Source organism: Lygodium microphyllum, chromosome 19 (genome assembly GCF_053477565.2).
Source record: "Lygodium microphyllum isolate KBCC chromosome 19, Lygodium_microphyllum_v1.1.10, whole genome shotgun sequence".
NCBI lineage: Eukaryota > Viridiplantae > Streptophyta > Polypodiopsida > Schizaeales > Lygodiaceae > Lygodium > Lygodium microphyllum.
The window spans coordinates 64,171,391-64,315,569 of NC_141153.1; the positions used below are offsets into that span (position 1 = coordinate 64,171,391).

At 42.2% G+C, this 144,179-nt stretch overlaps 1 protein-coding gene across 3 annotated transcripts; it reads right to left on the bottom strand.

Annotated features, from left to right (window-relative positions):
- Positions 1-17,018: 17,018 nt before the first annotated feature.
- On the bottom strand, positions 17,019-115,728 carry LOC148019960 (putative phospholipid-transporting ATPase 9). 3 transcript variants are annotated; one of them, XM_087700181.1, is made up of 12 exons: positions 114,417-114,548; positions 114,215-114,333; positions 66,842-68,199; positions 66,521-66,631; positions 54,465-54,741; positions 54,299-54,411; positions 54,088-54,196; positions 53,793-54,002; positions 18,860-18,985; positions 18,533-18,631; positions 18,252-18,443; positions 17,019-18,168 (listed from the first exon to the last, which is right to left on the bottom strand). In XM_087700181.1, exons 1-12 carry the CDS (start codon positions 114,529-114,531, stop codon positions 17,509-17,511), a joined length of 3,489 nt encoding a protein of 1,162 aa, XP_087556307.1. In that variant the 5' UTR covers positions 114,532-114,548; the 3' UTR covers positions 17,019-17,508. The 3 variants fall into 3 exon arrangements, with proteins under 3 accessions (XP_087556307.1, XP_087556305.1, XP_087556306.1); XM_087700179.1 differs by having other exon boundaries at positions 114,215-115,728; XM_087700180.1 differs by having other exon boundaries at positions 54,299-54,387; positions 114,215-115,727.
- Between the last annotated feature and the right edge of the window lie 28,451 nt (positions 115,729-144,179).

Consider the following 144,179-nt stretch of genomic DNA (forward strand, 5'->3'; position numbering starts at 1 on the left):
TCAATCTCATGAGGAAGGCAAAGTGCTATGTAAAGAGGATTTTCGTGAGCAGATCTGCAGGATTCTGATCAGTCGAGATCTTAGCAAGATCAACAGACTTGAGCGGGAGCAGTGGGGGTTGCACCAATCGTGGATACAACCCGTACAGCCTCATAGGTCTGGTTAGCCCCGGCAATACATAGCCCCAATGTTCATCTTAATGAGAAATTTTACTACTTTTCTATATTGAAAAATTGCTTGAAATAACGGCTACAAGCCATACGTCCTTAATGATCCCACATATGAAGTGATATCTCACCTCAATGTGTTTCATCTTCGCATGGAAGACCGGATTCTTGGCTAACTGAATAGCACTCATAGAATCCAAATGCAGTGTAGGGATAGCATCAATACCAAGGTCGGCAACTAAACGACCCAACCAAATGGCCTCCTTGCAAGCCTCAGTGGCTGCAACATACTCGGCCTCTGTAGTAGAAAGGGCGTGCATTTCTCCACCCTGGACATCCAAGAAACAGCACCTCTAGCATAGGTGAATACATAGCCGAAAGTGGACTTCTTACTATCTGCATGTCTTGCATAATCAGAGTCAGTGTACCCCACGACTCCTATATCCTGGCTGCCATAGCATATACACATATCTGCAGTACTCTTTAGGTACCTCATGATACCCTTCACGACATCCCAATGCTTCTTGCCAAGTATAGCCATATAGCGTGCCACAACACCAACTGCAAAGGAAATATCTAGATGAGTGGCTATCATGGCATACATAAGACTGTCCACTGCGGATGCATAGGGAATCTTGGCCATCTCGGCCCTCTGCTCATCTGTCTGCGGACAATCAGCCTGTGATACCTTCACATAAGGAGGAAATGGACAGCTAATAGGCTTTACGTCCTGCATGCGGAAGCGCTCAAGGACTTTATGAATGTACTCCCTCTGTGACAAGTAGAGGAGTTCCTGATGCATGTCACGTCTAATGCGCATACTAAGTATGTGAGCGACATGTCCCAGATCTTTCATCTCAAAGCTCTTCTTGAGCTAAGCCTTAAGAGCATCTAGCTCATCATGAGCTTTCCCTGCTATCATCATATCATCCACATAGAGTAGCAAAATCAATAAAGAACCATCACGGGCTTTCTTCGTGTAAAGACACGGATCCATAGCACTCCGGCTGTAGCCTTGTGATTGCCTAAAGGCATCAAACTTATGATACCACTCCCTAGGTACCTGTTTCAAGCCATAAAGACTTTTCTTCAATTTGCACACTAGGTGCTGCCTACCAGGTTCTGCAAAGCCCTTAGACTGCTCCATATAAATCTCATCATGCAAATCCCCATGTAAGAAAGCCGTCTTGACATCCATCTGATATAAATCCAAGTCAAGCTGAGCAACCAAAGCCAAGACTAAGCACAAGGTGGTCATCTTAACCACAGGAGAAAAGACCTCATCAAAGTCCACACCATGCTCCTGCTTAAAACCCTTTGCTATACCAATCTAGCCTTGTATGCCGGCTTGGGGTGTCCAGGGGTACTTTTTAGCTTGTACACCCACTTGCATGGCAAAGCCTTCTTGCCCATAGGCAAGGAAACCAAATCCCAAGTGTCATTCTTATGCAGGGAGTCTATCTCAGACTGTATAACTCTCTCCCAGGAGTGACTGTCACCCCTGCGCATAGCCTCATCATAGGTGAAAGACTCTCTTGCATCTGTAACCAAGACATAATGCATTGAGGGCTGAAATCTATCAGGTGGACGCCTGTCTCTAGTAGACCATCTCACGGCAGGCTCTGTGGCCTGTCCAGCTGCCTGTCCAACACCCTAACTATGAGCATCTGCTGCAGCTGTAGGCTGTCCAACTGGCTGTGCGGGAGCTCTGGGCTCCTCCTGAAATATGACCCTGTGGATCTCAACAACTCTCTCAGGCTGCCTATGCATTTTGTCTTCATGGAAGACTATATCATGACTGCGGATGACTTTCCACGCCTGGGGATCCCAGAGATAATATTCCATCTCGCCTGCATCCCCATAACGAAGAAAAATGCATTTGACACTCTTGGGATCTAGCTTACTTCTCTTGTCCCTGGGCATATGGAAAAATATCTCACATCCAAAGACATGGAGATGCACATAAGAGGGAGGTTTTCTAGTCCATACCTCCTCTGCAACCTGGAAATCCAAACCACTAGAGGGTGATCTATTTATGACATGCACAGCTATACTAACTGCCTCAGTCCAAAAGCTATGTGGTAGGCCTACATGGCTAAGCATACTACGTACACGCTCCTGGATGGTTCTATTCATCCGCTTAGCCAAACCATTCTGGAGGGGTGCAGGGGGCAGTCAACTGACGCTTAATACCCCTCTCATCACATAACTGCTCAAAAGCACATGAGACATACTCACCCCCATTATCTGTCCTTAGGCATTTTAGCCTATACCCAGATGGTTCTCAACCAATGCAAGCCATCTCTGAAACACAACCAAGACATCGGATTTCGGCTTAATGGGATAAGCCCAAACTTTTCGTGAAAAATCATCTATGAGCGTAACAAAATACTTTGCACCACCCATAGACTGACAAGGCATGGACCCACAGATATCCGAATGTACCAATGCCAAGGGCTCACTCATGTGTGGCCTACCAGACTTCTTATGCGTAGACCTAGTCTGCCTGCCATAAAGACAATGCTCACATGAATCAAAACATGCATAATGAAGGGGCGATAAGTACTGTAAACCAGAAAGCATTTTCATTCCCTTCAAAGACATATGGTCTAAACGGGCATGCCAAAGAGATACATGTGGGATAGAACGCATAGACAAAACATGATCAAGAGAAAAAGCTAATGTAATCAAGGGGTAGAGACTACCAACCTTGGCACCTCTCGTAATCACAAGTCTGCCACCACGAGTGATCTTTCATGCAGAGTCTCCAAAACATACATGATATCCTGTGTCATCAAGCTGTCCAGCTGACATGAAGCAGGTACATGACATACATTCTGCATAACAAAACTGCTGCCAGAAGGAAACTGCAGCCTAACATCACCAATGCCCACAATATCAAGAGAACTGTCATTACCCAAGCGCACAGAATCCGAAATAGTACGGTATGAATGAAATCACTCTCTGCAACGTGTCACATGAAAGGATGCACCTGAGTCCAAGAGCCAACACTGCGCATACATAGAGTGTATCTCTGTCATCTGTGAAGCACTAGAAGAAGCTGCTAGGATATAATCATCATCATCAACATTCGCAGGCTACATAACATTGATCTCTTTAATTTTAACACTGGACTTTGCAGGTACTATGCTACAATCAGAAGACTTATCCTGCACTTTGTCTTTCCCCTTATCTTTGCACCTTTCATTGTGCAATTCATGGCATTGTGGCCTAATATGGCCCTTTTTCCCACAATGGTGACAAGTAACATCTGCATTCCTGCCACGGGATTTGCTACGTGACTTCCCACGAGACTTGGACCGAGATTTTTGAGAATCCCGTCCACGGCCACTACCACTGCCATGTTTTCCATATCCATCATTCCTGCCTCTAACTGTCATAGCATGAGACACACGAGAGGCATCCAAATTCTTACGGTTAACCTCTTCCTGCAGAAGAGCACTCTCAACATTAGATAATTTCAAGGTAGCAGTAGAGGCACATAATGCAATGCGAAATACATCCCATGACTCATTAAGAGTACCAAGCAAGAAAAGAGGAGTAACATCCTCTGCAAAAGTGATGTCCTACGAAGTCAAGTTCTTGAGTATAGCATGGAACTGGCTCAAGTGAGCAGACATAGTCACATTCTCCTTCATGCGCAGATCCATAAGCTGCTTCAACCAATACATCTGACTTGCTGGACTTTTCTTGTCATAGAGATTTTTCCTCAAAGACATTATAGTGAACCTGTTCTGTGAGAGACAATTTTCTCCAAAATCTGGATCTGAATACATAAGTACTTGCCTTCCCTCTTGATCGGTAATACTAATTCCAACAAGTGCCTTCTGTGATATGGGCACATCTTTTGCTCCTCTTGACATGAGTATAGTTAAAACCAACAATGTCCATATTGAGATCATGTCCATTAGCTTGTCATTGATACTTCCTTCAACTTTTCTCCTTGATGGCACCTGCCAATGCTCTCTTGATAATAATCTCCATTTATCCTCCTACTATGCAATGTGACCTGGTAGAAATATGCTATTGAAGATAACCTCCTCTAAGCTTCTAAATGGCCTTATCATGCCCGAGAGATCCAACTCTGACACATTAAGAGAGAGATTTTGTGCTAGAATCATTTACATGTAAGGGACTTGATGGAAGTCATCAGAACACTCCAAAGTGACTTCGCAGTCGTGGACGTGCATCGTCATGATAACGGGCCTTCTTGTGTATGAGCATGGATCCATATCATTGCGGGAATAACCCTATAAATGGATGAAAGCACAAAACTTATGGTACCCTTCCCTAGGCGCATGTTTAAGCCCATAAAGACTCTTCTTCAATTTGTATACTAGGTGTTTCTTGCCTCTTTCCACAAAGCCTTTAGATTGCTATATATAAATATCCTCTTATGCAAGTCCCCATACAGAAAAGATGTCTTAATATCCATCTATTAAAGATCCAAATCCAAGTGAGCAACCAAGGCCAAGACCAAGCATAGGGTAGTCATCTTGACCACAAGAGAGAATATCTAATCAAAACTCCCTTTTCTTGCTTAAAGCCCTTAGCAACTAATATGGCCTTATATACTAACATAGGGTGACCAAAGGTACTCTTCAACTTGTACGTTCACTTACATGGCAATGCATGCTTTCTATCAAGGAAACTAAGTTCCATCTATGGTTTTTCTACAGACTTGGGTCAAATTCTAATTATATAGCCCTCTCCCAAGAATGAGAATCACCTCCACACATAGCCTCCTCATAGGTAAGTGGCTCAACAAATTTTGTTATTATCAATCCATAGAGGGCTCATAGCAATTAGGAGGATGTGAAGCTCTAGTAGAGCATCTTAAAACTAACTATGGGGCATGTACGATGACCTTTCCTCTCTATCCAACATCACGATCCTCCACAACTAGCGGATCTTGGGCCACTACATCATCAATAACTATAATAGGTTGTCTATGACTAGCTGTATTGTGATAAGAGGATCCTCTTGAAAGATCACCCTATGTACCTCAATTGCTTGCTTTGGTCTCATATGCATATTCTCCTCATGGAAAATAATATCATGGTTGCGGATAATCTTTCAAGCCCATGGATCCCAAAGTTATTACCCCATCTCCCGTGCATCCCCATATCCAAAAAAGATGCATTTAATAGACTTCGGATCCAACTTATTGCACTTGTCTTTAGAAAAATGGCAGAAAGCCTCACATCCAAAGACTTGCAAGTGTGCATATAAGGGAGGTTTACCAAACCATACCTGCTTTGCAACTCAACCACAAACAACTGTGCATGGAGATTTATTAATGAGATGCATGGTAATAGTGACTGCCTTAGCCAAAAAGTGTTGCCTTCTTGACTAAGCATACTATGAACTCTTTCATGAATAGTCCTATTCATGCACTCTACAATACCATTCTAGGGTGGGATGTATGGAGCAGTCAATCGATGCTTAATACCCCTCTCATCACATAGTTGCTCAAAAGCCTTCAATATATATTCACCCCCATTGTTAGACTATAAGCATTTCATGCCTATACCCAAATTGGTTCTCGACAATGGTGAGAAAGCTTTGAAACGTAGGTAAACCATCTGATTTTTTATTAATAGGATAAGCCTAAATCTTATGTAAATAATCATCTATGAATGTAACAAAATACTTGTGCCACCCAAGGACTCACAAGGCATGGGATCACAAACATTTGAATGCACAAGAGCCAAACGCTCACCCATACATTTAGATATGGACTTCTTATACAAATTACAAGTCTACCTGCCCTAAAGATAATGATCACATTAATCAAAACAAGAATAATCCAAGTTGGGAGATACTACAAACTAGTCAATAATAACGTGCCCAAGGCGACGATGCCATAAAGATACATGTGGAAGATCAATCACAAGCAAAACATGGTCAATAGAAACCGTAACAATCAAGGGGTAGAGGTTGCCAATCTCAACACCTTTATCAAAAATAAGACTACCATAGGTGATCTTCCATGAAGAATCACCAAAACGTACATGGTACATGTCATTCTCTAATTGTCCATTTTAAGTAAGGCTTTTCGTCAAAGCTGGGACATGACCCATGAAGCAAAAAGGGCCTAGAGTCTAACATCACCTATGCCAATGATATCCAATGCAGTGTTATCTCTTGGTTTAACAGAACCCATAACAATATGATAGCTATGAAACCAATAGTGATGTGAGGTAACATGGAAGAAATCCCTTGAATTAAGAAGCCAACACTAAGAGTAAGTGAACGACATAAGGAATGGTCGTGACGACAGTAAACTGTGTGATATTTTTCAATATAATAGTTTGAGTAGCATTAAGAGATGAAGTTGCAAGAATGTAGTCTTTAGAACTGTACTCCAAGGCATTTATCTCCTCTTCACACTCGACTTAGGTACAATCTTAGTGCACTTTGCATTTTCCTCTACTTTTCCCTTGCCCTTTTCATTGCACTTATCATTACACATTTTATGGCACTGCAACCTTGTGACCTTGCTGCCCACAATAATGACATGTCAAAGAGAACTTATGATCACATGACTTACTAACAAGATTGCCCATGAGACTAATACTTTCCCTTGTTGGGTTGTGAGTCTCTACCACTGTTATTATTACCATTTCCGCCATTTCTACCTCTAACAGTAAGTACATAAGAACTCATTCAAATGAGTAGACATAGGAGTGCAAGACTCTACTTATCATAAAGATCAATACAACCAAGATGCAATACAATTAAGATGTAGGACTGTATGTATCATAAAGATCAAGGATCATCTTCCATAAATCATATGCACCACCCTCAATAGAGATAACATTAAAATATACTTGCTTAGACAAAGTTAGTATGACAAAGGACTTGAATAACTCATCAAGCTGATCCCAATCATCTCTATCCTAACCTTTTTGCTTTATGTCCTTGGTCTTTAATAGCTGAACCTACTTCTTCTACACCTTTTTGCTTTATGTCCTTGGTCTTTAATAGCTGAACCTACTTCTTCTACACCAAGACATGCCATATTTACATCTTCCAGTGTTGGAAGTTATTACCATCAAGCTTTTCAATGTTGAAAATAGCACTCGAGAAGTACTTGCCATAATGACTACAAATTACCACAAAGTACAAGAGTATGGGTTGTTATAATTACAACAAAACAACCCCAAACTTGCAAAAGTGTGGGCAAGATTGAGCATTGGAGAGGATGTAGATAAATACATTGTTGCTATTGTTTTCTAATATTGTTTGATCTTGTCTTTGTGTTTATGTTTAGATTATGTAGATGAACCTTGTGTTAATAAGGTAATTAAATAAATTATTTGAATGTATCAAATTAAACATGATAGGTAATTAAACAACTTAAGTAATTTTGTCCAAAAGAAAAAGGGGAAGGGAAGATTCCCGATGGATCCATCCTATGATTGGGTAGTCTTAGTGAACAGAAAGTATCTCTCAAAAGCATTAGACTTAGAAGATCATAGGAAAGAGCTAGACGATGACCATTCTATGAAATACTATACCTTGTTTCATTTTAGGGAGATGGGTTGAGACTTTGCCTTTTGGGCAAAGGGATTAACACCCTAGCTCCCCTCATTTCTCACTGTATTTGAACCAAGTGTGACACAATTCTACTCCTCCTTAGGCTGATTTACACAAGAAACTATCACTAATTCATGCTAAACAAAATTGCTAAGTGACTTTAGTGTTATTTAAAAACTATATTTTTATATCTATCCTCGTGGGAATGGGACGAGCTTTCCTTGTGAGGCACACTCAAGTGATCCTAGGCAATAAAGCTCGCAATCTTCCAAGGGAGTTGTGGATGGCATTACCTACATCTGTCTCCTGATGAGCTACCAAAATCATGCCATCAAGGGAGCATTTGAAAGGCTTATTAGATATTTGTTGTACATACCACTATTTTTATTGGTACTATAATCTAGCTTGTGTGTTTTACACCACTTTGCTAGTCATGTCACAATGCTAATAAGTTTTAAAGCATTTACTATACTAGTCTTTAGCAATTACAAATGTAACTTTTTCTTTAGTATGTCTATGTTTTTGCCACAATGATGTTGGTGAATGGTGAAAGCAGGGCAAAACTCTGACATGAGCATAGTGCAAGTTGTTAAACTTAAGGGAATCTACAAAAGAGCCTTTATGGCAGGTAAAGCTAATTGTATGTTACTTACATTTGGCATTTGGAACTTTAAATTCCTCTATTTTTGATCCATGTGATACAAACATATATTCGTAAGTGACCCCTTCCTCCCTCCCCCTTGAGACAATTTAGTATGCTGATCTATAACAATTTACAATGTTGTTTTGCTTCCGTATTTCTAAATATTTCTAAAACATTTTATCTTTATGCTTATATGACAGTCCTTTCTATCTTTTGATTACTTTTTTATTTTATTGAGCTAGTCACAAGTGATGCACTACAACTCTTTTCTATCTTTGAGCAAGTTTTTTATTTTATACACCACTCTTTTTTCTATGAACTACTTTTCATTTTATTGGAGCTATGTACAAGTGGTGTGCTACAACTCACAATTGGTTGCTAGCACTAACAATACTACTCCACTAACAAAAGGCCCGTGATGAATTACAAGTGATGCTTTGCTACTTCTAAGTGCTACACTACCCATCATGGATTTTGTGCTTCACTTATAATCATTTACAAGTGCTTCACAATAGTGCACTACCACTTACAAGTTAAATGTATCCCATTTGAAAATATGTGCTACATTGTGCAAGTGGCCCTAGCCACTTATGTGTGGTCCATTACCACTTGTAAGTTATCCCTTAAAACTCGAACATTGTCCCTTAAAATTGAGGCACTAACATTCATAAGTGATGTGGCACTCCCTACAAATGGTCCATTATCACATAAAAGTGCTACAAAATAATGTCAAGTGGTCTAATATCTCTTATACTAAGGTCCAATGCCACTACAAGCAATATACCACTTGAAAATATTTTCTCAAAAAATCATGTGAAAGTGGTCCACCACCACTTACATCTACTCTTCTAAACTTTGCAAGCTGTCCAAGACCACTTATAGGTGTTCCTCTATCACTTAAGTGGTCCTTTACCACTTGCAAGTAGCATGCTAAAACTTACAACTAGTCTTCTATTACTTATAAGTGGTGTGCTAAGCTTCCAAGTCCACTTTTAAGTGGGAGCTAACATTTGTAAGTGGTCTGCTTCACCTTACAACTGGTCCTCAACTACTTTAAATTGAGGCATACAGCCTTCAAATGGTCTACTATTACTTATAGAAGAAAGATTATCTTTTCAAGTGCCCTGCTACCACTTACAAAAGCTTTATGCCCACAATGCAAATGTCTTTATCACTTACATGCATTGCACCACCATTTGAAAGTGATCTCCTACTACTTACAATTGCTTCTCTAAAATTTACAAGCCGTCCATAGCAGTTCCAAGTGGTCCCCTACCACTTCCAACTAGTCTCCTAACAATTGCAACTAGGACACAAATGGTGTGCTACCACTTGGAACTGGTCCCCTCCTGTTTATACGTGGTGTAGTATAGCTCCCAAGTGTTCCCATACAACTAACAATTGGAGAAATACCACTTCTAGGTGGTGAGCTGTCATTCTCAAGTGGTATGCTTTGCCTTATAAGTGGTTCCCCACCACTTAAATATTGTGCATACGACTTTCAAGTGGTCTCCTATTACTTAAAAAAGAAAGGTCATTATTTCAAGTGTTTTTCTACCACTTATAATTTATGCCCATGTTGTAAGTGACTTTGCCACTTACATGTGGTGTGGCACCATTTGAAAGTGGTCCCCTACTAGTTACAAGTGAAGTTCTACCATTGGCAACCAAACCAATGCACCATTGTTCCTAAGTGGTTTACAACCTTCCATGTTGTCCTCTACCACTTCAAGGTGGTGCGTGTATCCCTTCCAAGAGATTTGCTACCATTGACAAAAGGTTTGTCACCACTAATCAATAGTAAGCAACTTGTAAATACTTATTTTTTATCCAAAAATTTAGTGATCCCTACTTGTCTTGGTGCATGCACATATGGTTTCCCTTAAATAAGTTGTAAGTCACATAAGGACTCAAAGTTTTCATCTTTGAGGTTCGTGTTGCACATGCAACTACTTTTTATCTATCTATTATAATGGAGCTGTTAGCACTAGATGTCTTATATCCAAGAACACAAGTAATAGCATCACTTCACTTTGGAAGTCTATCCTCTGCCCTATTCCTTCTTATCATAGTTTCTATTTCCATAAATGCTTAATGGGAACATGTAATGCATGTGACGTAAGTAAGATTATGCTCTATCAAAGAGAAGGTCTCGAGCAAAGTAAGCAACTAGCTATCAAGATCTTTCAAAATATAGCAAGTGGTGGTGCACCAAAAATGATGGCACAGAGAGCGTTTCAATTGAAGAGGGATCTAAAAATACTTTTCATCACACTAACTTAACAAGGGTATCCTTAAAAATGCTTAGTTTTATCAGCAAAATAACTTTGTTGAGGAACTAGGTATCATCACACTCAATACATGGAAAGAAGGGTAAATGAAAATGAGAAAAAAAGGCTAAATATGGAAATGATAATTCCAACACTTGACACGTAATTCTTTGGTAAAAGATAATCTATTTCCAGTGGTTATACACTTGGAAGATTGTTAAATGGATAAATCCCATACTTGACACACAATTCTGTGGTAAAACATAATCTATTTCCAGTGGTTATGCACGTGGAAGGTTATTTTTTAAAAAAATGGTTAGGATATTCTTGGGTTAGGCTTTCTACTAAAAATTCACTTTCCCTTGCTCTCTCCCTCGCCTCACCTTTGCTCTGTTGCTCTCACTTGATCTCACTCACCCTTACTCTAATGTGAGATGGAAAATAAGAAGTGCACCTAGCCATGGATGAGCGTGAGATGGTAGATGAAGGAGCATACAAGTCGTGGACGCTCCCAATGTAGACTCGCCCTCTACCAAGTATGTATACTATTGCTATTTCTATGAGCCATTAGGCCAATAATAAAAAGGTTTGACTAATACTTTGAAGATGTTCTCCCTTCTAAGCTCTCATTGCTCAAGCCTTAATCAAAACAACTTTTCTTCTTTGTCTTTTTTGGTCATCTATTACTTTGATAGCCATGGCAAACACGATGAATTGGAGTCATGGATCTGTATATTGGACAAGCGCTTAAAGATGAAGTCGAGTAGCATAAAGTCGATCATGGAGTCAAGTAAGGCAAGATGATGGAGCCAAGTAAGGCAAAGATGGTGGAGCCATCACTTCCCGACAGTGATCATTAGAAGGGGTGCCAATTAGTTTAGCAACTACGACAACTTGTGTTTCATCAATTGTTCGTACCTCAACCTTATATTGAAACACTAATGGAAAGAAGATATATTGATCATTCTCATTCACCATCGATCAAGTATCATCTTGTAGTCTAGATATTTATATGTTCTTCTAAATATCATAATGTTATACTCAATTTTTTTATGGATACATGCCAATTTTATTTTCATGTCTTTGAAACATGGTCAAAATGAAGTTCAAAGTGAGCTAGAAAGCTCCAACATTTGCAAAAGTGTGAGCACAAACTTGCACATGAATGGCCATTTAGTAATTCTTATGGTCCTACCACATTAAGAGAGGGGAAACTATATTGAGCACAAGAACTTATGTGAACAAGGGCCATGATCCTTCCAAGATATGAAAGAGAAAAGAAATGAGAAGACAAACTAAGACTTGTATAGGTAGAGACATAAAACAAATTAGACCTCTATATGTAGGAGTAGCAACCATTGTAAAGGTACCACAAACCGTCCTAATAAGACTTGTATGTGTAACGACATCAACCAAATTAGAACTACACATGTAAAAGCAATTATTGCTTCCATGGTAAAAATATTTTGTCATCCTAATATAAGCACATGTTACTCACAAAAATGGAAAGTACATGCTCAAGGTTCGGTATGAATTAAGACCATGAAAACTAATTGCAAAACAACAATTAAGCACTCCACACTTGGGCTATGCAAAGCATGGCACTACAAGAATGGAGTGCAGTTCGTGCATTAAGCCATGCTCCGCATGGCAAGCATGTTTCTAATCCTAAATGCTCATGTGTTACGTAATTAATACAATTGATTTGCAAATCATGGCATCATCTACACCCTATGGTAGATAGACATTGATCTCTGCCCCTCTCTTTCATTCATATAACAGTAATCATAATAACATTCTAGGGTTTCCCGCATGCCTAGAGGGCACTTCTTGCATCCACATCCCTCCAGCATTAGAAGCATCATTATCATGATTGGCCATACCTTGGGCACCTCTCTATGGCATCAAAACACCACTTTGGCAGTGGGGGCACCAACCTCATTGGCCAAATACATCATGCAATGAGCAGTAGGATTCTCCAATGCACCAATGCTAGCCATTGCTATCACTCTCATGCTCTTATTGCCTCTCCAAAATTTGCATGCTTTATTAACAGTTTCGAGTGAAAAAAAATTATGATGAAAATAATTTTTATGTAATGAACACATATAGACATTTAATTGAATGAAGTACCATCAGTGATCATAATTATAAAAATTTGTTATTAATTAGTACAATATTGTGGAGAAAATAGAATTAAATGGCACCATTTGTAAAATCCTTAACCATAAATGCAGTCCTCTATATATTATGAAACAATGACGTGTGCATTTTTATGTGTGAAGAATAAGGTTTGCAAAGCACCCATAAAAACTTCTCGTGTACACACACACACACACACACACTCCCTCTCTCTCTCTCTCTCTCTCTCTCTCTCTCTCTCTCTCTCTCTCTCTCTCTCTCTCTCTCTCTCTCTCTCTCTCTCTCTCTCTCTCTCTCTAATATAAATCCAATTATTGTGGATGGACGGCAAGTTGTTAAGTAGACAAATGTCTAGGCTTACTTTATTAAAAATACTTGAATAATCATCCTATGCTTATCATGTATTGAATTACCTATACAATTATAGGGAAAAACGTGATCATTATTATCATGCATTTAACCACAACTCAAACACTAGCTCTTTTGCTCCTAACTCACTACATAATCAAATACAAAAAAGAGCCATGAGCTTCCTCCAAAAAATAATTTGTAAGTTTTGATTTTTTGAGAATTTTGAGGTAGCTCATCATGATGTAGGTAGAGTAGACCTAGGCAAGTATGTGGAGCTCCTCAATGGAGATCCTCACCCTCAAGAAGATGATGAGGAGAAACAAGGCACAAGAAGGAGGATGAAGAAGTAACCTTCATCCTAAATTGTGGTATATCTTGGCTTCCATGGTGCTGAATTTATACTAGCTTGATGGAGCATGCTATTAATCCCACACCTAAGCTTGGGGATTGAATATTTATATGATTACTTCAAATATACTATAACAAGGTACATTGATTTTTTATCACTCTTGAGTAGGTAAAAGATAACGTGAAAATCATCCAAAACCATGGTTGTCTCTTAATTCTCTTGATGGGCTCATTGGGAATATGAGATAGCCTAGTAAGCACCCCGCGCCCAACAAAAAGCCTAACAAGCTTCAAAATATATAAAAGCAGAGCTAGTGGGACTCATAGGGCTTTATTGTACTATTTTTCTCCAGGTAATCTCTCTCTCTCTCTCTCTCTCTCTCTCTCTCTCTCTCTCTCTCTCTCGTGTGCATGGTAGGGGAGGCATGCCGATTGGCATGCGCCATGAATTTAGCATATACACGTCATGAGGTAGTGCAATCCTACCACTTAGTACATGTGTATACTTTTGTGCACATGTGTATGTTTAAGTAAAGAAGAGAGGAAGAGAGGACAGAGAATGAGAAAAAAAAGAGAGACACTAGGAAAGGAGAGAGAAAGATAAGAAAGGAGAAAAAGAAGGGGAGAAAGCCATGGAAGCTGAAGGAGATGGTGAAGAGTCTATTCTTGATTATACTTGGATCTCTAAACTAGGTCTCTTACACCTTTTGATGGATAAGGGGCTTGTATCCAAGAAGAATTAGAGCATAAGGCTATGTATAACTGACATGCATGCCGTGGGAATGGGCACAAGAGAACAATGCAACCAATTCAATTTAACTGAGGGATGAAGACTATGGATAACATGTTGTCCACCACACCTGTTGAGGTAAATCTACCATAACTTTTGATAGGCTGCTCCAAATGGGCCATACCATATGTGAAAATGAAGCCTATGATGAGCAATTTCAATCAATGTATAAAGCATGTGGCTATAATTAATGCAAGTGTAAAATTGATCTAAAATAGTGTGCAGTTTGCATATAGTATGGGGCCAGAATAGGGCATATACATCTAGCCTTCAACCCATTGGGCCTCTCGTAAGTGAGAAAACTCTTCCACTATAGTGACAGGGCACTAAGAAGCTTCTTCTAGGGGTAGGCCTTGCCATTTGACGAATAGTATAGATAAAATATACTCATTGTTCAAAGGCCAACATAAAGCTTAAAGGTTTATAATATTACTTCTATGTGACCAATGATTATTGCTTGTAATGATGCTATGGCTCAGTTAAGACTACGAAATGCAAAATGATTATGCTACCAAGAAGAGAGAGACAAGATTCGAACTCATGCACTAGAGTAATGCAACCCACTCAAACAACTATACCACAACCCTGTGGCTCAATGTGGGTATAAGTAATGTTAATTGAGAAAATTATGCTCTTTACTATGCATTGAATTTATGTTGAAAAAGAAGTTGCACCAAAAATAGCTATTACATGCATTGTTATGTGTGTTTTATCCAAGCCAAAAAAGGCAAGGTGTTTCGTCTCCGTACTCACATGGTGGTGTTTACGTTTGTCGATGATTTGTTTAAGTATTCCTTTAATTGTGAATATAAATCTTACAGGTTCCATCACATTACTCATCTACAATTCTATCTTTATGTAATATTAGCACATCACAATGGTATACTAATTGCATGGTGTATCACCTCTGTGTTTGCAACTAACCTCACCAAACTTGCTATGAGTAAGCTTAGGGAAATTCTATAATGGAACACTCGATCATGGTAGATTAACTCGCACCAGACATAATCATGCCACGTGCTCTCTCAAGGTAGAATATTGGATTCTCTTTACCACATTTAGAAATTCCCAAAACTCCCGAAAGCTCACAATTCAAGGAGTTGATTGACCCCTTCCCAAAGCTTCCCACAAGCTCATACCTTAAAAGACCCTTGTCATTCCTTTGTGATACAAACATTAGTACATATCAAAACTTGTTTTTAAATGTCTACATGACTTAGATTATCAAAATATTCAAAACACAAATAGATAGGACTGAACTAATGACTGTTTCAACCAGACATGAAAAGATTAGCTTGCACGTGTGTGTGTGTGCGTGTGTGCGTGTGTGAGAGATTTTAAATGTCTAAATCCATGGTGATGGTGGGTTGGCTTTAAAAAACACCCTCCAAATGCAAAGTAATTGTTTGGAGAATGTTGATGGACAGACTCCGTCTTAGTAATGGATGGACTCCCTCTTGCTACTGCTCTTTCTAGACCCCCAATGGCAAGAATGATATGATCTCTTTGTCCAAAGTTAAGTGTCATGTCAATATGTCTGCATCCAAGAGGTTTGGGTTTCCAAAGTTAAGTGTCATGTCAATATGTCTGCATCCAAGAGGTTTGGGTTTTTGCACAGCCCAAACCGATAAGACTTTGTGCAACAATATGTGATGATTGTTTTTCACTGTTTGCACTTTTAGCACTACTGCCATAATTGAACTATCAAGAACACGTTCATTTTTTATTCCCATTCGAGAGTGCACAATCACATTGGCCACTTGGGAGGCTTTCTACACTGACAAATTAGCACCATGTAGTTAGTATGCAGACCTCATTTCCGAGGATATAATCACTTTTTAGCCTGCTGTGGTTTTCTCCAGTTTCTTTTGCCATACATATAGTTCACTTGTGACTCTTGTACGGTAAATTCCCAGTAATTAATACAATTACCCTTTATGGGGAAAAGAGAGATGAAATAACATTTGGTATAAACTTGTCAACTTGAAACTGATACAAAGATCGTGATTGATCTCATTGTTCATTTGAAGCCCATTGTTCAATTTCAAGATTTCAATTTCAAATCAGTTCTCAAGGACAACCACTTTAGACTTCGAATAGCAATACTATGCAGAAGAGAACTTGTTCAATGGCAATACTGTACAGAAAACTAGTATCTCCATGCATTAATATGCATTAAGTTTCACAACACCTTACAAAATTTCATCTGAAAAATATTGAAGCCCTACGTTGTCCCAGTTAGTTGCTTTGCTATTCAAAGACCAACATGTTATGGGGAAATCAACAGTTGAACCTTGCTTGGTCACATAGAATAAGAACCTATGGATTAATCAGGTACTACTGCAGTCACTGACACCATCAAGCTACCACCTCCCTTATTCAATACACATGCTTGGAATCAAAACCTAACTAAAATTTTTGAGCCTACCATGTGCAACGACTATGCATTATGATGGACATAGCAGAACAGTCCACAACAATGTCAGCATCCATACACACTCATGGCAATCACTGGACGATTGCTTATCAGCAATTAGACAATATTATTTATGCAATTAATACATGCAGTAGCCCATTGTCCCTTGAAGCTTGCTACAGGATAACCCTTTCATGCTATTCTATCAAAGCACTTATTTGGCTCACTGTATCACAGCACGTCTGCCAAGGATAGATGCATTGTGCCACCATTTCTAGTATCATGATATTAAAGTAAGAAAAACCAAGGCAAACTTCAAATATGACAGTCAACAAATTTATATGGCACATTAAATAATTTCAAAAAGGACTTACAATGACAGTTTGCATAGCTTTTCAAAAAATCCAATCATAAGACGTCAGCTGTTGAACTGCCAAAAAGAATCACTTGGGCAACTTCTGATAAAGAATGACTTACCGCACTAACTAAGAAAAGAATTGCCTGAAGCCAGGCCTTGAGGCTCTTCATAAGCCTCAGCTCAGCCACCCAGAAGTTGAAGCTTTTCATCTTTTAAAAACTAGCAGCTCAGAATGGAGTCCACCATGACGCACAAGACTACTTGGATGATCAAAAAGAGATGTCTGAGCACTCATATGTTGTTCATTATCTGGGCCATATCATCAAAATGCTCATATACCCGCCTTCAATGGCCTCATGCCTTTCTGCAGCATCCAGTATACTACACATAAAGCATTTTCAGCAAATATTTCACACAAGCCATTCTCCAATGATGAGATTAGGAGTCCCGGTTACCAGTGTCATACAGTGGTCACCTTGCCACTGGATCCTGTCTCCTGGCTTGGCTCCTTAGAAGTCAATGCCTTCGCATGAAGCTTTCTCACAGATTCACCAACAAGCACTTTAATTGTTGGATTTTCCATAACCTTGTGCAGCCAATGCTGGTCTTTATCTTTCCTAAGATAATGAATTTCCTGAATTATCTGGTCATCTGTAGGGTAAAAAGTATTTTGAAAGGACTTATACACAAGAGAAGGAACAAGGGCTGCCATTGTGACCAAAAGAATGATGAGCCAGTACATCGGTGAGGGTGCACATGCTTCAATGAAAACTCTGTAAGCCATTGTGGAAATAAGTGGGGGTAGGTAGCCATATATAATCACAAATATGAACCACAGAGCAATGCTACCCCAAATACATAGATGCTGTATCCATGTGAAATACTTTGTGAAAAGAACAAGTTGGCAGTTCACAGTCCACACGACACACGTGTATAAAGTTGTTCCTAAGACCTCCAAACCAGAGACTTGGCCGCCTTTACGAAATGCTTCCTTCTTGATTATATTTATTGTGAAGAAAAAAACAATAAGAGAGCTCGTGACAGCATTTGCTATCCATCCAAGTACTCTAGCCCAACTAAAATGCAGGTTCTGTATACCTTGCTGATAAAGGTGTGGGAACTGCAGCACAAAAGCCATAATTACTATAAGCATCAAGTACTTCCACAAGAATGAACCATCAAAATTCCCACACAACCACTTACTTCGAGCTTCATTTCTGCAGAAACATCCTGTTCAAAAATACCATAAGCAATCACTGGAAGTGATGTGAAGAACACGTTGAATAAGGACAGGTACCAATCATCATAGGCTGCCTCTCCTGAGAAGGCTGCATACGCCTCATAATAAAAGATAGTGAAGCCAAAATGTATGTTTTTGTAGAAGAAGTAACAGATCTGAAGCAAAAGCAAGCAATAAGTACATTGTGGAGAACAACAATAAATTCAACTAGGACAACTAAATAGCCTTAGCAGCCTGGTTGTACCATGTGTGCCAGTCGCTTGTAGCACCAGCTGCCATGAACAAGAAGCAAGCGCTCCAGGAAGCGAAACTGAGCAATGGAAAAATCGCTTGCCATTGTAGCCTGCAAATTTTTATAAAGACGTTATATTCTTTGATGGAGGTGAGCAAACTATTCCACTGCAACTTCAGTTAACCTGCTAAAAGAACTGTTTCGAACTAAGGAACCTTATTTTAGAGTCAAAATAAAACCAACATTATGTACACCGCTAACTTAAATCTAACGTGATAGAAAATAGGTTAGTTTTAAAAAGCTTGCAAAACATGAGACGAATAAACTACAGTGGTATACCTGCATGCCCTCGCGTCCACTGATTCCAACACCAACATGTGCCTCTTGAATCATCCCAACATCATTTGCTCCATCTCCAATACCTAATGTGATAGAGCCAGTCGTTTTCTTGACCAATTGAGTTATCTGCATTAATCTCTCTATTAGGGATTAAAAAGAGACAATTGCCATCAAGATATGCAACATATATGAGGCCATATAACTAACACCAGTGCTTTTCTAATCCATGCTATAAGTCAATGTACTGATGGTGTAGGGCCCATATGGATGAAAATATATACGACAAAAGTTGTGCAAGTTTAAAGTTACAAGCCTTGTGATTATACTAGCCAATGGCTAGCTTACCCTCCACATTACTGCATATAAAATACTTCATGACATGTTCATGACAAAAAGCCACACACAGAGGCAGTCATTTATGCATTGCAATTGCTAAATGCCGAGGAGACCAAAAATTAGGAGCTTTCAGATGTGTTGGGTGTAAAGTCCCTTAATCTTCGTGTGTATAAACTTATACGGGTGTGAACACACCTTTATTTGTACCCTAACATATAAATACATTTGATTCTTTGTGATACACTCATGTTGGGATTCTCTCACTCTCTCTCTCAACACTGCTCCTGCTCCATATCTATCTTGCATTTCATTGTGCACTCATGCCAACAAATTGGTATCAGAGCTGCGGCAAGGGGTGTGCGCTTCTTGAGGCAGGCGACAATCTACCAACAGTGTGTCAGGCTCACTTTCTGCTCGCACAGGTCAGGTTGTCATCTTTCAGACGTGTGTACCAAGCGAGGCAATCGACAAGTCAGTTTTGACCAGGCAAACCAGGTGACAGCAGGCGATAGGTCAATTTTGACCACATGGACCAGGCAACAAGTCAGGTTGTGCAAGCGACAACTTTTCAGGCCAGCGGCAATCAATCGTAGGCAAGCAACAGCCTGGAAGAGACCATGCGACAGCAATGACTGCTCACAGCAGGCCAACGGCTGCCTTTCATCACATTTCGGGCAGTCTTTTCTTTTGTCAGATTTTTTTTTCAATTTCTGCAAGCAAGCCCCCTGCTCACTGATGAGGGTTTGTGCATGCAAGCACAGTTCTCACATTTGTGCATATTTGTGCCCAAAAATTTAGGGGTTTTCACAGATTTTATGCTATTCATGCATAACAGTTACATTGGACCCGAAAATTGCAGAACTTGTACACATTGGCCTTGAAATTTTTGGGGCTTTTCATGTATCAGTGAAATTTTGCTTAGCTGAGACTAGTTTACTGACATTGGTGCACATATGGACCCAAAAATTCGGGGCTTTTGCAAAATTTTGCTATATTTGCCTGTTTTATGCTCTCAAGAACATATATTAATACAATTGGGGCAGATTGGTCAGCAAAATTTGGGGCTCTTGCTGAAATTTGTGAATTTTGGCAAAACTAATGTGTGGAATGCACATTGGGGACATTGCTAAAGCAATCTTGGTGTTGTAAACAGTGAAATTTGAGTTTGTTATCTCCCAGTTCTGAGATTTTGAAGAAATTACAAAGAATTTTGGTATTTTTTGTGTATCAAAAGTGCTTTTGGGCACATACGTATGCAGTACACATGTTAGAAAGCTCCTATTGAGTTAATGTATTGATGAATATTCATGGTGCAACAGTCTCGATGATCATTTGCAGATCTAGGATTGTTGCAAATGTATTTTTGGTGATATTGCTGAAGTGGGAGTAACCTTGCAACAGTGTATACATGGAATGTATGCTGAAATCTCAGTTATATTGATGAAAGTCATTCTTCCTACTGCTGTACATGTATTTGGATCAAATCTTGCTCTTATTTCCTCAAACTTTGGGCTGAAATTAGCTGAATATTCAGCCTGTTATTTACTGCCATAAAACACAGCATTGGTACTTGGCACTTTGCTGAACAATGGCCACTAATGCTTCTAGCGATAGTGACACTAAATCCCTTCTTGAAATCAAGAAGTTTGATGGCACTGGCTTTGATCTGTAAAAGGACAAGATGCAAGGCATTTTGTTTTTCAAGGATTGTGATGATGCGCAAGTCCAACTATTGTAAAAGAGCGCAAGCGCATCATGGTTTAATTCAAGGAGCGCCCGGCTCTCACCCGTGCAATTTGTAAATGTAGACGGGCGGTGGAAAGGAAGCTAGGAAGATAGAAGGACAATGGGGAAAAGGGCCTAGGCTACGGCTAGCCATGTAAAAAAGGGGAAAATGGGATGACCGCCCAAAAGGGATTTAGGGTTTTGTATATAAAGTTGAAAAGTGAATGAGAAGCTCATTCTTGTGTGTGGCCAAAAGTAACTCTCCTCTTCTTCCTCTTTTGGAAGCCAAGCCTGCAGCTATGACAAATGAGGATTGGGTTACACTCAATAAGAAGGCCATTGCATACATTAAAATGGCTATGTCTGATGATGTACTTACAGACATTAAGCATCTTGATATGGCTTATGCCATATGGAAAAAGTTAATGGACACTTATGAAAACACAACTCCAATGAATCAAGTGCATCTCATGCGCAAGCTTGTAAACATGAAGTTGGATGAGTCTAAGCCACCATCTGAGCATTTGAGTGATTTCACAGGAATTTTGAGTGAGTTGCAAAACTCTCGTTTGCAGCCCTTCAATCATAAACTTTGCCTAATAGTTGGAAGTCTTTGCTTGTTTCACCAAGCAAAAACCCTCCTTTAACCTTTGATAGTGTTAGGGGCTCTATTCTCAATGAGGAGATCAAAAGAAAGTCCAATGGAAAAAGCAATGGTTCAGCCTATCATCTTAGAGGCAGGTCAGAAAAAAGGGGTAATGCAAGAAATACAGGCAAAAGCAGGAGTAAAAGCAAGGGCAAACAGCAAGATGTTACTTGCTATCAATGTGGGCGTAAAGGGCATAAAAAGACCGATTGTCGGTACTACAAGAAAGAGCAAGAAAGAAAGAAACAAGAAGGAAAGAAAAAAAAGGATGACAAGAAAGTTGATGACAGCTCTCCCTCAAAAGAAGTTGCAAAGGCAAATGTTGCATCTAGTGTGGTCATTGAAGAGCTCTCTGACACAGGAGAGATAGTTGTTGCAATCTCATGCAATGATGTAGATGTTATGGCAGCAGTAAGTGATATGCACATCACCAAAAGGGAGGTGATCGGTGCCTTACTCTCAGCTCATGATGGGATGTCCCAATCATGGATAGTGGACAGCAGTGCCTCTTTTCATGTTACTCCCTCTTTGGAGTCATTATCTGAATAAATTGCACGTTGCCTAGGCAAGGTTTACTCAAGCAACAACTATGTATGTGAGATAGAGGGTGTAGATACATGGCTAAGACCTCATTTTACAGGATATCATATATGTACCTAGCATAAAGAAAAGTCTACTATTAGTTGGGCAGCTTGATACAAGAGGATATTTTATTACCTTTGGTGGTGGATCTTGGAAGGTCCAGAAGGGATACTCTCACTCTCACTCTCAACACTGCTCCTGCTCCATTTCTATCTCGCATTCCATTGCGCACTCATCCCAACAACATGTTCAAAGTGCAATGCCCACTCTCACTACCAAAGGAGTCAAGTCAAAAATTACATGTCAAATCTTGCAACATACCTAAGTCGCAACCTCGATATGTCTGATGCATTGACAATACATATAAGGGAGGATATACCAAACTGTTGCGTGCGCTAGAGCTAGAACCCCAAAATCCTTTTTTGCATGGAATGAGATTGATGCTATGCAATAGCAACCAATGAGGGATTTCTTGAGATTATATGTACCCTTAAGGTCTTCCTAGGTCCACTTTATGTATCTCTAATCTTTATGTAGTGTCTAGATAGTTGGATACCTCCATCACTCATGATAGTACCAACTAGGTTTTTTACTATCAACATTTAGATTTATTTTCACGTATTGTTTATTTCCCAAACAATTATATAATTTTATAAATGATTGTAACTGACAGTCTCATAGGCCATTTTGGCCTCTCTCTCTCTCTCTCTCTCTCTCTCTCTCTCTCTCTCTCTCTCTCTCTAGTAATAAGTAATTATATTAATCACAAGAGAAATACAAGAGTCGCAATAGAGTAGTAGAAGAAACTTATGTATACCAAGAAACTAAATGCTTTATAGGAAGAAGGCCAACATGCTGAATAAGATCCAATTGCCAATGGAGAATGCCCTTGAGCTTAGCAACACACTTTGAATCCTCAAGGTGAAATTGAAGATGAAGCATTCTGAGTGACCCAATTGTGCCAATGGCCCCAGAACCTACGAGAATGAAACACGGCCTTCATATATGGTTGCGTGGGAGCCACATATTTTACCTTGCTAAAAAGCCAATTAGATGGGTGCAGCAAAGGTCCCACTATAGCTCTTCAAATGTCAAACTGGACAGACCTGTTCCTTCTAGCTGATGGACACAAAATAAATCTATGGCAGGAAGATTCCACACTCATAGTACTAAAGAACCACTCGCCATTTGAAATACAATGCCTGAGAAGAGCTAAGGTGAGGGGCAAGCCACCTATCAACATTTTTCAAGGAAAAACTTTACATTCGAATGAAGTCCTATTGAGACACCCTTCCACAGCAATCAATTTCCACCATGCCTTCCTTTTATATAGTCCCCAAACAGCATTGGCTTTGGTCACTAACCAATGGTGATCTCTAATCATGAGGTGATATATCTGGTTAAACAAAGCACCCTCCAAACTCAGCCAACCTGCAAGATTCCAATCCTGTCAAGGATGATCAAAATCAAGGGCAGGGAAGGGTTGTGAGTCCTACAATTGCATTGAGATCTTACCCCCATAAATCATAGTATCCACGAGGGATCCAGAAAATCTGTCTAGCTGTGCGGAAGCACATCAGCACACTAACTGATAGAGTCACATGTGTAGAGGCCAAGCCTAGACATGCCATTTGATTGAACTTGGGACAGTCATCTTGTTTCTCTTTCCCAGAGCAACCGACACACAGCCAAAACTTCAATCTCCAAGGAATTAGCATGTAATCTATCCTCTATTGGATGCCAATTCAGCTTTGCAAGCACCACCTTCCATGAACCCACCAAATGGGTCACCAGAACAGGAGAAGGAATCAAAAGTTGGGATTCAATGTTGAGTAAATGCCACCATGAACCCTAAATTTTAGTATTGCCAGGCACAAGTCTCCAATAATCTTCAAGAAAAAAGCAAACAATAGAGACCTAGGGCTGATGACCAACACACATGGCTTGAAATAGCGACCAACGAAAAGCGACCATGTGAGTCTCAACATCCAAAATAACCCCACCACCCATGCCTTTTGGAGTATAGGCAAGGCTCCAAGAAATCCAAGAAATACCAGCATCCATAGAATCCTTTTGCCATAGAAAAAACAGATATGCCTAGTCAGGTCATTCAAACTACTCACCCAAGGCAAAAGGTGCAAAAAAATAGGTAAATATGGGCAGCCTAATAGACTATGCCAATTTGAGGCGCACAAGGCAAAAGCCACACTCCTAGCTTCTAAGAGATCAATTGCAGAAATTGTTTAGGCAGAACGTTAATACCCAAAGGGTAATCTAGATGCCGCAATATTGTTGTGTGAAATCACTTCACTCTACCACCCCAAGGCTTATAAATCTAATTCAGTGGAACTAATAAGTGTCATGAGGACATGAATTTTTTTTGCTTTGCTTAGCATTTGATTAAAAGTTAATCAAATATGCTAATGTGGCTTGCACATGTGAGGCGCAAGTTAATTATTGCACAACGTGAGACCTAGAACCCTAAGATGTCAATTTATTGCCAAAGGCAAAAGTTGTAATAGGTTATGTCTGATAGGCACTAGGTGGTTCTCAATGTCAAATTTTAGCCTAGATCAATTTATTGGCCACTAATGTTAGTGTGGCGGCATTAGAGACTATGCATTAATTAATTAATTGATGCCGATCTAAACGCTGATAACTACTCAAGGATACTTGGAAGACAAATTGGCCTAGCCAATTTAATTATTGGCTGACGGGATTATTTTTTGGGCAATAGAATAATTATTAAATTAATTTTCAGATTTAATATTCCAAAAAGTAATTTAATAAGCTGGACAATACTCGAAAATTCGATTAGAAAGCTACCACAAAACTTTTTTGGGGGCTAGTGGAAGTCTATTCCAGCCATTGTAAGAGAGGAGGACGCTAACAAAGAGCAAGGAGTGTTAGAATTTGCCAATTCTGGGTAGTGCCCAATGTAATTTTTGTGGTGTGGACACTTATTAAAGTTTCAATGTAGGGTGTGTACACTTACTATCTTAGGACATTAAAGTACTGACACTAGGCTCTAAAGTAAATAAACCTAACTCAAGTTAAATCATGGAAGGCTTGTTAGGTCAACCCTTGACCTAAACATTAGTTGTACTTTCACTCTATCTTTTCAATTCAGCAAGTATACTATTGTTTTGCTTCAGCTCACATACTATCACTGTCTCTAATTCCTCTCTCCACCATGGCTAGCGCCATTTCTCACATTTGGCATCAGAGCTGTACGTGCACCGGTTCTGCTCAACCACCATCTACTGGTGCTACTCTGCCCGAGGTCCTACAACCGCCAGCTCAGCCCATTAGCCCACGAGCAAGAGGAGAGGAGCTATGTCAGCCCCAACCACCATTCTACCCATATCACTATCAACTACGCACCCAACTCCACTTGGATTTGCTCCGCTTGCAATTGTACCTGCGTCGCTGCTAGCTCCCTATAAATGCCACAGCGCCACCACTGTCACTGCCTTCAACACCTCCCAATGCTCTGTCCACCTATTCACCTGGCTCCTACCTACACCATTTGCCACACCACCGTGCTGCCACCCCAATTTGATCAGTGCCGCCCCAACCTCTATAATGCACCAGTCCACTATTTGTAGTGCCTATACATAGCACTGCCGCCCCTAGCTGCCTAGTCAATGCCCTATGCTACCGCCACCGCCTATGCGCCACCCACCAACTTGTTACCTGCGCCACCGAGTGTCTTCAATTTCATCGCCCTACTTTGCCCTACACTGCAGTCCGCCAACTGTTGACTCCATCAAAGTTCTAAACATTTTTGGCACACTTCGCAAGGCCACCAAGTCATAAAAAGTTTTAAGTCTTTGGCCCAAATAAGAGTCCTACGCACGCATTTTCACCCAAAGTGTTGACATTATAATTCCTCAAGATTTGCACGAGAAATTTGAAGCTTTTGTGATTCTCACATCCAACATGCATGCCAAGGCGCCCTAGAGCTGCCAGTTACTATTGGCACACGTCCCGAGGCAAAATTTTGACAAAATTTGAGACTACAAGATATAAATTTTTTTCGATTTTTCAAAAATTTTAAAGAAGATATTTAGGGCTTTGCCATGCACACATTCCAGGACAAGGAACAAGTGTTACAACAGCATTACCTTGCTGCATATGTCAAATTTGACGGTGCATTTTGAAAATTTTCAATAAAAATTGGAAAGTTTCAACATTAAATTGCCGTAAATTGTCTTTTTTTTGGGCACACATCTCAAGTATAGAAACATGAAATGGTCAAAACGGCCCCTCCTGACATCGAAACGTTATACCTGTCCGAATCCATCACAAACCGCATCCCCATTCGGCAAAATATTCCTTGTTCCGTTCTTGACAAGGAATGCAACAGGAAACGCATTCCTTGTTGTGTTCTCGAATGGACAAGGAACGTCACATGACACCCACTTACCTGAACAATTGATCGGCTCCCGCTCCTGACCCTTGCTCGATTCATGCCTATTGTTCCAACAATCAACTGCTCGCACTCCCATCTATACGATTTTACTTGCTTGTATATCTTGTCTGCTCCCGACAATCTTCAACAACATTGTAGCCAAGTTGCCAAGTGACCGTACTCCATCCAATTGCATTCTTTCATAGGTGAGACAATGTTGAAGCTCTCACCAAGAAGCACATGGACACTTCGCCTCTTACTTTACTTCCCTCAAAACTTCCACTAGGTTCTAGGCCTTCGTCTCTTTGAAGCATGGAGATGGATTGTTGCGATCCTAACTTAACTAACATGCAACATTGCATCCAATTGACTAGCCCCTCATCTATACCTGACATGCTAGGATCACCACATGCATTAGGAAACATTTTTGTTTGCATACTTTGGACTATTGCAATGTGATTGAGCATGGGAATTTGCATACTACCAACCATACCAAGATACATTTTTCCATATATTACATGCATTACTAGCTACATTTTTCCTTATGACCAGCATTATATGGAGCATTTGCATGACCAACATCAATACCATGAGTCCGAAACCCCAGGCTACATATATCCATTGCCAAACATGCCAATTTGTGTCCCAACATCATGACAACATTGCTATTCATGGAGAATGGGAACGGAAACGAGACCTCCCAAAGCAGGGCAAATGACCAGCGGGACTAGCTGGCGCCAATGAGCGTACATGACAGACGGCCGCAACCTGCGTGTGACTGATAGGCCGACAGACGAACGCAACCTGTGTGACGGGCCAAAGGAGGACGTGACTGGCATGTCAGCGAACCTCGTCACGTCATTTTTCCTTAAGTTCACAAATTCGTTTTTCTTCAAAATTCTTCTTGAATTTCCCCTTGGCCTAACACGTGTTCGCACACATAAGCACAGAGTTCAAATTTGTGCATATTTATGCCTAAAAACTTGGGGCCTTTTAGATTGAGTGCTGCTCATGCAAAATTGAGGCATCTACGTCAGAAATTGCAGACATTGTGCGCATTTGAATTGGGAATTTCACCAAATTAACTGAAATTTTGCTCATTTGAGTGAAATTTCTCAACATTGGACCCATAAAATTTGGGGCTTTTGCTGTATTGGTGAAATTTTGTTCAGCTAAGTCAGATTGACTGACATCGGTGCACTCCAGAAATTTGGGGCTTTTGCAAAATTTTGTGAAATTTTACTAATTTTGCTCGTTTTATGCTTTCGGGAACATGTATTAATACAATCGGGGCAGATCGGTCAGTGAAATTTCGAGGCTTTTGCTGAAATCTGTGGATTTTGGCAAAGTTAATGCGTGAAATGCACTTTGGGAATATTGCTGAAGCAATCTTGTGGTTATAAGCAAAGTGATTTGAGCGTTTTTTATCTCCTACTTGTGCGATTTTAAAGAAATTGCAGAGATTTCTTGGTGTTTTGGGTATCAAAAGATGATACGATCACATATGTATGCAGTACACATGTTGGACAGCTCCCATTGAGTTGATGCATTGCTGATTATTCATGTTGCAGCAGTCTTAGTGATCATTTGCAGATATGGGATTGGTGCAGATGTATTTTTGGTGATATTGCTGAAGTGGGAGTTACCTAGCAGTGATGTATGCATTTAATGTATGCTGAAATTGCAGTCATACTGCTGAAAGTCATTCGTTCTACTGCTGTACATGTACTTGGACTGAATCTTGCCATTATTTGCTGAAAAATTGAGCTAAAATCAGTTGAATATTCAGCTCATTTTTTGCTGTCACAAATTGCAGCATTGAATTTCTGGTTTATTGTTGAAAAATGGCTGCACATGCTTCTAGCAACAGTGACACTAAATCCCTCTTTGAAATCAAGAGGTTTGATGGCACTGGCTTTGACTTGTGGAAGGATAGGATGCAAGACATTTTGTTTCTCAAGGACTGTGAAGATGCTCTCTTGGAGATTAAGCCTGCAGCTATGACAGATGTGGATTGGGCTAGACTTAATAAGAAGGCCATTGCATACATTAAGATGGCAGTGTCTCATGATGTACTTACAAACATCAAGCATCTTGATACAGGTTATGCTATATGCAAAAGTTTAAGGACACTTATAAAAATACAACTCCTGTGAATCAAGTGCATCTTATGCGTAAACTTGTGAACATTGAGTTGGATGAGTCTAAGCCAGCATCTGAGCATTTCACAATCAATTGCAGGACTCTGGTTTGACGGCTTTCGATGATAAATTGAAAGCTATTTTCTTATTGATGACTTTGCCTGACACCTGGGAATCTTTGGTTGTGTCACTTAGCAACAATCCTGCTTTGACTTTTGATGGTGTAAGAGGTTCAATCCTTAATGAAGAAATCAGAAGAAAGTCTAGTGGTGAAAGCAATGGCTCAGCTTACCATGTGAGAGGCAGGTCTTAAAAGAGGGGTAATGCAGCCAGTAAAGAGAAATGCAAAAGGAAGGGCAAATAGCAGGATGTCACATGCTATCAATGTGGGCGTAAAGGGCATAAAAAGCCCGATTGCCGGTCCTTCAAGAAAGAGCAAGAAAGAAAAAAACAGGGTAAGAAAAAGAAGGACGATAAGAAAGATGATGACAGCTCTTCCTCAAAAGAAGTTACAAAGGCAAATGTTGCATCTAGTATGGTGATTGAAGAGCTTTCTGACACTGAAGAGATACTTGTTGTAGCCTCATGTAATGATGCAGATATTATGGCTGCAGCAGGTGATAAGCACATCACCAAAAAGGAGGTAATTGACGCCTTACTTTCAGCTCATGATGGGCTGTCACAATCATGGATAGTGGACAGCGGTGTCTCTTTTCATGTTACCCCCTCTTTGGAGTCATTTTCTAAATACATTGTAGGTTGCCTAGGCAAGGTTTACTTGGATAATAACTATGCATGTGAGATAGAGGGTGTTGGAACTTAGCACCATTCACTTGGCTCTTGAAAATGGCCAAGAGCTGATTTTGCAAGATGTCAAATTTGTACCTGGCATAAAGGAAAGTCTACTATCAGTTGGATAGCTTGATGCTAAAGGGTATTTTACTACCTTTGGTGGTGCATCTTGGAAGGTCCATAAGGACTCTATGCTGATTATTAAAGGCAGCAAAAGGGGGACTTTATATTACTTGCATTCTAAAGCATTATCTAGCAACTTCTTAGCTGTTGCTGAAGTCCATTCACAGATGAGCTTTGGCACAAAAGACTTGGTCATATGAGCCAAAAAGGCCTTCAAGTTCTCTCCTCTTTAGGGAGATTTGATGTAAAAGGCTCTAGCCTCGAATTTTGTAATGATTGCTTATATAGAAAACATGTGAAGTCTCCTTATCACTCTGGTGTCACTAAGAAGTCTAATACTCTTGACTTAGTACACTCTGATGTGTGCACTATGCCTGTTAATTCGTATGGGAGTGCGTGCTACTTTGTTACTTTCATTGATGATTTCAGCAGAAAGTCATAGATGTATGTACTTAAAAGCAAAAAGGAAGTGTTGGATACTTTTAAAACGTTTCATGCTTTTGTTATCACACAAAAAGGACTTAAGTTGAAAGCCATAAGAACAAATAATGGGTGTGAGTATGTCTCGAATGAATTCAACAAGTTTTGTGAGATGCATGGCATTGAGGAGGAGTTGACAACCCCTTATAATCCTGCATCAAATGGCGTGGCTGAAAGATTTAACCGCACACTTTGTGAGAGAGTCAGATGCATACTGTCCATAGCTAATCTCCCGCAACATTTTTGGGGAGAGGCTCTTAAAACTGTAGTTCATGTATGCAATCGCTCTCCCAATCATGCATTGGAAAATGACATTCCTGAAGAGGTTTGGTCTGGCAAACCTGCTTCATATCACCATTTGCGTGTCTTTGGTTGTAATGCCTTTGTGCATGTGCCTGTAGAATAGAGAACCAAACTAGACATGAAATCCATCAAGGGCATCTTCATGGGATATGGAGATAAGGGAGAGATGGGTTATAGAGTTTGGTTTCCTGAAGGCAGGAAGATAGTACGCAACCGAGACGTAGTTTTTAATGAGGCAAAGTTGCTGAAAAATACTACACATAGTGATCTTGACAAAAAGAAGGTTAAATTTCAGCATGAACAGCCAGACATTCGACAGCCATTAGCTGAAAGTTCATTCCCTTTCGATGCTGAAAATGAGCAGCAACCTATTGTGCTACAGCTAGAAGATCATGGACAGCAAATAGATGCACAGGATGAAATAGGACAGCGAGAAGAACATGCTGAAAACAGATTACAGCAGCAAGAAAATGCTGAAAATCAGCCGCCTGGTGATGGTGTGCACATTCCTCAGGATGTAGGCCCACTGCCTGATAATATAGATCATTGGGTAAGACACTCTACACATGTCAGAAGGAAGCCACATAGGTTTCAACCATCTTTGGATTGCATTTTGTTAAATGATGAGGGTGAGCCTCTGACATTTAAAGAGGCACAGTCATGGGAAAACAAGAGAAAGTGGGAGCTTGCTATGTAAGAAGAGATGAAGTCTCTATATGCAAATAACACATGGGAGCCTCTACCTTGCCCAAGGATAGGAAAGCTATTCCTAATAAATGGGTTTTTTCACTAGTGGTGAAGATGACTACGCTCCGTGTTTTGTTTCCTCTCACTGCATCCTTGGATTTAGAGTTGGATCAGATGGATGTGAAGACTACTTTTCTTCATGGTGACTTGGATGAAGAACTGTACATGAAGCAACCAGAAGGATTTGTTATTCCAAGAAAAGAGCATTTGGTTTGTAAGCTGAAATGCAGCTTATATGGGCTGAAACAAGCCCCTAGACAATGGTACAAAAAATTCGATACCTTTATGCTCAGTCATGGATTTAAACGTAGTCACGCAAACCACTGCTTATACAGTAAAAAGGCTGATGATGGAAGCCTTATTGTGCTGGTTTTATATGTGGACGACACGCTGATTGCAGGACAGCATAACAGTGCTTTGAATGCTCTTAAAAAGCAGCTGAGTTCAGCCTTCTCCATGAAAGATTTGGGGGCAGCTGAACACATTTTGGGCATGCGCATTAAAAGAGATAGAGGGCAGCATTTGTTGTTTCTCTCATAGGACAAGTACATCGGCAAAGTACTTGAAAGGTTTAATATGGCTGATGCTAAGCCTCTTGGTGTGCCTTTACCGCCACATACAAAGCTTAGCAAATCTGATTGCCCTAAGGATGATGCAGCTGCTAGTACCATGAAGGGTATACCTTATGCATTAGCTTGTGGATCTTTGATGTATGCCATGGTTGCAACTCGCCCTGACATTGCTCATGCAGTAGGAGTTGTCAACAGATTTATGTCTAACCCTGGCAAGCCACATTGGGAAGCAGTGAAATGTATCTTCAGATACTTGAAAGGTACACAAGAAAAGTGTATATGCTATGGAAAGGGTACACTAGAGTTGCAGGGATTTTGTGATTCAAACATGGGAGGAGATCTTGACACTAGAAAATCTACCACCGTATGTTTTTACTTTGGCTGGTGGAGCTTTCTCTTAGTGTTCAAGATTGCAGAAAATTGTGGCACTGAGTACTACAAAGGCTGAATATATTTCAACCACCGAAGCTTCTTATGAAGCTATTTGGCTTGGCCGTCTCGTCAAGGATTTTGGTCTTTCTTCACGTACTCCAGTGCTTGGTTGTGATAGCCAGAGTGCAATATGTCTAGCTAATAATGCCATGTTCCATGCACATACTAAACACATAGATGTTCGGTATCACTTTATTCGACAGGTCCTGGATGATGGTCTTGTCACATTGACTAAGGTCAAAACCCAAGATAACCCTACAAATGTTCTCACTAAGTGTCTTGCAAAGGCTAAGCATGAGCATTGCATTCGTTTAGTGGGAGTTGGTTAGCTTAAAGGTACCACTTCGGGCCTTTAAGTGGAAGGTTGTTGGGTGTAAAGTCCCTTCGCCTCTGTGTAAATAGTCTTACGGGTGCTAACACACCCTTATTGTACCTTGTACCCTTACATATAAATACATTCTTTTGATCTTTGTGTACCATCACGAAATAGTACACCTATCTCTGCGTTCACTTCCTCTAACAATCAGCTCTGCTCTACAGCTCACACCTTGTTCTCGCACTCCATTGCACACTCTCCCCTTCATAAACTAGGTCATTCGTCTTCATTGTACCAAGATGATTTCTCTCCTTTGAGTGAATGTGACTGAATGAGCTCCATAGTTGCTCTAAACAAGAAGAGCTAATTGTTTGGCTAAGAATATGAATAGCCAAACTCTGCAACTCTGGAGCTTCTGCCACGTAGTCCTCCCACCGAGCCTTTTCGGGTGCCCTTACCTCCATATCTTAAGCTTAGTAAAGCCAACAACCCAAAAGATGACATGGAAGCCAATGCTATGAAGGGAGTCCCTTATGCATCAGCTTGTGGCTCTCTTATGTATGCTATGGTTGCTACTCGTCCAGACATTGCTCATGCAGTGGGAGTTGTCAGCAGGTTTATGTCAAATCCTAGCAAACCACATTGGAAAGCTGTCAAGTGTATTCTTCGATATCTAAAGGGTACACAAAGAAAGTGTATTTGCTATGGGCACAGTGTACTTAGTCTGCAGGGTTATTGTGATGCAGACATGGCAAGTGACTTGGAGACTCGTAGGTCCACTAGGAGGTATGTCTTTACAGTTGCTGGTGGGGCCATTTCTTGGTGTTCTAGGTTGGAGAACATCGTAGCACTGAGTACTACTAAAGCTGAATACATATCAGCTACTGAAGTTTCTAAAGGAAGCTATATGGTTGAGCAGACTTGCAAAGGATCTCGGCATGTCTATGGGTACTGCATTGTTTGGATGTGATAGCCGGAGAGCTGTGTATTTGGCTAAGAATGCCTTGTATCATTCACGCACAAAGCATATAGATGTGAGATATCACTTTATTAGACAGACTCTGAAAGATGGTCTAACTACATTGACCAAGATCAAAACACAGGACAACCCTACAGATGTTCTCACCAAAAGTTTAAGCAAGGCTCAACATGAGCATTGCAAACAACTCGTGGGAGTTGGTTAGAGGTTCACTTCGAACCTTTAAATGGAAGGTTGCTGGGATAAAGGCCCTTTATTCACCTCCATGTATAGTACACGTCTATTATTTAGTTGTACATGTGAATGCATCGTTACGTGCCCCAAGTATAAATACATTTTATTCTTTGTGTACCAACACATTGTTGGTACACCCAAATCGTATTATACTCTCTCTCTCTCTCTCTCTCTCTCTCTCTCTCTCTCTCTCTCACATGCTCACTCTTCAAGCTGCTAATATCCACAACAAATACCATGCTCATGTTTAAAACCCTTAGCAACCAATCTAGCCTTGTAGGCAAGCTTGGGGCGTCCAAAGGTACTCTTTAACTTGTACACCCACTTGCATGGCAATGCACGCTTTCCACCAGGCAAAAACTTGTGATACCATTCGCTAGGTGCTTGCTTAAGGCCATAAAGGCTGCTTCTCAATCTGGGCAATAGGTGTTCCCTGCCTTTTTCCTAAAAGCCCTTAGACTACTGCATATAAATCTCCTCATGTAAATCCCCATGTAAGAAAGTCACCTTAGCATCTATCTAATAAAGGTCCAGATCTAACTGAGTAACCAATGCTAGTACCAGGTGAAGGGTAGTCATCTCGACTACAAGAGAAAAGACTTCCTCAACGTCAAACACCATGCTCCTATTTAAAACCCTTAGCAACCAATCTAGCTTTTTAGGCAAGCTTGGGGCATCCAAGGTTACTCTTCAACTTGTACACCCACTTGCATGGCAATGCCCGCTTTCCACCAAGCAAAGTAACCAACTCCCACGTATGATTTTTCTATAAAGAGTCAAACTCTGTTTGCATGGCCCTCTTTCAAGAATGACTATCACCACGGCACATGGCCTCACCATAGACGTCTAGCCCTAGCAGAGCGTCTCAAGGCAGGCTAAGGAGCTTGCATGTTCTGTCTAACATCATGGTCATGGGCCACTGGAGTATCAGTTACTGCTGCAGGTTGTCTACCTGCCTATATGGGAGCAGGAGACTCTTCCTAAAATATAACCCTATGTATCTCGTCTATCCGCTTAGGTTGCTTATGCATCTTTTCCTCATGGAAAACTACATCATGGCTGTAGATGATTTTTCGAGCCTGTGGATCCCATAGGTGGTAGCCCATCTCACCTACATCCCCATAATCAAGAAAGATGCATTTCAGAGACTTAGGATCCAGCTTTGTGCACTTGTCCTTGGATACGTGGCAAAAAACCTCACAACCAAAGACACGCAAATGAGCATACGAGGGAGCTTTTCCACACCACACCTTCTCTGCAACCTAAAAGGTAATAGTACTGCAAGGAGATCAATTGATCAAGTGTACAGCAGTACTCCACTGCCTCAACCCAAAACTACCGTGGTAAGCCTACCTATCTAAGCATACTACGGACCCTTTCTTGTATTGTCATGTTCATGCGCTCAACCATACCATTCTGGGGTGAGGTATACAAGGTGGTCAACTAACGCTTAATACCCTTCTCATAGCAAAATTGCCCAAAGGCTTTAGAGACATACTCACCCCCATTATCTGACCATAGGCATTTCAGCCTATATACAAACTGATTCTCAACCGATGCAAGACAACGCTGAAAGGTAGCCAAAACATCAGATTTCAGCTTTATGAGATACACCCAATCCTTATGCGAGTAATCATCAATGAATGTGACAAAGTACTTCACGTCTCCTAGCAATTGACAAGGCATAGATCCACAAACATCAGAATGAACAAGAGTCAGAGGCTCACCCATGCGTAGAGTACCAGAAGTCTTATGTATACTACGTGTTTGCCTACCATACAAACAATGATCACATGACTCAAAACACTTACAGTAAAGCAATGGAAGATACTACAAATAAGTAAGCATTTTCATTTCCTTTAAGGAGATGTACCTAAGGCAACGATGCCAAAGAGATATATATGGAATTGTAGCCACATACAAAACATGATCTACCAATCCAAATACAACCAAGGGATATAAACTGCCAGACTTTGCACCATGTACCAGAACAAGGTTCCCACGGGTGATCTTCCAAGAAGAGTCCCAAAGGAAACAAAGTAACCCTCATCATCCAATGTGCCACTAGAGATAAGACTCTTCGTGAGAGCCTGTACATGTCGAACATTATGCAAAGTAAACATATTGTCTGAACCAAACTACAATCGGATATCACCAATACCAACTCATTCCCTAAACGGACAGATCCAATCATACTGTGATAGAAGTGGGAATCACTCTCTATGAGGAGTCACATGAAAGGAAGCCCCTAAATCCATTAACCAACACTGAGTAAAACCAGACGAGGCATCAGTCAACTGTGACTCATCCAAAGAAGAAGCTACAAGTATGTAATCATCATCAAAGATAGGTTACTGCACTATATTGATCTCTTCAATCTTAACACTGGACTTGGCAGGAACAATGCTGTGATCATCAGACTTGTCTTGCGCTTTCCCTTTGCCCTCTTGCGCTTTCCCTTTGCCCTTTTCCTTGTGCTTGTCATCGCGCATTTTAAGGCTTTGCGGCCTAATATGTACTGCTTTCCCGAAATAATGGAATGTCTTACATCCACGCGACTTATTGCAAGACTGTCCACGGGACTTAGAATGAGACTTCTGCGAGTCTCTACCGCAACGGTCATTCCCTCTCTTGCCATCATGGTAACCCCGAACAATCAAAGCATGAGAAGTACAAGAAGCATCCACATTCTTCCTATTTATCTCCTGCGTCAAGAGTGCACCCTCTACATTAGACAATTTCAGCCCATTCTCAGGGATATTTGGACACATAGGAATACGCAATGTGTCCCAAGACACGGGCAATGTGACCAACAAAGCATAAGAAGTACAAGAAGCATCCACATTCTTCCTATTTATCTCCTCCGTCAAGAGTGCACCCTCTACATTAGATAATTTCAGCCCAAACTCGGGCATATTTGAACACATAGCAATACGCAATTTGTCCCAAGACATGGGCAATGTGACCAACAAAACAAAGGTGAAAGATTGTCCTTAAAGTCAATACCCTACGATGACAGCTGGCCAATCCTAGCATGAAACTTGCTCAAATGCTGAGAAACACTGGTACCTTCCGTCGTACGAAGGTCCATAAGCTGCTTTAGCCAAACATCTAAGAACCAAGGCTCTCCTTATCATAGAGATTACGGATTTTCTCCCAAAGATCCCATGCAGACTGCCCGTGTGTAACAACATTATAATAAACCTTCTTATTGAGGAACAGGATAATCGTGGTCCAGCTAAGCTCATCTAAGTCATCCCACACATCCTGATCTTAACCTCCACGCTTAATGCTCTGGCATTTGATCGACCTAATCTGAGATTCCTACACCAAAACATGCCAAATTTGGATCTTCCAATAGCCATAATTCTGCCATCCAACCTTTCAATGTTGAAGATGACACTGTCATTTGAATGGCCAGCCATGCTGCAAGAAAAAGAAGCACAATACAGACCAAACAAGCTTTGTAATACCTGCAAACAGCCTCAAAACCACTACCAAACAAACCTGAAAACAAGAGGTACAGACCAAATAATGAGCTATCCACAAACCATAATCAAAATAGCATCAAATGGAAGGGACTGCTCTCATGCATAATACAATAGTCTACAATTACAAAATGCTGAAAATGAGGTATAGAAGTAAGAAATTAAAGCCAAACAGGAGCAATCACTGATACAAAACGACCTACAGCACGCGAGCCGAGGTTGAAGCAGCTCAAGCTCAATTGCAAATAAATTCCAAAGCTCAATGTAACATCCAAGTGTCAAGTAAGTGGCTCCCACTGGAACAAAAGTCAAATGCTAGACGAGCAAACAAAGCTCAAATCCTCATGTAAGTGGCATCCAAGCATCCAAGAAACATCAAGTACATAGCCGGGACGCAGCATAAGACCCAATTAAAGCTTCAAGCCCGTAAGGTCATAGACCTCTGAAGCATCCAATGAAGTAGCTGACAACCAATGTCAAATGTCCTAAGCTTGAATCAAAGCTCAAGTGCATTCAATAGCATAACTAAGCATAGAGCTTCAATGTCATGTACCAATACATCCGATAGAATGCCCGAATAGCATGAAAGAGCATTAGACATAGACTAACCCTGTTAAAAGCTTGATGACCGTTGTATGTACAGCAGTAAAATGGCAGTCAACACTGAGCAAAAGTGAGCTCAATCGAAGCCTAAAAGCATTCCGGGAGCATGGCCAAGCATGTGGCATCAACCATAGACATCAATGTATCATCCCAAGTAGAAGGGAAGAATCAGCAAGCAATAGGCATATGCTTTCTAATAAAATAGTCTTCAGCCCTGCTTATTCTTGCAGTAAAAATGACAGTAAAACTGAGCCAAATATGGGCTCAAATCAGTCCAAAAGCATTCCAATACATTGGCCAAACATTTCCCAAGTGTCCAACATCAAATGATGCATCGCGAGAGCATCACATAAGCCAAGAGCATGACATTTCCCAGACAAATAACATTCAGCCCTATTATGACAGCAATGATATCTATGAAAAAACTCAGCTAAAAGAGTGCTCAAATCAGTCCAATAGCATCTCAAACCAATAGCACATGATCCCCCAAGTATCCGGCAACAAAACATTGGTATACGGGCATCCCAAGAAGCATATACAAGCTCCAAACATTGAAGATATGGCTGTCCCTGTTTTATGACAGCATACTGCCCTTTTTGCACAATTAATAGTTGAAGCTCAATGACTCAAAACCAATGCTCAATGTTAATGGTCTATGCCAGGAGGAGTGGTAAACAATGCCAAATCCTTTGTCCAATGCTAGGGAGCGATTGAGCAAGCACAAGAGCTTGAAAATAGCCACAGCTGAAAAACGTTTTTGTACCAGCCCTGAATATTGAGCTGAATACATCCTGAAATAAGCTCAATGTAGGCTCAAGAATGCCTGAGATAGCCCCAATAGGTCCTGAGAAGTCCTAGAGCAATGAGAGCTCAATATGAACCTCAAGAGGAGGAGCTATGGCTGCCAATGGTGAAACCCTACGGTGGGTAACTCGAATGAGAGTTGAAGCAATGCCGGATTGAGTTCAAGCTCACAGAGAAGAAGGCTATGATACCACTTGAAGGGAGAAGCCCAAATGGAAGCACAAGCAAGCGGAAGCAAGAGAGATGTGAGCTATGGCGGATGGAGCAAGCGAGAGAGAGAGAGAGAGAGAGAGAGAGAGAGAGAGAGAGAGAGAGACTCAAGATGTGGGAACTCCAACAGTTACAATGTGTGACCACCAACCTTCCCTTTATTCAAATGTCATTGAAAGAATAAAAAATGAAGTGACAATGATGGGCGCCTGCCGCATGCAATGTGCAGGTGCGGGTACTGTCCGTGTAGTAATACACAGGCGGCTAGGCACACGCCCCTTTATCCCCAACATGAAGATCTTGTTTCATCTTCTTAGGTTTTATGGCTATTGGTACAATTGGGTCACTCAGAATGCCTTTATCTTCATATCTACCTCTCAGGTAAAAATGCAGGAATGAAAACAGAATCTTCATATGTGGTTGTGTTGGATAAGGGTATTAGGGCCGAGTAAAGACCCAATCAAAGGGACGCACAGACATGCCAACCACATCCCGCTAAATAGCGTACAAGGACTAGATTTTCCGTGCCAAAGGGCACAAAAGAAAATGGTGGCAAGAAGATTCCACAACGGTGATGCAAAAGAAACAAGAGCCATTGGAGATGCGGTATTTTGCAAGTGCCACGACAAGAGGCATCCCACCAACCATAACACACCAAAGGAAGACTTTGCTTTTGTACTCTGTGTGTGTGTGTGTGTGTGTGTGTGTGTGTGCGCGCGCGCGTGCCCGCACACATGTGCGTACACGTGCATGCACATATATATGTGTTCATTTCTATATCACATACTCACACCACTTAGTACATCCACTAAGAAAATTGTATTTTATTTCTAAAATGATCAGCTTTGCAAGTGATATATTGGCTAAATTTGAAAAGTGCATTGTTATGGCTCTTTCACAAACTTGAGATCTAGAAAAAAGCATCTCAATCTGGACATCTTCAATCCCTTAAAGTTGAAAACACCTTAAAAGTCTAATTGCAGATGTAAATGCTGAAATGCAAAACTCAAATGCTCAAAAGCAGCATTCGGGATGATAACTCTACTTAAAAGCACTAGGATCAGCACAATCCATCCAAGAGCCATAATTTCATCGTTTTAGTGGAGAGCCACATCGGCAGCTCTGTCAACATAAGTGAAGTTGTCTAGAGCTTCCCCATAAACAAGCAACATCACCAGCTGTCGTGGCCATATTCCAGGAGCCCTATGCTCTATTTTTTCCTGCCTAAACAGCAAACCGCAACTTCGTTTTTCACCTGTCAATGCTGATCTTTGCATTCTACATCAGGTTAAGGACCTTGTTATCATCTCACAAACCTGTCCTAGGATTGGTTCAGAAATTTGGGATTCTAACGTGTCTTACTTCATCAGATTCCTGAGTATTACTACCATTTGCATTCTTGAGAATTTTGGAAAGGACTGTTGCCAAATACCAATTGAGAGATCTGAGGCAAAGCTGGCTGTCCCTTTCTTGTTAAGGATAGTCAGCCCTTCCAAGCCAACACATACCCTGTTCCCCGTCTATCTTTGCATTCTACTTCAGGTTAAGGGCTTTGTTTTCATTTCACAAACCTGTCCTAGGCTTGCTTCAGGAATTTGTGATCCAAGGTGTTTACTTCATTAGATTCCTGAGTATTACTATCATTTGCATTGTTGAGAATTTTGGAAAGGACTCTTGCCAAACACCAATTGAGAGATCTGAGACAAAGATGGTTGTCCCTTTCTTGTTGAGGATAGTCAGCCCTTCCCAGCCAATACGTAGCCTGCTCCCAGTTTCAAATGTCCAGATCATTATCAGTGCAATAATGAGATGCTGCCTACACTTGAGCAGCCTATAAATAGGCTAAATAGGCTATGCTCAAGTCTTGACCCACCTGGGAGAGACACAACTGACCATGTCAAACAGTTCAACCTGACTTGCGCTGCTACAAGACAAACCAAGCCTACTATACCAGTCAGCTGGTTCGAGTAGGGGTTCAACTAGTCACCATTATTCCACATTGAAAATGAATTGCGTAACACCCTAATACAGTTGATTGGGGCCAACATGAGAGCAAGATTTTTAGACATTCTCCTGTTCATTTGTTTGACCCTACATTTGATACAGAAAATATTTCTCCCTGTGCACTTAATGGGGCACCATTCTCAGCCTTACTGAATTACAATGAATTAGGTTTCCTCTAAGTTCACCACCGAATTGAGGAAATTCCCTTTTGATTGTCAATTGGTGCATTTTTCTTACCATATTTCAGTACTGGTATGTGTGAACACACTTAAGACCACCAAGGAACTTTTTTCCATCTCTACGAGGTTTTTTTCCCCTGGCCTTCTATATATATGTCTATTCACTTTAGGGCATACTACATCCTGTAAATCTTCACTATTGATATAATCAACACACTTGGTATAGTACTCTCTCAAGCTTCTTCATCTCCAACCTCTATGTGTGCATTCTTGCAACCCTAAATACCATATTTTGGTGATCTATGTGAACACACTTAGGATTGTCAGGCACTTTTTCCCCTCTCTTGGAGGTTTTTCTTCCCTCACTTTAGGCCCTAGGGCATACTAGGTCTTATAAATCTACTCTAAAACACACTTCATGTTGTGGTCTCTCAAGCTTCTTTTTCTTTTCCAAGGTATGTGTGTGCAATCTTACAACCCTAAATTCAACAATTGGTATCACAGCAAGCTTCAACCTCTTCCGTAGAATCATCAACACCCTCCACTATAAAGAAAATACCCTAACACAGAAGCATAAACAGAAACCGTACGACAAAGCACAGACTGATAAAAGAACACAGTTAGGGTTAGGGTTAGGGTAACTCAGAGACAATGAACACAGTTAATAAATGAAATGATATGACTACTAATAATGCGATGCTCATGCAGCAAACACACTATGCAATGAATGAATACTGAACCTCGAACTCATATATCTCAAGGATCAGGGCATGGGTAATGAGCAAGAGAGAGTGTCGTACTCTAAACGGATCCCGAATCGCAGTAAGGCAGCCTCCGGATGTTGAACACCAGCAAACGTAGCAATTAGAAGCTGGATCTGATGCAGACAACAGTGAGGAGAGAGGAAGACAAAACGCAGGCAACAGGTGAGAGAAAGACTAAAAATGCAGGCAGGACAACCTACGAGAGAGAAAAACTGCAGCGACTCCAGCAGGAGAGAGAAAACTGTGAGGGCAGCAGCTGGGGCCTTTAAATGCAGCAATTTGCTGACGTGGCAAGCTATACGACAGCAATGCAGATGATCAGCAGTCAGTCGCCAGGCAGAAACAGCAGCAATCAGCATGTGGAGGGCTGGAAACAAGTGCCAAACTGTAGGGAACAATGATGGACAGCAAGGGCTGAGATGTCCTCCGCGAGCGGCGTGTGGGCAACAAGCTGATACCACCTGAAACCTGCAAAAACGAGATTGGGGGAAGGGTGGAGGGTTGGCTGCCAATTTATAGAAAATCAGGGTTCTAGATCCTCTCCCACTTAACTCTCTCGATCCGCTCCCTGTTTTAGGGTTTTGGCTAAAATAAACCTAAAATAAGCAAGTTTTGGGACTGTTTAAGTGGCTAAGAGCAATTCTTAGCACAACACCCCCTCTTAGGCCCAAAATAGGGCGAGAAAAGTAGGCCAGTCTAAATTTTGATTTACCCCAAGGTGTCCCACCCCAAAGCAGCCAAGGCATCGGACAAAAGGTGCACGTCGGGTGCCCAATGGCCTACCAAGACTACAGAGGCGATGGTGCACGGCGACTGCCCGAGGGCCTACCAAGTCCTACAAAGACGGATGGAATCAATGGACTTTTTTTTTAAAATGTTTTGAAAATACATAAGTAATATAGGGGCAGCGGCCGATTAAGTGACAGATAGGAAAAGATAAAGAGAGTCTTAAACCCAAGTCAAGCACAAAACTAGCAAACCAATCCCGTGCATTGACTAGGATAAGTGCCTAAGGATGAGAACAAGTGTGTGTATGTGCCAATCATGTGGTGAATATGTGGAAAGGCAAAAAAAAGAGAATGGTGGGCTTAGCGAGACAAGCAAAACAAGCAAGCAAGGATAGGGAAACTGCCGTTAGGAGAACTGCCATGTGTTATACTACGAATATGGTGGATCCTAGAGTCGACCACTCCAAAAGACCGAAAAGGGATAAATGCGCACAGATGCATATTTACATGAACAGAATGCCAATGCATGGGGTAATGCAAAGGGAGATGCAAGATGTCATGCTCAGGCAATATGCTATGCAATGGTGCCACTGGGACAGTGCCCTCGCAGGGGAATTGTTCACTTGTCCAAGTGCCCTTTTACAATCAGGTCATCCTAACAGTGCGGATGCAGTTACAAATGCCCATAATACAATACAAAAGAATAAGTGAATGTAATGTCTAAAAACTGTAAGCATCATCACTGTCACGATCAAGAGTAGAAACCGCCCCCTCTCAAACTGGAAGGGAAAGCAAGAGGGAAGCACCCTCTCCCCGTCAAGCTGAAGAAGTAGAGGAGGGTGTACCCAAGCTGATCCGAGGTAGCAGGTACTAAAGAATCTGCGGATTGACCGCTTTGGTCAAGATATCTACAAAATTATCTGATGAAGACACAAACTCTAGGCGAATAGTGTCTAGCTCAACCTACTCTCTGAAAAAGTGGAAGTGGACTCCCACATGCCGTGTCCTTGGTGTGATGATTGGATTGACCACAAGGGCAATAGCACTCTAGTTGTCGCAGTAGACAACTATAGGAGAGTCACATGGAAAATGAAGCGCTGCCAATAAACTCCTCAGATAGATGGCCTCGGTGGTGCCATCGAAGAGAGCCCGGTACTCAACCTCGGCCGTGGAAGCCGCCACTGTCTCTTGCTTATGGCTGGACCAAGAAATGGGAGCCGTGCCCAAGGTAAAGAGGTAGCCGCCATGGGAATGCCGGGTGTCACGATCTCCCGCCCAATCAAAATCAGTGTACCCCTGCAAACATAAACTAGAACCATATGTCAAGCCATAAGAAAAAGTACACCGTAAATAACGCAACACACGAAGACATGCAATCCAATGTGACATCCTAGGTGCTGTGAAATACTGACTGAGTATGCTAACTGAGTAAGCTAAATCTGGCCTAGTGTAAATTAACCAAAGAAGTTTTCCTAAAACAGAACGATAGGTGTGTGCATCGAAGGGTTGTCCTAAGGTATCCTTTGACAAGTGGACGGGAGGATTAGGAGGTGTGGCCACTAGCCGTGTCTGATCCGAAGTGATAAGCTTACCTATCTTGTCATCAGGCGTGTATGTGTACGCACAACACCCGAAGACTCTAAAGTGAAAAATAACAGGCCCAGAGCCAAAAAATGCCTCATACGGGGTCTTCTGAGGAAGAGCCACAGTTGGACACCGGTTGAGGATATAAACCAAAGTGTTAACAGCCTGGATCCAAAGGCGCTCAGGAAGCTCTGCTGCGAACAGCATAGAGCGTGCCATTTCTATAATTGTGCGGTTCCTACGCTCTATGACTTCATTCCGAGAGGGGCGTTGGTAGAGGTGAGATGGCAAGAAATGCCATGCTTCTATAGAAACTCGGAAAACTCGTGGGAGATAAACTCACCACCGCTATTACTCCTCATGCACCCGACACGACGACCAGTCTGGTTATGAACTGGTAGAACCCAAGCAGAAAAATATGTGAAAGCATCTGACTTATGCTTGAGAAAGCACATCCACATGTATCGAGAATGATCATCCACTATCAAAAAGAAGTATAGTGCGCCGTTCAAAGAAAAAGTGGAATTTGGCCCGCAAAGATCAACATGAATCAATCTAAGAGACTCCTCAGCTCTATGTATAGACTGCTGAGGAAATGGGGTACGGTGCTGCTTCCCGAGCTAACAGGCTTTACAAACATCTCGAGCTAGCTTCAAGCGTGGAAGGCCCTCAACCAGCTCACGGCGTGACAACTCATAAAGTTAGTCATAACCAAGATGCCCTAAGCGAAAATACCAAAGACGCTCATTGTGCGTAAGCTCCCGAGATGTGGCTAAGGCCTGAAAGCTATGGAACACAGAGCCCTTGGCAGTCGGCTCGGTGAGAAAATGAGTCGTGTGGTATAGTCAAGGACCTCGACTATGGTCGCTATAAAAAAAACTGCTCGCCCCAACCGGCAAAGCTGCTGAATAGATAACAAGTTCACCCCAAGCTAACCGAGGAGTTGTTTTCTATACGGACCCGCCCGGCTACAGGGACTCAGGTACGGAAAATGTCCTCTATAGGAGTCATGTGATGTGTAGCTCCACTGTCCACAATCCAAACTGGAGCTAAAGTACTTGGTTGTGACCAGTGGGCCTCTGCAGTAACCTCGTCAAGAGAGAACTCACAAATGTGAACGAGACTCACATCGGATGTCTCTATGGAGACAATGTGGGCCTCTGCAGACCAGTCAAACAAACCCTCTAGAGTTGAGAACGTTGTCGACTGAGATGACTGTGCGGTGGCAGTGTGAGTCTGACCTTTAAACTGCCCCTTGCCATCAACTTGCCTCCCCTGCTGGGGGTTGCCCGACTGAGGGGCGGGGGTTTGAGACTTAGGTTTTGGTGTTGTGTCTCGTGCCTTTGATCGACACTCGTCGTCAAAATTACCAGCCTTTTGACAATGTTGACAATACCTACTCTTTTTAGATACATTCTGACACCTTGTTTTAAGTTGTGACTGGGAGTTTCCTTGACAATCCCCAGATTGATTTAGCTTTTAAGTTTGATTTTGATTTTGAGTGGAGGTTTGGTTTGGTTTGCCCTTTCCTTGTTGCCCTTTCTGAGAATGAGCAAGAAGATCCCCCTCTGAAGAGGAATTCATATGAAACTGATCGAACAACGGTGTGTAACGCAACAACTGACGCTCAAATTTATAGAATGTAGCCATAGTAGACTTTGAAACTATTCCTTCCACAAAATTGAAGTATTTCTTGGGAAATTTATTTAGGAACAATGTGACCTGATCATCAGAGGACTAGGGAGTCCCCGTAGTGGAGAATTCAACGAGGAGACGCTGATACTCAGCCAACTTGACTTTCAAGTCATCTCGATCAGTGATTTTGAAAAGCTGAAGCTCATGGTCAAGATTAATACGACGGGCCCTATCCCAAGCCATATAGCGGTCAGTCAAGTGTGCCCATTGGTCTGACGCTAAGTCAAAATGCTAAAGCTGAGAATGAAACTCAAGCAATAAGCCCTGCATCAGCTCGACAATAGCAGAGGCATTCCTAGCCTTCCATGAGAGACGCTGATACTCAGCCAACTTGACTTTTAAGTCATCTCGATCAGTGATTTTGAAAAGCTGAAGCTCATGGTCAAGATTAATACGACGAGCCCTATCCCAAGCCGTATAGCGGTCAGTCAAGTGTGCCCATTGCTCTGACGCTAAGTCAAAATGCTAAAGCTGAGAATAAAACTCAAGCAATAAGCCATACATCAGCTCGACAATAGCAGAGGCATTTCTAGCCTTCCATGAGAGACGACCTCGTATGGAACATATGCGAGATCGGATTGAGGTTTCAACCCTTGCACAAGATCCCATAGGTTCTATGAGTCAAGGACATGTCTCATCAAATTCGACCAAGTAATAAAGTTTGACCCGTTAAAACGAGTCTTGTCATTAAATGCATTCTTGGCAAAAGATGAGCTAGAACCATGAGGTGTCGAGTAGGTGGTGTAAGATGATGGTGGAAAAGATGATGGAGGTGGGTATATTTGATAAGAGTAAGAGGAAGGGGAAAGAGGTGGGTAGACAGAAGTAGGTTGTGAGTGTCCAATGAGTGCCGATTGATGCGGAGGCACTGGAACATGAATCTTTCCATAAGGTGCCGGTGTAGGTGGAGGCACTGGGACACAGTAGCCTTATCCAAAGTGAGGTTGGGACACAACAATATGACCAGAAGGTCTACTAGGCAATGCTATGGAGGCAAACTGTGGAGGCAACTGATCCACACTCGAGAGAGACTGAGTGGAATACCCAAGCTACAATGATCCCGAAAGTGTGTATGAGGTAGGTGGAACACCACCTGGCTAAGGGAATGATGAGGTCCTAAAGGATGTGCCTATGTTTCCATAACCCCCCAGTGTGATGTGTGGTGCGACATGAGGTGTCTGAAAGGAAAATGTAAATTGTGTAAATGGAAGTGGTGAAGCAACGGAAGAATGTGGTGGAATGGGTGGGTTTTGAAAGTGAGGTGTATGGTGCAAATTCTTTTTGTTCATTTATATCATTTAAAGACTGAAAATGAAACTATGAAGATGATGTAATGAAGTGAAAGGAACACCAAATTCATTCTGATTATGTGAAATAGACGGAAAAAAAGGAAGGGCAGAAGAATAGATACCTGACTTTTTCTTATAATCCCCGCAGCATATGTTAACATACAAGAATCGGTCATCAAGAGGACCTTTTCCGTAGTCAACAAACTGAACTCTTTCTTCCACATGATCTCTACCAATATATTGCAAAACAGAAGAGGTAAAAGAAGAAGACACAAAAGACGAATTAAAAGTACCTTCCATCGGAGAGGACAGAAGAGTCTGGAAAAATGGAAAATAATCCGGATCTTGCTCTCCAAGAGGAAGGCCCATCCTTGATGGAGGTCTCGACGGCACTGCAACATCATCAAACTTATGCGCAACATCTGAAGAGTGAAAATCATGCATACCTTCATTCAGAAGCTTTTCTTCAAGGGCAATCATTCAGTCGAGCTCCTCAATCTTCTTTCGTCAATAGGCTATGATCAATTTATATTCTTCAGAAGTCAGCTTGCCTATCTTTTCTACCATGTACACAGATGTGTCTTCCACCATGTCAGAACTTTGTGGAGCAAGCTGATCGGCCCACTCTCGCTCGGTTCTCGGCATAGGCTGTTCTAGAGAATAAATCGGTGTTAATGTATTCGAAGTCATTTGAACCTACTGTTGTTCTTGCTTCTTGCGACGAGCTCTCAAATCAAAGGCCTAGGTTTCTCAGAGACTACCAAGATCTCATATCATGTAAAGAAAATACCCTAACACAAAAGCATAAACAGAAACCATACGACAAGCACAGACTGATAAAAGAACACAGTTAGGGTTAGGGTTAGGATAACTCACAGACAATGAACACAGTTAACAAATCAAATGATATGACTACTAATAATACGATGCTTATGCAGCAAACACACTATGCAGTGAATGAATACTGAACCTCGAACTCTTGTATCTCAAGGATCAAGACAGGGATAATCAGCAGGAGTGTGTCGTACTCCGAACGGATCCCAAATCGCAACAAGGCAGCCTCCGGATGTCGAGCACCAACAAACGTAGCAGTGAAAAGCTGGATCTGATGCAAACAGCAATGACGAGAGAGAAAGACAAAAAACGCGGGCAGCAGGTGAGAGAAAGACTAAAAACGCATGCAGGACAGCTTGTGAGAGAAAAAAACTGCAGTGACTACAGCATGAGAGAAAAAACTGTCAGGGCGGCAGCTGGGGCCTGCAAACGCAGCAGTTTGCTGACATGGCAGGCTGTATGACAGTAGTACAGATGATCAGCAGTTAGTCGTGTGGAGGGTTGGAAACAGGCACCAAACTGTAGGGAATAGTGATGGACAACAAGGGCTGAGATATCCTCCGCGAACGGCGTGTGGGCAGCAAGTTGATAACACTTAAAACCTGTAAAAACGAGATTGGGGGAAGAGTGGAGGGCTGGCTGCCAATTTATAGAAAATTAGGATTTTAGATCCCCTCCCACTTAACTCTCTCGATCCGCTCCATGTTTTAGGGTTTTGGCTAAAATAAGCCTAAAATAAGCATGTTTTGGGGTTGTTTAAGTGGCTAAGAGCAATTCTTAGCACAACATTCACTGGATTTCCACCAATTGGGACGACATTTGACAAGCCTTCACAAGCCAACAAAAACTACTGAGACTCAACAGTGCCCATGGATCATGTATCGTTAGATTTTTTATTCAAGTTCATATTCTTCTCCGTTTGCACTACTAATAGTATTGCACAAGCTATTTTGTTCCTTTGCGCAAACTTTGTGACAACAATCAATTTTGCACATAAGAGCCCTTATAATTTTCTTTGTATTGTACCATATAGCACAAGCTGATTTTGTGCATTTTTTCCTCTACATAGGAAACTTTTACATCAACTACAATCAATGGCTATGGCTGGCAACAATGATGTATTCCGAATGTTCACTATTGAGAACAAGTTGATGGAGTCAACTATCTATTTGAAAAACGTCCTAATGGTGTTTTGGAAGGTGCAAGCACATCGCAAAAGGCAAAAATGGATGTTGTTGAGAATATTGCAATCTACTCTAATTATTGGTAGAGCACCACCACTACCTACTCTTGAGTAAATTCATTTTAGCTAAGATAAAGATGCTCGTACCTTGATTGCATTGTCCGTTAAACATACCATAATCCGACACATTCTCTCATGTAAGATAAGTAAAGATGCTTGGGATATACTTATACATTTATATTATGGAAGAAAAGAGGCACATGGTGTTGAGCTAAAAATGCATTAGCCTGACTTAAACAATCCTAAAACACGCTTAATTAATGAAAAAACCTCTTATTTTAAAAAGAAATGCAATCCTAGAGAGTTACTGTGCCCCACATGCAAAACCCTAATTTGGGTGCCCCAAACTTTCTATACATATACATACAGTCTACCACTCTCTCTCAATCTCGTTTCTGTAGATTTCACGAGTCATAACTCTGCCGCCGACACCCGTTCGTGGAGGGCATCACGATCAGAGCTTCCACCAACCACCTGCTACCATCTAGCGCCTGATTTCAGCCTTCCTCGCATGTTTGCAGCTGTCACCTACAGTTGGCAGCTATCGCCATAACAACCCCAAAACACGCTTAATTAATGAAAAAACCTCTTATTTTAAAAAGAAATGCGATCCTAGAGAGTTGCTGTGTCCCACATGTAAAACCCTGATTTGGGTGCCCCAAACTTTGTATACATATACATGCAGTCTACCACTCTCTCTCAATCTCGTTTCTGTAGGTTTCACCACCTGCTACCATCTAGCGCCTGATTTCAGCCTTCCTCGCATGTTTGCAGCTGTCACCTACAGTTGGCAGCTATCGCCATAACAACCCCAAAACACGCTTAATTAATGAAAAAACCTCTTATTTTAAAAAGAAATGCGATCCTAGAGAGTTGCTGTGTCCCACATGTAAAACCCTAATTTGGGTGCCCCAAACTTTCTATACATATACATGCAGTCTACCACTCTCTCTCAATCTCGTTTCTGTAGGTTTCACGAGCCGTAACTCTACAGCCGACACCCGTTTGTGGAGGACATCACGATCAAAGCTTCCACCAACCACTTGCTACCATCTAGCGCTTGATTTCAGCCTTCCTCGCATGTTTGCAGCTATCACCTATAGTTGGCAGCTATCGCCATCAGCTAGTTGTTCTCGCCATCATCATTTCTCTCCTCTGAAAGCTACGTTTTGGGTTTCTAGCTGCCGCCTTGACATTCTCTCACTACTGTTTATTGCGTTTGCACCTAACAACTATTGTGCAGATTTTCTCTCTTCTCAAGTACCTGCATCTTTAGTCTCTCACTCTCTCCTACACTGCTGTCTGCATCAAATACAACCTTCGTTGGCTGCATTTGCAAATGTTCGACACACAAAGGCTACCTTTGCTGCAATTCAACATCCGTTCGGAGTACGACACACTCTACAGCTCATAACCTCTACCTTGATCCCAAAGATACGAGAGTTGAAGGTTCAATATTCACTGCATAGTGTGGTTGTTGCATGAGCGTTGTATATTCATTATTCATTCACTTTATTATTCATTGTGTTCATTGTCTCTGAGTTACTTGTTCTAAGTTTATCAATCTATGCTTTGTCATACAATTGGTTTTGTGCTTTTTGCTTTTAATGCATTTTTTCACACATGGTGCTTATGTATATAAGCAATTAGAGAGTGAACATATGGATAAAGGTGACTTCATGGACAATTTTTCACAAAGATAAAAGATCTTAAGCAACAATTGTTGCTGCAAATGAAATTTTGCTACACAATTTACTTGTATAGACTATTTTCAATCACCTTCCTGATTCTTATCACAGTTTTGCATCTTCTTTTTGTATAATGATGAAAGACCATTTCAATGCTTTGTCATTTAACGAGTTTATTTTTGTTTTGCTGCAAGAAAAACAATCTCAGTAAAACAAGTTCATTATATGTGTTACAGATCAAGCTTTTGTGGCTAGACACAGAAGATTAATAATGATGAGGAGAAAATGAAAGTAACATCTATTGCAAGTACTATGAAGCAAAAGATTATATCATTAAGGTTTTTCCTAAATTGGCTACGAAAAAGGCTGAGCAAAAAGAAGCTATTATAACTGTTGCAAAATCTACAAACGTTGTGCAAGATACAGAGTGAGCATTTAGTTCACAATGCAATTATGAACATTCTTTACATGATTCTTGCATGTCTATTGTGGATTCGAATATACGGTACTTTAATAGTGATGCCACTAAGCATATTACTTCTCAACATAGTCCATTCACTTCTTTCAAGTTTGCCCCTAAGGGTAGGGGCCATCACATGTGCCAATAACTCCCCTTATCTTGTTAAAGGAGTTGGTAAATTTGTGTTGATTGCTGAAAATGAAAGTACTTTCATACTTAACAAATATATTCCACGTGCCAAAGTTCAAGAAGAATTTGTTGTCAATTTTTGTACTTACCAAAATTGGCCTGATTGTCAAATTTGTTGATAACAAATTTAATTCATTCTCTCTCTTGTGGTGATACAATTCATGATCTCTCTTGTGGTGATACAATTATTCCATTTGGTTCACTATATCATGGGCTACACAACCTCAATTAGTATGGTAAATGTGCGGAAGACATGGCATGTGTAATTACAAATTCACACGCCATTCAGATGCAAAACATTGGCACACGCATTTTGGTCATCTGAATTTTGCTAGTTTGTTGCACTTGTGGAAATATGATATGATGTCTTCATTGCCTATTATTAAGAAACTTACAAAACGCATTTGAGAGGACTGCATGCTGGGTAAAATACAACATAGTTCCTTTCAAAAGTTGGTTCAATGTGCTGTGTTCTCACAGAAAGTGCAGCTTGTACACAACAATGTTCGTGGTCCAATGCAAACACCATCTTTCAGTTCGAAAGCTGAGTCCAAAGTATTTTTGTGCTTCAAGTTGTTTGCAAGCATGGCTAAAAAGTTACTAGAATGTAAAGTGGCACCCTCCAATCTAACCAAGGGGGGGTGTAGATGTCCAAGGAAATAAATGCACGTCTAGCTAAATGTTGGATAAAACACCAATGTACACCACAGCAGAAAGGTATAGTTGAGAGAAAGAACAAATCTCTCATTGAGATAGCATGATGCATGTAAAGTCAAGCTTTGCCACAGTTTCTAGCTTCCCACTAAGACATTGCAGGTCTGTTACCCTATATGAGACTCAGCATGGCAAAAAGCCATCTGTTGCTCATTTATACAAACTGGTTGCTAGGCTTATGCTTAAGTATTAGTGCAAGAAGGCAACAAATTGGATGATAAAAATTGTAAAATGCATTTTTGTTGCGTACAGTACTAAAAACAAAGGTTATAAGTTATACCATTCACAAACTAAGCAGATTTTGGCCAACAGTGATATTGTCTTTGTGAAAGATATTGTTCAACCTTTACTTTCATGTACCAAAGAGACAAATATACACTCACAAGATATCTATGACATTTTGTTGCCTCTTTTTTCCCTCTCTAAGTTATTTTCGACCTTGTATATATGCCTATTCATTGTAAGGTAACTTAGTCTTATAAATCTTCTGTATTGATATACTCAATACACTTTGTGCCTCTCAAGCTTCTTCTTTTCCAAGTTGTGTAGCATGTGCATTCCTCCAACAATCTTCCCTATATTAAATCCATCTTTCGGGAAAAGTTGAGGGAAATGCATTTGCTAGCAAGCAGGACACACTTGGAGGAAATTGCAAGTCAAATTTGGAGTCTCCATCCAGACTTTCCCTAAATCAGGGAAAGTTTTGGTCATTTTCCTTATCCAAATTGCATATATTTGCATATTTCCTCCAGATTAGAACTGCAGCTCAGTATTGTACATTTATGAATGATATCATTGAAAGTAGATGTTCAGACTTATACATTTCATGTTAATGCTATTAAAATAAAAACAATGCTCTGTGCATCACTTAGTTTCAAAATAGCAAAGTACCACAGAATCCAGAGGTGTTTTGTCTCAAAGGCAGATTCACAGAGAGTTTGCCAAAATGCTCAGGGTGGATAAGATCACCTGAAACCATTACCTTTTTTCACAGCAGTGTTTCAAGGGAAGCTTTACGAGGTCACATTCAGGCCACCAAGTGGACTATTGGCACTGATATTACATCATTGCACCTATGATTCTATCAAGCATCATGCCACCAAAAAACTTGTCTGCTCCCTTTAGGGCTGGAAGACAACCACAGATATACAAAACTATGAAATAAATGAGCAGCTCTTTTCATAATGATGTTTCAGTGGAAGCTTTAAGGTCACATTTCATGCCATTAGGCAGAGCATTACAACTGATATCACATGATTGACTACTTTGTTTCTGTCAAACATCATGCAACCAAAAAACTCATGCTGTAATACAATCATCATAGATATACAGAAGCATGAAAGAAATGAAAGCAGCTTTTTTTGAACAAAGAACGAGCCCCACTATAGTTGTTAAGCCAAGATGCATTTTGGTCCCTTAAATGTGACAGGCTAGGTATCTGCCTCTCTTTCAGGGCCTGTTCTCCCCAGCCCCTTCCTCTCTCAATGTCACATGAAGAGGGAGAGGGGAAAAAAAAGGAAGAGAATTTGAAAGTTTTGCATACTTCCTGTAAAGCACAGATCGGTACAAATTCTGAAGCTCAAAAGTAAGTTTCCTTAAACTTCAATTATTTTCAGCACACAAAGGTCAACTCACCAGGGCTTTCTGTTTAGGCGATACCCTACAGCAGATAACAGAACTACATCTGATAGCTAGCTTCATAAAATTTGTTTCATCAGCCTTCCCCAAAACATAAGTCAAAGCCCTGCCTTCAATAATCAGTGCAAATGCTTGGTTATCTCCTCTTTGACTAGCAAACTGCTCCTTACAACTGCCAATCTGCTCCTTTATGCTCTCTTCACTCACCTGTAAAACCATTTGGCATTAATGTTAAGAGCTACCCATACATAAAGATAGTAGAAGAAAAGAAAAAACATATTCTCAAACATACTTTGTTAATGTGTTCCTTGTCTCCAGAGGTTTCTGACTTTTTCACCACATCATCATCTAATGAAATAATCAATTGTATCATATCTTGGCGCAAAAGACTGCACGCAAATCTGCCAAGTATGGAAGTTCTCCAGTTAGAGCTTTCCATCACAACAAACACTGTACAACCTTGAAACAGAACTCAACAAATTCTGAATACAGTGGATACACACCCAATGTTGATAGCAGTTTCCAGTTTGTCCCCTGTCAAAACCCAGATTTTGATCCCTGCTCGAGCAAGTTTATCTATACACTGAGGAACCTGCAATATTATGACAAGAACAAACTTTACATTCGCAGAATATTATGGGTGATTCAAAACTACTGATAACTGCGTACCCCTTTTTGTAACTTGTCTTCAACTGCTGTGGCTCCCAGTAGTATGAGATCCTTCTCTATCAGCTCAGCTGCCTCATCCAACTTAAGATCTCTGTCTGGGCCCAAATACATTTTTATTTTTGCAAATTCTTTACTCCAAGACTCATATTCTGCAGCATCCAATTCACGGTATGCAACTGCCATAGTTCTAAGTCCAGCCTCAGCATAGTAGGCAATATGTTTTCTGGTTTCTTTCTCGAACTTTCTGCCATCCTCTCCCAGTCTCTCAAATATAACACTACAAAACAAAAGAAACTTGTGATTTGACATCTAGACAAATGCATACAGCAAACACAAGATTTATAGATGAATGAAAATAAGACAACTATCATCAGTGGTTTGAAGGCTTATGCAGCCAAACTCAAATGGACACATACATCTTAACTTGAAAGGATAAATTGACATGTTTCCAGATTTGCCCTTAGTCTGTCTGATCATTTACTACTGGAGAGGGCTATAAACCCACCCCCCCCCCCCCCCCCTTGTACATTTCAAAATCATTGTGCCTAGATCTCTTCATAGTTGTCACCGTATGTGGCGTGGACCTGTTCATTCCATGTAGTCCCTACCGTATGGTTTCATATGGGATTTCTGCCTGTTCTTGGCCAACATATCTGGGTGCATTAACTGGGGTGACTGCCGCATTGTGCCTGTGTGTCCCACCTGTGTGGCACTTTGTCCCAGCCAAGGGGCCTTGGATCCCACTTGCTTCCCCCTTTCCAGCTGTAGTCCCTACCGTATGGTTTCATATGGGATTTCTGCCTGTTCTCGGCCAACATATCTGGGTGCATTAACTGGGGTGACTGCCGCATTGTGCCTGTGTGTCCCAACTGTGTGGCACTTTGTCCCAGCCAAGGGGCCTTGGATCCCACTTGCTCCACCCTTTCCAGCTGTGCACACCCCCCCAAAGCTACCTTGGATTCCATACGTAGCCGGCTTCTAACACACTTAAGCCCTTGGATTCCAGCCCTAGTCGATTCCAGCGGCTTTTGGATTCCTCTCTTCTCCACCTCCAAGTTTCCAACAGTCTTGGCCCTTCTAAACTAGAAAAGGAGCTTCTCCCCTCCATCCTTCCACACCAAGCCAGCAAGCTTTCAGCATTTGAATCTCCCTCTTCTAAGCATCATTCAACAAGCAAGCTTGCAATCTCCCCTCCCTCCCCCCCCCCCCCACAAAAAAAAAAACTCTTCCTCTTCAAGTATCAGATCTCAATCTATCTAAATTTCTAGATTCAAGCCTCTCCCACCCCCCCTCTCTCTCTAACTTCCAAGCCTCTAAATCTCACCCTCCCCAAATCCTCTGCCTCTCTCTCTCAAGCCTCTCACTCTCCCTCTCTTCCCCCCCTCCCCCCCAAAAAGCATCCATTGGCATCATAGCACGCAACTCCTAAGAAACACAAGGCCTACACTTTGCACACCATCCGTGTGGACAAGGGCACAAAGAAGTCCAACTCCCACCATTGGAGGCGCAAGTATTGCAAGAAGCGCTATACAAATGATGCAACCCAACTTCTCAACATCTTTCAAAGACAGGAGAGCAAGTTGCTCCATGCAAGGAGATCCCTCAAAACATCACAAATGAGATTCTCACCAAGATGAGAAGGGGATCTATTAGAGAAGGTGGCACGTCGGCACCAACCGCCACGCATGATGAAGACTCGAACGTAAGAGGCAATTCACTCTCTCCCAAACCCTTGGTAATATGTGCAGATCGGTTGCCTATCTTAGAGAATGGCAATAACTTGTGTCATTGAGATTGCAAGCACCCTCACTGAGTGCAATCCCGCATTTAATGTCCTCATGCAAGAGCCATAGTTGCCTCCATACATCGTACAGTCCTGTTCGTACCATGCGATACGGTACATATCGGTACGAATTCATACGATCAAACTGGCCATTTCTGGCACACTTCTCCGTGTTCCTGCGTGTTCCCACCGTGTTTCTAGGTCTGTGTCATCCTACGTGGCACTTTAGGAGGGTAGGAAGCCTTGGATACTTCAGCCCACACCCTTTTCCAGCTATGCACTCCTCCCCCATCCCCCCTTGGATCCCATCCAACTAGCAGCCCTATTTGACAGTTGACCCCTCTTTGACTCTCCTCCATAATTCTACATCAATTCAGCAAGCATTTTCCATTCTCATCTCCCTCTCTTGGATCTTGAATCTCAATGGTGATTTGTGATTCGTGAAGCTCTGGCCTCTCACTCTCTCCTCTTTCCTGCACCCTATCAAGGCTCAAGGCTCAAGGATCAAGGCTCAAGCATCCCCTCATCTCTTTCTCTCTCTAGCCTCCAAATATTGTTACTTGTAATTTGTGGTTGTAGGTGGGGCCCTCGAATGTGTTGCAAGTAATTACCGACAATGTATCGAATTGTCAACAAATGGGCTGTTTGCTTGAGACTGAGTTTCCCATGATTGTGTGAACTCCATGTGCAAGTGATTGTTTAGACTTGCTCATGGAGGACATCAGGAAGCTCAAGTGGGTGTAGAGGGTGGTCTACAAAGCCACATCAATTGTCACCTTCTTCACAGTAAGTTAAAGGCGCTTGCAATGTATCATGAGCACAGCACACTTGAGTTGAAGAAGCCTTCTTCAACTCAGTTTGCTTACATGTGGTTGTTGCTCGAGCACCTTTATGAGGTGCGGAGAGGTGCGGTCCACCTTGACAATGGTGTCCACTTTATGGAATGAGTGGCATGAGCATGAGACAGAGGAGGCCAAAGCCATGCGGCGCTTATGCCTCAATGAGTAATTTTGGCAAAAAGTCCATGTCATTATCATTATTGTGACTCCCTTTTATAGAGTGTTAGGTATGAGTGACTGCGAGGAATCCACCATGGGCCTTCTCATTCGCTTCTTTAGAGAGGCATTAGTGGAGACACGTGCTAGCACGATGATCACAGAGACATAGCATGCACATGATCTAGAGATAGCAAAGAGGAGATAGGCATGGATGCATAAGCCTATCCATGCGGCCTACAAGTCACTAGCGGTCATGGATGATAAAGACCTCCATTCGAACCAACTTGCTTATTTGACTCGTGTGGTTCCTATGGATGACCACAATGCAGTGCTACAAGAGCTAGGATGCTATGCGGATCAGAGAAGGCATGTGGCTTTTGCTTCTCCCACTTGTTGGAGAAGACAGTCACTTATGGACAAGCACTGGAGACCCTTCAACCCTTAGCCATGAGAGTGTTGGGAATAAAGGCTCATTGTGCCTTTTACAGTACTCGGGTGTGAACGCACCCTTACACGCTTGTACTTTATATATTATCAAAACCTAAAAAAGTGGTACACTCATTTTTGTAATGAACATCCATTGTGTCATGCTCACACTCCTCTCTACTGCTCTCTACTCTCTGTGCAATATCTAACGCATTCACCCTCAGCTCACTCAGTCTAGATCCGAGCGCTAACAAACTGGTATCAGAGCTGATGGTTCACGCAGGCACTCGCAATATCGACAGTGATAGACAGTAGTCATCAGCTACAGTCAACAGCCATGGTCGGTGCACAGGCACTAGCTATGGGCAGAGACAATCGTCAAGCCCAAGCGACACGCACGCAAGCAGTGCAAGCATCAAACGGGGCCAGCGACAAGTGTCATACTCGTGTCATGCGACACGTCGACGAGGGGTCTGGCAACTGGCGGCACGCAGATAGGTAGACGGAACCGGCACACACGACCTGGACCAGCACGCCACGAGACTTGCACGCAGCGACCAGTCCACCGTGGCCAGGCAGAAGACGGGACGAGCAAGTCAACATTTTTTTTTAAATCTGAAATTTCTATTTTCTCTCCCTTCTCTACCAGACGTTCACTGCGCAAGCACTAAACACAAATCCGTGCAAATTTGCCACTGGAAATTTGGGGCTTCTCCAGATTTTGTGCCTGCCACATACTTCAGTGACTCTAGACCCATAAATTGCAGACATTGAGTACACGGGTCTCGGAAATTTTCGGGATTTTCACTTTTTAGTGGAATTTCTTCAATTTCACTAAAATTTGTGCACTTTGAACCCAATAAATTTGGGGCTTTTGCAAAATCCCTTCAATTTGTGCAACAAATGTTTGGTACATGCACTTGGGTACATGTATTGATGCAATCTGGACGGATTACCCTCTAAAAATTTGGGACTTTTGATCAAAATTGTCAAATTTGTGCCTGGGAATACCTTTGGAGCAGAAATTGCAATGAAATTTTGGGAATTTCACACGTAACTGGTGGCTTGGTCCCTAAATCTGTCACGTATTGCTTGAGGAGTGCAGCAATAGACACCTTTTAATTCTGAAAATCTATTTGCAGATCTGAAACTTCTACAATCTCGGGATTTTTTTATTGCTGGTTGGTGGTACTTTTGTGTACCGTGGTTACTTGTGTCACATTTGGGCTTGCCTTTGGTGACTGGTTAGTTAATTTGGGACTGTAAATTATGGCTGGAAACAGTGACAGCAATAATCTTTTGCACATTAAGAAGCTTGAGGGTGCACATAATTTTGCAATTTGGCAAAAACCATGCTACAATGTCTTGGTGCAAAAGACACATGTAAAGCCCATCAAAACAAAGGGAATCAAACCAAGAGACAAGGAACAAGACAAGTGGGATGACTTGGACGAGCTTGCTTGCTCTACCATTAAGCTCTCACTGGTGGCAAACAACTTGCTCTTTAACATTGAGAAGCTGAATTCAGCATATGCAATGTGGCAAAGGCAATGTGGCAAAGGCTTGAAGAATTATATGCTCAGAAAAGTGTAGCCAGCAAGGATTATTGGCTGAAAAATTTAATGGACTTTCGCATGAAAGAAGGTACAGCCATGTCTGTACATTTGAATGAGTTTAACTCAATTTTCAGTCAGCTGATTGCTTGGGATTTTCATATTGATGAAGAGTTCAAGGCCACTTTCTTGCTATGTACTTTGCTTGAAAGTTAGGATACTTTCAGGACAGCTTTGAGTAATTCAAATGCTCAGTTGTTATACTCTGATGTGGAGAGTTCTTTGCTGATGGAAGAACTCAATAGGCAAAATAACTCAGCAAACAAGTCTTCTAATGCATTACCCACTAGAAGGGCAGTTCTGAAAATAGAGCACGCAGCAAGTCTCGTGGAAAAAATGTGGAGTGCCATCATTGTGGCAAAAAAGGGCACTACAAACGAGACTGTTTTCAATTGAAGAAAGAGAAGAGCAAAAACAAAAACACTGAAGATAACAAGGCTGAAAAAAGGGACAGCCAGCCTAGCAAAAAGAACAATGTGAAAATAGAAGAGGTTAATGTAGTCACTCATCATACAGACAGTGATGGTGACGTACTTCTTGCTTCTTCTTTGAGTGCACAAGCATTGAATGAAAATTTTGAGGATGATATGCACACTTGGATACTTGATTCAAGTGCATCCTTTCACATCACACCACATCATGACAGGTTCTCTGACTACAATGGTGGTGTACATGGTGTTGTCCACTTGGGGGATAACTATGCATGTAAAATTGCAGGCATTGCCAGTGTGAAACTAGAATTTCAGCATGGCTCTGTGTTTGTTTTGCATAATGTGAGACATGTACCTTAGCTCAAGAAGAGCTTGATAAGCACTGCGCAACTAGATGATGAAGGCTATCACACCACCTTTGGGGATAGCAAATGGAAAATCTGTAAGGGCTCTCGCATTGTTGCCAAGGGGTCCAAAAGTGATACCTTGTATCCTTTGCATGTATCTAGTGTGCGTGACCATGTAGTCGCCATAACTAAGCAGCCAAGTGTTTCTTTGTGACATAGCCGGTTGGGACACATGAGTCAATCTGAAATGAAAATGCTCTCTCGTTTGGGTTATTTACTGTCTTTGAGGTATGCTGATTTTGAACAATGCGATCATTGTATTTATGGTAAACATGCTCAAACGTCACATTAAAAATCTCTCTCTCTGAAGTCTTCACCCTTAGAGTTGGTACATTCAGATGTATGTCAAATGCCAGGATTATCTTTAGGGGGGAAGAAGTATTTCATTACCTTTGTTGATGATGCCACACGCAAAGTACAGGTTTACCCAATCCGTCGCAAAGACGAGGCCTTCGATCAATTTAAAAAGTTCCTGGAACTTGCTGAAAATCAGACCAGCAAGACATTAAAATGCCTTCACTCTGACAATGGTGGGGAATATGTGTCCAAAGCCTTTCAGGACTTTTGTGACAGGAAAGGGATTAAAAGGGAGCTTACTGCCCCTCATAATCTGCCCCAAAATGGTGTTGCAAACCATATGAACAGGACCATTCAAGACAAGGTCCGTACAATGCTATCACATGCTTCTTTACCTCATGGATTTTGGGCAGAGGCTGTTATGACAGCCGTACACTTGATTAATCGGTCACCAAACAAGTCGGGGGGGGGGGGGGGGGGGGGGGGGGGGGGTCCCTCAAGAAGAGTGGTCGCGCAAGCCACCTTCGTATGCTCACCTGAGAGTGTTTGGCTGCAAGGCATTTGTGCACATTTGCAATGAATAACGCAACAAACTTGAGCCAAAGTCCTATAAATGTATTTTCCTAGGATATAGTGATGAAGATGAGATGGGGTATCATTATGAGATCCCGAGAAAAGAAAAGTAGTATGCAGCAATGATTTTATCTTCTGGGAAGATGGCATGTACAAACAGCCCGAAAGAACAGAGAAGGTCAAAAGGGTTGTATTCCGGGAGGATATACCAATAGGACAGCAAAGAATGCCCCATAGACAGTAGCAAATACCTGCTGTAAACGTCCCTGAAGGTGCAAGGAATGATGCTGAAAATGATCAGTAGGATCTTGCCCATAATGTCCCACAAATTCAGCAAGAACATGTGCCTTTGGAACAACATGAACTAGCAGAACAGCAAGCTGCTAATGCAGATTTGCAGGCTGAACAGCCAGCAAATCTTGACCATTGGGTCCGTAGGTCGACCAGAGTGCAAAAACAGCCAAATAGGTTCGTGCCTGCTGTAAACTATGTGGCTGATTATGCCATGTTAACAAATTGTGGAAAACCGTCATGCTTCCAAAAAGCAATGGACAGACTAGAAAGTAAGAAATGGCACAAAGCAATGCTATCAGAGATGGAATCCCGCATGAAGAATGGCACCTAGGATTTGGTGCATGTGCCAAAAGGACAAAAAGTGCTACCCTGCAAATGGGTTTACAAAATGAAAGTCACTTCTAGTTCTTTGCCAAAGTACAAGGCATGCCTGGTTGCTAAAGGGTACAAGCAAGAACATGGAATTGATTTTGATGAAATCTTTTCTCATGTAGTCAAAATGATTACTTTGCGAACCATGTTGGGCTTGGTTGCATCTGAAGACATGGAACTCATACAAATGGATGTAAAAACTGATTTCTTACATGGCGATCTGCATGAGGAGATCTATATGCAATAGCCTGAAGGTTTTGCTACAGAGTAAAAAGAGCACATGGTATGTAAACTCAACAAGAGTTTGTATGGGCTGAAGCAAGCACCACGAGAACGGCATCACAAATTTGATACATTCATGTAATATCAAGGATTTCATCGTTCTCAAATCGATCGCTACTTATACACCAAGAAGGCAACAGATCGCAGTCTTATTCTCTTGGTTTTGTATGTGGATGACATGTTGATTGAAGGCAAGGATGTTCATGCCTTGCACTCCTTGAAGCAGAATTTACACAATAGCTTTGATATGAAGGAACTTGGTGAGGCCAATCACATTCTTGGCATGCGTATACTCAGAGACAAATCGAAGGGTCTTCTTTATCTATCACAGCAGGAGTCTGTCACTAAAGTTTTGTAGCATTTCAATATGGAGGAAAAAAAAGCCATTAGTATACCATTGCCTCCATATGTGAAACTTAGTGCAGATGACAGCCCTACATCAGATGATGGAAAGGCTGAAATGGCCAAGATACCCTATGCTTCAGTTGTTGGTAGCTTGATGTATGCTATGGTTGCTACACATCCTGACATTCCATTTGCAGTGGGAGTGGTTAGCAGATACATGGCATATCTTGGCAAAAAGCATTGGGAAGCACTGAAGGGTATCATGAGATACCCTAAGGGCACAAAGGATTTGTATATCTATTTTGGTAAGTAAAAGTCATCTATTGTTGGGTTTACGGATGCAGACTATGTTGGCCATCCTGATTGCAGGAAATCTACTTCAGGATATGTGTTCATATTCACAGGTGGAGCAATCTCTTAGATATCTAGGCTGCAAAAGTGTATCGCATTGTCTACTACATAGGTAGAATATGTGGCTGCCACTAAGGCATGCAAAGAGGCTTTATGGCTTTCATATCTGGTAAGAGAGCTTGGTATTATAGAGGTTCCTATCCTCCACTGTGACAGTTAGAGTGCTATCATGCTAGCATGGAATGTTGTCTTTCACGCAAAGACAAAGCACATACAGGTGAAGTATCACTTTATCAGGGATGTACTTGACACCAAGGGCATTGAGCTTGTTAAGGTACATACAGATGATAACCCTGCAAACCTTTTCACAAAGGGTCTTTTAGCTGAGCGTTTGCTCATTGCCGCCAGACTTTCAGCTTTGTACATACATAGACTTAGCTAATTCTTCTCTCTACCTTCAGGCCCATTGCCTTTAGGTGAGAGGTTGTTGGGAATAAAGGCTCACCGTGCCTTTTACAATGTTCGGGTGTGACCCATACACTCTTGTACTTTATATATCATCAAAACCTAAAAAAGTGGTACACTCGTTTTTGTACCGAACATCCATTGTGTCGTGCTCACACTCCTCTCTACTGCTCTCTACTCTCTGTGCAATATCTGACACGCTCACCCTCATCTCACTCAGTCCAGATCTGTCAGGCTCTAACACAGAGTCCTTGCTCAGGATTGCTCTTCATATGCATGTGAGCAAAACTAGAGTGCCTATTCTCTCATTCACATGAAGATTCGCAATCGGCTTAGCACACAATAGTTAAGAGCGACTAGTCTATTGCCGCACTAACCTATACATCATGAGGACTACGATGAGCATGGGTAGTCCAAAGCAAGTAACCACTTAACCATAAAATTTAAAATTAGTTGTCTTAAACTTTAAAGTTTATACTTTATAATTTAGACTTTAGCATTTACAATCTTATGTCCATTGTGTAGTTGAATGTTAATACATTCAAGTTGACGGGCGACACTCTTCCGAGGGTACATCAGGTGATAGATGAGAAGGAGAAGATAATCTTTGCAGAGCTCTATAGAGAGCTTATAGCAACAGAATCTCGTGACACTCACAGTCAGCATGCTCATTGGTGAGGAGTTCGAGTAGGTGGTAGCACGCGCATGGTCTTTCGGCACCCTTCAACATCTAGGAGAGGTGGTTCGAGTGGCTTGCTGACATATGTAAGGCGAGGCTCTAGTAGCTCCCATCCCGTGTCTCATGATGACATCCCCCCCTTGCCTCCACAGCCGGCGTCTAGGAAGCCCTCATTTAATGATGATGGTAACCTCGTCAATGAGGATGTGTATGAGAATGTCTCATCATCCGACGCTAAGGAGTCATCTTCAGACTCTCTTGATGAGCACTCAGATGGTTCTCATGATGATAATGATGATGATGATGATAGTGATGCCTCATCATAATCTATAGATTTATAGGTCTCTTTTTTTTGTATCTACTATCTTTGTATCCACATGCCACTATGATCCATTCTCCATGTATGTACTAGTCTTTAGACTCTAATTGTATCACATGTTGTGAACAACACATGCAACCACGAGGGCCACCCTCATGTATTCATCTTATTTTCTAATGAAATTGGTATTTTCACTTTAAATATGTATTCTATCATTTAATGATTTAATTTTTTTTAACCAAGTTAAAATTTGTTGTTATACTAATATAATATCGTACCTTATAAAATCATAAGATACAATTTAGTACCGTATTTTATCATACCGTATGTATCGTACCTAACAACTATGACAAGAGCAATGAAAGAAGATGGTATAAGCCATCACCAATGTAGGTCCATGCGAAGGATGGACCAATGTCACCTAGAAGGACATGCGAACCAAGAAAATTGATGGAGAAAAAGGATTGATAGAGCCCTTGATCTTACATGAGCCGCATGGATGAAATATGGTTTGCTTCATTCTCACCAACAAATGGAGTGACCAAAGCAAACGAGGCATCGACATACTTGTGTCTTGTCCACTTTGCACATACTTTTTATGGGTCGTAGATAGCAACAAGAGGAGGAGGAAAACAAGGAGCATGTTATCTACCAACACATTCGACATAGCCATAATTGAGATATGCATTGTCATTTCAAAGTTATTACTTTCTTGAGCTTTCAAGTTTCATGTTTATTAATAATCATGAAGTCTCTCTCTCTCTCTCTCTCTCTCTCTCTCTCTCTCTCTCTCTCTCTCTCTCTCTGTGCAAAGCATTGTGCATGTAGGTTGCCACCTCAAATGTGGTGCAAGTCATTGCCAACAATGCATCCAATTGTCAACGCATCGTGGGCCACTTCCTTGAGATAGAGTTTCCCACGATTGTATGGACTCCATGTGTAAGCTATTTGTACTGACTTGCTCATAGCGGATATAAAGAAGCTCAAGTGGGTAAAGAGGGTGGTGCTTAAAGCTACATCAATTGTCACCTTTTTCACAATAAAGGTAAAGGTACTTCCAATGTATCACAAGCATAACAGGCTCCAGTTGAAGAAGCCTTCTTCAACTCCATTTGCTTTCATGTGGTTATTTTTGGAGTACCTTTATGAGATGTCGTCCGCCCTTATCTAGATGGTGGTGTCGACCGTATAGAATGAGTGGGATGAGCATAAGTAGCTTCAATCTTGTGCCTCATGATTACATCCCCCCTTGCCTAGAGAGCCATTGCCTGGAGAGCCATTGCCTAGGGAGCCAACATTTGCTCACAAGTGAGAATCAGTACAAGAGTGTCTCACCATCTACCTCTAAGGAGTCATCTTCAAACTCTCTTGATGAGCACTCTAATGCAAATGGTGGTGCTAATGACAATGATGATAGTGATCTCTCATTCTATGCCTCTCTCTCTCTTGTGTATCCGCTCCTATCCACGTAGCTTATAAGTTGTAGCCCATGTTGCATATGTGACCGCCAACATATGCCAATTTTGGCTTTTAATCTCACATATTCATCTTATATAATCTAATGGCATTGCTATTTTAATTTATTTGTAGTTTTTAATCAATCAAGTTTTTTTCATACCAGTATTGTACAATATCTTATAGAATCTTAAAAGTACCATTTTGTACCGTATATTGTCTTACGATATTATATTGTACCTAACAACCATGAATCATTTAATCATCACTATCATGGGTACACATTACAGCAGTAAAAATTATTATCGCAACATCTTGGGTTTGTATATGCATGGCAGCTAAATGCCTCTGAAAGGCAAAGTTCAAGAATCAAGCATTACCTGCCCTTTGCATAGGTTCTCATGTCAGGATTGAAATAAGAATATGAAAACTCAAGCATCTTTCGGACAAAGCCCAGACTTGCAGATGACACTCGTACTTTTTATCAAGACGAAATTGAAAAAAAGTAATATCAAAGTGAATCTGCTCTGTGTGGACTTGTTTGCCCACCAAAAAAAAGCTTCATAGCAATTTCGATCAATGCCATACTTTCACAGATACATTGTATCTCTCAATGGCTTTAAAGAAAAACCTAATGCTGGTTAAAAGAGGCAAAGCTGTGGCCCATTTCAAGGAACATCAGCAGAAGTGGAAAAGGGTACGTGCAAAGATTAGAAAACTAAGATAAAGTACCCTTGAAAATGTACAATTCTATCAATCCTGAGACAAACATAGCTGCAAAATTTCAGAAATAAACAAGTTCCTACTGAAATGAGACTACCGTATCATGCAGGTCTCTTCACAAAGCCTAACAATGCTATCATTTCAAGATAAACAAACATAAGACACTAGTTGAGTTAAATAATACTAAACGAAAAATGATCCTCAACGAGGCTATTTTCTTCAGGACTAGTCAAAAAAGATTACCTGTCAGCACCCTTGCAGAAAAGATACAATTTCTCTTCTTCATCCTTCACCAAAACTGACATCCGCTTTCTTGCACTACTAAATTCCAACAGTTCGAGTATTCTATACTCCCTGCAAATGAATATAGAAATAATAAAGTATTGTTCAAAGGGCCTTTCCATCCACACGTCTTCAAACACAACAGAATATAGAGCCAACTAAAGCTACTCTGACATTTGCCACATTTGTCAACAAAGGAACTCATTCCATGTATCTACATTGTAGAAATTTGGATCCTGCAAGTAAAGAGACTAGCTGACGAGTGGGATGAGAATTACCTACCTTTCTACCCTTTGGCCTGTTGCAAGATCAAGCTCTTTCACTATTACACTTGATTGTGTACGCTTACACAATTCAAATCCCAGTTCTCGTGCAGCAACCACAAAGGCTGCTTCATCAGGAGATTCAGCCTCATATTTGATCTCACCAGTTTCCTGATCCTCTTCAGGTACCACAGTATTGCATACTGCTAAAATACGGAAGAAAAGTTGAATTTCTGAAGCATTTTCTTGGTGAACCCAATTATAGTTCATCAGTCGCTCATCCTTCAGATTAAATCCTTTCACCTGATGTTTATTGTCTTCAACTACAGCACCTATTGTTTCAATTTCTTCCTCAGAAGATACATTCTTTCCTTGCCTTTGAGCTGCAGCAATCTCAACCTCTGTCACCCCATGACCGTAAGAAACACCACCAATGGAGCATTTCACAAACTCCATTACATTGCAGGTCAAAGTCCCTGTCTTATCTGAAAGAATTGTGTCTACTTGGCCAAGCTCCTCATTCAAATTTGATGTCCGTGCACGAGCAGGAGTATCGGTTTCTTCATCATACATTTCAATGTCTTGATTTATGAACATGGCCTGTGCAACCTTAACTATTTCAATGGATACATAAAGAGAAATGGGTATGAGGTAACCATACAGTATGAGTGCAGTCACAAGGTGTAACAAAGCTGCAACAACAGAACGTCTTGGGTTAAAGTAGATCGTTGTGTCATCTGGTCTCAAGTACCACCACAGAGGTGTTTGTCTCCAAGTGATAATACCAAAAACTACTGATCCAACAGCAGACATAAGAAATAAAACAAAAAAAAGGAGATAGATGATGAGATCCATCCTTTTCTCAATGCGACTTCTTTTTGAAGGTGGGGGAGTTGCATTCTGCATTACTTTTGTGTCAGGACCACTGAAAATCACAGCTCCATAAATAAAATTTGTGTTCCTTAGTTTAGAATCTCGCAATAGGATCTGTTGTGGCCCTAAAGAATATACAGAAGGTTCCGAGCTAGGATTCTCATTTGAGAGTTTCAAAATTCCAACAAAACTGTACAGCTCTGGGTTTGGATCCTCACAATACACATCAGCAGAAAAAGTTGCAAACTGTGAATCTTCTTGTAGATTCATTGTGGATTCAAGTGAACGCTTTAATTTCAGGTTTGTTTCACCATCAAGGTTCATTGTTTCAACGTAACAAATCCCATCTTCGTAACTGGATGAAAGCAATAGAAGATCAGCTGGGAAGAAACTGTCCTTCTCAACTTTCACGATATGCCCAACCTTTACTTTTTTCCACTCTAGGGGCTCAAATTTCCCATCTCGCTGATGCACCAAAACTTTCCGATTGTTGACATCTAGATCCTGTACATTGGTCCAAGTTGAGGATCTTTGTGTCAAAAACTCTCATCATAAATAACTAGGAAGAAATAAATATGATTTGAACCAAATACATTAAAGTTAAGAATAAAAGACCCTTGCTAATTTAAAATTTTCAACAAGCAAGTCTTAAACCATACTTGAACTTGGGAATAGAAAATCATCAATACAAACTACAAACATTTTGCAGAAAGAAAGTGCACGTTCAAAAGCAAATTTAAAACAAGGAAGCCACATTTTAAGGATACAAGAACATCAATAGCTATGCAATAAGTGGCCCACACAAACACAGACTGCTATAGCCAGAAGATTTGCTACAGGGATGAAGCCCTGAACTTTATTTGTGGAAGCCAAGTCCCATTTCCAACAAACAAAGATGCCTGGTTTGCATGATCTGTCTCATATGCATGGGCATGCTAAGCCCCGCACCTTTCAAACCAGAAATCAGACTTACTTTTCAAACCAGAAATCAGACTTACTTAGAATCAAAATATTCTTACAAACTTTATTTCAGGAACAGGTCGCCTGTATAGCTGTTTGTATTGTTGCCACCTAGGTATTGCCAGTCCAATTTTCAGTTTTTAGCAGTTGCGGTCTCAGCCGTTTTTCCTAAAAGTTTCTCTCAGCCCTCTCTGCTTCTTGGCTCAGTGACAATAAGTGTGTATTCTAACAAGTCCCTTTGCAATTGCATAGCTGCTTCCAATATAGACAACAGGTTACAAAGTGTGTGTTCACACTCTTTTTTCATTGTGCAGGTTCTCTGCTTTGGTGTTTTCTCAGGTGCTATACTAGTCATATTTCCTATTAAAGTTTTGAAGTTTTTATCCGATGTCAAGTCTTCATATAGACAAAGACAACTTTTATAAGCAGAGTGCCAAGTCAATAAATTGTAATCAACAGTATGATAGCACAAAGAAACTTGCTCTAATACAATGAATGACAGCTTTTGTCAGCAGACTGTGGAGTCAATAAATGTAATCAACAGTATAATAGTGCAAAGAAACCCACTCTGATACAATGAATGAGCTGATGGGAATAACAACTCCCTCCCTCACAGAAAACAAAGAAATAGGATGCAATCGAGTGGAAGAATGACAAATGGTCATTGATGAAATGCAATACCATGTGTGAGGTGATAAATGCATTATGCCTTTGTAGCTGAGACTCAAATGATGAGTGAAACATGTCTTGGTACACTAGAGCGGTATCATATGCTAGTAAAAGAGTGAACAAAATTACTAAACTTTCAATCCCCTCTTCAATTTAAACTTTAAACATGAAATTTATGAACCATAACTCTAGAAGAAAAAAATATAGAGATTACGTGGAGAACTAGGATCCCAGTTTAATGATCCAATGAGGACCAAGGCCAACTCCATAAAGAAGCTCAATGACACTACTATTGGGAACTGCCTTGGCAAAGAGGAGAGAGGATGCCGATCAATGGGTGCCAAATTGGCAGAAAATTCACCTCTATTTTTGTGCTAAAATATACTTGCACTTAAAAAAAGAAAAACTACAGTGTCTAGATTGTGATCACATAAACCTTCAAGCTCCTCACCTAGACTTTAAAAAACCTAGCAATAACGCAACTTAAGGATTTACACAAGCAGTAGACTAAGTTGGGTATGGACATAGTGGCTCACAATGGAGAGGAGGCACTATTTCTAGTAAATCAATTTCTGATTATTGTTTCTCTTTGGATTTGGGAATTCTTTTTTGGATCAACAAGAAGTAGCCAGTGTCGCATTGTCCATTGAGCTAAAAAATGCATTACAACCTTAGAATATTCAATTAACTCTTTAAAACAGCCCCAAAACATGCATTACCAAATTTTACAGTATATTACCATACTTTCTTAGAGAGTGTCTATGTTTCATAAGCCAAACCCTAATTTGAAATAACTGACTACCATGCTTCCTACCGACCATTCAAGATCTCACGGGCTGAATATGACTTGATTCTTATGCATTAAGCCCAACAAACCATTGAAGGTAAATATGAATCTTTCAGTTTAGATGTTGTGCATAAATATGAAGATATTGCATGATCATCAGAGCTTCCATCTAGGATGGGGCCCCCTTATTGGAGAAAGAAACACTAAGTATGTTCCATTCTTTCAGCCTGATCCATCTCCGCCAGTGCAAGGTACACAAGTTTCTACTTTTATTCTTCTTTTTCTTTTGCTCCTACTTCTATACTTTTATTCTTCTTTTTCTTTTGCTCCTACTTCTATCCAAGTTTCTAGACCAGGTTATGAAGAAAATATAAATTTCAGTTTGTTGACTATGGAATAAGTCCTGAAGAGGAGCAAGTTCTGCATGTTAAAACACGTACAAGTGGTTATAAGAAAAAAAGCAGGCACTTCTTCTTCCAGCTTTCCTTCTTTCAGTCTTGCTTCTCATAATCACTCTGCTGTTGGTACTTCATCTTTATTTCCATCTTCATCTACATTTCAATTTCCACCATCAATTTCTCAAAATCAATCTAATGCATTCACTCCCGTTTCATCTATACTAATTTCAAATCCGCATCCCACCCTTTTCTTTTGCTGCTTCTACACCTTCATTTATACCATCATTCACATCATCTTTCACCTTTCCACCTAGTACACCACAAACAACATTGGGGGACTACTACTTTTCCTTTTAGGTCCTCGTCTTTGGTCTACCTAGTGCCCAGTCTAATACTAGTTGAAAGGGTGAGTAGGAGTGAGACTGAGAAGAATAGAAGTAGAAGTAAGAGTACACCAATATTGGAGGCTGGTCCTCCAAACCAAGCACTTTCAAGATATCCTTCACATGGGTTAACTACCCACACATTACCCCTCTCAAGTGTTGACCATTTGGTACGGCAGTTTGCCAACATGCAATTCCTAGTGGACCTTCTGGTTATGTCCCTATGCCTCAGCCAACAATTGGGCAAGGATATTGAGTTCCAACCTCAGCCTTCCTTTCAAGGAAAGGGTGGTAATGACTTAATTAAACACTAATTAGAGCAAGCATGAAATTTACATAAACTAAAATGAAATTGTTATTGATCAATCTTGAACAATGGACACCCGATTAGCCGCAAAATTTGATGTCCCTTGCAGTATTCCTTTAGCTTGAATTGAAATCGATTGAAGTACATCAAGATTGCTCTCCACTCTCCCTTAATTTCCCATGCCCCTTGCTGCCCAGCATGGACAGCAAAGCAAGTCTTCAATTCAATTCACCCCTTGATTCTAAAGGGGATTGGTCTCCAATTTGTTCCTTGGGTGAGAAATTTGTTCGGTTAGGGTTTAGCAGCACACAAACATTCACACACACTCATAGTGAACAAGTGAACAGCAAGAGAGACGAGAGTGCCAGAAGGTCATATCCACTATGTGAGAATGAATGAAAGTACAATCCCTATGAAAGTACAATCCCTAAGGTACTAAGTACCACACCCACTGATGGGTGTTCACACAGGGAAAAAAACCTTCTCCAACTAGAAGGTAAAAACTACCCATGGGATAAGGGAGTGTTCACACCAGAATGTACAAGGTGTTAGAGATTAGTCATCCCCTGGACTAGCATTTCTCAAGTTACCATTGGTGCAGTCAGTTCTCTCGAAGGTACTCTTAGAGGGCATTATTTATTATTCCTATTAGTCAATGGGCATTTTCAGCAGGCACATTGTAATTTATCAGGCACGTGATGATGCCACGTAGTAGCTAGATACTTATTGGCTGATCATTTTATTCATTTGTGGTGTAGTCGGCAGTTTTCTGATCAGGTCGGCCAATTTTATTGGCCGCCAACATTATTTTATTGCATTATTTCCTCCTACTTAGCCCCAAGTGGCAACCTACCCTCCTCACTTGCTTTCCAAGTGCTGGTGGGAGAGATACGGCTCAAGGAGATACATTGACAGCCCTTGTATATCTGCCCTCTTCATTTCAGCATTCATTGACTACAAATTATTGTGTTCTTCTATCTCTTTTCTCTCTCCCTTTCTCTCGTGTTCATTTTCACCGCATATGATGTGTAATGATGCTTGTCATCCTGGACTCTTACGATTTGGCAGAGCTTATGACCTAGGCTATAGACCATCCTATAGCTTGTGATGCCTCCAAACTTTCTTCAAAATGAGAAAGTCGAGTTGATGAAGGTATAGGAAAATTGAGTCAAATTGAATTCCTGTATCCATTCTTTCCCCTCTCTCCTACACTCTAGCCATCATTGCTCACATTGAACATTGACCGTGGCTTGGGACATATGGCTAGAGCTTGATTAGATGTACAATCACATAACCGTGATGAAGTGGGTGTCTATGGAGGTTTAGATTAGGACTTTGAGTCCTAACAAGTCTTCCTCTATGAGGGAGTATGTCAATAAGCTTCTACAATTGCAAATGCAAGTCTAGAACACAAGGAAGGCGATTACCTCGAAGGACAACGCGATAACTCTTCTTTCTCAATTATTACCCCGAGAGAGTGCATTTTACTCCGCCTTGATTGCTTCAAGGCGTTCAGAGACTCTTCGTTGGGAAGACTTGGTTCCTATGGATTTGGACTAGGAAGAGCAATTGAAACAAAAGAATGCTTCCAAATCAAAAGCATTGACAGGTCAGTCCTCTCAAAAGAAGAGGAAGGAACAAAAGGAGGAGGAAGACAAATCAAAGGACAAAGAAAAGGATTTCACTTGTCATATCTATGGCAAGACAGGTCAGTGGAAGAAGGATTACTGCCACAAGGACAAGAAGGACAAGGGGAAGAGGAGAAGTCTTCAAAGGATTCAGGAGCAATGCCTGCTTCCTCATCAATTGCCTTCCTCCACTTGGAGGTGCTTCAGGAATCGATCCCTAAGGCTTCTCATGTTGCGTTAACAGCCCCACATCCTCATAAGTAGATTGTTGATAGTGGTGTCTCTCGACACATAACTCCTTCTGCAAAGAGGCATTGCCCATTTGCGGCCTTTGCATGGAAAGATTCTCATCGGCGATAGCTCTTCTGTCCCTATTCAGAGAAGATACCCATACTTTAGAGGTGCTTTATGCGATAGGCTTGGGTTACCATTTGCTTTCGACACACAAGATTTGTGCCCTCAACCTCTTGGTTGAGTTTGACAAGGATTTGTTTCATAATCTTGATCGTGCATCGAGACAGGTACTTTCTTCTTGTTATGAGGAGAATGGAGTCTACAAGCTAAGGTCTCCTTTAGCCTTGACCTCTCTTCTTCTTACCTCTCAAACACAATCCGAGCTCTCAGTTTGGCCACCTAAACTATGATTACCTTCGGAAGGCTTCTAGGGACAGCCTGTTCAAGGTATGCCAGACATTTTGATGAGCCATGAATCGTGTGTATCTTACATTTGTGGGAAACAGCATTGTGATGCCATTCCCAGCAAGGCTTTGAGGCAATCTACCGCACCCTTGGAGCTTGCCTCTACATATCTAAGTGGACCTATGAGAATGGAGTCCCTCAAGGAAAGCTTAATCGATCACCTACTTCAGCCGTTATTGATATGATAGCCTATGAGGCATATTTTGGATCTATGCTTGATGTTGCTTATTTCAAGGTTTTCAGGTGTGATGCATGTGTCCACATCCGAAAGACACACCGTGATAAATTTGAAGCGGCTTCCCAAAATTAGGCATTTGTGGGCTACAACTCCCAATCCCACAGTTACCAATTGGATGATTCCATTTAGCCGAATGTCTACATGAGTCAAGATGTTCAGTTCATGGAGGTTCCAACCTTAGAAGGGCGTGAGGAGCACCCTGTGGTTGGAGAACCAAGAGATAGCGATGCGCCAATGACTAACTTTGGAGCCCGCGTCTTATGGAGATGCTTCATCTTTAGGCAAGCATACTACTTCCCCACCGGCTTCCCCGACTGAGCCACCGTCGATCGATGTTTTAGAGACTTCAACAAATGATGCACACCGAGGAGAGATCCAGCCTCCTTGAAACCAGCCTTCCTTCCGTGGATGGGTGGTAATTCCTTAATTACAACTTAGTTAGAGCAGCAACATTTATTACAAAACTCAAAAATGCAAATTAACTTACAATCTTGGACAATGGACGCTCTATTGATGTACAATGGGATTTTTCCAATCCCTTTCGCTATTCCAACTCCCCTTGTCCAAAATGACAAGTCTTCAATTCTGATTTGCCCCTTCATTCAAGCAATAAATTTGCCTTCACCTGCTTTGATAGAGATGGAAAATGCCCCAAATTCAATGACTTGTTAGTCCCTCCACTTAAATTTGACTAAAAACAGCTTAAACCCTATTGAATCCAAGACTTGGAGCTTCCAATTTTTTACACGCTTCCGAAAGCTGCTGCTAAACCCTAATTTCTGCTGCAAATTAGGGTTTACAGCACCAAAATCTGAAATTTCTCAGCCTCTAGTTATCTCAATGTTGTAATCTTCGAAGCAAGGCTGTAGAAAGGCTAGGACATGAGAGAGAATGCTGAGGAGAGAGAAAATTCAAACTTTCTTCGCAAAGAACTCAAGAAAATCAGTCATTTACTGTCTCTGCCCTATCAAACAGCCATGGAAGTTGTCACCTACAGCTTAGGACCACCAAACAAACTGCTGCCCCATCCTATATGTTGTCATCTGCACCAGAAGAACCTTGGGCTCCTGTCACCTACTCTTGGAGGGCTCCAAAACTGCTATCACATGTTGTGGGACTAATCCTTAGTGGCTACAAATCACATCAACAACCTCTCCTTGCTCTCCAATATCCTTCTTCTCTCTCACAATGACTAAAATAAACTCCACCAACCCCTTAAAACGTTTTTCCCACTTGCATGGGCAAGTTTAACCAAGTGGTAGCCTTCTAATCCCCTTTTCCAATATTATCCATAATTAAATATCAATTTTCAATCTTTAAATACTGAAAATTAATCTAATAATTATTTCAGTGCCCAAAAAAATAATCTAACTCACGAATAATTAAATTGACTAGGCAACTTCCATTCGCGAGTGTCTTTGCACCATGCTGAGCATCAAATTAGTGCTAAGTACCATTAAACGCCACTTCTCTAGTATGACCAACTCACACTTAAGGCCAAATGAATGACCTAGACCAACAAATGGCACCAAATACCACCAAAAACCTGTGCAGCATAGCTTATAGCAACTTTTGCCTTTAACATCCCGTGATTTCCTCGAGTCTCCTAGGCTCGTAAATTTACTCTAACGCCAATTACACCTCACGTATGCAACATTTACTTAACCATGTGATTAAAAATTAATCCACATGTTAAGTAAGGTTTCAAAAATACATATCCTCATGACAATCCTCGCTGGGCTAGAGACACACTCTGTGATTCAGGAATTGAAGAACTCCTTGAGGAGAGGCAACCACAAGATGGTCCACAGTGGTCTCGAAGGAACCAAGCACATGCTACCAAGCTTGTTTGTACTAACTATTGTTTGATGACCCCTGCCATACAAGATAGGGAGCCCACTTCCATGAAGGAGGCTTTGCAATCATAGAATTGGAAGAAGGCTTTGGAGCAAGAGTTGGATGTTATTGAGAAAAATAGTGCTTGGGATCTTGTGCCTCATCCCATTCATAGGAAGATAATTGATGTAAAATGGGCCTTCAAGACTAAATATCATAGTGATGGTACTCTAGATAAGAACAAGGCGCGACTCATTGCAAAGGGCTTCACACAATGGCCAGGGGTGAATTTCCACGACACCTCTGCACCTACAACTCGGATGGTTACCATTAGAGTCGTTCTTGCCTTAGTCACCCATAGGAGATGGTCAATTTATAAGCTTGATGTAAAGTCTCCTTTCCTAAATGATAATTTGAAGGAGAGAATCTATGTTGAGCAACCTCCTAGCTTTTCCTCATCAAATGGACAAATGTGAGGTTGAAGAAGGCCCTTTCCGGCCTCAAACGGACTCCACGTGCTTGAAACAACAAGATAGAGTCGTTCCTCCAAGGAAAGTTAGAATATTGACATTCCTCTTCGATCCCCAGTCGCATGTCCACACCTCAGCTAGGGAGCACGCGTTGTTCATGCTTTATGTGGATTGTCTTATTTTGTTAGGTGACCATGCCCAAAAGGTCAAGGAGACTAAGGCAACACTACACGAGGTGTTCGAGATGACAGATATGAGCCTTCATTTCTTTTCAGGCCATGAGATTTACCAGATTCCGAGGGGGGGATTTTGATCTCCCAACAATAGTATGTGTAGGAGCTTTTGGCAACTTTTGAGATTGAGAGATGTAAGGCCATTTCTACTCCTATGGATCCAAACTAGAAGGCCACAACCCATGCACATTCTTCGACAACGGATGCTACCGACTACAAGTACTTAATTGGGTCCTTGATTTGGCTTCTTAACACTCCGGTGATTATGCTTTCCTACAAGTTTGTCGACCACGTCCATGAGTGAACCTAAGATGGTACATTGGAAGACTGCTATAAGGATTTTGCGGTTCCTAAGAGAGACCCTCGATCTTGGTATTCATTATCCAACAGATATTGGAGATTCACCTTTGGTTCTTATAAGCTAGACGGATTCAATTTGGGCCAAAGATACTGACCAACAAAGGTCAAGGACAAGATCTCGTAGAGTAGCAAGAAGCAGCCCACTGTTGCCCTTTCTTCCACAAAGACGGAGTATAGAGCGGCGTCTTCTACCACATGTGAGACAGTATGGTTTCGAAGGTTACTAGGAGAGCTCAGTTGTCCTCAGACAGGTCCTACGACACTTCATTGCAACAATGAGAGTTACATTGCTTTGGCATGCAACCCAATGTTTCATGCTAGGTTGAAACACATTGAGATTCAATACCATTTCATTTGGCACAAGATCTAGTAAATGTAGATGTAAATACTATTCTCTTTTCAACTTCATGGCTAGATGTGGCCATAATAGACTCCTCCTTGCTCAACCAAGAAATGCATGAATCACCAAGCATGAAACAATTGCCACTAGTGGATACCCTCATGTCAAAACAACCAACCCAATCACTGTCTGTAAATGCATGCAAGCAAAGAGTAGTGCCTTTAGGATAAAAAAGCCCAAGGTTTGAGTGCCTTTAAGATAACGAAACACACGTTTAGCTACTTGTCAGTATGTAATACTAAGGCTATGCATAAAGCGTGCCAACTGAGAGACCCCAAACTAAATATCAGGCCATGTGTTGCACAAGCACAATAGACAGCCAACAGCCTACCAATAAAGAGAAGTAATAAAGGTTTCTCATGCATCCTCAAGTGTAAACTTATGGCCTGTCTCAAAGGGACTAGAGATGGACTTGTAATCTTGCATTTGAAAATACTCAAGAGGTTGCCCAATGTACTTAGATTGCTGCAAAATAATATCCCCCTCCATTGCAATAAACTGTATGCCAGGATAGTAATGCAAGTGGCCAAGATCTGTCACAACAAAAGCATGCTGCAATTCAGCTTTTAAGGCTGAAATATGTGTCTCATGAGGTCCAATTAACAACATGTTATCCACATATAGACATAAAGTGTGCTTTTAGTATGTGGATTACTGAAGCCAAGAGCAATCAAGTATGCCTATATCTTCTCATACCATGCCCTTGGTGCCTACTTTAAACCATACATGGCCTTATGCAAAAGGCAAACTTTGCTTTCTGATCCTTTATGGACATATCCACGAGGTTGAGTGACATAAACCGCCTCATGAAGATAACCATTCAAAAAAAGCAATTTTCACATCCAACTAATGCACTTGCCAATCATAATGAGAATCATAATGAGCAAGCAAAGCAATGACACTGCGAATGGTGGTCATACATGAAGTGGGTGCAAACGTCTCATCATAGTCAATCCCATGTTGTTGGGCATATCCTTTGGCAACAAGACATGCCTTGTAGCAATCAATGATACCATCAAATCTACATTTCAATTTGTAACCCACTTAGTGCTAATAGCACGCTACAAGCATGCCAGCAAGCAAGTCACATAACTCCCATATGCCATTTTTATCAATAGAGTTTAACTTTGATTGCATAGCGGCCATCCAATGTTCGTTTTTGCAAGGCATCATGTAGAGAAACAAGTTCTTCATTGCATGCAATAGCTACAAGTGCTTGCATAACTAAGTTGCTCTGTATATGGTGATCCAGGGATTGTTTTAGCTCCCCAACCACTTCATAATTAGCAATGCCTTCACCAATGGGCTGAAAATCAGGTTGCTGTTCAGCATGATTTTGCTGCTGTAAACCCTCAATAGGTTGCTGAAATTGACCAAAATCAGGTTCACTTTGCGGAAATAAAGGCAACAAACTGTCAAACATGTTCATAGGCCCCATGTTGGGCTGATTTTTGCAATCCAAAAAGGGTTGACCAACATGTTCAGCGAATACCACATCTCTACAGACAAAAATCTTGTTGGTGAAGGGTCGGTACAAGCGATACCCTTTACTTTCTGCACTATAACCAATAAAAATGCATTTGGCAATCTTATCTTCCAACTTATGTCTTCGTGGCTATGGCACCAAAGCATATGCCAAATAACCAAAGACATGAATATGTGACACCACTCGTTTCCGGCCATTCCAACCCCCACGTTGGATGCCAAGGAACAAATCTACGAAGGCTGTCAAGACATTAAATGTCAAGCATGTGGCGCAAGCTGTTAGGAGTGATTGTTGGTATGCGTGCAACTGTTGGCGACCTGTGGGAGCAAATGAAGTTGCATGAGGTGCTATCAAGACAACAGTGAGACCACGTGCACACCAAGTCAATGCCTAACAAATAGCAAACACATGATGAGGTAGTTGCATGCGTGACATGACAAGTTTTGATAAGATACATGCTTGTGTGCGTGACGAGACAGAGCATAGCTGTCTGGCAGCCTATGGAGACCACGTCCAACTGTGTGACAAGGTGCAGGGCTGCAAATGACTAGTAGTCGTGCACATGTGGATTCAATCAATGAGCAAGAGGCACGCAATGTGTAGGTTGTCAATGAAGACACACAACATGCAGCCGATTGAAGGTGGCATGCAAATTGAGAAGAAAGAGAGCAACCAAGCTCGAGGCTCAACAACGGCTATGTTGGCGCACGAGCAAGGTGGCAGCTAAGGAGAGGTATGGCTCTAATACCACTATTAGGTTGGGGTTAAACAACACGCGTGCATGCACACACTCACAGTGAATAGGTGACCAGCAAGAGAGGAGAGTGTTGGAGGTCACATCCACTATGTGAGAATGAATGAAAGTACAAACCCTTCTCTAGCTATAAGGTAAAAAGTGCCCATGGGATAAGGGAGCATTCACACCAAAATGTAGGAGAAACACAATAAGTGCAACAAAATTTGGCCCCAAATTCAATTATGGCTGGCAGGCCTCTTGGAATTCTCTAAATTCCCTAAATTCAGCTACTAAATTTTAAGTCCTAGACCTCAAATTTCTGAGCACACTTCCAAAGGTGGCTGTCAACCCTAATTTCAGTTGTAAATTAGGGTTTAGCAGTAAAAATTCTTCAATTTCACCCTACTAAGACTAAATTTGCTGAGATCTCTTGAAGAAAGCAGTGAATTGGCTGAGAGAATAGAGAGGAAGCTGTAGAGAGAGAGAATTCAGAGTTTCATTGCCAAAATTGGCTGAGATTCAATGATCCCCTACTGTGAATGCATGTTAAGCAGCAGCTGAATGCAATCTAAAGCTCAAAAGGCTGTCATCAACTACTACAAACTCTCTTGTAGCCATCATCTGATCCGTAGGGGGTACAAAATGCAGTCATTAGAAGAAAATTGAGTTAAAAATGCATTAGCCTGACTTGAACAGCCCAAAACACAATTAATTAATGAAGAAGACCTCTTATTTTAAAAGAAGCACAATCCTAGAGAGTTACTAAGTCCCACATGCAAAACCCTAATTTGGGTGCCCCAAACTTTCTATAAATAGGCATGCAGCCCACCACTCTCCCTTCATCTCGTTTTTGCAGGCTTCAAGAGCCGTATCACTGCTATCCACACCCCGTTTGTGGAGGACATCACGGTCAAAGCTTCCACCAGCCATCTACTACCATCTGGCACTTGATTCCAACCTTCATTACCTGTTTGAAGCTGTCGCTAGGTCCCAAGAGTTGTCGCCTACCTTAATGGTGACGTGTCTGGTGCTGTCACCATCACCCAGGAACTGTTGCCCTAATTTTCTCTCTCCTCTAAATGCTGCGTTTTCAATTTCTAGCTGCCGCCTTGACATTCTCTCACCTCTGTCTGCTACGTTTGTGCCAACAACTATCATTCAAATTTTCTCCCTCCTCAGTACCTACGTTTTTAGTATTTCTCTCTCCTGCACTACCGTCCGCTTCAGATCCAACCTTCCTTGGCTGCATTTGATGGTGTTTGACAATTGAAGACTTAGTATTTCTCTCTCCTGCACTACCGTCCGCTTCAGATCCAACCTTCCTTGGCTGCATTTGATGGTGTTTGACAATTGAAGACTGCCATTGCTACAATTCGGGATTCGTTCAGAGTAGGACACACTTTACAGCTCATAACCTCTGCCTTGATCCTAGAGATACGATAGTTCGAGGTTCAGTATTCACTGCATAGTGTGTTTGCTACATGAGCATTGTATATTCATTATTCATTCACTTTTATTATTCATTGTGTTCATTGTATCTGTGTTACCCTAACCCTAACCTAACTATGCTCTGAGTTTATCAGTCTATGCTTTGTCATACGATTGGTTTTATATTTTTTCCGTTTAAAGCATCTCTTCACATGGTATCAGAGCTTAATACTCTCTGAGAAACCTTGGCCTTTGATCGGAAAGCTCATTTGCAAAACCAGAAACAACAGAAGGGTCAGATGACTTAGAACACATTCAAAACATTGCTCCAATCTCCACAACCAAACATGGACTGAAACAGTAGAAGGGTCAGATGACTTGGAACACATTCACAACATCGCTCCAATCTCCACAGCCAAACACGGATAGAAACGATCAGAAGTGGACCTCCCAGCTTGCCACTACCCGATCTAACATGGGCAAAGAACCATCGGACTAACATGGAGTCCACGAACCATATCAAATTTCTACCGGCTGAGTATGATCTCATCCTTATGCATAGGGCTCAACAAGAGGTTCGGACTACCATGGATTCCACGAACCATATCAAATTTCTACTGGCTGAGTATGATCTCATCCTTATGCATAGGGCTCCACAAGAGGTTGAAAGTAAGTCTGAGTTTTCTTCTTTAGATTCGGTGCACAAAACTAATGATCTTGCAGAACCTTCCGAATCTCCACTACGGACCTGCCACCTGCAAATGGAACCTAGCCCGGATTACACATCACTTCCACAGTACTTCTTTTCTCCAATGCAAGGTACGAACCCTACTAATTCAGATTCTATGCTAGTTGATTTTGTATTTTCTATTGGTCGAGAGATGCTCATCAAGAAGGGGCTCTTGGTTTGTGAGTAATGAGGAAGACAAGTATTTCTTCGGGTCAATATGGAGTAGGTGCATCTTTATCTAATGCATTTAATGGACAAAAGAAACCCACAATGTTTCGCACAACAACATCAATCACAAATCCATTTGGGCTTCTACCCATCCCTCCCTCATCTTCCGTTGCACCTTCCTTTCCGCTTCCATTAAGCGCACCACATTATCCACCACCACACACCACACCAAGGGGTTTTGCACATTTAGGCATAGCCTTTAGGACCTCTACATACACGTTTCCAAGTAGTGTACCTATGATGCAGGCTTGACCTCCCACATACGCACTTTCAGGTTATCCCTCTGGGAGTGCATCCCAGACATACTTGGGTGTGGATCATTTGGTATCGCAATTTGCCTCTACGGCATTACCTAGTGGACCATCCAATCATTTTGTAGTGCTCTAGCCGACATTTGGTCAAAGCTATCGTGTCCCAATGCCTCCACCTACACATACGGTATCATATGGACCTATGTCCCTTTCGGTACCTTCGCAGCAATCGGCACTCATTGAACATCAACAACCTATTTCTGCCCATCCACCTTTATCCCCTCCTACTTCTTATCCACCATCATCATCTTATCCTCGATCTTATCTCATCTATCCATCTTCCCAAACACCTCATGGTGTCAAGGGTGAAGCAATGCTGACACAAATGACCAAGACAAAGGGTGAACAGAGAGAGAAGACAGAGACACACACACACACATTGAAACACGGAAAATCTGCAGTGAAAAATGTTATATAAGGATACAGAAATATACACGGGTGCAGAGAGAATATCTGCATATGTCTCCACCTCGAAGATCTCAATCTCCGTCAGCCCCAAGGGCAGTCTCCACGGTCTACAGCCTGAAATCTGTGAAAACAATTGAGGAAGACTGTTGAAATTAAGGCCAATAAATAGGCCAGGAAAAATGCCAAAAATACCAGGTCGGCTGCAAAGGACAGCAAATCTGTCCAACCAAATGTCCAACTGCACTCTGCCATCTGCCTAACACGTCAACTGCCACGTGGCACTCCTGCTGCACCTGTCGCCTGATTGCTCTTGCCTTCCCAAGGAAGGCCCAGTTCTAACACCCCCTCTCAAATCCTGGACACTGCAGAAGGCTAAGGGATTTGGAGTGCTATCGAAGTAAGACCTAGGGAAGCGCCTTGGTAAACAAGTTTGCAAGATTGTCCTCTATCTTGCAATAGACCACGGAAATGGTCTCGTACAAAATCTTCTCCCAAATGAAATGATACAAGATCTCAATATGCTTCGTCCAAGCATGAAACACAGGATTCCTGGCAAAGGCAATGCAACTCTCATTCTTGCACTAAATAACAGTAGGACCCGTCTGTGAGCAACCAAGCTCCTCCAAGAGCCTGTGAAGCCACATTGTCTCACATGTAGAAAAAGACGCCGCCCGATACTCTGCCTCAGTCGAAGAAAGGGCAACCATGGGTTGCTTCTTGCTGCTCCATGAAACAACACCAACACCCAAGGTAAAACAATAACCTGTCGTGGATCTCTAATGATCCACATCACCAGCCCAATCTGAATCACTCCAACATGTAAATACCAAGTGCATAGCACCTGTACTGGCAAGATAATAGATCCCAACATGTAAGTACCAAGTCCGTAGCACCTGTACCAATCTGAATCACTCCAACATGTAAGTACAAAGTCCATAGCACTTATACCAGCAAGATAATAGATCCCAAGATCAAGAGTCCTCCAAAGGAACCGCAAAATCCTCTGAGCAGCCTGCCAATGCACCATCTTGGGTTCACTCATGAACCCAGCTAGCACACCTACAAAACATAAGTCAACACAAGTTTTAAGAAGCCAGATCAAGGAACCAACCAGCTGCCTATAACGGGTAGCATCTACCAAAGGAGAATCGGAATGAGCTATAGCCTTCCAATTCGGGTCCATACACTACGGTACTTGGTCTTGAGGACCCATTTGACTTCAATGATCTTCTTATGTGGAGGCTTCGACACGAGATACCAAGTGCCATTCCTCTTAATCGACTCCAACTCCTGCTCCATCGCTTTCCACCAATGATCATGCTGTAAAGCCTTCTTCACGGAAATGGGCTCATGATCGTGCATGACACGAGTTATCAAATAGTAATTAGTGTAAACAAGCTCAGTGTGGTTGTGGGTTCCTCCGAGAACACCGCCCGCCATCCTTGGGCTGCCACTCCTTAAGGACCCCCTCAATCCCTGCATCGCGAAGCGTGCCACAAGCCCAAAGAGGAGGAGGCCGGATCTCACCTCATCACTCTCCATCTATTGAAGTTTCTAAAAGGTCCACTGATGGCGAGGGAGCAATCGGTGAATCTGATGGTTGAGAACTAAGCTCCTCATCCGAAGAAGAGTCCTCAAGAGGCACAGGCTCCAGAGGAATAGTCGTTGGTGCCCAGCTATCACCGTGATCTCCAAGAACAGGGTGTTTCTCACCCCCCTTTGAGGCTGGAACTTCCACAAACCAAACATCACGGCTCGTGTACACATCCCGTTTAATAGGATCATATAATCGGCCTTGACCCTGTGAGCTATAGCCCATAAACACCTATCGTTTGGGAGCCACTTCAAATATGTCATGTTGTGTCTTCGAGATGTGAACATAGGCATCACACCCAAAAACCCTGAAATAAGAAACATCTAGCTTAGACCCAAAGTACGCCTCATAAGCAGTCATACCAACAACAGCAGAAATAGGGGAATGATTAAGGATGTGAACTACGGTATCCACAACCTCAGCCCATAGACACTGAGGTGTCTAATGATCCTTCATCATGGTACGGGCCTTCTCGATCACACTGCAATTCTCCTCCTCCAAGATGCCATTCTCCTGAGGGGTGTTTGCATTAGCAAGCTCCTAGTGAATACCACGATCTGCACAAAAACGAGCAAACCCATTAGAAACAAATTCTTTACAGTTATCCAATCGTAAGGTCTTCAGCTTCCGGTCCAATCGGTTCTCCTCAAAGAGCAACCAATCCTTAATGTTGGAAAAAGCCTCCGACTTCAGTTTTAAGAAATAAGCCCATGTCATCCTGTTGTAATCATCCACAATTAGCATGAAATACAAGCTCCCTCAAAGGGACTCCCATCCTCACCGATCCACAAAGATCCGTAGAAACAAGCTCCAAGGGTGCTAAAGACCGCCTCGAAGCCTTCCCGGGGACAACATCACGAGTCTGCTTCCCACGGATGCACGATACAGACGGTTGCTAGCTCATCACAATATCTAGCAAACCTCAAACAAGCTATCCCTTTGACGCCTCTTCTGAAGGTATTCATAATTGAGATGGCCAAACCGAGCACGCCAAAGCTCGAACTGAGTTTAAGAGGTAAGAAGAAGAGAAGTCAAGGCAAAAGAAGATCGCAACTTGTAGACTCCATTCTCCTCGTAACCTGAAGAAAGAAATTGTCTCAATCCATGATCAAGAATCCAAAAAGAATCCTCATCAAATTCGACCAAGAGACCAAGGACACAAAGCTTGTGCACCAAAAGTAGATGGTACCCCTAGGCCGGAACATAAAGGACCTCGGATGTATGGGCACCACCTCGTCCATCTAGAATAAGATGCATGTAGCCCCATCCCTGTATAGGAATAGAAGAACTATCACCAATGAGAATCTGGCCAGATGAAGGTCGCAAATGAGCAACACCTACTAAATGAGTCATGTGCCGGGAGGCACCACTATCAACAATCCACTCCCGAGTGTGAAGTTGTCAGGGTCGAATCCTCAACCGCCTCCAAGTGGAGGAAAGCAGTTGATGAGGAAGCAGCCACCGCTCCGAAACCCTTGAAAGATTTCTCCTTCTTCTCCTTGTCGGGGTCGAATCCTCAACCGCCTCCAAGTGGAGAAAAGCAGTTGATGAGGAAGCAGCCACCGCTTCGGAACCTTTGAAAGATTTCTCCTTCTTCTCCTTGTCGGGGCAATCCTTCTTCCAATGACCTGTTTTGCCACAAATGTGACAAGTAGACTTCTTTTCTTTGTCCTTCTTAGATTTGTCCTCCTTTTTCTTCTTTTGGTCCTTCCTCTTCTTTTGAGAGGAATGACCAACCAAAGCCTCAGATTTAGAAGCATTGGTACCTTTCAATTACTCCTCTCGATCCAAGACCATGGAAACCAACTCTTCCCACTAAAGAGTCTCAGACCGCCCTAAAGCAATCAAGGGGAAACAAAAACCACTGAAACGGGGCGGTAACTGTGAAAGAAGAGTTATCGCCATGTCTTCAGAAGTGATCACCTTCCCTGCGTTTTGAACCTGCATCTGAAGCTGTCTTAGCTTGTTGATATACTCCCGCATAGAAGATGACTTGTTGACACTCATGGTCCGCATCTACACTTCCAAAGAAACTCGCTTCATGATGGTCATCCAATTATACATCTGATCAAGCTCCAGCCATATCTCCCAAGCCACCGTCAACTACTCAATATGAGAGATAACAACTATGGTACATAAGAGATAAAAAGGAGCAAATGCGAGCATTGAGTTTATCCCAATGTGCCTGAGCCTTTGCCAACTCCACCTTATCATTGGAAGAGAGTCTGGACTCATCTCACGAAGAAGAATGATAAATAGCCTCCGTAACAAGCTCTGCCAAATCATAGGACTCTAGAATGGTAAGCACTACGACCCACCAAATGCGATAATTCTCACCGTCAAGCTTCTGATTAAAGGGAAGCGCCGGTAAGACGACAAGCACCTTCCGGTCCATGATCGCCTGAAACTCAGTCTCCACCTCAAAAGACATCTTTACCTACAATGTCTGCACAAAACACAAACAGCAACCCCCTCTGACTATGAAGATACAGCCTACTAAGGCTCTTGGTCACTCGTCCCGCTCCTCCTTCACCCACCACCGAAAGCAATAAAAAGATAAAATCTGCACTTGAAGGCCCAAAACCCAACCTTCTTCCTTCTCTAATAGCAAAAACCAGGAGTAGCTTCAGCAAAACTTCTCCTTTCTCGCACGCCTACACTCACCTCAGCCTTGTTCTAATGTACAGCCCTTTTGCTCACCCTTAAACCCTGAAAATGCAACCTTGTGTCGCATTGAAATCTCCTCTTCAGATGAGTCCACCCTAGGTCAACTTCTTCAATGCTTTTATACCATGTCAGAGTGAAGCAATGCATAAGCAAATGATCAAGACAAAGGGTGAACAAAAAGAGGAGAGAGAGAGAGAGAGAGAGAGAGAGAGACAGTGAAACGCAAAAAATCTGCAGTGAAGAATGCTATATAAGGATGCAGAAATATACACGGGTGCAAAGAGAATATATGTGTACGTCTCCACCTCGAAGATCTCAGTCTCTATCAGCCCCGAGGGCAATCTCCACGGTCTGCCGCCTGAAATCTGTGAAAACGACTAAGGAAGACTGCTAAAATCAAGGCCAATAAATAGGCCAAGAAAAATGCCAAAAAATCTATCCGACCAGCTATCTAACTACACTCTACCGTCTGTTGAGAGCGTGTTGCAGCTGGAGGAGTGAGCAGGTGAGTGAGAGCGACAGAGAGAGAGAGAGAAAGAGAGAGAGAGTACAATACGATTTGGGTGTGTCAACAATGTGTTGGTACACAAAGAATAAAATGTATTTATGCTTAGGGCACGTAAGGGTATATTCACATGTACAACTAAATAATACACGTGTACTACATACGGAGGTGAATAAAGGGCCTTTATCCCAACCTCCTCCCACTTAAAGGTCCGAAATGAACCTCTAAGCAACTCCCACTAGTCGTATGCAATGCTCATACTAAGACTTGCTTAGACTTTTGGTGAGAACATCTGCAAGATTGTCCTGTGTTTTGATCTTAGTCAATGTAATTAGACCATCTTCCAGAATCTGTCTAATAAAGTGATATTGCAACTATGCAATGCTCATGTTGAGCCTTGCTTAGACTTTTGGTGAAAACATCTACATGGTTGTCCTGTGTTTTGATATTGGTCAATGTAATTAGACCATCTTCCAGAATCTGTCTGATAAAGTGATATTGCATATCTATATGCTTTGTGCGTGAATGATACATGGCATTCTCAGCCAGATACACAGCACTCTGACTATCACATCCCAACACTATAGTACCCAAAGATATGCCAAGATCCTCTACAAGTCTGCTTAACCATATAGCTTCCTTAGAAGCTTCAGTAGCTGATATGTATTCAACTTCAGTAGTACTCAGTGCTACGATGTTCTGCAACCTGGAATACCAAGAAACGGCCCCATACCTGCTAGTGGACATACGAGTGTCCAAGTCACCTGCCATGTCTGCATCACAATAACCCTGCAGACTAAGTCCACCCTGCCCATAGCAAATACACTTTCTTTGTGTACCCTTTAGGTATCGAAGAATACACTTGACAGCTTCCCAATGTGGTTTGCTAGGATTTGACATAAACCTATTGACAACTCCCACTGCATGAGCAATGTCTAGACAAGTAGCAACCATAGCATACATAAGAGAGACACAAGTTGATGCGTAAAGGACTCCCTTCATAGCATTGGCTTCCATGTCATCTTTTGGGCTGTTGGCTTTACTAAGCTTAAGATATGGAAGATATGGAGATAAGGCTATCCCAAAAGGCTTAGCTTCAGCCATGTTAAATCTGTCTAGTACCTTTCCAATGTACTTCTCTTCAGATAAGAACAGCAATTTCTGTGTTCTATCCCTGTGAATCCTCATGCCCAACATATGCTCTACATTCCCCAAATCTTTCATGGAGAAAGCTTATTTCAACTGATCTTTGAGAGCATCCAAGCTAGTCTTTCTTTTCCCAGCTAGCAGCATATCATCCACATACAAAACAAGTATGATGGGGTTGCCATCTGTATCCTTTTTCATGTACAAACAATGATCTGCATGGCTGCCTGTAAACCCATGAGAGAGCATAAAAGTGTCAAACTTTTTGTACCACTGCCATGGTGCTTACTTCAGCCCATACAAACTGTATTTTAGTTTACGCACCAACTGCTCTTTTCCAAGAACTACAAAGCCCTTGGGCTGTTTCATGTAGATTTCCTCATCAATGTCACCATGCAGAAAAGTTGTTTTCACCTTCATTTGGTACAGCTCTAAGTCCAATACAGCAGTGAGAGCAAAAAGCACACATAGAGTGGTCAACTTCATAACAGGGAAAAGACCTCTTGGAAGTCAACAATCCCTTCCTTCCGTGCATAACCTTTGGCAATCATTCTTGCCTTGTACTTGGTTTTCCCATTACACAACATTACGGCTGCGAACAATTTTCTTGGACTATGGTAACTACACTCTATAGCCAAATTCACCCTCATCACCATAGCCCATGAAAATGCCTTTGGTGGATTTCGGATCAAGTTTGTTCCTCAGCTCATCTCTAACATGCACAAAAGCATCACTTACGTGAAGGAACCAGTGATTAAATTGATTAATTAAGAAAGCTGCTTTTACATGTCAAACATAATGTGGTAGGTAATTAGATAACTAAGCAAACCGAGGAAAGTGCGGTGAATGTGACTTGGGTCCGTCCTACGGAAGGGTGGTCCCGGCTAGCTGTTCTCAAGCATTTAAGCTTTCTACCTGTCTGATGGTCACAAATGCATGAAAATTTTTAAGAACAGCAAACACTTCACTTTTCTTTTTCAACAGATAAATCCAATTCTTCCTGAAACCCCAATCGTTTTCCCCCCCTCCATATTGAAACGCTACAAAACCTTGGAGATATACTCCTGCTGAGCTAGATAGAGTAATCCTTTCGACCTATTTCTGAGTATTCGCATGTCAAGAATGTGATTTGCATCACCAAGATCCTTCATATCAAAGCTGCCATGAAGACTTTGCTTCAGTGAGTCCAAGTCATGAGTATCCCTGCCAGCAATCAGCATGTCATCTACATACAAGACCAAGATAATCAGGCTGCCATCTGCTGCCTTCTTGGTGTACAAGCAATGATCCACTTGACTTCTATGAAAACCTTCAGACTGCATAAATGTATCAAACTTATGATACCATTCTCTAGGTGCTTGTTTCAGTCCATACAAACTCCTTTTGAGTTTACATACCATCTTTTCTTTCACTTTTTCCACAAATCCTTCAGACTGTTGCATATATATGTCTTCATGCAAATCACCATATAAAAATACAGTCTTTACATCCATTTGTATGAGTTCCATATCTTCAACTGCAACTTAGCCCAAAATGGTTCTCAATGTAGTCATCTTGACTACAGGAAAGAAAATCTCATCAAAGTCAATTCCATGCTCCTGTTTGTATCCCTTTGCAACCAATCTTGCTTTGTACTTTGATGAGAAACCAGAAGTGACCTTCATCTTGTAAACCCATTTGCATGGAAGTGTTTTCTGTCCTTTAAGCAACTGCACCAAGTCCCAAGTGTCATTTTTCTCAAGAGATTCCATTTCTGACAACATGGCTTTATATCATTTCTTGTTGTCCTGTCTGTCCATTGCTTCCTTGAAGCAAGACGGTTTACCACAGTCTCTCAACATGACATAATCAGCCACATTATTTGCACCAGAAACAAATCTATCAGGTTGTCTAGTAGTCCTAGACGATCTCCTAACCCAATGATCATTGTTTGCTGGCTGTGCCTGCAAATTTCCATTTTCAGCATGCTGTCCTAGCATTTCAGCCTGCAAATCAGCATTAACAGCTTGCTGTCCCGGCTGTTCCTGCACATGTAGTGGCTCATTATCATGGGCAATAGTTGGTGATCATTTCCAACATCATTTCTTGCATTTACAAGTTCATTTACAGCAGGTATTTGCTGCTATACAATGGCCACATTTTGCTGTCCAAAAGGTATTTCTTCCCAGAATATAACCCTACGGACCTCCTCAGTCTTTTCGGGCTATTTATGCATGCGATCTTCCCGGAAGATAACATCATTGCTGTGTACTACTTTCCTTTTCTCGAGATCCCACAATTTATACTCCATTTCACCCTCGTCACCATATCCTAGGAAAATGCATTTACAGGACTTTGGCTCAAGTTTGTTGTGTTTTTCTTTACGAATGTGCACAAAAGCCTTGCAGAGCCAAACACTATCAGATAAGCGTATAAAGGTGGCTTGTCCAACCACGCTTCTTGGGGAACTCCCCTCCCCAAAGACCTGTTTGGTGACCGATTAATTAAGTGAACGGCTGTCATAATAGCCTCTGCCCAAAAACCATGGGGTAATGAAGCATGAGACAGCATTGTACGGACCTTATCCTGTATGGTCCGATTCATACGCTCTGCAACTCCATTTTGGTATGCATTATGACGGGCAGTGAGCTCCCTCTTTATCCCTTTGCTGTCACAAAATGCCTGAAAGGCCTTGGACATATTCCCCACCATTGTCAGAGCAAAGACACTTAAGTGTCTTATCTGTCTGATTTTTAGCCAAAGCCAAGAAATTTTTAAACTTGTCAAGCACTTCATCCTTGCTACGAATAGGGTAAAACCCATACCTTTCATGTAGCATCATCGACAAAGGTGACAAAATATTTCTTTTCCCCTAAAGATAATCCTGGTATCTGACATACATCCGAAACTAACTCTAGAGGAGAAGATTTGAAAGAAAGAGCATAACGAAAACAAGGCAAATAACCCAAACGAGAAAGCAGTTTCATTCATGTTGGACTCATGTGTCCCAACCGGCCATGCCACAAAGAAACACTTGGTTGCTCAGTCACGGCAACAACATGGACACGCACACTAGATACATGAAGTAGATACAAAGTATCACTCTTGCAGCCTCTCGCAATCACTCTTGATCCCTTACAGATCTTCCATTTTCCATCACCAAAGGTGGTATGAAAACCATCATCATCTAGTTGCCCTCTGCTAATCAAGCTCTTCTTGAGCTGAGGTACATGCCATACATGCTGAAGTGTAAAGACAGAGCCATGCTGAAACTGTAACTGCACATTGCCAATACCTACAATCTCACATGCATAGTTATCCTCAAGATGGACAACACCATGTCGATCCCCTGTATAGGCAAAGAACCACTCACGATGAGGAGTGACATGAAAGGAAGCACCTGAATCGAGAATCCAGGTATGCATGTCATCATCTGTATCTGCAAGTAAAGCATGTGCACCAAAGTGTGAAGAGACAAAGAGTACGTCACTCCCACTATCACTGTCATGAGTGACTACATTCACCTCTTCAATTTTTACAGTGCTCTTCTTAGGCTAACTGTCCTTCTTCTCTTCCTTGCTATCATCTGTCTTCTTGCCTTTTCCTTTCTCTTTCTTCCATTTGTAGCAATCACGTTTAAAGTGACCCTTCTTGCCACAATGATGACATTCAACATCTTTGCCACGTGATTTACTGCGTCCCTTGCTATCATATTTGCCCTTTTGCTGTGATCTGCCCCTAGTATGCAAAGCACTGGAAGACTTGCTGGATCCATTGTTCTGCCGATTCATTTCTTCCATAAGTAAAGCACTCTCTACATCAGCATACAAAAGGATCACATTAGAATTACTCATAGCAGTCCTGAATGTATTCCAACTCTCTGGTAGAGTGCAAAGCAAGAAAGTAGCCTTAAATTCCTCATCAATCATGAACTTCAAGGCAACCAGCTGGTTGAAAATGGAGTTAAACTCACTCAAGTGAGTAGACATTGTTGTACCCTCTTTCATACGCAAATCCATAAGCTTTTTCAGTCAATACACTTTGCTTGCAGCACTCTTCTGTGCATACAATTCTTCCAGTCTAGTCCAAATAGCATATGCAGAATCCAAACCTTCAATGTTGAACAACAAGGCATCAGAAATCAATAACTCTATGGTTGAGCATGCAAGCTCATTTAACTCATTCCAATCGTCCTGTTCCATGTCTGCAGGCTTTGCCCCTTTGGTTTTGATCAGCTTTGCCTGCTTCTTTTGCAACAGGATATTGTAGCACTGCTTTTGCCAAACTGCAAAGTTATGTGCACCTTCAAGCTTCTTTATGTGCATCAGATTACTACTGTCATTGCTGCCAGCCATGATTTTCAGCCCAAATGTGACCAAAAAACAGCAAATGCAGGCCCAAAATTGGCACCGAAGTGACCAAGGTACAAACAAGTACCAACCAGCAATAAATGACCACGCAGAAGCACAGATTTCAGATCTGTAATTCAATTTTCAAAAGCACCAAACCATGTGCTACAGCATTCCACAACTGATTACAGCTGTTCCCAGGGAATATGCATCACATTACATGAGAAATCCCAAATTTTAGCTGCAATTTCTGTTGTATATGTACTCACAGGCATAAAATTTGACACGAACGGCCAAAATCCCCAAAATTTTGTGCTCAAAGCATCAACCACACATTTGCATTTTCCCTGTTATGCATAGAACAAGCCAATTTTGCCAAAATAGAGCAATTTCAGCAAAACTCCCAAATTTTATGAAGTGTTGATGTCCAAATTGCGTGGAATTCAACCTACATGTACATAAAATGACTAAATGCTGCACATATTACCCAAACTGCAAAAGCCCCAAATTGCATGGGGTCCAATGTGCATCAATGTTGAGAAATTGGGTAAATTTCAGCCCAATTTGTGCTTGTATATGAAAAGCCCCAAATGTCGGAGGCAAAATGTCACAAATTCCTGCAATTTCTGAGACAAATTTGATAGTCCTGCATCACATTCCCCAAGTCCGGGAAAAGCCCCAAATTTTATGGGTCCAATGTTGAGAAATTTCACTCAGATGAGCAAAATTTCACTAATTTTGGCAAAATCCCCAATTCAAATGAGCACAATGTCTGCAATTTCTAACGCAGATACCTCAATTTTGCATAGACAGTCTCCATCTGGAAAAGCCCCAAATTTATGGGCCTAAACCTGCAAGATTTGCACACTATGCTTATGTGCGCGAACACCCGGAGAAGAGGAGGCAAATTCAAAGGAGATTTTGAAGAAATAGAATTTCTCCCTCCCTTTTTTTTTGTTTGAAATATGTGACGGGATCCATTGACCTTGTTCGACCGTCCCGCCACGCACTGGACCTGTCCCGCCGTGCAACGCGCCCCCAATCCCGTCACGTGGTCGCCGTGCAACGCGCCCATCAGCTGCTACCCGCCACGCGCCGGCTGCTGCCCCAACATTGCCCAATCAGCTGCCCTGTCGCTTGGTCTCCAGCATCCATGACCACCTTTTGCAGCTCACAACCTATTGTCTATCTTTAGAGATTACATTTTTTTGTCCTGCGCCTGCACCCTGAAACTGTAGCTTGACAGAGACGTGACCTGTTGACCTACACAAGCTCGGAGGAGTGCGAACACCTTAACCGCAGCTCTGATACCAGTTTATAGTGACAGGTTAGGCACGAAGATCAAGACAGTCAGTCGTTAGTTGCGCGCGGAGAGACAGAGAGAGTGAGAGGGAGCAATAGCAAAGAGTAAGCACGTTTTTAGGTACAATGACGACTGTGTACCTTTAGGTTTTTAGATAGATATATATGTGTAAGTACAAGTGCTAAGGGTGTGTTCACACCCGAGCATGATTAAAGGCAAGAGGGCCTTTATTCCCAACATACAGTGCCAATCCCATCAATGCTGCAAGCATGGTTATTTCCAATAAACTTTTCCATAATTGCCTGCATTGAACATAGCAGACAAAAGTGCATCAATCACATCAACCTTGGTAATCTGCATATACTGCATGTGACATACAAGAGCATCATAATCTACTGCACATAATACATCAGCCTTTGCATCTGAGACCTCCTCTATGACTACACTGGAGGCCACATTGGCCTTTTCCTTGACTTTGGCTACCTCAGATACATCTCTCTTATCCTCTTTCTTCTTTTTCTCTCTTGCATTCTTATTTCTCTCTTGTTCCTTCTTGTAGTACCTACAATCAAGCTTCTTGTGGCCCTTCCGACCACACTGATAGCAAGTAACATCACTCTTTTCCTTTCCTTTGCTCTTACTTCTACTTCTTTGTCCAGCATTTGCATTTTTCTTTTCAGCCCTACCTCTAACATTGTAAGCTAAGTTGCTGCCTTCTCCATTAGACTTACGTCTAATTTCTTCATTCAAGGTTGAACCCCTCACACCATCATATGAGAGATTGGGGTTATTACTAAGAGAAACTACCAAGGTCTCCCAAGAGTCGGGCAATGTCATGATCCAAAAGATCGCCCTCAACTTATCATCAAAATCCAAATTGGCATCCTTGAGCTGATTTAAAATGCCAATAAATGCACTCTCAAGTGCTCAGCTCCAAGCTTGGATTCATCCAATCGCATATTCACCAACTTGCGCATTAAATGCACTTGATTAACATGTGTGGTGATCTCATAGGTAGTTTTCAACTTCTCCCATATTGCATAACCAGTATCTAAGCCCTTAATGTCTGCCAAAATGTTATCAGTGACACCCATCTTTATATAAGCCACAACCTTTTTGTTGACTTTGGCCCAATCTGCATCACACATTTGTGCAGGTTTATCTTCCTTCAAAGCATCCTCACAATCCTTTAAGAACAATATGCCCTGCATACGGTCTTTCCAAAGGTCAAAGCCCTGACCATCAAACCGTTTGATTTCCATCAAACTCTTAATGTCAGAACTAGAAGAAGTTGCAGCCATCTTTATCACAAACACAAGAGTAAATGCATTGAACTGCAAAAGCACAAGCTGAACAGCCCAATCTGACCCAGCTGAGCAAAATTTCATCAATACATGAAAAGCCCCAATTTTTTCGGGTCCAATGTCAAGAAATTTTACTCGGAGGAGTAAAATTCCAACAAATTTGGCAAAATCCCAAATTTAACTGAGGTCAACACGCACAATGTCTGCAATTTATGACACAAGTGTCATTGTCAAGCATAAACGCGGTCAAATCTAGGAAAAGCCTCAAATTTCCGGGCCAGATTTGCACAAATTTAAAGATTGTGCTTCCACGTGTGAATGCCCGTCAGAGCAAGGGGATAAGTGGGAGTAAAAGAATTTATCATAAAAAATTGACGCTCCGTTGACCAGTCGACACGTCGCATCTGACAGCTCGTCCGCCGCGTGCGCCTGGTCAGCTGCCCGCCTCGTCGACCGTCACACTAGTTGCCACGAACTCGGTCCCGTGCACAGTGCTGTCACCTGGCCGCCATGGCTCGGTCTGCCACGCTGATTCCCTACGTCGACCTGGTTTCGCTGGCACCCGCTATCCAATCACGAGCACTTGTCACCTAGTCCACACCTGGTTGTTGCCCGTCCACTGGCGTGTCAACCACGCACTGGTTCCTCCATCGCCTGCAGCCCTGTCGCTGGACCGTTCACTTCCTGCTGATCTCAAACTGGTCACCCTTGACTTGTTGAGCTGCAACTAACAAACTAATACCTGTGGTCTCACTAAGCGTGCACAACCTGTGCTCTGATACCAGTTGTTGAGAGTGCTACAGCTAGAGGAGTGAGCAGGTGAGTGAGAACGACAGAGAGAGAGAGAGAGAGAGAGTACAATACGATTTGGGTGTACCAACAATGTGTTGGTACACAAAGAAATAAATGCATTTATACTTATGGCTTAGGGTGCATTCACATGTACAACTAAATAATACACGTATACAATACATGGAGGTAAATAAAAGACCTTTTATCCCAACACCGTCTACCTAACACGCCAACTACCACATGGCACTCTTGCTGCACCTATCACCTACTATACCTGCTATTCCAGTTGATCCTGCTACTCTTGCATGTCCAAGGAATGACAAGACTCATTTCAATGGGTCAAACTTGGCCTAAGTTTCACTCTCAGCTTCACATTTCGACTTAGCATCCGAGCGTTGGGCGCACACTTGACAAACCGCTATGTGGCTTGGGATAGGACCCGTTGCATCAATTTGGATCAAGAGCTCCAAAATTTCAAAATCACAAATAAGGATAACTTGAAAGTCAAGTTAGTTGAGTATCGATGTCTCCTCGTTGAGTTCTTAACCACCGGGGCTCCTAAGTCCTCTAATGATCAAGTTACCCTGCTCCTTCACAAGCTGCCAAGAAAATATTTTCATCTGTGCAACAGGTGATTTCACAGCCTCAAATGCCCATATTTTATGAGTTTGAGTGTCAGTTGTTGCGTTACGCACGGTTGTTCGATCAATTTCATAACATGTCCTTCATAGAGGGAGCTCTAGTTGCATCTTATCAAAGGAAGCAACAGAGCAAGGACACACAAAACTCAAATCAAAATCAAAATCAAAATAGGGCTAGTGAATCCGAAGGAAACACTCGATGTTCTCTTAAACCTGGATGGCAAAATGTACCTAAAACGAATAGATATTGTCAACATTGTCAAAAGGTTGGCCATTATGACGAAAAGCATCGATCTAAGGCAAGAGGCACACAGCCAAAATTTAAGAATCAGACCCCTGCACGCCAGTAGCCCCCAACACGGGAAAGGGTGGTGGCAACCCTCAGCAGGGGCAGTGGAGAGGCCAAACCCACATTACCACCAATCCGTTGTCACAATCAGCGAATTACTCAACTCTAGAGGGTTTGTCTCATTGGTCTACAAAGGCCAGTATCTGTTTGGTTGGTAGACAGTGGAGCTACCTATCACGACTCCTAGAGTGAACATTTTTATTTCTCGAACACTTGCGGCCAAGAGTGTCCGTGTAGGACACAACTCCTCAGTCAAGATTCAGGCCCAAGATCGCACTAGTTTTTCCATTGACTTAGGTCCAAATCTTGCTTCAATGGATAATGTCTATTTTGTTTTTGTTTTTGTTTTTGTTTTGTTTTTTGAGCCAGGTGCCTAAACAGACTCAAAGGCGGAACCCTGTGCCACTAGCTAGGCGGAACCCGGGAAGAACTTGTTGTATGATCAGTAGCTTTGCTAATTGGGGTATGCAGTTTTCTTCACAACGACCACAATCGAGGTCCTAGACTCTCAAACTGGTTTAGTGATTGCTCAAGGCATGGTATTTACCACATGACACACTTTCTTACCGAGCCAACTGCCGATGATTTTGGGCTACGACTCTCTTTATGAGCTGTCACATCATAGGATGGTTGAGGACCTTCCACGCCTAAAACTATCTCAAGAGGTCTGTAAAGCATGTCAACTAGGTAAGCAGCATTGTATACCCTTTCCTCAACAGTCTATCACTCGTATTGCGAACCCCTTAGACTCATTCATATTGATCTTTGTGGTCCCACATCCACTACCGCCTTAAATGGCACACTGTACTTCATTTTGATAGTGGATGATTTCTCCAGATACATGTGGGTGTACTTCCTCAAGCACAAGTCTGATGCTTTTGCTTACTTTAATGCTTGGGTGATGCTAGTTCATAACCAAACTGATCGTCGTATGGTTATTTGGAGGAGAAAGTCTATGTGGAGCAACCTCTCACCTTTTCTTCCACTGACCAAACTAATAAGGTATTTCTCAAGGTATTTTGCTTGCGGAAAGCTCTTTATGGGCTGAAGCAAGAGCCAAGGTCTTGGTATCACACGATGGACGAGTTCTTACGAACTCATGGATACCATTCTACCCCCTATGATCCAAATCTCTACATACGCACCACTAGCGTAGGGGTCAACTATATCCTATTATATGTTGATGATATAGTACTCACTGGCTCTGATTCTGCAACTCTAGCATAGATCGTCATGTGGTTATTTAGAGAAGGAAGTCTATGTGGCGCAACCTCCCACATTTTCTTCCGCTAACCAGACTAACAAGGTATTTCGCTTTCGGAAAGCTCTTTATGGTCTGAAGCAGGAGCCAAGGTCTTGGTACCACACGATGGACGAGTTCTTACAAACTCATGGATACCATTCTACCCCCTATGATCCAAATCTCTACGTGCACACCACTAGCGCAGGGGTCAACTATATCTTGTTATATGTTGATGATATACTATTCACTGGCTCTGATTCTGCAGCTCTAGCATAAATTAAGACATAACTTTACACTACCTTGGAGATGACAGACTTCGAATTGTTGTCTTTTTTCATGGAAATAAAGATTGTTAGATTCAAGGAAAGTATCTTTCTGTCACAGTAGAAGTACACCCTACAGCTGGTCGAACAGTATTGCACTAATCAGACATAGCCAATGGCCATGCCTCTAGATCCCACTATCCATCTACACAAGGATACCTCGGGTTAGCCTTTTGATGCTCATACCTATCGTTCTGTTGTAGGAAAATTACTCTGGATGATTCATACTAGGTCAGATCTTGCATTCTCAATTAGTTTGCTTAGTCAATATTTTAATGTATCTAGAATGTCTCATTGGATTGCTTGTCTTAATGTGTTAAGATATTTAAGTTGTACCTATGATTTTGAACTCGCTTATAGTTGTGGTTTGTACTTGCAGGGATTCAATAATTGTGACTAAGTGGGAGATCCTAACACCCGACGTTGTCTCATGGCGGCTATCTCTATACCTTGGGCACAGCACCCATCCCTCGGGCCAGTCATAAGCAAGAGACAGGGCAGCTTCCACGGCCGAGGTCGAGTATCAGGCTCTTTTCAATGGCACTACAAAGGCCATCTATCTGCGAAACTTACTGGCCGCATTATAGTTTCCTTGCAAGTCACCTACAGTTGTCTACTGCAACAACCAAAGTGTCATTGCCCTTGCGGGCAATCCTATCATCACCCCTCGGACAGGCATGTGGCGGTTCATTACCATTTCACCACAAAGAGCAAGTTGAGCTAGGCACCGTCCGCCTAGAGTTGGTATTGTCAAGCGACAATTTTACAAATATTTTGAACAAGGCGATCAACCGGCCAGTTCTCTAGTATCTTCTACCACGGATTGACTTGGATACAACATCCTCTACTTCTTCCGATTGACGAGGAGAGGATGTTGTTAAAAAGACTATTAGGGTTTGCACTAAGGACACAAAGTGTACGACCACAACAGAAACACAAAGACACAGACACAGACACAGAGGGCAAAACTCAAGCCCTAAACGCAAAACTCAAAACTCAAACCCTGAACGCAAAACTCAAAACTCAAACACAAACAGAAGAAGGGAGAGAGAGGACAACTCTGAAGTGAATAAATGCTGTAAATGAATGTAAGAGTGTATAGTGTGCTCAAGGGCAGAGCAATGTCGGAGTGTGACGTCCTTCAAAGATGGATCCCAAGTCTGTGACCACCAGTCGGAGTGTAGGACTGCTGAATAGTGAATGGCAGCAGGCTGATCACCAAAATGCAGCAGTCTAGAGGCTAGAAACTGGTAAACGCAACAGTGTACCACTGATCGGAGGCTGGAAACTCTACACAATCTGTTGTAAACAGCAGGCTGAAACAGTGTTCTGAGTGTGTCAGGGCCTGCAATGCTGAAAACGCGGGCTGGCTGACCCTGGAGATGATGGACAGCAAGTTGAACAGCAGTCTAGGACAGTGTGGAGCAGTCACCAGCAACTGAGAGCTGTCGCCTACAGCAATGGACAGGCTGAAGATGATGTGGCTGCAGTCGATGATGACTGGACGGCAGATGGAGGCGGGCTGCAGGCTGGAAACTGGGCGCCAACAGCAGCAGCAAAGGGTGTGTGGGCTGGTGTAACCTACAAAACAAGGTTGATTGCTGAATGGGGACAGCCTGTCTATTTATAGATGTGGAAGGGCGCCCCAAAAATTAGGGTTTCCACTAAACTTTGTCGAACCACTCCCCGTTTTAGGGTTTTACTCTAAAAGAGTATTTTTAGTGTGTTTTGGGGCTGTTTAAGAAGCTAATCAGCAAGTAATGCATATTTTAGCTCAACACCCCCTCTCAGGCCCAAAACTGAGCCGAAAGGTTAGGCCAGCCATTGTGATGTTGATGTACCCCAAGGCATCCCACCCCAAAGTAGCGAAGGCATTGGACAAAGGGTGCACGTCGGCTGCATAGTGGCCTACCAAGACTACAGAGGCGATGGTTATCTTACCAAGGGAATCCAAGTAGTCAGCCCAAAGAGGATAGGGCATCGGACAAAGGGTGCACGTCGGTTGCCCAATGGCCTACCAAGCCCTACAAAGGCGGATGGAACTACATGGAATGTTTTTTTTTTTTTAGTAAGTAAAGTAAATTTGATGGGATGCGGCCGATTGAGTAAAAGTGACCCACAAGACGGGAGTAGGGAGGGTACACCCAACACATCACAAAACAGTATAAGCTAACCCATCCACTCAGGGTGTCGATGACGAGGAAAAGTAGGTGATGAGGTATCCATGTGATGAAAAAGAATGATGGTGTGGTAACAACAGCCACCAATGGAAACAGCTTAGGATTTGCTCAAGTGGTGCTCTGCACAATGAGATGCAAAGTATGCTACATACTAAAGAATGCTCATGCAACAGGTGCCACTTGGACAGTGTCCCTCATGGAAAAATTGTTTACTTGCCCAAGCGCCCTAGTACAAAGATGATGAAATCATGCAATGCAAAGGGTAAGGTACAACAAGGGGGAGAAGCCGATTTCGAAGACAAAGTGCAAAAGCCTGTAGAATACCAAGAAGGATAGGAACCCCCTCTCAACCTGGATGTAGATGCCGAAGAAGAAAGAGGAGCCTGATGTCGGTCTTCGTGTGGTGCCGAGAACCATAAGAAATGAAGAGGAGGAGGAAGCATCCCAACTGGAAAAGCTAGGTAGAAGTCACCGCCATGATGGCATCAAGAGAGATGCTGCACGATCCGCCTCATGAGGGAAAGCCTCCATGCTGGTAGAAGAGCAAAACTCCAAGGATGATGAAACCATGAAGAAACGGCGCACATCCCAAGTCTCCAACCCAGGTAGGACTGGGCAAACCTACATGTTAGCCCTACACTGAAAACAAAACCTGCAAAGGAGATCAAAGTCTACAATCACAGAGGTCAGTAGTGAGATGCTCCAAAAAACAAAACAAAAGTAAAATGAAAAGCTAACTGAAGGAACAAGTGCAAAGATGCAAATGTGTATGTGTGTGTGAGTAAATGCAGCGGAAGACTTAAAATGTAGAGACAAAAATCCTATGGGTCCGACTCTAAGAGTGCGAAAAATGAATGCTAGACTAAACTAGGGTATCCAAAAGGACCTAGAGACATGCTAGTCTAAGAAGGTGGCCACCATTGCGTACGTCCAGTAGCAGGGCTCTGCCAAGGGAATGCCTGACGAGGTGGGGAGGAAGATGAGATAGATGCATGAAGTGCAACGGGATCGGAACCTACAGACCAATCAACCAATCCTTCAGGAGTAGAGAAGAATGGCCGCTGAGGCTGTCTGGGTGCCACATGTCCAACAGTTGCTGTGGGGGCTGGAGGAGCAGATGGGGCAGCAGCAGAAGGCATAGCCCCACTGGACTGTGAAGTCGCAACGGTCTGCTAAGGCTTTTTAGGTGGAAGACCTTGGGCCTTGGAGCGACATTCCTCGTCCACATGGCCTACTCTCTGGCAATGTGTGCAAAACCGGTTTTTCTTAGGGAGTTACTGCCAGATAGGTCTTGATTCTTTGGTTCCATCGGAGGAAGAGGAGTCACCCTTTGATTGGCTTGCCTTCGCATCTAGCGAGTTCTTGCCACTGGTGGTTTTCCCTCCCGAAGAAGAAGCAACCAACCCCCTCTGCTCTAAATAAGGATGTGATGAGGATTACTTGTGGACTTGATCATGCAGCCTTGCGTAACGCAAGAACTGGCACTCAAACTCGTAGAAGGTTGGCAATCGAGGTTGGGAGATGATGTGTTGAATGAAATCGAAGTATTTTGCGGGCAACTTATTCAAGAAGAATGTAACCTGATGATCATCTGACTTTGGAGAGCCAGTAGCGGCAAACTCGGAAAGTAACCGCCTATAGTCAGTCAGCTTGACTCTCAAATCATCCCCTTCCTTAAGAAAGAACTCTTGAAGCTCAAAGTCGAGATTGATGCGCCGAGTATGATCACAAGCCGCATAGTGGTCGAGAAGGTGGCTCCAACGCTCTGACGCGAGCAGGAAGTGCTACAACTGAGAGTGAAACTCAAGAAGCGATCCCTGCATCAGCTCAACATTGGCTGTAGCATTGCGGACTCTCCATTGACGGATGTAGTCAGGGTGAGCTAGTCGAGGGTCCAGCATAGGCTCTAGACCAATGACGAGGTCCCAAAGAGCTTGAGACTCAAGCACTTGTTGCATGAAATTGGACCAATTAGTGAAATTTCACCCGTTAAAACATGTCTTATCCGTGAAGGCATTCTTGGCCGTTGCAACAGGAGTGGTAGTGCTCGGAGATGGATAGTGTGAAAAAGTGTAGTGGGGATAGGATGGGGAAGTGGAGTACACTTGGGAATGGGCCCCAGAGTGCCCACCAGGCATGCGAGTAATGTGCAAGGTGGATCCATAGGTAGGGATGGGCTGACTAGGCATGGGCATGGTAGCCACATGAGGAACCCAAGGAGGTGGTATGGAAACACAGGAAGCAGAAGATGGGAATCCCTGCGTAGATGTAACCCAAGGAGAGTGTGAAGACGCACCATAAGCCGAGGATGGAAACCCCTTCGTATGAGTGGTCATGGGAGATGTGAAGCTGGGGATAGTAAGGGGGATGCCCATCATAGTCGACCCAGGAGTAATGGGTATGCTCATTTGGTGAAACATGAGAGGCACTGTGTTAAAGGGTGGCATTCCCCCTAACGAATTACCATGGTGCAGAGAGGTAGAGAATGGGGTGGAGAAGGAAAATGTGCTAGGAGCGAAGATGGTAGATCCAACCCCTAGGGTGTGTGATGCAGATGTGGAGTGTAATCCGAGATTTTGGAAAGATGATGAGAGATGATCAAGGTGTGATATAGAAAAGGGTGGGATGGGAGGGAAGTGAGAAGTGTGTGTAATATGCTCAAATGAAACAAAAGCTGTAGATGTACCTGAATTCCGTCTACTTTGTAAGCCCCCTCTATTGAAGTTCACATACGCAAAGCCATCCGGATCCTGTACCTCAAAAGAAGAAACAGGCGAGGGTTTTGATTCATGCAACACAAAAAAATTGTACAAACCTGACATTGGACCTAGCTGAGATGATGAAGATAGATCGCCCGCGTTCCAAATGCCATATGTCCTCCATGATCGGAGAGGTGACCAGCCTCACCAACCGGTCCGAATGTGGTAGCAAAACTGGTAGAAGGGGTGTAAACATCACCGTACTTGTTGCGATAGAACTCCTCAAAGTCCTCCTCTGTCATGTTAGTGAAATCTGGTGAAGGTGGAGTATCGTCCTCCTCACCGAGTCCATAATGCCGTCTCAAGGGCTCCAATGATGGAGAAACCTGACAAGACATCATAGAAATTGGACAAGAAGGTGTCTGGGACATTGTAATTCAGCTGCGAGTTGTATTGTGTGCCTTGCACAAAGACTAGCTCTCAAGAATATCCGCATGATACTATTTACAAGAGCACCGGCTCTGATACCATGTTAAGAGGACTGCTAGGGTTTGCACCAAGGACACACAGAGTGTACGACCACGACAGAAACACAAAGACGCAAACACAGACACAGAGGGTAAAACTCAAACCCTAAACGCAAAACTCAAAACTCAAACACAAAAACTCAAACACAAACAGAAGAAGGGAGAGAGAGAACACAACTCCAAAGTGAATGAATGCTATAAATGAATGTAAGAGTGTACAGTGTGCTCAAGGGCAAAGCAATGTCGGAGTGTGACGTCCGTCGAAGACGGATCCCAAGTCTGTGACCACCAATCGGAGTGTAGGACTGCTGAATAGTGAATGGCAGCAAGCTGGTCACCAAAACGCAGCAGTTTGGAGGCTAGAAACTGGTAAACGCAGCAGTGTACCACCGATCGAAGGCTGGAAACTGTGCACAGCCTGCTGTAAACAGCAGGCTGAAATAGTGTCTGAGAGTGTTAGGCCCTGCAATGCTGAAAACGCAGGCTGGCTGATCCTGGAGATGATGGACACCAGGCTGAACAGCAATCTGGGACAGTTTGGAGCAGTCGCCAGCAGCTAAGAGCTGTCGCCTACAGCAATGGACAGGCTGAAGATGATGTGGCTGCAGTCGATGATGGCTGGATAGCAGATGGAGGCGGGCTGCAGGCTGGAAACTGGGTGCCAACAGCAGCAGAGGCTGTGTGGGCTGGTGTAACCTGCAAAACAAGGATGATTGCTGAATGGGGACAGCCTATCTACTTATAGATGTGGAAGGGCGCCCCAAAAATTAGGGTTTCCACTAAACTTTCTCGAACCGCTCCCCGTTTTAGGGTTTCCACCGAACTCTCTCGAACCGCTCCCCGTTTAAGGGTTTTACTCTAAAAGAGCATTTTTAGTGTGTTTTGGGGCTATTTAAGAGGCTAATCAGCAAGTAATGCATATTTTAGCTCAACAGATGCTTCTCTTTTACTACTTTCAGTTTGAGAGGGAGCGGTTTCCTTCTCTTGATAGTGACATTGATGATGTTTACAACCTTTTACTTTCAAACATTTATTTATTATGTATTCTATATTTTGAACATTTGTAACTTCATCCACACTGTCAAGATGACATGATTGTAAAAGGGTGCTTGGGCAAGTGAACAATTCCCCTACAAGGACACTGCCCAAGTGGCACCATTGCATCACATTTTGCATGAGCTTGAAAATTTGCATCTTCCTTTGCATTTACCCATACATTGGCATTCTATTTATGTAAGCATACATATGTACGAATTTATCCCTTTTCGGTCACCCTTGGAGTGGTTAACTCTGGATCTACCATAATCATCGCATTGCACATGGTAGTCTCCGAAGGCAATCTTTCCCTATGCTTGCATGCTGGCTATGCTTATCTTGCTTGCTTACCCGTCTTGCCTTTCTCTCCACATATTCTCTACATGATTGGCACACACATACACTTAGGAATCCCTAGGTACTTATCCTAGTAGTGTATGGGATTGTGGTGCTTGTTGTATGAAGATCATGGAGCAATCCATCCTTATTTTTCTCATACTTCAGAACACAGTGACTCAATGGGACAAAAACTGATTCAAAACCATCACTTAATGCTAAATCTTCTTAACAAAACACACCAAAAACCCTTCCCAAAAAAAAAAAAAACTCAAAAAGTCCATTGTTGATTCCATCCACCTTTATAAGACTTGATAGGTCCCTAGGCAACCAACAAGCACACTTGGTCCGATGCCGTGGCCTCTCTGAGGCGATCACTTGGGCTCCTTTGGTAAGATAACAATTGCCTTTGTAGTCTTGGTAGGTCACTGGACAACCGATGTGCACCATTTACCTAATGCCCTGGCTACTTTAGGATGGAACGCCTTGGGATAAAAGAAAATATATATCGAGGGCTTATTTCTCATGGCTCAGTTTTAGGTCTAAGAGGGGGGTGTTAAGCTAAAAATGCATTAGTCTGACTTAAACAACCCCAAAACACGCTTAATTAATAAAGAAAACCTCTTATTTTAACGAGAAACATGATCCTAGAGAGTTACTGTGTTCCACATGCAAAACCCTAATTTGGGTGCACCAAACTTTCTATAAATAGACATGCAGTCCACCACTCTCCCTTAATCTCGTTATTGCAGGTTTTAAGAGCCGTATCTCTATTGTCCACACCCCGTTTGCAAACATCACGGTCAAAGCTTCCACTAGCCATCTGCTACCATCTCGCACCTGATTCAAGCCTTTATCACCTATTTGCAACTATCGCTAGGTCCCAAGAGCTATCGTCTATAATTTGATGCTAACATCAACATTTGGTATTGTCGCCATTAGATAGGAATTGTTGCCCTGATCTTCTCTCTCCTCTGAATGCTGCGTTTTCAATTTTTGGCTACCGCCCATTCTCTCACCTTTGTGTGCTATGTTTGCACCTAACAGCTATTGTTTAAATTTTCCCACTCCTCAAGTACATGCATTTTTAGTCTTTCTCTCTCCTACGCTGCCAATTTGCATTTGTTAGTATTCGACACTTAGAGACTGCCTTTGCTGCGATTCAAGATCCCTTCGGAGTACAACACACTCTATAGCTCATAATCTTTGCCTTGATCCCAAAGATACGAGAGTTCGAGATTCAGTATTCACTATATAGTGTGTTTGCTGCATGAGCATTGTATATTCATTATTCATTCACTTTATTATTCATTGTGTTCATTCTCTCTGTGTTATCCTAACCCTAACCCTAACTGTATTCTAAGTTTATTAGATTGTGCTTTGTTGTTCGATTGGTTTTGTGCTTTTGCGTTTAGAGCATTGCTTCTCAACTTAAGCACTACTCGTACCTTTTGTGAATCAATACGAATACCATCAATTTAGATGATATGACCAAGGTGTAACAGCTCCGTGCAAAAAAATTCGCATTTGAATAATTTGGCAAACAATTGCTCTTGCCTTAAGAGATATAAGATGATACGCAAATGTTTAGTATCTTCCTTCACCAACTTACTATAAATAAGGATGTCATCAAGAAGAACAACTATCCACTTTCCGAGGTACATATAAAATAAATTATTCATCGCCCATTTGAAAGTTCTAGGAGCATTGTTCAATCCAAAAGGCAAAACCAAAAATTAATAATATTCATACCGCGTTCAAAACGCAATTTTCAAGACATCCTCCAAAGCTAGCGATATCTGGACCTTAAATCAATTTTGGTGAAATACCATACACAACAAAGCCGATCTATAAGATCATCCATCCTAAGCAACAAATATTTATGTCATCCTTCTTTTTAGTGAAAAGAACAAACACGTCCCATGAAAATTTACTTGGCTCAAATAAAATCCTTAATTCTATAGTCTTGAAGTTACCTAGCTATCTTGACATCCTCTTTCGCGCTAAACATGTAAGGTTGCCAAGAGATGGAAAGGCTACTAGGCATGTTTCAATCCTATAGTCTAAGGTTCCGCAAGACGACAAAAGTCCATTAAGTAGCTCAGACGAAAAAATATCAGCATACTCGTGTAACATCGAATCCAAATACTCACTTATATTTGAATTCATATTAAGATTATTATTTTCAAAAAATCAATTTACATTGAGAATCAAACACTTTTTCAATGAAACAAACATAACTAGTACCACTTGGGTCGAAAAAACATCGCGTAAACTCCATCGCCGAAATCGTATGTACATTATTTTCTCTGATCCTAGAACCCAGAGGATAAACAACCCTCAATCACATGGAAACGACCATCAAGCTCCTAAAAAAAACATGATTTTTATAATCAATATACAAAAAGGAGTATTTATCAAAGAACCATGGCATACCAAGAATAATATCAACATGGTCAAAGCTCATAAGTCAGAAATCCATGATCTGATGGTATTGTTGGATGGAAAGATCCAAATTCGGTAACAAGTGCAATTGCACGTAAATGCTCTAATATCAATGAGACATTCCCCTGGATTCCAACATGCAAACAAGACACAAAGCAAGCCAAACTCACCATAAAAGGGACTAGACATCATATTCACCTCCCAACCATAGAGCCAAACGCTCACTCCCAAGCATAGGAGCTAGCAATACTCCAAGCCACAAATATATCCCAAGGTTTGGAGTCCCATACTACCAGCCCACACCATCCCAGTGTAAGGATGTATCAGCCAACGGGCCAAGAGTCCAAGAGTGATAATCACACAACAATGTGTACTATAGGGCCTTGAGTCCTGTAAATAGGACTGGGCTACCCTAATCCCAAAGTATTCTTAGTCCATTCACACTAAGTCACTTCATAGCTACCATGACTAGTGTAGCTCAATACGACTTGTGACAGCCACAATGGGCAATTCCTTCAAGGCCATTAACATGAAGCATTGGTTGACAACTTTTAGCTAGGACAAAAACCACACCCTAGCAAATACAACTATGCATTTTGGCTATCACAAGACCTTACTCATAGCTTCTTACAAACACGTTTTACAATAAATTTGGAACAAATTTCCAACCACTTAAGATACCTTGGAGATGAAGCACATATCAACCAATCTCATTTATTGACACACCAAGGAATGTAAGACTTGTTAGAGCTTGGCATTCCCTGGACAGGCAATTCCAATTGTGAGCACTTTTCTGCAATTGCACCAAGCAATCCATGTGGTAGACAGTCCATACAACAAGCGGCAGGGAGCACAGGTGCCACATGGCACAGCAAGATGGATCAGACAATTTGCTGCGGTCGGTCAGGTGCAGGTTGCGTTTTTTGTTGGCTATTCATTGGCCCCAATTTCCACACACTTCCTCAATTCAGATCTCAAGTTTCCACGCTTCTGATTGTGGAGATTGCCCTTGGGATTTATAGATTGGAAGATCTTCGAGGTGGAGACATACCCAAACATACTCTCCGCACCCATGTACATATCTGCATCCTTATACAGCATTCTTCACTGTAGATTTTCTGCGTTCCTCTCTCTCTCTCTCTCTCTCTCTCTCTCTCTCTCTCTCTCTCTCTCTCTCTCTCTCTCGGTCATACGCTTCCGCACTACTTCACTCTAACATTGAAGGACAGTTAGACCTACCTGAAGAGGAGATTTCAGCATGCTCAAGGCTGTGTTTTCAGTGTTCAAGGGCAAGCAAAAGAGCTGCGCATGAGAACAAGGGTGAGACGACCGTGGGCGTGCGAGAAAGGAGCAAGTTTGCTGAAGCTGCTTCTGATTTTTGCTGTTTGAGAAGAAAGAAGGCTGCGTTTTGGGCCTTCAAGTGCAGATTTTACCTTTTCATCACCTCCGACAAGTGAAGAAGGAGCGAGACAAGTGGCAAAGAGCCCTAACATGCTGCATTCACAAAATCAAAGGGGGTTGCTTTTTGTGTTTTGTGCAAGCATTGTAGGTGAAATTGTCTTCTAAGGCGCCTGAGAGCTTGTTACTTGTTATGGAGGCTATTCATCGTCCTTCTTCACGACACGAGTCCAAACTCTCTTAAAGTGATAAGTTGGAGTTGGCAAAGGCTCTGGCACATTGGGACAAACTAAATGCTCACATCCGTTCATTTTCATCTCTCATGCACTACAATTGTGATCTCTCATATAGAGTATTTGACAGTGACCCAGGAGATATGATTGGGGCTTAATCAGATGTGTAATCGAATGACCATCATGAAACAAGTTTCTTTAAAAGTGTAGATGAGGACCATGAGTGTCAACAAGTCAACTTCTATGCGGGAGCATATTAATAAGCTGAGGCAACTTTAGATGCAAGTACAAAATGCAAGGAAGGTGACCACTTCTGAGACATGGCAATAAACTCTTCTTTCACAGTTATCGCCCCGTTTCAGTGGTTTTTTTTCCACCTTGATTGCTTCAAGGCAGTCGGAGACTCTTCAATGGGAGGAGTTAGTTCCTATAGTCTTGGACTAAGAGGAATAGTTGAAAGGGACCAATGCTTCTAAATCTGAGGCCTTGGTTGGTCAATCCTCTCAGAAGAAGGAAAAGGACCAAAAGAAGAAGGAAGGACAAATCAAAGAAAGACGAGGAAACGGAGTCCACTTGTCACATCTGTGGCAAGACAGGTCACCGGAAGAAGGATTGCCCCAACAAGGAGAAGAAGAAAAAGGAGAAGGAGAAATCTTCAAAGGATTCCAGAGCGGTGGCTGCTCCCTCATCAGCTGCTTTCCTCCACTTGGAGGTGGTTGAGGCATCGACCTTGAAGGCCACTGATGCTACGTTGATGGCCCCATAAACTCGAGAGTGGACTGTTGGAAGTGATGCCTCATAGCACATGCAGCCTTCGCATGGCCAGATTCTCATTGGTGATAGTTCTTCTATTCCTATACAAGGATAGGGTGGCATGCATCTTACTCCAAATGGACGAGGTGGTGCCCATACACATCCGAGGTGCTTTATGTGCTGACCTTGGGATACCATCTACTTTCCATGCACAAGATTTGTGCCCTCAACCCCTTGGTCGAGTTTGATGTGGATTCTTTTTGAATTCTTAATCGTGGCACGAGACAGTTTCTTTCTTTAGGTTATGAGGAGAATGGAGTCTATAAGTTGCGGTCTTCTTCTGCCTTGATTTCTCTCCTTCTTACCTCTCAAACACAGTTCGAGCTTTAGCATGCTCGGTTTGGCCACCTCAACTATGATTACCTACAGAAGGCGTCTAAGGGACAACTTGTTTGAGGTTAGCCGGATATTGTGGTCAGCCAACAGCCTTGTGTATCCTGCATCTGTGGGAAGCAAACTCGTAATGCTATTCCCAACAAGGCTTCAAGGCAATCTTCAGTACCCTTGGAACTTGTTTCTACAGATCTTCGTGGACTGAGGAGGATGGAGTCCCTTTGAGAGAGCTTGTATTTCATGCTAATTGTGGATGATTACAACAGAATGATATAGGCTTATTTCTTGAAGCTGAAGTTGAAGGCTTTCTCCAACTTTACGGATTGGTTGCTCTTTGAGGAGAACCAATCGGGCCGAAAACTAAAGACCTTACGATCGGAAGAACAGAGAATGTGTTTCTAATGAGCTTGCTCGTTTTTGTGCAAATCGTGGTATCGACCAGGAGTTTGCCAACACAAACACCCCTCAGGAGAATGGCATATTGGAGCAGAAAAATCAGTGTGTGATCAAGATGGCTCATACCATGATGGAGCATAGACAGACACCTCAGTGTCTATAGACTGAGGCTATGGCTACTGCAGTTCACATTCTTAATCAATCCCCTATTTCCGCTATTGTTGGTATGACCCCTTATGAGGCGTACTTTGTGTCATGAGGACATGTATTTTTGAAACCTCACTTAACATGTGGATTAATTTTTAATCGCATGATTGAGTAAATGTTACACATGTGAGGTGCAACTGGGATTAGAGTAAATTTACAAGCCCAAGACCCAAGAAAATCACAGAATGTCAAAGGCAAAAATTGCTATAAGTTATGTTGCGCAGGTACTTGGAGGTATCTGGTGTCAATTGTTGGCCTAGGTCATTCATTTGGCCATAAGTGTCAGTCGGTGACACTAGAGATGTGGCATTTAATGATACCTAATGCCGATCTAATGGTCAAAGATGGCACAAAGAGACTCGGGAGTGGAACATGCCTAGCCAATTTAATTATTGGTCAGTCTGATTATTTTTCTGGGCACTAAAATAATTATTAGATTAATTTTCAGTAATTAAAGGCTGAAAATTAATATTTAATAGGAAAAACAAGATCATTCTTCTTGTAGCAAATGTGGAAGAGCTGTGAGCAGCCATGGCCAGCCTATTTTCAGCCATTGCAGCCAACCACGAGTGAGTTTTGAGGAGGCGATTGCCGATTCGGACCCTCCACAGCTAGGCGATTGCATCCAAGTACAAGGTGACAGCTGATTTGGATGTCTCAGTTGTAGGCGATAGCATTTAATGCTGTTGTGGTAGGGCAACAACTGCATTTGACTGATTTTCAATCATTCTTCGCGACAAAACTATGAATTTTCTCTCTCTACAGCTTTCTCTCTCACCTCCCAGCCTTCACAACCTTGCTCCGAAGATCTCAACATTTGGACCCTTGGAGACTGAGAAATTACAAATTTCTCTACTGTAAACCCTAATTTACAACAAAAATTAGGATTTAGCAATAGCCTCAGGAAGCGCACCAAAAATTGGAAGCTCCAAGACTTGGATTTTTCAAGGCTGAAGGTGAATTTCATTTAAATTTAGGTGGAGGACTAGCCAGCCATTGAATTTGGGGCATTTCCATCGTCTATGAAGTGGGTGAAGGCCAATTAAGTGCCCGAATCAAGGGGCAAAACAGATTGAAGACTTGTTGGTCATTTGGACAGCAAGGGGACTCTTTATTGCAAAGGGGATTGGGAAAATCCCATTGTAAATCAACTTCTTCTTCAATAAAGCTAAAGAAATGATATGGGACTTCTTCATTTCTTTCTAGGTCATGAGATCTATCAAACTTCGAGGGGGATCTTTATTTCCCAATAGCGATATGTACAAGAGCTCTTGACTGCGTGTGAGATGGAGGGATATAAGTCTCTTACAACTCCTATGGACCCGAATTGAAAGGCTACGGCTCATTCTATTTCTCCTTTGACGGATGCTACCCATTATAGGTAGCTGCAGCTGGTTGGCTCCTTGATCTGGCTTCTCTATACTCGTGTTGACTTATGTTATACTGTAGGTGTGCTCACCGGATTCATGAGTGAACCCAAGACGTTGCATTGGCAAGCTGCTTAGAGGATTTTGAGGTTCCTATGGGGGACTCATGATCTTGGGATCGAATATCCAACAAGTACAAGTGATGCACACTTGGTAATTACAGGATGGAGTGATTCAAATTGGGCTGGCGATGCGGATCATCGGAGGTCTGCGACAAGTTATTGCTTTACATGGAGCAGCAAGAAGCAACCCACGGTTCCCCTATCTTCGACTGAGGTAGAGTATTTCGAGGTGGAGACATGCACAGATATACTCTCTGCACCTGCATACATATCTACATCCTTATACAGCATTCTTCACTATAGATTTTGTGTTCCTCTCTCTCTCTCTCTCTCTCTCTCTCTCTCTCTCTCTCTCTCCCCCCACTCTTTGTCCTAGTCATACGCTTCCACACTGCTTCACTCTGACAAGACTCCCTTTGGTTCAAAGAAGTTTGGACTACATTGATGATAGCAATGACAAGGCAGGTGGACTAAAAACTTTGGCAGACCTACACATTGATTAATGTTGAATGCTATACCACCCCTCTTGAGAATGCAAGCACAATTCTTGTTTGGCTATCACTTAAAGAACAAATCAATTCACCTTTCTCCTAAGTCACAATGTTTTTTAAGTGCCACAAAGATATGGATGTTTATGTTTCAAAAGGGCCTTGCATGTAAAATCACCATAGAGTTACTCAACATTTGAGATTAGTAGTTTGTTGCTAGCTACAAAGGCCTAATTGTGCTTTCTAGAGAGTCAACATGCTAAGGCAAAGCTTTGGTGATTTTAAGTCCTTAGGTAGAAGAACAATTTGGACCAAATCAGATGACTAAGATTGGATCTACAGACTTGATTGATTGGTGCACAAATGACAGTTGGATCATGAGCAACCATCCAACTAACGAAAGGGAGAGCAACCACATGGTATTTTGGGCACATATACCAAACATCCTTGTAGAAACTCTCAGGTTTTACTCGCATAAGAGTATTCCTAGGAAAGCCCATAGAGCTTCCATAAATTCAAAGTCTTAAAGCAAGGTCTCTGCTCTTTAGAAGAGATGATCAAATTGTCATGACACTTTAGTAAAAACAGATTACAAAACTCCTCGTGTCAAATGTATGTGGCCACCAGATGATCTCATTACACTAGTTATAAAATGACCCAATACTGAATACTCAAGCTCCTCCTCACCTTCTTTGGTATCAGACAATATAAATCCTTACACTATGAAGGTATTACCAGACAACAACTGAGGAAAAGCTGATGTTGCAAAAAATGAAAGCAATAATCTTCAAAAGAATATAGGAATGGCTCAAACATTCAGCATGCAAGATTCTCACAAACTAAGCAAGGGATGCATAGTAACAACTGAACTTGAGAATGAGCTGTGCTCACAACAGTACCACCAAGTCACCAATTGCCAAAGTTTTATTTTTTGCCTCTTTTTGGGAAGGGAGGGGGGGGCGGGGGGACTAAAGAGCAACGAGCCAGCAACCACTGCCAAATTTTTTCTGAGCCATTCATTAATTAACTGAGAAGGATAGACAGCCATGCCTGTAAAAACCGCTGCCAATCCTCAAGTGCCTCTTTTGCCATGCTGACTCCGATCACAAAGACTAAAGGAGAAATCATACTTGCAGCTGAGAAGGGTGACAAAGGAGTAACAGAGAGTGCTGCAGTGATCAAGAAGTAGATATTGGCCACACGTCGGAACTGCTCAAACAACGCCTTGGGGAAGAATGTAATGAGATTATACTTTGTGGTGGAGACATAATTGGAGGGGTAGCACACAGGTTGTTTGTCAGGTCTGTTGCAGTACACAACTCGAGAGTAGCCTTCGGTCCCAATTGATGAAGTTCCATGATGGCCATGCAAATGCAGATCACATGTGAAGTTGTATAAGTTGCTCCAACGGACTCTCCTCTCCCTTGGATGTGTCATTACTTCAGCCTATTCCAAGAGGAGCTCCAACTAGTTGCACATTAGCAGGATACCAAATCCCACAAGAACAGAGAAACAACCCCTGTGATCACTTGGTTTTTTCAACCTCCAAGTTGCACTGGCAAGATAGAAGGACCACTAACCCTGTGATTGCATTGCACGGGCATGCATTATAATCTGATGTCTACACACCAGAGAAGTTTCTTTGCTCTTGTTAACATCTGCCCAATGAACGCTATGCACAATAGTCCAGAGGGAGGCCTGCCCCATGAGGCCCTCCAGTTCAGTCATCAAGCTGCCGGCCCAATGCCAGCAATGCAGCCTGAAGGACTGCACCCGGTGCATGTGGTCATTGCACAGAGGAATAAGCTCCTATTTTTCTCTGCTGCGTGTGACACGCAATCAGCATTGTGATAAGGGGGATTGAACGGCAGATTCCTGGTACTGATGATGACCAGAGAACTCTTTTTCTTCCTTGGCTGTACTGCCCCTCTGGCGATGATAAAAGACTCTCTGTGAAACTTGTTTAAGGGGGATTGAACGGCAGATTCCTGGTACTGATGATGACCAGAGAACTCTTTTTCTTCCTTGGCTGAATTGCCCCTCTGGCGATGACAAAACACTCTCTATCGTTACTAGTCTTGAAATTGTAAGACACTCCACAGGATGCTAATTAGGCAAAGATGGAGATACGAGAGAAGCATCCACGCTCCTTTTGTGCGCGAAATGCTGCTGGTCTTGAAACGAATCAGGCCTTGGCAAGGAAGGTACTTGATTCCTTGCGCACGGAGGGAAGGCAGGAACAAGGGGGAGCGCCCTGACTTGAAAGCGATGCTAGGGTTGCGGATCAACCACAGCGAAGAAAGAAGGCGTCTGCGAAGAGGAAGAACGGGTGGAGTCGGAAGCACGTGTAAGGAAGGGAGGCAACCATGGCCGCCAAGGTAACGGGAGACGATTCTTTGGACAAGATGCCGTACTTGTGGCAGCAGCGGCAGCAGCACAAGGGAACGTGACAACGACCGGGTGTGAAGCAGCAGCACGGGTGTGGTGCTGGTGCTGGTGCTGGTGGAAGCAGAGGAAGCCATTCTTCTTTGTTCTTCTTCGGCACGTGCAACCCGTTTGAGGCAGGCAATGAATGAATGATTCTCGCTTATTCTTATAGTTCTGGAAATCTGAGACGCCCCGGGGCCCAGGGCGCACACACGGGCACACTCTCTCGTCTGACTTTTACATCGCTCTAGCCTAGCCTCTCTCTCACTTGGGTGCGTCCTTTGTTTGACACGCTTCATCGTTCCATCCATCTCCAACGTCCTAATTTGCCACGTACCTTGCCTTGCTACCTATACAAGGCTTCTAAGGCCCATTACACACTGCCATTGCCCGCTCAGTTATCGCCTAGTTTGCGTAACATATTTTTCTACCTGCTGGCAAATGTCTGATGTCCGCCCGTCCGCAGGTGTTTACACACCACTCACCACTTGGTCATCAGTCACTTCCCAACCTAACATAAAAAATCAATATTAATCAATTTAACCCCAAGCTTTTACACTAGTGAATCTCTGATTATCACCACATCAATCAACATTGATCAACCATTGTCACAAATTTTAAAAATAACAATATCGTTTTAATGTAATTAACACCAACTCTATCGAACAATAGAGAGTAGGGGAGTTAAACCCCTTCACCATGCTATTGAAGCATGGATCTACCCAGCTCTCTGTGAGAAGGTGGAAAGAGCGAAATTTTATTGGCACGCCACCCCTCTTTCCACCTTCCCACTTGCAATGTAGATGCTCTCCATTCAATCATCACTATCTTTGTCATCCACCTCTTCCGCTAAATCAATATCTCCAAATATCGTTCTCACATTTACATTCCCTCTTTCTCGAAACATGGTTCAAGCGACATCTTCCCTTTGAGTTGCTCCTCCAAGTTGACTAGATCCCGGTGTCAGCTCTGCTAATTGAGCTCGTTGAACTGCTTGTGTGGTATCCGTGCTAGTTAAGGCAATAAACTCTGCTAATCCATTCCTCAAAATGTTTTGTCGGTCTGTATCTTGCTAAGATGTGTTAGTTTCTCTCTCCAATTCCATTATTGCTTCACGTATCCATACATCATCAAAACTGTCTCCATGCACAATGCACACGTTGTGTAAAACAAGGCATGCAGCCACCATCTTTGGGACATTTTGGAGAAGCATATCACATCTCTTCAACAATATGTGAAATCAAGCTTTAAGGATTCCAAAGGCTCTTTCAACTCGCATTTGACTGCTTTGATTGTATGTAGTTCCAATAGTAACGTTCTGGAGATAGTCCATCCTTGCTACCCTTGAACGGAGGCAACATCCAAAAGCATGCAGGATAAGCAAAATCACCAAGAAGGCAATATTGACCCAATGCTCCATTCGAGCATTGCTTTCCCAAGTCTAAGAGTTGGAAAACATTCCAATCATGCATTGAATCTGCCCAACAAATATTATAATTGCAAATAACACAATTGGCTGCTACAGTGATTTGAAGAATCACTGAGTGGAAACCCTTTCTGTTAAAATAATCTTCATGGTTTTGTCTTAGGGCAATGATCGGTATATGAATACCATCAACAACACCGACCACAAATGGTATGCCTTGAAGGGCCTGGAATGCACCTACAAAATTTATCATATGTTGTGTATTTGGCCACTTTATGTATGTGTCATGCAATCCAAATGTGACCAATGATCACAAAAATCCAAAATAGTCATTTGTGTAAACGATGTTGAAACCCCATAGAAATTAGCTACAAGTCCTAAATTCGAGCCACTCGCAAGTCGATGTAAGGCCACACAAACCTGCTTCTCAATGGGTATTACTCTTCGATAATTCATATTCTTGTGTCGCATCTGTGGTGCTAACTTCATAAGAAGGTACTCAAGTGTGCTTCAACTAACTCATAGCCTACTCTTAAACATTTGCCTTGAATACCTGCCTAACAACCCTTGCTCTATAAAAGTTTGTGGTCTAGGATATGTCCAACATGATTGACAGTCGTGCCTTTGAGATGCGCTATTCTAGAACAATGAGTAGTGAAACCTCAAGCCATGCACTCCATAAGAAAATGCAAACACATAGTGTCCTTATTACCATCATCTGAATCACTTAACAATAACTTGAACATTGCCATAACAGCAATCCCAACACCAATGACACAAATTACAAGCACATTGTTGTCATCCATTCACCTGTCATACAAAACAATAGAACTTTATGAGAGAACTCTACATTGACTCCATGTAATTATACATTAACATTTCAAAATAGACAAGGACTCAAGAATCCATACTCAAGCTAGTACTTGATCCTTCTTAAAACTCTTGATTACATCTAGCAGTCCAAACACTGAGGAGGTAAGTGTGTCCATAATTATTATAAGCCTTCGCTCTTCTAATGCTTTCTTCTCCTCTGAGTTTTCTTTTTGGTTAGCCAACATCAGTCGAGCGGTGCTAGCCATGTCACTAAGTGACTCCTCTATCTTTCTATCTTTCTTACGATGCACTCCTTGGATGCCCACTTGATCTGGCGTAGCCTTTGGAGGTTCATTTGAGGCAATGTCTTCTGAAACATTGGAGCTTGGATCATTGGGGATAGTTGTAGTGTTGTCTTTAGACGAAAACACACCATTGACAGCTGAAGCACATGCATCACTAACAACATTGGCACGATTCGACATGTATTCATCCACGAGATCATATCATTGGCAAGTGATCTTACGAGCATTGCCTGATATAGAATTATGTGCCTTATCCTTTCGGTAGGCCTCATAGACACGTCCCCAACATTTCCTACATGCCTCACCATCTTTGTCAAAATCTGGAAACAACAATGCTAGCTTTGTAGCCACCTTGGACCAAATATCTACTCCTTGCTTTGGTGGCTTGGAAAACTTTGCACTCATCGACCCTCAAATGTGAATGAACTGAACTATCCAATCATCCTTCCATTGAGAAGATTGTTTTTTTACCATTGTTTGATCTTGTGTTTGTCCTGAAGTTTCTTGATTCTTTTCTTTTCAAGCTCTCTTTGGTTTAGGAGGTTTTGGTGCATTAGACTTGGACAAGGCTCATTGTATGCGTTGCCTACTAGCATTTTCAGGTTGTGGGATTATGGACACTTAGGTCTCAATCGCATCAACCTCATCACATTTGTCTTGAGTTTTGATCAAAGGAGCTTATTGTTTTTATCCTTGTGGAGAAGATATATGTTGTAGCTGTGAATGGTTGTACGAGTGTATTATTATGCGCGGTTATGACTGCCACTATGCCTAGTTATCTTGGATGCTGAAATGGTGCGAATTGAGGACAAGTGGTAATCTCAAGGGAGAGTGACTTGGAAAGGTGCTCACTGGAATGCATGCACCTACACTTTGGCTTGGAATATGGGGAGCCCATGGTGCCACATGGAAATACATTAGATCATTGCTTATCATAGGGTCACTACTCATTTGGGATATAAATTGCTGATACTCTTCCATAGGATTGCTATTTTGGGATTCTATTCTGTAACAATCGTACGTATGAAAAAGCATTACAAATTGTTTCACAAAGTTTTTTCTTAGCAAACATGATCAATTGAAAAAAGTTTTGGGTTCTCAAGGAATGACAAGTCTTTCTTAACTTAAGAACTTTCAATTAGCCTTGCCATTTAAAGCCATAAATACATGACACTTATGAAGATAATGCAATGCATACATGATAGACAAATGTAAACCTTTCAAGAGCATTGATGAATTATAAACTTACAATAATGATTTGTATGAATACATGATACTTACAATGCCATACAAGACCATAAATTATCGATCATGTAAAAAAGGGGATGGGTGCCCAAAGGGATGAGGGCATGTATAAAAGCCAAAAAGTGAATAGAGAAGCTCATTCTTGGTGTGTGGCAAAAGTGGTTCTCTTCTTCTCCTTCTTTCTTGCTTGTGCTTGTGCTCGAGAGAGGGAGTGAGCATGTGAGGGTGAGGGACCGTGGTGGAGAAGCTCTCCATCTTCTCCTCTCTTCTTCTCTTCTATTCTCTTTTCTTGTCTCACGTGCTGCTATGGAGCATGGAGCTTGAAGGTGGAGGATTGAGCTTGCATCTTGGATCATGGAGCTACTAGTATGCTTGAGAGAGAAGGGTACTCGATCAGGCATTGAGGTAAGCTCACTACACTTGTAGGATTGAGAGCGCGTACGACTATGTGAGAGGTAGCCATTAGCATTCAGCTTGAAACACTTGAAGAAATAAGCGGTTTGTGGGCCTTGGTGATCAAGCGAAAGCTCCCACATTTTGGTTCTATTTGCCAGGACCAACAGATTCGAGCCTTTAGTGCTTGCTCGCTCCGAATCAAACATTGAAGGGTCTGAAAACTGACCGATCCAGCACATCCAAGGCTTGGTAACCCAAAGCAAGGCAACACCCCTATAGGCATCCAAACACATCGGACGGCTCATAGAGCCTCTAGACTTCAAGATTGAGACTTAGTCGCCTAGTAAGTGACCTCGAAAAAAGCCCCCCCCCCCCCCAGACCACCTATTTGAAACACTTTAAAGAACCCAACTGAACCTGTTAGAGTGACTACCCTGAGGGAGCGGACTAGAAAAGTGTGTTGCATCACATTGTTTTTGTCACAGTCACACACTGCCTGAATAATCACTTGAACTGCATTAAAAAAGTAGAAAACCTGATTTCGCATTGCGCACGAAAAGAAGCACCCCACAAACACTTGAGTGCAGTTCAATTTGAGGACTAGCTAAACTAACAAGCAAGATAAGTGACCTGGACGAACCCACTAATAGGAAAAGACCTTCAAATTGCAAATGTGTAGCCAAGGATACAGGGTGTCAAAAGTAAGCCTTTTGGAGAGCGAGAAGACCAACACAATTAGGGACTCAACCTTACCTACGTTGATTATTTTGATTGACAACCTAGTGGACCGAGAGGCCGGCAAGATGTCATGACCAAGCTCCAACCATGAAAATGAACAGCTCTACTTGGGAGAGTTCCCAGTCGATATCCAACAAATGATCAATCGTTACAATTTACAAACCAAGATGGAGCATCATGGTTGGCCAGCCTACGGATATCATAGTTAACCTTGAGGAAGAGCAGAGATTGGCCAAGAAGGTGCTATAGGGCATAGCTACTTACAACCAAGAGTAGCAAGCTCAAAGGCTGAGACAGGAAATAGAAATGCGACACGTCCATAAAGTTTTAGCGCTTGCCAATTGGAATAGGACATGACCCAATGCGGAGAGGGAAAGAACACTAGAAGCCAATCTCACATTGAGCGAGCTTCTCACTAAGCGATTCATAGACAACACGATTGCATAGCAAAGTGGAGCGGCCCTAGTAACTTTGTTGCTAGTAAGAATCACACACCAAATTTGAGGAGCCAACTGAAGATACCCGTAGTTGCCAAGCAACTTGACAAGTACCAGCTTGACAACACATAGCTTCGTAGAGCAATTCGAGTAGGTGTGTGAGGTGAACGGCCTAACAGACCCTGCTCAACATGCACATGCTTTTGGTCTTTGCCTTGAAGATAAAGGACACACATGGTACATCAGTCTAGATGATGCCGCAAACACAACTTTAGTACCCTTAAAAGCCTCTTCATCTCAAGAGATTCTTAGAGGTGGGGTATTCGGATAACCTTATTATATTTAACCGATGAATGTCAGTCAAAAGGACAAGGAGGACATTAGAGATTACATCACCCACATGTGGAGTCGCTTTAGGAGAATCGCAGCCGCGTAGAGCGACCTAATTACATATTCATAAGTGGAATTAGGAGTGAAGAGCTCTACAAAGGCTTGGTAGGCAACTCGAACCTGCAAAGGGACATGCTAGCTAGGGTCTTTGAAGAAACCATGTGTGTAGATTACATGTTCAATAAGAGAAGCTCGAAAGCCACAAGTCGAGATATTGCAGCCTCTAGAATCTCAGAGAGAGTTACCATCGCTAGCAAGAGATCTAGTCAGGGTAATCAAGGGAAAGGGAAGAGCATTGACTCGAGCCAAGAATTGGCAGACATAAAGCTGGAGCTGGCCAAGCTCCAAAAAATAATTAGAAGACCTGCGCAACCTCACATTCAATTTGTCACTTGTGGAGGGAACCACCTCCCACTCGAGTACATGGATCCTTGATCCAGACCTTGTGCCAACTGTGGTAGGTTTGATCATGATGCTATGCATTGCCAATTGCCGAGGCGATTGACATATTCGCAACTTTACAACTAGCCATACTACTTGGGGAATAGACCACCATCGCAATTCTCAGAAGGGGAGCTCCATTAGCTCTCCTAGCACCTAATGATGCCAAGCTGGCTATCCTTAGAATGGACATCAACCTTACAGGCATACCTAGATCACCAAGACCCTTCATGACACATCCACTGAGTGACACTCCAATATATTACATAGAGGAGTCAAATGAGGATGAGACATATATAGACCCTTATGTTTGGTAGGATGATGAGGGCAATTCCATCTTAATGGACTTTAGACCAGTACCGGTGATGGCGTTAGGTTGGGGAAGGGGTAGAGGTTTAGGAGGGTAGAGTCATGACCCAATCTCATGCTGGACTTGTGGCCACATAGGACATATCTCATCTTGTTTTCCCAAATGAGAGCAAGCTAACTGGAAAAAGGCTGATTCGAGATTCCCCGAGTGTGAAATCACTCACTTATATGCCGAATGTCCCATGCAAAGACCATCTACTAGCTTAGTTATCATACCTTCAGTGCCCTTGGGGCTATTTGGAGTTGAGACACTTGATGATGAGGCCACTCCCATCTCATTGAATGTCATGACTAGGGCACAAACAAAGCAGGGCTATATTTCATTGCCAGAACCTAGCGACCTAGATGCTGCCTCAATAGGGAAGAAGACTTGCCAAATAATGAAGAAGAGGGCGGATGCCAAAGTAATATTAAAAATGGACAGCGCAACCATACTAACGAGAGGGAAGCAAGTGGTAGATGCAGAGGCCAAAACTTCAACACCTAAAACAACAAAGAAGGGGAGAGCAAGGGTTGGGGAATACCTTGATCCAAAGTGCCAATTGGAAATAGTTGACAAGGTTAAGGAGTGGGTGAGAGAAGCCCAAGAGCATCTAAAGGATGTTGAGGCCATCTTGGAAGATGAGATCAACGAATTCTCCAATGTGAACATGCATGTCTTGCCGACATGCATAAACTTAAGAGATGCATCCACACCTCATGCAGAACCATGAAGACAAGGCTTAGACACCACCGGTGGGCAAGCTGCCTAAGACCAATGGCAAAAGAGTGTAGGGCAAGGCAAAAGGCAAGTGGCTAATGACATGCTTACAACACTGCTACCAGCTAACATTGCCAATGGGGGATCTTCTTAGGCAAAGCCCTTCATTATGGCGAGAAATGAAGTAATGGGTAGGGGGATCTAATGAGCCAGAAGTATCCGACCTGTATGAGAATGACACAGCCACATAGATACCCATTCTCACATTGAACTCAGTGCTTAAGTCCTTGCAGGTGAATGCTTTTTGGGAAGGCACGAAGATGCATGTGATCCTGCCAGTGGCAACACTAGGAGACTTCACGAGAAAGGGGATCATAGACACGAGAGCAGAAGTTAGTGTACTTAGCCATGCAGTTTTTTAGGTTTGGGGTAACTTGCCGATGGAAACCGCAAGGTTTAATGTCATGCTGGCTAATGGCATGAAAGTTAAGCCATTCGGAGTGTTGAAGGACTAGCCATTGAATATAGCACGTGTCCAGTTCTTGGTGAACATCGTTGTTATGAAGGGAGTAGACTACGACATCTTGCTAGGATGGCCATGGATGAGGAATGCACGAGTAATCAAAGACTAGGGTAATGGCCTCATATTCCTAGGCAACAGATCAGAGGCAGTGAGAGTGGAGATGGACATCTTGATGACCATGTCGGTCAACTTAGATACCATCTCCTCTATCTTGAAAGGAGACACCCAAGCTAGGAATTCATGTGGACCATTGATGAAGTACATCTCTTGCCCCGAGGATGAGTGGGATTGGATGCGCATACTAGCCACCATTGACCTATCATTTTCAGACGAGGAAGAAGATTATAAGAAGGCTGCAAGAAAAGGCGATGAGTCCCATAAATCCACCACACCTCAGACTCCAAAGGGTAAGACTCTACCATCAGTACTACTCTGTATGATGGACAAAAATCATAGTAGGCAACAAATGCCCACTCTTTTCCATGTTCCGTTTAGCATATTGGAACTCGAGGGGATTCTTGAGTATCTAACAAAGGAGCTGGTTGGTCACTCAACCTCTTATCTCAAGCCACTCCAAGATCTCATAGATGAACCGAAACGACCATGGACTAAAGTGCAGGACCTAAACCTTAGATGCAATTGGGCATTGATGGTCACGGATGAAAAGAGAGTCGAGAATAGAGACCTAGGTGACGACGAGCAGTTAGGAGGTAGCGATTGAGACGATGAGTAAAGGGTTGCTATCCCTCGAATGGAAGCAGTGAAGAAGAGGTCAAGACTATAGAGTACGACACTGACGGTCAAGTGATCGAACAAATGAAAGTAGACCCCAAGCTGTAGAAGCTAATGAATTTAGTAGACGATTGAAGGAGGAAAAGGGAGGACAACCAAAAGGGATGGAGGTCGAACATCAAAAGAAACCCCAAGACCTACCAAAGCGTTTCACTAAATTCAAAAAAGGGGATAGGGTAGTGATCTTGTTGGGCACAAAAAGACAAGGACATGCAAGTGAACCAATAGAAGGACCTGCTAAAGTCAAGGAAGTCGACTTGGCAAGGGAAGGGGAGAAGCCTTGGCCCATGTCTATAGTTGACAACCTGACTGAGCAAGAAGAGGTTGATCTTATTGCTCTCTTGTGAGAGTACATAGACGTGCTTGCCTGGTCCTTAGATGAACTCAAAGGAGTCGAAATCCAAGGGTCATAACACATAACATCCCAATGACTCCTGACGCAATGCTAGTAAAGGAATGACCTTATCCAATGAATCCAAAGCATGCTCATGCCATAAAAGAAGAGATCGATAGGCTATTGAAGGCAGGATTTATCTACGAGATTAAGCACATGGACTAGGTGTTACCCATTGTGATAGTCTTGAAGAAAAATAGAAACATCTGAATGTGCGTGAACTACAAGAAAGTCAACACCACAACTAATAGAGATAATTACCGGTTGCCTTACATGGAGCAAATGCTTGAGACAGTAGCAAGAAAAGAGGTCTACAGTTTCCTAGATGGCCTCTCAGGTTACAACCAAGTCCAAGTACACCCTGATGATAGGCATAAGATAGCATTCGCCATAGAGTGGGGTGTATTCCCATATATTGTTATGTTGTTTGGGCTGATGAATGCTCTTGCTACCTTTTAGTATCTAATGTGCACCATCTTTAAAGACATGCTTAAGCAAGGGATAGAAGTATTTATTGATGATCTATGCGTGCACTGCAGTTGGAAAGGGCACCTAGATAAGCTTCGCGCAGTCTTTGAAGGATGTTGGCTCTATAGTCTCTCTTTGAACCCCCTAAAGTGCTGATCCAGGTTTTTTTACAAATCGGATTTCTACCTCAAAATTTGGCCAAAATCCCTATCAAGAGCCTTACCCATAGCTTAAACTCTACATCTTATCACTTTGGGTTTACTCTTCAAGCACTAGGTATGCTACATTGCTTCTCGATTATGATAACTCTAGCAAGTGGGAAAACAAGTTCTTAGGAGGGATGTCAATGTAAAGGGTAAAAGGGATGGATTATCTTAGTGAAGGTGGAAATGGATTACACTTAGGGGTTGAGTGAGTGCATAGATTTTTTCAAAGGACTAACCTCTAACTACACTTGGGCTCCACCTACATCACCAAGATTTGGGATCTATCACCCTCATTAGAGGACACCTCACCCTTGTATACAAGTCAATGTCCACATCATGGTGTCATTTGGATCTTACACAAAAGCTTACAAGCATGGACCCCTCTCTGTCACATCCTTATATGTATATAAGAAATTAAAGACAAAGCGACTTTTGGAAGTCTTTTTTAATAATTTTAATAAATCCCATGGAAAATCTAATTTCAAGAAAATTCTCACGCTACCTGATTGGTTTCAACCTGGTTTACAAAGTTGTAGAAGAAACTTTGTTTAGATTCTTCACCGATTTGAAGTTACAAAGGCGCAGACTGCTGGCTGCAGACAATTTTCTTCTCTCTTTCACCCTTATCACATCAACTTCCCATTTTATCCTTCTTGTAAATATATTATAATAATTTGCTTTGGGAACCCACCTCTTGTAATCTAGCTCCCTTTCTCTAGCTTGTCTACTACCACCACCCTTGGCTTCTTGCATGATGACTAAGGTGGGGACTTGTCTCATCCACTATTCTCCATATTATCAAAGATGCAATACATCATCTAGGATTATGTTAATCAAGAAGATTAGCTTAATCTAATCCCTCATGGAGGCTATATAAGGTACCCATGGAGATGTAAAGACACACAATCACAAGCACATGAGAGCACTCTAGATCACCAAGCCCAAGGGGAGCCACTAAGAGCACATTATGCAACACCCTCATGCTAGTCCATCTCTTTGAGGTAAGCTATGAGTGAGTCTCTTTTTTTATATAGCATTTCATAAAAACATAATAGCAAGCTTCCTCTACCTCTTCTCCTCTTGTCTCCCTCTCTTCTCATCTCTCTCTCCCTCTCTCATATTCTAATATGACGTCTAGATCATATGGTGTCCAGATCATATGCACTCTCTTCTAATTTTCCCTCTACATTCATACTTAAACTTATTAAGTAAGACTTGTCAAGACTTTTCATATGCTCTATTGGTGGGGAATCCTTATTTTATATGTTCATGGGAGAAATTAGGACCCATCACCTCTCTTAACCTTCCATCATCTTCATTTCCCTTAAGACGGGCCACAAATTCTCTCTTGTGAAGTTGTGTTTTGGTTCTTTCCATTCTCTTTGAGGAAAGGGATGTCCTAGCCTATCCTCCCTTTGGCTAGGTGGTGCCCCTTCTTTAGCTCTCTTAGTGAGGATTGGAGGCTGGGTGGGTAAGGGGCAACCCACTCATCTTTTCAGCTCTCAATGCCAATTCTAGGTAAAACATGAATGCATCTTAGGGCACATGGTGTCCCAGAACGGCATTGCCACTGACTTCTTGAAGATCAAACTTACCATCACCAACTAACTATAAGGGAGTTCCATGCTTCCTAGGACACACAGGATACTATCGATGCTTCATTCTGAACTATACATTGATTGCTAGACCACTCTATAAGTTGTTGATTATATTTAATGGATCGAGGAGTGCCAATGCACTCATGAGGAGTTGAAAAAGGCTCTCACTACAACACTAATTTTATGAGCCCCAAACTAGAACATAACATTCCATGTGCATATTGATGTATCAAAGTTTGCCGTTGGAGTCATTTTGTGCCAGCCTGGCAAACATAACCTTGACTATCCAGTGAGCTTTACTAGCAGACAACTCACGGATACGTAGATGAACTACTCCACCATGGAGAGGGAAGGTTTGGCCATGGTATTTGTTGTAAAGAAGTTTCGACATTATCTTTTGGCCACACCCTTTACCTTCTTCGTTGACCATCAAGCCTTGCTTTAACTTGTCAACAAACCTTCCGCTACTAGATGCATAGCTTGATGGTTACTTCTGCTTTTAGAGTTTGACTTTTTTTGTGATTGTCCGCAAGGGGGCAAGCAACATTACATGGAAAATCACGTGTCCCACATACCCACAGGAGACGCTACTGCACATGGCACTATAGATGACCTACCCGATGTGCACCCCTTTAGCATGTCTAGTGAGAAGGATTTATTCAGAGCCAACTTGACACCCTATTGGATTAATGACATAGTCCAGATCCTGGAGCACGGACTGCCATCTGAGACCATGGAAGACTACTTTACTGCCGCGGGAACTACCCCTACTAATTAGGCTACGATCGCTAAGTTGAAATTGATCGGTGAGGCACGCCTGTGGTGAAAATAGTGGTGTAAAGACCAGGGACTTGAGACAGCTATTACCTAGGAAAAGCTGAAAGAAGCTGTGCGTGGTCGATATCTTGAATTTTAGTCCGACTAGCGATAGCTCTATTACCTTGGGTTATCATAAGTTTCACGATTTAGTTTAGTGCTTAAACTTTTCAGCTTCGTTTCCACATTAACATATCTTACTATTTCCTTTAACATCAATCATTATGTGAAAATTTTCACTCTCTGTGCTTCTACTACTAGGGAGGGAGGGAGGTTCAAAATTCAAATCAAGTTTTGTATGTGGTGTAAGTTCATGAGGTTTTTTGGAAGTTTGGGGCCTTTCAAACCTACAACTAAAATAATATATTATAGACATAAGCAATGGTAGATCATGAGAGTACAATGGCTTCTTGTGGACATGTTTCATGAAACATGGCTTGTAGTTTCCTTATAGCTAAACCAAAAGAGCCACTACTATGAATCATTTGTTAATGGGCATTGGAGAGGTACTATGCATCCAATAATATAACACACATTTTCTGCTGCAGAGAGTAACCAATAAAGATGCACTTCTCAGCTTTTGGATCCAACTTGGATCTCAACTCATCTGGCACATGAACATAGGCAATGCAACAAAAAATCTTCAAATGAGAAATATCTGGTTTCCTACCAGTATACCTCTCCTCTGGAGTCATCCCATGTATTGCTGCAGTGGGAGTCCTGTTCATTATGTAGACTGCTGTAGCAACTGCTTCAGCCCAGTAAAAATCTGGCAAGTCTTTCTCGTTGAGCATGGCACGAGATACCTCTCCAATATGCCTGTTTTTCCTTTCTGCAATTCCATTTTGTTGTGGGGTATGACTACATGAATATTGCTGCCTTATGCCATGCTCCTGCAGGAACCTTGCAAACTCATTTGAGAGGTACTCTCCCCCTCCATCTGACCTTAGGCATTTTATTTGCAGGCCTGTTTCTTTTTCAACCATAGCTTTAAGAGTTTTGAAATGCCCAAAAACTTCACTTTTCTTTTTCATAAAATACACCCAAACTTTTCTGCTATAGTCATCAATAAAAGTGACAAAATAATGACAGCCTCGAAGAGATGCAGCTTTACTAGTCCACACATCAGAGTAGATTAATTCCAATGGCTTCTTACTCTCTTGAACATGTCTAGGAAATGGTTTCCTTGCCTGTTTTCCAAATTGACAGGCTTTACATACCTTATGCATTTCTGCAACCTTGAATTTAGGCAATCCTGCAACAATATTTTGGGCTTGCATTGATTTAAGTCGTTGTACATTAACATGACCAATGCGTTTATGCCAGATATCAATATATGCAACTACACCGGTCCCATGTGCAAACATTGCTGCACTCAATTCAAGCATGTCTGCATCCAACGTAAACATTCTGCCCTTCTTCTTTCCTTTTGCTATCAAGCGACCTTTATTTTTCATATTCTCAATAAAGCATCCATGAAAATTAAATCTGACCTGCAAGCCCTGCTCAACCATTTGACCAACAGAAACCAGGTTCTTGGTGATATTCGGGACATGAAATACATCCGACAAGTATTTCTTTTTCCCGTCCTTCATTGACAAATGAATTTTTCCAATCTGCACAATAGGATGTGCAGTATCATCACCAGTCTCCACAAATCCTGGTTTTTCCATTTTGCTTGCATCCTGCATGACCTGTCATGTGGTTTGATGCACCTGAGTCAACATACCACACATCGTTGCTTTCTTTTGCACTTGTCACAGAATTGGTCATGTGCTGCACCATAAATAAATGCTCATTTCTGTCATCGCCCTGTCTATTAGAAGATGCATAATTTCCTTGTTGCAATTTTCCATTCATGATGTCATTCTGCTTTTTATAGCAGTCTTTAGCCATATGACCCATTTTACCACAGTAGTAGCATTCAACATTGCTGTTTGCATTTTGGCCTCTTTGCCATCCACCACGACCTCTTTGGCTCCCCCTGCCTCTAGAGTTACCACGTCCTCCTCCATAGGACTGGTTTTCTTGAGTTTGTTGCATATTCTGATTTCTACCATGGCCTCCAGATCGGCCTCCTCTACCTCTGTCTCTACCTCTTCCAGCATTTGAGTAGAAGACAGCTTCTTTTGAAGTTCCTCCTGAAGAAGATGCACCACCATTTCTCTGCTTCTCAGAAATTAGAAGAGCAATCAACTCCTCAAAATCAGGAAATCTTTCTCGGACGGAAATGGATGTTCGGAACTGTGCATAATCCTTTTCTAGACCATTCAAGGTCACAGAAACTAAATCATCATCTTCCACTAAAGACCCAATGGAAGCAAGTGCATCTGCAATCTTCTTCACCTTCATGTGGTAGTCATTGATGCTCATACTTTCTCTTTGCACATTGTGCAACTCTTACTTGAGCTGCATTTTCTTGGCTTGCGTATTTGTGCTATACATTTTTTATAAAGTATCCCATGCGTCCTTTGGCATACTTGCATCTTGAATATACATAATCATAGAGTCTGAAATGCTGATAGACAGCCAGTACATAACTTTCCTGGCTCTCTCATGCCATGCTTTAAATGCCTGCATTTGCTGTTGATTACTAGCTATTATTCATGGGCGGTGTATCAACCGCATCTGCAAAGTGACAAGTCGGTGACATAAATGCACAACGGTCACCCTGGCATATCACGAGTGGAGCTCGATATCTCAACACATTGTCCATGACCAAACATGCCTATTCTTGGGAGCATTCAATGTCCCTCGGTGTTTTGGGCTTGAACAGGGCGGAGGAGCTCCCCCACCCTGTTGTGTCTATCATCCTCATCAAGCTCCAATCAGATTTTCTTTGCAAGCCCTAAGAGGCTTTCTCTTGTTGCACTAACTGTTTTTCCTCCTCTTCATATGCAGGTCCCTATTCCTGATCAATCTCCCACTCATTGATAAACCGTTGCAAGGTGCTCTCTCTCTCCCCTGTGCATGATCTCATTTTGATAATAGGCCTTTGGTGCATGATGTGGATTCGATGATCAGATGAGTGGTGCATGAAGGCCATTTGTGAGCTGATGAGCTCTCCCCCGTGCATGAATATTAGAAAAAATCTTTGGGAAAGTTTAATGCAGCTTCCCCAATCTTCCCTTGCTTCAGAGCTCCTTTCCCTTCCCTCAAGCAATTCTCTTTCCCATTCATGAACTTGTTTTGGTAATACACCTCTAGTGCTACATGTTGTGGATTCGATGATCAGGCAGGTGGTGCATGAAAGCTGTTTGATTTGATGAGTTCTCCCCCCTACATGAACATTAGAAAATTTCTTTGGGAAAGGTTAATGCAGCTTCTCCAATCTTCCCTTGGTTCAGAGCTCCTTCTCATTTCCTCAAGCCATTCTCATATCTAGAACACGAAAAGGGTTACCCTATGGCTACCTGCAAAGTGTTGAATCGATGGACTTGGACAACCTAGCTCCCTATCTATCTTATTGAATCTTTGCCTTTCAACGATGCTCATGGATCAGGGCAATATTATGAGGGCAATGATTGGGGATTGTAGATTGATTAGTCTTGCTAGGGCAATGTTCAATGATGGGATCTTTGCCTCCAAGCTTTGATTTCAATGATCATTCTAATTTTAGTACCATGTACCTACGAATGGCAATCTTCATCGAAACTGGTTGGCTACGATAGCAATCCAGATGAATATCATGTCAAATTAGGTCATATGATTGAGTGGCCTTCATGCAATGTTGACATACGATTATGCATGCATCATTTCCCTTTCTCCTGGTCTCTCTAAATTGCAGTTCATATCATAATTTTAATCATGGTGCTGATGACAGGTTTTCTGATCACATCACAAGGAATATAGGGCCATTGCAGGCATCAAACTGAAAGGATGATCACATGAAAGGAAGGAAGATCAAATAGTAGGTGCTCTCTATGTGTGTTTTGCTTTATGTTTTATATTACTGCATGCTTTATGGTTCATGTTTTATGTTTTATGCTTTGAGTAAGCTTCATGTCAGATTCAAGAAATGATTCAATGTGGGAGCTTTCGCTCAATCGCCAAGGCCCACGGACTGCTTATTGCTTCAAGCATTTCAAGCTGAATGCTGATAGCTACCTCTGGCATAGCCATATGCGCTCTCAAGCCTACGAGTATAGTGAGCTTATCTCAATGCCCAGTCGAGTACCCTTCTCTCTCAAGCACACTAGTAGCTTCACGATTTGAGATGCAAGGTCAAGCAAGCTCAATCCTCCACCTTCAAGCCGGGCACATGAGACAAGAGAAGAGAAGAGAAGAAGAGAGGAGAAGATGGAGAGCTTATTCACCACAGTCCCTCACCCTCACACACTCACTCCCTCACTCTCTCACACTCCCTCTCTCGAGCACAAGCATAAGCAAGCAAGAAGGAGAAGAATAAGAAGAAGAGAACCACTTTTGCCACACACCAAGAGTGAGCTTCTCTATTCACTTTTTGGTTGTTATACATGTCCTCATCCCTTTGTGCACCCATCCCCTTTTTTACATGACCGCCATCTTGCCAAGGTCCTCTTTTCCTATTCCCTTCTATTTACATTATGCCTTCACCTATGCCCATCTACTCTTTACAACTTGCACAGGAGGGAGCCTAGTGCTCTTTTATAAAAATTTGGGGGTGCCTTTACATTTTAAAATGCGCCTTTGCCTTTCCCTCGACTTTAAGGCTATCCTTACACTTTTGGCCTTTTTTCCTCTTATCCTTTATCGAGCCACATTTTTTCACTTTGCTCTGTATTTTTGAATTTTCTTGAATTTTTTGTTGCTTTCTTTTTCTGTATCTTGCACTGCGGTTAACATTACCCCCCTCCTAGTTGAGTGCTAGTCTTGTGACACTTGCGAGACTTTATTGATGAGGACTGGGATGATTGAAGGGTGGTTATGTGAGTTAATGATTGGGCCTTTGTGGGGATTGGACATGGGAGAGAAGCATGTTGAATTGAGGTTGTGGAGATCGAGGGTATATTGAGTGGGTGACGGGGGTCTCCAAAGTCGATGGCTAGGCACGGGTTGTTGGATTCACCTGAAAAAGAAAAGAGAGTTCACTATCTAGGGGTGTGCCTACCTTGCCATGCCATGCATCATGTCTATGAGTGCCAGTGGAATTGGAAGCTGGGTTGAACCACAAGTAAGCCAACTAGGGTGTTGTTCCACACTTAAGGACTAAGTTCGTGTATAGGTGCAGTGAGTGTAGCTTAGGGAGACAAGTCTAACCATAGGCGAGTGTGATCTCCCTAGGTGTGTCCTACCCTTGATGTACCCTAAGCATGAAGTGGGGGCAAAAGGGCTAGGGGATTAGGAATGGAGCCGGCCGACCAAGGCCACTGGACATGCCTAACACTTGAGGAGCCTTGGATGCAATGATTGTGGCACTCATCAAGTGAGGTGTGTTTTTTCGCTTTCTCTTTTATTTACTTTTCTTTCCTTGCTCTTGTCTTTTTTTCTCTCTCTCTCTTTTCTTTTTCTTTTTCTTTTTCTTGTTTCCTTTTTCTTTCTTTCTTTTTTGCTTTTTCTCCTTTTTTTTTGTGAATATGCACGAGGAACTTGTCCTTGTATTCATAGCCATAAGAGGAGGAGGCTTGGGGCTTAAGCGATTTACTAAGGAAGTTCCTACCCCTACATATAGTCTTTTAGATTCATGCATACATTCAGAGGGGTTGTTGACAAAATGGGTGACTACACCTAGTGAATCGGCTATCATTCATGTCCTCTAGTAAGGCCATAAAAAAGGATGGGAGGAGGGTGGCTCTTATCATGAGCCTCGCCATAGTGTAGCTATCTATGCTAGCATGCAAATCAAAAAACAAGGGCGGTAGGCAGTATTCATGAGAGGTAGATGTTGCTTAAGCAAAACCCTAAGTAGCCTAAGGTAGTTATATGTTGTGATAAAAGTAGGATCGAGTATGAAGAGAATTCGCTAAGGAAATGGGAGATGGAGGGCCCTAGGTTGTTTTCAGAGAATATAAGGACTTCCTCTAGCTTAATAGCATTTACATTGTAGATTTTAGGGAAATCGTAACGACCATGAATGTCGGAGTTAAAGTCCACCCCTACCCTTCTTGGATATGGCATGTATGTTGAGTCTTTTCTCTCATAGTGTAGGGTGCTACAAAATGACATCCATGTTACCGTCCCAAATTCTCCACCTCCACTTTGGCTGTGACTCGTCCCTTTGATAGTATTGGGAACCTCCATGACTTTGTCTTTCTAGTAGTACTGTGCCTCTATCCCCCACAGTGTTGGATTCTTATCTTTTTCTGTGCTCCATCGATCCCCAAGCCTTCTGCCCATGCTTATCACTTCCTCTACCACTTTAGGGGATAATACTTGGCTCAATGTGGGTGGTTATTGGAAAGTGAATTCGAAGGGCGGCTTGCACTTGTTCTCCCACAGTTCCCACACTACAAGTTCCATGTTCCAGTTGATAGGGAAGTATTCTTCTTTTTGCAAGATGGGAGCTTTTGGAATTGCTAGGGGTCATGCCCTTAGTCTTGTTCACTCTTGTTCCAACATTCTCTTCCTCCTTTTCATAACCTCCACTTTTCTTTTTGCAATTGCATCCTCTAGTGGCACTTCTTGCTGAGCTTCTGGCCTTTGGAGAGGGTAGTTGGGGGACCTAATCCTCATCTTGTTACCTCACTTAAAAATTATGCCCCACTTCAGGTAGTGGAATTTGCTGCTCTTCTTCTCTCACTGGCTCTTGTGCTCCCTGTTCCTCTACATACCCTAGCCATTCCATCTCTTGGACTGTTAGTCATGCCCTTAGCAGGTACTCCCTTTGCTCTTGTTGGCATAAGTTTGGTTTTGCTTCATGAGCTTGGACACATAGGCCGTGCCTTATGGCTTTGCGAGTAATCTCAAGCTTCTTCTTTAAGGTTTCAATGGTCTCCTCCTCTTCTGGATGCGTGGCATCTAAGATGGTAATGAGGAAGGCATGTTGCTGGGCTTCCATGCTCATCTTTATGGCCTCTGCGCCTTGCTCTCTGCCAATACCCTTTTCCCTTCAGCATGGGCTAGACGCCTTGCCAGTTCTCTCACTCTCTCCTTGCTTTTGGCGACCCATTCCTCTACTTTTCGCTTCATCTCCTCTAGGCTTTCATTCTTCCTTTGTGCTAAGGCTACCATCCTTGGCTCCATCTCTTTCCACCTAGGGATTGCTTCTTCTTTCTTCTTCTCCATGTGCTTAATCTCCCTCTCTAGCCTTCCCTGCTCTTCCAACTCCACTAGTAATCTATACTCCATTTTCTCCATGTCTCTTCAATGCGCTTCCTCTCTTTAAGCATTCTCTGCATCTGCCTCAAGTTCATCCATTGCCTTTTCTATCCTCTTCAATTTCTCTCTCAATTCTTCATGTTGCACAAGGATGAGCTTGTACTCTATTTGCAACCCTACCAGTTCATGTCATTCTTCTTTAAGCCTTCCTTACCAATTATCTTCTTCTTTCTTTCTAGCCTCAGTTCTTCCTTCAGCTCGTACATTTCTTTTTAGTATCCTGCTACCTGGCGAGTCCTTTCCAACTGGAAGGCTGCCAACATTTCTCTTTTAGCTTCCAATTCAGCTACCATTGTTTTCTTCTCCACCTTTTCCCTATCTAGTTGTGCGAGAAGCTCTTTCACATACTCGTCATAGTCCATGGACAACAACGGTGTTGTAGGTATGGTAATTGGAGATGCCTCTATTCTCTACCTCTTGGGTTCTTACCTAGATTCAACATTTGCAGTAGCTGTCGGTCTCTTCATCCCAGTCTCATCGGAGCTCCCCCCACTTGAATCATCTGGGGCTATTTCTTGCACCTTATTCACTAGGTATTGCACCCATGCCATGAGGTTGCTTGCATCCACTGTGCTAATGACTCCTTGGGTGGTTGTGGGAGTTACAGGTTGGGGCATTAGAGTAGGTGGGATTTGATACAATAGGCCCTTGCCTTTGCCTTTTTCCATCGGTGATGGTTCAATTTTTGGCACTTTGGTACTGGTGCTTACACCTTCTTCCCTTGGTGGACTCATCGCAGCTAACTCCTCCTCCCTTGAGGGCTGCATCTCTTTTGCCTTTGCCTCTGCTTTCCTCCTTCTCTTTTCTTCAGACCTCCTCAACTCTACCTACACTCTCTGCAATTTAGACTTTTCTTCCTTGGTCATTCTTTCCCTAGTCTCTTGCCACTACTTTTGAGAGGTCGTCTTCTTTGGCCACATAGGCCCCCCTTGGTACCTCTGGTTCTCTGCCCTTGCTCATCGTCCTTTCACTCGATTACTCTTACTCTTGGGGTGGCGACCTTTCAAGTGTCTCCCCCACTTTCTCTTCACCTTTCACCTCTCTTATAGCCTCTTCGATTATGGTGGTCAACACCCTACCAAACCTTAAGATGGATACTTTTGATGATGACTTCTTCCTTGCCATCCCTGCTATGAAAGCCAGAGACTCCCCGCTTGCTGGTCTTATCCTTTTGCCAAAGCTTCAATGGTTTTTCATACGTAGCCATTCCAATTCACTTCATCGAGGGACTTGGTTGCATGGCTCTCTAATATGGGCACTCCAATTCTACTCATCAAGGCATCGTACCTTTGTCTAGAGAATAAGGCATGGATCACCTTTACTAGCAACCTGACTTCGGGATCCAGGATGTCAGCTATGATGATGTTGTCATTGGTGTGGACTAGGGCTTTGTCCATCCCTAGCATGCCATAGACATCCCTCTTAGGTTGCCTCTCGACCTTGTTGACCAAACCCAATGCTTTTTCCACTACTTCTGGGCTCAATTCTACCTCGATCCTGTGGAGTTATTCTCCTTGTCGTAGTGTCATGGTGCCATTGTTCCTATTGGCATCGAAGGTTCGTAAGAACTCCATGCACATATTATAGTCTACAACCTATCTGACCTTCTCCATGTACTTTCCCAAGTTTCACTAGTCAACAAGCCGCTTCATGGCCGGTTCTTCCATGACCATGTCATCCAAGTTCATGATGTATTTGAACTTGAATCGATTGAAGGCCCTAATCTATGCCGTTAGGCTGTACTTCGCATGTTTTTCTTTTGTAAATGGAAGCTTGCCTTTGTCTTGGCCTGCCATTGTATGTTCCTGTCACAATACCACAACTTACCATTAGTTTTCTTGAGATAACTCTTGCAAAACAATAAGTAGATAATAAATGTAAGTTATGGAAAGGTGAAGTGCTTAAGTACAAAATAAAGACTTTGGCTCCAAGCAATCCACGCAATCCAAAAGAAATTATGATAATTTTCCTCAATCATAAGTTGGTGTTTATTCCTTTAAACATTGGTTGAGGTTCGAGACATGTTTTACTTTCCACCTTACCCCCTCCCTCCCTCCCGGGAAGGATATGAACCCTTCCTAGGATTGGAGAACGAAGGGTTAAGGGCATTAACTACAAGCTTACGATGCTTTACTCTTGCATTAGCTAGTCATAGAAACGTGGCTTATATTCCAAGTGAGCATGACAGTCCATGTTGTGAGGTCTAATACCTATGTGTATAATGTAGGTTCGGACATAAGTTAGGAAGTCATCGAAGTTGATCCTACTGGCAAAGTGTAGCTCTTCCCTGGTAAAGACTTGATCTAAATAGGGGTGGGCCATGTTACGATCTTCTAAGGGTTGATTGCGAGTGATGACCAATACTCTAAAGGACGTAGGAGCCACATAAATTGGGTTACACTCAGAGGTTTTGATGGCACGTTTCTGCTCGGCATTGGTCATAATAATTGGGCAGCGCTCTTGTTTTCATTGAAGACAGAAAGTGTACCATTTGCATAGAAAGGAGGAGTCAGTGACAACTAGCCTTTTAAGTTCTTCTAGCTCTTGGTTTGTGGCAGAGACTTTGCTCTTGCTATAGGAGGTGATTAGCCTTTGTCTATGAGCTTGCTTGTGAGAAATCTCAATGGCGATCAACTCCTTGGCTACCATGGGGACTTTAATGAACATGAACTTAGATTATTCCCAAGTACATGGCATCATGGATACATCAGTTGCTAAAAGGCTCATCTAGGAGGCCCAGCTGTTCGTAGCTTTTAGAGCACGGCAAGGCACCCCCCCCCCCCACCCCACCTCGAAAAACCCCGCTCCATCCACACCACCCCACCCCACCTTAGAAAACCCCGCTCAACCCACCCCACCTCACCTCACCCCCCCACGACACGGCATTGCGAAGGTAGCATGCAAGCGTTTAATGCATGTGACCAAATCATCCCCCGTGTTCGCAACTAGATCAGAGGCCAATGTAAGAATAAATATCCACTCATATAAAGGTTTAAGGCTTATAGGAGGTTGGGGTTTGACTAGACTGGATAGTTTAGCACAAGTGGTGTCTGCTGCTTCAACAGATCCTTAGGATGTGGGCTAGCCACTTGTGTGAGGGGCTTGGTTTGGGGCTCAGATGTTGTGCTACTACTTGTTGCTGGTTGTGAAGCCGTTAGAATGCTAGCAACATAGGATTGGGTTAGTTTAGGGGCAACGGATTGCAATTTTTGGTTGGTAGACCTATTGAGGTTTGAGGAGTTTGGTTTTTGACTCAAGCGATATAGCAGGTTTAAGTGGCTCACCAGTCTTTGGAGATGGGCTAGTAGAAAATGGTTAAGGGGTGCATCTGCTACTCTTGGTCTTAGGCACCTAAATCCAGTTATTGCCCTCATAAGTAGCCTTGTGTGCACAACAAGGCTATAGGTACCCATCACTGCTTGACTGTTCATTGAGTTCTAGAATGCCAACCATGTCTCCTACACTTAGGGCATGATGTTCGGGAGTTATGGTACCTTGTAGGTCGACTCTTGGATGGCGGTGATTGGCATTTAGGTACCCATTTTGGTTGTTGCTTAGTGGTCTTGGTTGCATTTCCCTTGGGTTGTGATTGGTTGGTCTTGGTAGAGCATGACAAGTCATGACCCCCTTCTTAGACTTTGTGCTAGATACTACTATCGGTGGTGCTGCAGGCTTGGGTGGAGCCATGTTGCCCTTGTTAAAAGCCGTTACTATCCTCACAATGCCAATGATGAGGTGAATGCGCTACGAGTCATAGTCGACGTTGCAATGTGCCTGCTTCTTGAAAGCGCGTCCTAGTAGTGATTCCTTACCTGCAAATTTGGTATTAGGTAGCACATAGAAAATCATGGGTAGGCTTTCAGTCTCGATAGAGACTGCTACTTTGCATTTCCCTAGTAGAGGGTAGGATTGTCCCCCAAATGAGTTGAGCTTAGCATTCGTGGGCTGCAATTGGGGCTGACCAATGGGAGTCCAATGCTTGTGAGTAAGAATGTTGAAGTCAACTCCCTCAGGAATGAGCGCATTAAAAGTGCATGTCTTTTGAGCAATGAATCTGACTTGAAGATAAGGGCCTCCTTGTCTGTATCCTCAATTTTCATGATAGTGACTAGTCTTACGTTGATAGGCGCCGACAACATTGGCGACTTGTGCAATGGATGGGTTGGGGGGTAGTACTTCTTGAGACGACTGTTGTTAAAGAAGTCTATGCTCTCTTTCTCTAAAGTTTTGAGCTCTACATTGCCTGTTCGACTAATATTGCAGACTCTAAAAGGCTATAAGCCTTTGAATTTCATCTTCTACTTGTGGCCCTTTACTGAATATAGCAATACTAGGTCACCTTGATCAAAGTCACATCATTTGGTATGCTTGTCAAACCAACGCTTGCATATTGCCTTCTCAGATATTAGCACATGAGTAGCTAGGAGTCGTATCTCGAAGAGACGCTCTAGCTCTACTAAGTGTTCGGTCCATACTTCCTTCCCTTCCCATCGCTCTTGTACTACCACTCTCAAGCTAGGGACGAAAAACTCTATTGGTAGAATCACTTCGGTTCTGTAGGTCAACTTGAAGGGCATTTGCCCAACTGCTATCTTATAGGCTATCCTATAGGCCCATAGTGCTACCATGAGTTTGTTATCCCAGTCATTGCGCAAGACCAAGAACACCTTAGTCAGGATGTTCACTAGGAACTTGTTTGTGGACTCCACTTGACCGTTAGCTTGAGGATAGTAGGGTGATGATTTTCTATGGATGATTAAGAAGGTTGAAAGCGAGTGGCCAATCACTTCATTAATGAAATGAGTGCCTTAGTCGCTAACTAGTTTGATGGGGCAACCAAATCGTGAGATCACTTGCTCCCAAAGGAATTTAGCCATGGTCCTAGCATCATTCTTTCTCGTGGCTTGAGCTTCGGTCCATTTTGTAAGATAGTCCATCACCATAATGATGTATTTGGCTTGGGAGTACTGTGTTGCAGGACTAATTGGCCCAATGAAGTCAATGCCCCATTTTTCAAATGGTTAGCATGCTATGACTGGGTCCAACTCCATTTTGTCCTTATGAATAGGAACCTTAGTCCTTTGACACTTGTCACAATGCTTTACGAATTTAGTAGTATCTCGAAATAGGGTTGGCCACCACAATTGAGATTGTAGCACCTTGCGGGCCATAGTATCTCCACTGAAGTTTCCTCCAGCAATTCCACCATGCACCTCCGTTAGCACCTCATGCATCTCATACTCACATACACATCTCAGTAGCAGGCCATCTTGTCCTAACCTATAGAGTTGGCCGGCGATTAATTGATAGGGTCGAATCTTAAGGATCAGATGCCTTAGCCTAGACTTCTCAATAGGTCACTCAAAAAACCAAATAAAATAACAAAAACAATTCCTAAGCCCCTGACAATCACAAAAAATCCAACTACGATACGATAGAACAAGCAGTCATGCAAACAACTTAGCTAACAAAAATCAAACCTAACTAGAGTTTCACTAGGGGTTTTCAGTTTTAAAAAAAACGCTTGACAGACATGTCGCACTCACAACCTCTTGATTGTGTGGTTGGACTAGATCACATTGCCCCATCTACATTGTTAATTCTCCCCCACTTCTTATTTCCATCCTCAACATCGATAGTGCTTTTGTCTATTCCACCTTTTAAGGCACTACCTCTTTCTCCCCCTTTAATGGTTGCTACTCAAGTTCCCTTTCCCAAATTTGATGGCACTATGACGTAGAATCTAGATGTGCATATCCAACAATTTGAGGTTGCTTATGGTTTAAATTATTTGGGGTAGGAGAATGCTACCCAATAAGCCACAGCGTTTGAAACTACCATGCAAAAGGAAGCCACATCATGGATGGCAAAGGAGCAAGGATGGTCAACTTATGTGGATACTAAGGCTGCATTCTTATCAATTTCAATAGGATTCCATTGATCCTTAGAAGTTGTAACACTTTTGGAGCTTGAAACAAGGAGACTAGAATGTTCAAACCTACACGTCTCAGTTCTACATTCTACTTTGGTGGATCATTAATAACTAGCTAGTTGGAGAGATGTTACATGATGGCAAAGTTTGAAATCCACCATTCGGATGGCTTTGGCAAACTAAGGATTTATAGTTGCTCACGATCTTAATCATTTTATTAAGGCACTTCTTCAGGTAGAACTTTTCCTCCCATGTGGGTCTAACAAGAAGTCAAATAAGTTTTCCAAATCAATGAAGGAAAGTCACAAATCCTAGGGTAGTGATTCAAATTTAGATATGAACCTAGAGGAGGATAGTAACAATTACAGGGAGGACCCTAAGGAGGACAATGGGAAGAAGCCCTCAAAGTTCAAAAGGACAAGAAGGAAAATGGCCAAAAATCCTCAAAAGGTACTTGCAAATATTCTACAAAGACTCTCTAGTCTTCCAAGTGTAGTAATTTAGGATCCTTAGTAGTAGATTGCATACTCAATCAACAACAATGGTGTGGCAGCTCTAGGACTTCTTCTCATAATACAATGATGTGGCAATACAATGTCTGCAACTTGATGGCCCGAAGTGGTGGTTGGAAGGATATCAAGATGGACACTCTTGCTAATTAGAACCAACGAGAACCATTAACTAGGGCAACACTTGTCATGTCTTATGCTCAACAAGAATCACCTCCCCCTAGCATGAGTCAAGGTGGTCAAGGCCATCAAGAACCTCCTAGTCTCTCTAAGAAACAATGTCTCTTTAGTATGCAAGATGAGCACGAGTGGTTTGAGTGCCCAAATGCTTGAGCATATGATGCTCAAAAGCAAGCAAATAAAGGGTAAGGCGTCAATGCCTTCAATAGGTGTGGTTGACCCAATAGAAAATTTTCACCTTATAATCAATGTGATTAGGAAAGTAAGTAAAACCTACATTAGATAAATCCATAGGAGTTACATGGTCTAAGTAAGGAGTTTTTTGGCATCTAGTGGTAGAATGGCCAACTATAGCTCTTGTGGCAATGGCAGATTCACATCTAATTTCCGTTTTGATTGATTTTCTTACTTCTTCACAAAACTACAAAATGAGCCATTGTACTCGATGGATGTTCTTAGCCCATGGAATTTAGGGGATGATGTTCCAACTAAGGATTTGACTCTATCATTGTATTCAATTAGTATTCCTTTGGGTTAGTTGTTGAATTTGGTTCTAGCCTTTCAAGGCCATCCACTTTAGGTCCTTCAACCTACTCATCCAACTCTTCCAGTGCAAGAGGTGGCTACTATGACAACAACAACAATTGTTGATCAAGTGAAGCAAGTTCAAAGTGCTCTTGTGCCACCTAAGTTATTATTCAATCCAACTAGTCTAGTAAGTCTAGTTTGATATCAATGTCTGATTATTAATAATATTATGTTGGATAATGGTCCATGAGTTAATGACTATGGATTGTCAATGTTGAGACAATAAATATGGTTGAGGGCTTGGACAATGATGATGAAGAAACATCTCTCATTTTGTCCCATGGACATTCTTTGAATTGGTTAATAGTACCTTTGGGAAAGATAAGGAACCTGGACTTGACATTGTCAATCTAACTAGTATGATTCCATTGGATGTGAAGGACGATGTGGACGCGGTGCTTTAGCAATGTTTTATGGAAATAAAGTCTTATGGTAAGAAAGAGAGTTTAAGGCCCAGATACATAAAGTGACTCGGATAATAGAGGATGATCTAGCTAGGAATGGATTCTTGATTTTATCAGCATCGAATCCCCTCAAAGCTAGAGGCAATTCTAGTTTGTACGCAAAGGTATAGAATGAATCCTCATATATATAAATCTTGTTAAGGTAGAGTTGAATCGGATGCTTTCGTGTAGGGTTCATTGCTCATGCTAATAAGGCTAACCAGATTTCTCTTGTTATGATTTATTGGAGTTGGAAGGAGAATGGAGATTGCATAGGGGGGGAGAGAGAGAGAGAGAGAGAGAGAGAGAGAGAGAGAGAGAGAGAGAGAGAGAGAGAGAGAGAGAGAGAGAGAGAGAGAGAGAGAGAGAGAGAGAGAGAGAGAGAGAGAGAGAGAGAGAGAGAGAGAGAGAGAGAGAGAGAGAGAGAGAGAGATATATATATATATATATATATATATATATATATATATATATATATATATATATATATATATATATAGAAACAAGACATCCATGAGATTACACCATTGTACAAGGTAAAAATATATCTTGTGGTTAATTTTTTGCTGTCAACATCCCCTAAATAGTTTGAATTGTGTATCCAAGTACACTACTACTATTTCTCCCAAAGAACATGCACATATCTATTGTACCACTCAAGTACCTTAAGTTGCCTTTCATTGCTTTCCAGTGCTTCTCGCTAGGATTCCACATATACGTGCTTGCTACTCCCACTGCAAAAGCAATGTCCAAGTGAGTAGCAATCCTAGCATACATGAGATTGCCCACACATGATGAATATGGAACCTTTGCCATTTTTAGCCCTATCCTCATCATTAGATTTGTGACAATCATTAATATTGAATTCCACATGTGAAGGCAATGGATTATTAATTGCCTCCCCCTCCCCATCTTGAAATGCTACAACACTTTGTTGATGTAATTCTTTTGGGATAAATAGAGCACTCTCTTTGTCCTATCCCTGATTATATTTATGGTAAGAATATGATTTGTATGTCCATAATCCTTTGTTTTAAAGGTTTTCATTAACATTTTATTTAGGCCATCAATCTTACAGTTCTTTTTCTTATATCATCCACATAAAGGATCAACACTATCAAGCTCCCATATTTACCTTTCTAGCATATAAGCAATGGTCTATCTCGCTTTTGTATAAAGGAATCAAACTTACTATACCATTCTTACAAGGCCTACTTTAATCCATAAAGATTGTTTTTAGCTTGTAGATAAGCTTTTCTTTGCCATGTTCCATGAAACCCTCTCGTTGTGATGCATGTAGGTCTCATCATGAAGGTCACCATGCAGAAATGATGCCTTGACATCCAATTGTACAAGGTCCATGTCATCCTTAGCTACCAAGGCAAGAATAGTGTGAAGAGTGGTCAATTTCACCATAGGGGAAGGATCTCATCAAAGTCCACAAGTTTTTCTTTCTTAAAGCCTTTGGCTACTAGCCTTGCCTTGTACTTTACTTTAGCATCACTTGTAACCTTCAACTTATAGATCCATTTGGATGGCAAAGCATTTTTTCCATTTCACAAAGGAACCAACTCTTAAGCTTG

Excerpts from the sequence above, each read along its gene's own strand:
- LOC148019960 (XM_087700179.1), bottom strand. The coding sequence starts at position 114,601 with ATGACACATCCAAGGGAGAGGAGAGTCCGTTGGAGCAACTTATACAAC. Across the intron at positions 18,986-53,792 it reads CGCCTAAACAGAAAGCCCTG|ATAACTCAATTGGTCAAGAA; the intron begins GTGAGTTGACCT and ends AGATTAATGCAG. Across the intron at positions 18,169-18,251 it reads CTGCAGAAATGAAGCTCGAA|TTCCCACACCTTTATCAGCA; the intron begins GTAAGTGGTTGT and ends TTTGTGCTGCAG.